The sequence below is a fragment of the Hemitrygon akajei genome, chromosome 14 (genome assembly GCF_048418815.1).
Source record: "Hemitrygon akajei chromosome 14, sHemAka1.3, whole genome shotgun sequence".
Classification (NCBI taxonomy): Eukaryota; Metazoa; Chordata; class Chondrichthyes; order Myliobatiformes; family Dasyatidae; genus Hemitrygon; species Hemitrygon akajei.
This window is the reverse complement of record NC_133137.1, coordinates 103,079,132-103,223,310: the sequence shown is the minus strand read 5'-3', so window position 1 is coordinate 103,223,310 and position 144,179 is coordinate 103,079,132. Positions and strand designations below refer to the sequence as shown.

Here is a 144,179-nt window from a genome sequence, read left to right as displayed (position 1 = left end):
GAACCTACCAATCTCTCCCTTAAATACACCCAGCGACCTGGCCTCCACAGCTGCATGTGGCAACAAATTCCACAAATTCACCATCCTTTGGCTAAAGAAATTTCTCCGCATCTCTGTTTTGAAAGGGCTGTGCCCTCTTGTCCTAGACTCTCCCACCATGGGAAGCATCCTTTCCACATTTGCTCATCTACACAATAGACGATCGCAGCAGATTTGCAGGTGAAATGTTGCTTCACCTGGAGGGTCTGTTTGGGGCCCTGAACGGAGGTGAGGGAGAAGGTGAATGGGCAAGTGTAGCGCTTAGGCTGCTTGTAGGGATAAGTGCCGGGATGGAGGTTAGGGTGGAGGAGGTGAATGGAAAAGGGAATTGTGGAGGGAGCAATCTCTGCAGAAAGGGGAGGTAAAGATATATTTCTTGGTAGGTATGGAAATTATCTGGTGTTGCACAACTCAATCCTGACTTACTGTTTCATCAGAATTTACTGGAGATGTGGCCTGTTGACCTCCAATTGGGCTGCCAAGCTCTGACCCGCAGACTCTTATTCCATCAGCTGCACCGCTGTAATTTACATAACCTTAACAACCAGTTTATGCACAGCAAACGTCAACATTCAATTAAAAATCTGGTGGATTTTTGAGTAAGATCCTTGGAAAATCCAGGGCTTTCTAAAAGCACAGCCAAATATTTAATGCAGACAGAATTACACAGAACATGCAAAGGTTATTTAGCCAGCCTACTCTTCCTGTTGGTTGTGGTTCTTTTGAACTTCTTCCCTCATGCCTTCTTCCTGTATATGTTCATCTACATTTCCCAAAATTACAACAATGTCATTTGCTTCAACAGCTCCATCAGTAAACTGCACATTCTCAAAACCCCTACATCATATTCTGTTTGGATAATTTTTCTTCCAAATTCCTGATAAAAATATAAATTAAAGAGTCACAGTTCTCGCTGTACTTCCTAAATCCATGCCTTCCCAAAACAATTTACAAAGTTAGAAGTTTGGTCACCTTTTATTCAAGGAAGTGGTGCAGCGAGTTGCACAATTCAAGGGCCCGAAAGCAACAATATGATTGTGCCTCATAATCTGATTTTAGAGGCAGGATCAGGACTGGAAGCAATTCCCCTGAATTTCTTCAGACTGTGGCCGTGGGATCTTCATGTGGCAAGTGGGGTCTCGGTGATGCACCATCAATAACTCGGAGACGTGGGTTAAGGTAGGCTTTTATTGGCTGGAAGAAAGCACAAGCAGCAAGTGGCCATCACACAACATCCTGGAGACTGAGGAAGGGTCTTTGGCTCCAATCGCCTTTATACCGGGGTCAGTGGGAGGAGCCACGGTCTGTGGGAGGAGCCACAGGAGCAGTCAGCGGGGGGGTGTGTCCAGACAGGTATATGTAGTTCACCACATTCACCCCCCCTTTGTTTTAAAAGAGAGTCCCCAGGGGCGAAGTTTCTTACAAGTATATTTACAGGTTAAGTCTATCAGGTGGTCAAATCTGTCGCTGCGATCTACGTAGCACCGGCTGTGATTGCACAGGTGCCGGTGGTGGTTGTGCTGTTTCCGGCCTGACTGGAGGTGTCAGCCCACTAGGCGTCAGTGATCCCTCATGCGTGTGCGAGGCGCCCAGTATATGAGTGTGCGAGGTGCCCGGTATGGGAGTGTTGTGAGGAGTCTGTGTAGGGCTTGGTGTGCGCGGTGTCACCTCGGGTACAGGGTTCATAGTTACCGTGGAGTGTTCGGGGTAGTGGTCTGCTGCTCCTGCGGGTGCCAGGTCACGGACGGAGACCGTGTCCTCCCGCCCATCAGGTAAGACCACGTAGGCATACTGGGGGTTCGCATGTAGTAGGTGAACCCTCTCGACCAGCGGGGATTATTTATTGCTCCGCGCATGTTTCCGGAGCAGCACTGGCCCTGGGGACGTCAGCCAAGCCGGTAGGGTGGTCCCAGTGGCAGACTTCCTGGGAAAAGAAAAGAGGCGCTCATGAGGGGTGGCATTGGTGGACGTACATAACAGAGAGCGGATAGAGTGGAGTGCCTCGGGGAGGACCTCCTGCCAGCGAGAGACCGGCAACCCCTTTGACTAAAGGGCTAAAAGTGTGGCCTTCCACACTGTGGCATTCTCCCTCTCCACTTGTCCATTTCCCCGGGGATTATAGCTCGTGGTCCGACTAGTAGCAATGCCCCTAGCCAGCAGGTACTGGCGCAGCTCGTCACTCATAAAGGACCCTCTATCACTGTGGATATAGCAAGGCTATCCGAACAGAGTGAAAAGCTGGTGCAGGGCTTTTATGACGGACGTGGCAGTGGTGTCGGGGCAGGGGATGGCAAAGGGGAACCGCGAGTACTCGTCGATAATGTTGAGAAAGTAGACATTGCGGTCAGTGGAGGGAAGGGGGCCCTTAAAGTCAACACTCAGTCGCTCAAAGGGGCGGGTGGCCTTGATAAGTTGCGCCTTGTCAGGACGGTAGAAGTGCGGTTTGCACTCAGCGCAGACTTGGCAGTCCCTGGTCATCGTCCTGATGTCCTCAAGGGAGTAAGGCAGGTTCCGGGCTTTCATGAAATGGTAAAATCGGGTGACCCCCGGGTGGCAAAGATCTTCATGGAGGGCGTATAGTTGGTTGAGCTGTGCACTAGCACACGCTCCCTGGGATAGGGCATCAGGGGGCTCATTGAGCCTTCCAGGCCGGTACAGGATGTCATAGTTGTAGGTGGAGAGTTCGATTCTCCACCGCAAAATTTTATCATTTTTGATTTTGCCCCGCTGTTGGTTGCTGAACATGAACGCAACCGAGCGCTGGTCAGTCAGCAAGGTGAACTTTTTGCCGGCGAGATAGTGCCTCCAGTGCCTAATAGCTTCCACTATGGCCTGGGCTTCTTTCTCCACCGCGGAGTGCCGAATTTCAGGGCCTTGAAGGGTATGAGAAAAGAATGCCACTGGCCTGCCTTCCTGCTTGAGGGTAGCGGCCAGCGCGAAATCGGAGGCGTCACTCTCTACTTGGAAGGGAATGGTCTCGTCCACCGCATGCATCGTTGCTTTGGCAATGTCCCTCTTAATGCGGCTGAAGGCTGCGCGGGCCTCGGCAGAGAGGGGAAATGTGGTAGACTTGACCAGAGGGTGGGCTTTGTCTGTGTAATGGGGGACCCATTGGGCGTAATAGGAAAAAAAACCCAGGCACCGTCTGAGGGCTTTGAGAGTGGTAGGAAGAGGGAGTTCTAACAGGGGTCGCATACGGTCGGGATCAGGGCCAATGACCCCGTTTTCCACGACATACCCAAGGATAGCGAGTCGGGTGGTTCCGAACACACACTTGTCCCTGTTATAAGTAAGGTTCAGGGCTTCGGCCACTTGGAAAAATCGTTGGAGGTTGGCATTGTGATCCGGCCAGTCGTGACTGCAGATGGTGATGTTATCCAGATAGGGAAATGTGGCCTTCAGTTGGCACAGGTCCACCATCCGGTCCATTTCCCTCTGGAAGACCGAGACACCATTTGTGACACCAAATGGGACACGCAGGAAGTGATAGAGCCTGCCGCCCACCTCGAAGGCAGTGTAGGGACGGTCCTCCGGGCGGATGGGGTGCTGATGGTAAGCGGATTTCAGGTCTATGGTCGAGTACACCTTGTACTGAGCTATCTGGTTTATTTTTAATCCGCGATGCGGGGTAGGGGTTACACGTCAAGCTGCGTGAACCTATTGATGGTCTGACTATAGTCCACGACCATCCTATTTTTCTGCCCGGTCCGAACAACAACCACCTGGGCCCTCCAAGGACTTGTGCTTGGCTCAATGTTCCCCTCCCTGAGCAGCCGCTGCACCTCCGACTGAATGAAGGCCCTGTCCCCCGCGCTGTACCTCCTGCTTTTAGTCGCCACCGGTTTACAGTCGGGGGTCAGGTTGGTGAACAGCGATGGGGGAGGGATCTTGAGGGTGGAGAGGCTGCAAGTGGTGTCAGTAGCGCAGCTGTCGGCATGGTGCTGGGTGGGATGTGCGGGTCGGTGTGTGTGTGTGGTCAGTAGTGGGGTATATGATGAAGTCCCACAAAACTGAGGATTCCTGACAGTGAGTGGTGGGAGGGGCCCGTCATATGCCATAGTCACACTTTCAAGGTGGCTCTGGAAGTCCAGCCCCAATAGCACAGGCGCGCACAGTTGAGGCATGACCAGTAGTGCAAAGTCCCGATATTCTGTGCCCTGCACCCCCAATGTCGCTACACAACCCCCCCAGATGTCTGTGGAATGCGACCCAGAAGCCATGGTGACCCTCTGGCTTACCGGCCATGTCATGAGTCCGCAGCGTTGCATTGTGTCTGGGTGAATAAAACTCTCAGTGCTACCCGTGTCAAACAGGCATCTAGTCCTGTGCCCCTCCACCAGAATGTCCATCATTGACTTTGCAAGCTGGTGTGGGGTGCTTTGGTCGAGGGTTACGGAGGCCAGAGTTGAATCACCGTCTTGGTGCCCAGTAAGCACCCGTGGGTCGGAGGCGGGGCGATGTGGCGCTGACAAAGATGGCCGCCCCCATGCCTCGCACAAGGCACTGCTCGACCCTGCTCGTGGTTCAGACTTACAGACCCTGGCGAAATGGCCCTTCTTTCCGCAGCTGGAGCAGGTAGCTTCTCGGGCTGGGCAGCGTTTTCGGGGGTGCTTTTCGAGTCCGCAGAAGTAACACTGCGCGGACTTGCGACTGGCAGTGGTGGTGGTGGATTTGCTCGCGGGTGGCGGGGTCTGCAGCGTCCACGGAACCGGTGGGGGATCGCGCGGCTGGACAGCGTCAGCGTTATGCAGAGCAGCCTCCAGCGTGTCGGCCATCTCGATCGCCAAGTGTAAGGTAAGATCGGTGTTTTCCAGCAGCCGCTGGCGCACGTACACTTACCTGATCCCCGTAACGAAGGCGTCTCGTACCAGGAGCTCCGTATGCTGTTCGGCCGTTAGTCCCCTGCAGTCGCAGGCCCGCACGAGTGTCTGTAGGGCCCGGACAAACTCAGCGTTCAACTCTCCGGCCTGCTGCCGCCGCGTCGCTAAGCGATGTCTTGTGTAGACGGTGTTCACCGGCCGCAGGTACTGTCTTTTGAGGGCGTCCAGTGCCCCTTGGTAGGTTGGCAGGTCCCTGATAAGGGAGTAAACTTTCGGGGTGATCCTCAAAAGGAGGATTCTGTGCATAATAGCGGGCTCAGTCACGGGAATCTGTTCCAAGTATGATAGGAAGCATGCAAGCCAGAGTTCAAAGGCAAGAGCTGCTTCTGAGTCTTGAGGATCAATGTCCAATTTTTCCGGACGTAAAATGCTTTCCATGTTTTAAAACTTCCAGCCAATAAAATTGATGCACCATCAATAACTCTGAGACGTGGGTTAAGGTAGGCTTTTATTGGCTGGAAGAAAGCACAAGCAGCAAGTGACCATCACACAACATCCTGGAGACTGAGGAAGGGTCTGTGCCTCCAATCGCCTTTATACAGGGGTCTGTGGGAGGAGCCACAGGAGCAGTCAGCGGGGGGGGGGGGGGGCGTGTCCAGACAGGTATATGTAGTTCACCACACTGGGGTAACGTCCCTTGTGAAAGGCAGCACCTTAAGTGGTGCAGCAAAGAAGCGTCAGCCTAGATTTTGTCCTTGCTTCTGAGAGGGGAAGGTTTGTGGCTTAAATACCATCTACATTTGGAGATGTAGAAATTGATTGTTCTCATGAGACAGGGAAGGTTTCCCTGAGGAAAATAATTGTAATGTCCCATGATTTCACTTTACTGCTTAAATCCCATGACCTAATCAGCTTATTCTAGATCTTTATTATCTCAGTTTAATGTCACAGGCACATGTCGTTATATTTGTTAACTTTGTGGCAGCAGTACGATGCGATGCATGATAATAGAGAACCAGAAAGCTGTGAATCACAGCCTGTCAGTCTTTGCTCGTGGTTTTTTGATTCCATTGTATTTCTTTGTTCCATGGTGAATGCCTGCAAGGAAATGAATCTAGTGACATATACTGTATGTACTTAAACAATAAATTTGCTTTAAACTTTGAAGGCAATTGGCCCAGCCTGCTCAGTGTGTACTATTTATCAGAGATTGGATATAAACAATATAGCTGCCCAATTGATCATAATTTGGTTTTATTAACCCTGTATTTTCCTTTGCAGATTGTTTATTTCCCTCACCTTTAGTGCTTGTCCGAGGCCAATCAAACCCAGTGTAACCACTCTTGCCAAAAGTAGTCATGCAACATGAAGGAACCATTTCATGAAGCACCTAGAATTCCACTGTCCCAACCTCCAAAAGTGAGGCTCTCCTCACTTGGTCAAAATACTCCTCAATTTATGTTGCTTAACACATCTTCGGACCTCTTTGTGCTTAGACTCAATGACTTGTGATTCCAATCACAAACAAGAGAAAATCTGCAGTTGCTGGAAATCTGAGCAACACACACAAAATGCCGGAGGAACTCAGCAGGCCAGGCAGCATCTATGGAAAGGAATCAAGAGCTAATATGATCCTGATGCAAGGTCTGTTCCAAAATGTTCACTGCTCACAAACAAGAGAAAATCTGCAGATTCTGGAAATCCAAGCAACACACACAAAATACTGGAGGAACTCAGCAGGTCAGGCAGCATCTATGGAAAAGAGTAAACAGTCGACATTCCTGGCCGAGACCCTTCATCACGACTTTCCTCTGCTTTTGCAGTGGGAGGGAGTGAACCAGGGAGGAACACAGGACAGTCAGTTCCTACAGAAGATAAATCTGAATTCTGCCTCAAACTGGAAAACCATAGAACCATAGAACACTACAGCACAGTACAGGCCCTTCAGCCCTCCATGTTGTGCCGACCCATATAATCCTTAAAAAAAAGTACTAAACCCACACTACCCCATAACCCTCCATTTTTCTTTCATCCATGTGCCTGTCCAAGAAGCTCTTAAATACCCCTAATGTTTTAGCCTCCACCACCATCCCTGGCAAGTCATTCCAGGCACTCACAACCCTCTGTGTAAAAAAACTTACCCCTAATGTCTCCCCTAAATTTCCCTCCCTTAATTTTGTATATATGCCCTCTGGTGTTTGCTATTGGTGCTCTGGGAAACAGGTACTGACTATCCACCCTACCTATGCCTCTCATAATCTTGTAGACCTCTATCAAGTCCCCTCTCAATCTTCTATGCTCCAAAGAGAAAAGTCCCAGCTCTGCTAACCTTGCTTCATATGACTTGTTCTCCCAACCAGGCAACTTCCTGGTAAATCTCCTCTGCATCTTCTCCATAGCTTCCACATCCTTCCTATAATGAGGTGACCAGAATTGAACACAATGCTCTAAGTGCGGTCTCACCAGAGATTTGTAGAGTTGCAACATGACCTCAATCCCCTTGCTAATGAAACCTAGCAACCCATAAGCCTTCTTAACCATCCTATCAACTTGTGCAGCAACCTTGAGGGATGTATGGATTTGAATCCCAAGGTCCCTTTGTTCATCCACACTCTTAAGTAACTGATCATTAATCCTGTACTCAGTCTTCTGGTTTGTCCTTCCAAAATACATCACCTCACATTTGTCCAGATTGAACTCATTCTGCCATTTTTCTGCCCAACTCTGCAGCCTGTCTATATTCTCTTGTAACCTTCGACAACCTACAGCTCCATTCACAACTCCTCCAATTTTTGTGTCATCTGCAAACTTACTCACCCATCCTTCTGCCTCTACATCCAGGTCATTTATGAAAATCACAAATAGCAGGGGTCCCAGGACAGATCCCTGCGGCACTCCACTAGTCACCGACCTCCAGGCAGAATACTTTCCTTCCATAACTACCCTCTGCTTTCTTCCTTTAAGCCAATTTTTTATCCAAACAGCCAAGGTTCCACTTATCCCATGCCTCATGACTTTCTGAATGAGTCTCTCCTGAGGGACCTTGTTAAATGCTTTGCTAAAGTCCATGTAGACCACATCCACTGCCCTACCCTCATCAATTTTTTTTGTTACCTCTTCAAAAAACTCAATCAGGCTCGTGAGGCACGATCTTCCCTTCACAAAGCCATGTTGACTATCCATGAGTAGACTGTACTTCTCCAAATGCTCATAGATCCTATCCTTAAGAAGCCTTTCCAGTAGTTTGCATTCCACCGACGTAAAACTCACCGGTCTATAGTTCCCAGGTTTCTCCCTATTACCTTTTTTAAAACAAGGGAACTAAATTCGCTATTCTCCCGTCCTCCGGCACTTCCCCTGCAGCCAAAGAGGATTCAAAGATCATAGCTAATGCTCCTCCAAAGCTGACATTTATCAGTTCAAGGAACAGGGAAAAATTACATGGTACAAGAACGTGACAAAACAATAACCCTTTGAGATATTAGGGGGCCAGTTGTTTGCTTCTAGCATTTGAGCCTTCTACCAACAACAATTATTTAGCATTATCAAGATCAGGTTCTCAATTCACAAAGTTGCCTGAATGTTGATAAGATGGTCTACGTCTCACTAGACCTCATACCCAAATCACACACCTACTGCTGTTCTTATCTTCGATATGGTTTGCTTTTACATCATAAACACCACATGCTCTGGGGATGAGTGATGGTCAGCTGTGTTTTTTTAATTAATCTTCGTAAACACTGGAGCTGAATGCAAGTTTCATGCCTGATCGTTGATTCTAAGCTGGTACCTGGGTCACGGAGAGCTGCAGTAAGGTTTAATAGACACTCAATTCCCAATCAAGGCAATTTAATCAGAGAATAATGACTCAAGTGCCTATGCAAATCCATCATAGTCTTTAGGTTTTAGCATGCTTAATGATTTAACAAAAATAAATACTTTTTTGATTCCTTAAAACTGTTTAAATGTGTTAACAGTTGCTAAAATAGAAACCACGCATTAAATAGTGATCTGTTGGATATTTCTTCAGCGATCCACGTTAAAGTGGGGATGAAGCCACATGTAGGCCAATCCAGGTCTGCAAGGTGATGTAACATGAGGAAATAAAGCAGGGCTGGGCAAAAGCTCTGCCCCCCCCCCCCCCCCCCAGTATCTTCTAGAGAAGAAGAAATAAACCTTTCATTGTCAAGGCCTGAGTGGGGCACTTATACTGTGGGATTGTCTTCAATACAGAGGTTATGAAAGAAAGGTAAAGCCCCAGTTTTGTCCTTTTAAGAAATTTATTTTCTTGAAGCCTGCTAAAAGCACATCTGCAGACACAATCCTTACTGAGATCTTGAACCAGCTGAGAGAACTATTTTTCCTGCTGCTGTCAGCATCCAGGACAAACTATGTCAGCTTTTCAAGAATAATTTTCCATCCCCATGGGATCACTCTGCACGGTGATTAGTTACACGTTAAGATTCACCTTTTGCTGGTTGAATAACGTACTGACACACGATATGCACAGACCTTTTCTTCAGCTCCAGTCTATCTTCACTTCACATTCTTTGCAGTAATTGGTGCATTGAAATGAGGACAGCTGCTGGAATTAATTAAATAATTTCACAATCCCAGATGTGCCTCAGTTTAGTGTCATTAGTTGGAGCAGATCATGTAAAACAGCACTTACCTTCTCTTGAACTGGGTGTAGCCAACTTTTATACCTCATTTGCCAAGAAATTTGTTTACTCTTCTTTAAACATAGGCCTGTATTTTCCAGTCAGCTCACCCCTTCTTCCAGATTCCCTAAGTGTTCATGCCTCCGTCTCCAATAACCAAGTTACTATTCAACCAGATAGTGATCCGGGGAGTGTCCTACCCCCCCCCCCCCATATGATCCAGTGAGTGTCCTACCCCTCCCATGTGATCTGGGGAGAGTCCTACCCCCCCATGTGGTCCGGGGAGTGTCCTACCCCCCCATATGATCTGGGGAGTGTCCTACCCCCCCCATGTGGTCTGGGGAGTGTCCTGCCCCCCATGTGATCTGGGGAGTGTCCTACCCCCTCGCATGTGATCTGGGGAGTGTCCTACCCCCCCATGTGATCTGGGGAGTGTCCTGCCCCCCCCATATGATCTGGGGAGTGTCCTACCCCTCGCATGTGATCCGGGTAGTGTCCTACCCCCCCCCCCCATGTGATCTGGGGAGTGTTCTACACTAGGCCCATTATATTTCCCTCACACAGGCATCAAATCTCCTCAGATTCCATCACAATCTACATACTAGGAACAAGTTCTTCAAAGTGTCCAGTAATCGCTTCATGTTGCTCTAGTACATTCTGTAATGATCTAGCGTCATTAAAATGATGTAGATTCCTCCATCTAGGGGAATTACTTTCAGTGAGCCTCTTCCCAACAGATTCGATCTGGGGCCTGCAATACCTCACAGTTATGATTCTTTAATCTGTCGTGTGTACTTCATTATCATGTAAGCAACTCCAATTTCTTCAATGGTTTCATTAGTACAGACAGCCACGTGCATTCTTAAATTCAGTTGCGCTTTCAGCTCGCTCAATCTGGTTCATCAGTATAAGTCTGCATTCTCAGAATAACGTCACATCCCTTCCGTTCATCTTCATGACACTGTTAGTGGTTCCGCCTCGGTTAGAAACACAAGAGATTCTGCAGATGCTGGAAATCCAGAGCCACACACACAAAAAGCTGGAGTATCTCAGCAGGTCAGGCAGCATCTATGGAAATGAAGAAACAGTCGATGTTTCTGGCTGAGACCCTTCATCAGGACATCTTTGTTAATTAACCTCTTCTTATAAATTATCTTGAGCAGCTCCTCTGAATTACTCTGTGTCTTTGCTTCCTTTTCTTGATAAAGGATGGTCCATAATTTGGAAATTTTGAGCATCTTCCTTTGATTATGTTTGCTCGATATTATGCTTATTCCCAGGAGCTTTAGTAACGTGGCCTTTTAAACCACATACATGATCTTTTTACCTTTTCGAACCAACATTCAAATGGAATATGTTTCATGCAACAGTGGAACAGCCTTTGTTTAAAATCTTTCTCAAAAAACATACAGTTTGTTTGAAGACAGCGTTTTGCCACTTGTCCTTTGTGCCTGCTGTTACTTGGAACAGCCAGAATGACTTGCATCTCGCTTTAAATCAGTCGCAGTTTTGTTTGGATTTCTTCAATATGAATGAGACTTAAACTTTTTCACAATCTCTCCTGGCTTTAGGTTAATATACTTACTCAAAAACAGAAAATCTTTTTTTATTTGAATTTTTACATGTTCTTTGGCTAAGAGAGTTTCATATCAAACTCCACATGAGGACACTTACTGCTGTAATTGAGATCAGCCTATACCAACTTTTATCATCAATGTCGTTTGCATTGAAGAAACAAGCGGTATTTTGTAATACTCCTCCCATTTCTAGGTTTGAGAATTAAATGTTGCAATCAAACCTATTGTAGCCATTTTCTTCTCCTTTTTTATGCAGATCAAAATCAGAATCCAGTTTAACATCACTGCCAAATCAGGTGAAATATGTTGTTTTGTTTTTCACAGCGTGGAACAGGCCCTTCTGGCCCATTGAGCCACGCTGCCCAGCATTAAATCCCCCGATTAGATCCCACAATTTACAATGACCAACTGACCTACTGACTGGTATGTCTTTGGACGGTGGGAGGACACCAGAGCAGTCGCGGGGAGAAAGTACAAAGTCCTTACTGGCAGCGGCAGGAATTGAAAACAGGTCTCTGGTACCGTAAAGTGTTACGCCATCCACTACGTCTTTGGGCAGGAATACCATGCAATATATCATAATGGAGAAAAAATATGAATTACAATAAATATATAATAGTTAAGCAAGTAGTGCAAAAATAAAAATTAAAAAAGTAGTGAGGTAGTGTTCATGGGTTCAATATCCATTCAGAAATTAGATGGCGGAGGGCAAGAAGCTGTTCTTGAATTGTTGACTGTGTGCTGATGGAAGCAATGAGAAGAGGGCTTGACACACTGTGGTGAACTACATATACCTGTCTGGACACGCCCCCCGCTGACTGCTCCTGTGGCCCCTCCCACTGACTGTGGCTCCTCCCACAGACCCCGGTATAAAGGTGATCGGAGCCTGAGCCCGGCCCTCAGTTTCCAGGATATAGTATGGTGGTCAACTACTGCTTGTTCTTTCTTCCAGTCAATAAAAGCCGATATCTCGCCTTCACGTCTCAGAGAGAGTTATTGATGGTGCATCACACACAAAATACTGGAGGAACTCAGCAGGTCAGGCAGCATCGATAGAGAAAAGTCCATCGGCACTGCCTGGCCTGCTGAGTTACTCCAGCATTTTGTGTGTGTTGCTCTGATTTCTATCACCTGCAGATTTTCTCGTTTGTGAAGAGGGCATGTCCTGGGTGATGGGATCCTTAATGATGGACGTCTCCTTTTTGAGGCACCACATCTTTAAGATATCCTGGATTCTGTGGAGGCTAGTGCCCATGATGGAGCTGACTACGTTTAAAAAGTTCAAAGTACTTCCTGGACTTCCTCAGGAGTCTGCAGAGATTCAGCAGGTCATTGAAAACCTTGGTAAACTTCTTTAGATGTGTGGTGGAAAATGTGCTGACTGGCAGCATTACGGTCTGGTTTGGGAGCACCAATGCCTTTGAGCAGAAGATCCTACAAAATGTAGTGGATTCAGCCCAGTACTTCACAGGTAAAAACCTCCCAACCATTAAGCACATCTACATGAAATGTTGCCGTAAAAAAGCACGTCCATCATCAAAGATCCTCACCACCCAGACCATGCTCTTTTCTCACCGCTGCCATCAGGTAGAAGGTACAGGAATCTCAAGACTCACACCATTAGGTTCAAGAACAGTTACTACCCCTCTACCATTAGGCTCTTGAACAAAAGGGGATAACTTTTGCCAAGGTTTTGGGTAACTTTTAGGACCCTGTTGTATTTTTATTTCATGCCTGTTATTTATTGCTATTTACTGTATTTATATCTGCACTTGCAGTTTGTTTACAGTCACTGTTCTCTAGATTTGCTAAGGATGCCCGCAGAAAATGCATCTCAGGGTTGTATGTGGTGACGTGTGTGTAGTCTGATAATAAATGTTACTTTGAACTTTGAACTTTAGTTTTATCCTTCAGGAACTTTATTTTTTCAAGCCTGCAAGGTGCATATTTGCAATCAGAGTGCTGACAGATCGACCAAATACTGACTGCCAGAAATTAAAACAGCACCATGTTTGGTCTGCGAAGAACCATCAACTATTTGCATTCAGTAAAATGAATGTGATAACAGAAACTAAATTAGCACAGATTGGACTGTGGATTATACACAACGCTAGTCTAATTGCTAGGAAATATTGGATGAGGGTCCTTGGCATGGGAGGGATTTGAACTTCCGTCTGAAGGTAAAACATCAGGGATGGCGGTTGCCATGCAAACTGCTCCAATGTGAGAGCATTGAGTTAAGTAATAACTGGAATGGGCAAAAATGCAGTTGAAACCACAGCTAAAGGAGCCTATGGCTGCAGGTTCTAATTCTTTAAAACGTTACAAGGGCATCTTTAAATTCCTTGTTTTTGTCCTAAAGCAGGTGGGATAGAATACTCCATCAGCAACTTGTCGGGAAATATCTAGCCATGGCATTCTGGGAATTAGGTTGCAGGAACAAAGGAATGTAGAGGAGATTTTTGGGCTTGAAGAGAGAAGGGTTTGGAGGAACATTGACCATGGTGGGGCTCATCAAACAGGGAGACAAGACTGGTTGTCTCTTCCCTGAAATGAAAAGAACACCGAAAAACAAGAAAAGAAGTAGAGTTTTTTATGATCTACAGATGTCTCACAGTGGTTTTTAGCCAATTAAGTGCATTTTGGAAGTGAGGTTTATTAGTGTAACAAAGTGTTGCTTGCTTCTGTTCCTTGCAAGATTTGTGGTTCCCCCCCCCCCTTTCTCTGTGCATCAGCTGATGGTTGTATAATGTATACATTCTATGATAATAAGGGTACTTTGAACTTTGATACACGCAGACTGTGAGATCCTCCATAACAGTTATGAGATAATATTTAGTTGAGGGATAAGTACTGAAGCACATTTGGGATACATTTCTGTGTTTTTTTCAGATACTGAGATGCTTAGGCTAGTCTGAAAGATAAAATTAAATTGTGCTGCATTCTCTTAGTTTTTCTCGTGGGGCTGGTAACCTCAGTATTGAGGTCGAGGTCAGGATTTTTGAAGGAGAATATAGATCCTTATTACTTTGGTTCAGTGAGTGATACCTAGTGAACCATGGCTTACCAGCAAACATCTGGGAACAAGGTCCATAAGAATATAGAAAATGGAATGGAAGAGACTATTCAGTTATTCACGGCTTCTGCACCAATTAACAAGATTACAGTTGGCTTTTTACATGAATTACACTTTCCCCATATCCCTTAATGCTCCTGGCTACAGATTTTCAGACAAGTTGAAATACACTCTGTGGCCACTTTATTAGGTATTTGTTAATGCAAATATCTAATCAGTCAATCATCTGGCAGCAACACAAGGCATAAAAACATGCAGACATGGTAAGAGGTTCAGTTGTTGTTCAGACCAAACATCAGAACGGGGAAGAAATGTGACCTCAGTAACTTCGACTGTAGAGTGATTGTTGGTGCCAGATGGGGTGGTTTGAGTGTCTTAGAAACTGCTGATCTCCTGGGACTTTTGCACAACAGTCTCTAGACACCTCCAGTGAGCAACAATTCTGTGGGCAAAAGCACCTTGTTGATGAGAGAGCTCAGAGGAGAATGGCCAGGCTGATTCAAGCTGACAGGAAGGCGACAGTAATCCAGATTACCACGTTACAACAGTGGTGTGCAGAAGAGCATCTATGAACGCATGACATGTCGAACTGTGAAGTGGATGGGCTACAGCAGCAGAAGACCATGAACATACACTCAGTGGCCACTTCATTGGGTATAGAAGTTACCAAATAAAGTGGTAACTAAATGTATTTTTGCAGTAAATATGGCAATATAATATCTGAGAACTAGAAAGTATTGTGAAGCTTAATTGCAGAAATAATTGTAATTCTCAGAAAATTGAGGAGGTGTTAAACTTCTCTTTCTGCATGTTACTCAAGGCCCTTCTGCACTAACTGGTAAAAAAAAAGAACCTCAATCATCCGCAGTGAACATATGCTGACTGCAATCCACTATCAATAGGCAAATATCAGATGGGATAAAGTATTAATTTAGCACCCACCGAACATCCACTTCCACAGAAAAATAATTACACTGAATCATTTACCCTGCTTTCCTCCCTCATACAGATGATCTAATCCCAATCACATTGCTGTTCTGATACCTTCCTCTGTGCCATATTGGCTGCTGTGCTGCCATATGACAGCACTTCAGGAAGTAGATCATTAGCTAGAAACACCTTGGGATGATCTGCGTACATCAAAAACACCTTTCTTTCTCTACCAGCCTGATCTGCTGAATACTACTGCCATTTTCTGGTTTAAATTCAGATTTCTTCCATTTGTAGTATTTTATTTGACCTGCAGCTTCTCCCTCATTTTATGAAATATTGATCACACATCTTGTTTATCTCTCGGGGTTAAACAGTTAATGGTTTAACTGAATCTTTCTTCAGGGCTCATTCAGTAACAATTTGATTGGCACAATCTTCCATTGTCTCTGCCAGGATTCATTCACGTTGGACCCTGGCAGAGAGAAGACTCGAACTACCAATGCTTCCATCCCTAGGTTTCTGTTTCACTCTCCAGTTCTGAGATCAATTCATGGGATTTGCTCCTTTTATCAAAACCTCATTTGCCCTCCTTTTATTTAATATTTAAATGATGTTTTGCATTGTTGAATGGAAAGTTGCTGAGATGTGCTGAGAATTTTTTTCCATTCAGTTATTAACGCAAAGATTGAAAACCCCTGGTGCTCATCAGCTCTGAATATGGAACAGAGTAAAGGATAGGATAAGGTAAGCATTGAATTAGTGATCTGAAAGGGCTATGGATTCAATTTTCTTTACAAGTTTAAGGTGGTTAGATTTTTTAAAAAGTCAACAAAGATGAGTAATTAATTGAATTGAAAAATATCAAAAGGCTTTCTTTATGCAGTCCTGATCTACAATTCTACGTGTGATACACAGAAGAGAATATGACTACAGTGGCCTCAATGAGAGTTAAAGAATCAGTTTTAAATTTCAACTTTTTAAATTTATTCATCTCTCAGCACCTGAGAGTCCCTGGCAGGTCACTTACTGCCCGTTATACCATGGGCAGTCAGGGCACTAGTGAAGATCCTCCATCTCTGTCTGTCCTTCGCCACTCACATGAAGAAATTTTCATCATTACTGTTTCCGTAACAGTTTTGTTTTTGTCAGCCCTGAGCCGAACCCCTGACCTTGGAGGACCAGTGGACCACTCTTGGCCCTGTCTCTACCCTTTGACCTGTTCGGCTGGGTGAACTTACCAAGAGTCAGAGCATAAAACCATCCAACACAGCTCTCCAGATCATTGAGGCATGCAGGCCTCCAAACCATGAGAAGGTTGAAGTCCTCTTGGAAGACTGGCAAGGTCAGCCTATCTCTAATTGCTCTACCATTCATTGTCAAGTCTTATGCTGGTTTGACTTTCCAAAATGCATCATTTCATGCTTATCTGTATTGAAATCCACCTCGGCCCACTTTCCTAAGTGATCAAGGTCCCCATGTAAACAGCAAACTTACTGATCAAGCCTTGTTCATTTGCATCCAAATCATTTGTTTAAGTAATGAATAACAAGGGTCCCAATATCAAGCCCTGTGGCACACCACAGATCACTGGCCTCCACAACCTTCAACCACCACCCTCTGCCTCCTGTATCCAAACAGTTGTGAATCTGCCTAACCAGCTCTTCCTGGGTTCAAGAGGAACTGACCTTCCAGACCAGCCTGCCACCTGGGACCTGTTGAAGGCCTTGTTAAGATCCACATCGACATCACCCATTGCCCTATTATCCATCCTTTTGGCTACCTCTTCAAAAAGCTCTAAAAGATTAATCAAACACAACTTTCCACACACAAAGTCACGCTGACTCCTCATAATCAGGTTCTGTCTATCCAAATGCTGGTAGATCCTGTCCCTCAGAGTTCCCTCTGGTAACTTCCCCATCACTGATCGGCCTGTAATTCCCTGGCTTATCCTTGCTACTTTTTTTAAACAAGGAATAATATTAACCACCTTCCATTTTTTTTGGGAAATGCCTGACGATGAAGCAAATATCTCTGCAAGGGCCTTCGCAATTTCTTCTCCAAGCTCCCACAAGGTCCAAAGATGCATTTGGGGATTTATCCACTTTAATGCACTGTAAAGCTGCTAATACTTTCTCCCTGGTAAAATAGACGTCCTTCAAAAATCTCTTCTTATTTCCTTTATCTCTTAAGCAATCATGATTTTCTCCTCAGTAAACATCAAGGAGAAATACTTGTGAAAAGTCTCACCCTTCTCCTCATTTTTAGACAGAGGAAGCCCTGCTGAACTTTTGAGGGGCTTTTTACTCTTAATACAGCTGTAGAACCTCCTATGACTTTCCTTAACCTTACCTCCCAGATCCTTCTCGTACCCTCTCTTTGCCCTGCTGAGTTCCCTGTTAAACGTATTCTCAATTTTTTTTTTACAGTCATCAAGGGATACACTCATCCCAGTTCTTCTAAACCCAAAGCATGGTTTCTTCTTTTTCCTGACCACAGCCTCAATGCCTCTCATCATCCAAGGTTTCCTAAACTTACCAAGTTTACTCTTCTCTCTAACTGGAAAATCCTACAAAAGGTAGTGGATTTGGCCCAGTACATCACAAGTAAAGCACTCCCAATCATTGAGCACATCTATGTCGTAGGAAAGCAGCATCCATTATCAGAGACTCCCACCACCCAGATCAAGCTCTTTTCTCGCTGCTGTCATCAGGTAGAAGGTACAAGAGCCACAGGGTGAAGCTCTTGAACATCAGGTTCAAGAACAGTTACTACCCCTCAACCATCAGGCTCTTGAACGACACTCACTTGCCCCATCATTGAAATAGTCCCACAACCAACGATCTCACTTTAAGGACTCTTTATCTTGTTGTCTCATGTTCTCATTATTTGTTGTTATTTATTTATATTTGCATTTGCACAGTTTGTTGTTTTCTGCATCCTGGTTGATCTTACATTGATCCTGTTATAGTTACTGTTCTATAGATTTGTTGAGTATGCTCACAGGAAAGTGAATCTCAGGGTTGAATATGGTGACATATTTGTACTTAGATAATAGAATTTACTTTGAACTTTGCCCCTGGACTTTTGATTTCACACTCTTGAAAGCCTACCACTTGCACTTGTTCATTTCCCTTCAAACCAGCTCTCCAAATGACCTCAGCTAAATCTTACTTGCTCCTCCAAAATAGGCCCTGCTCCAGTTTAGGACCCTGAAATGTGGATCTGCCCTACCCTTTTCCATCGCTTCCTTAAAACTAATAGAATAATGATCACTAGAGACAAAGTGCTCCTTAACTTCTTCTCCAGTTATTTGCCCTGCCTTGTTTCCTAAGAGAAGGTCCAGTACTGCCCCATCCCAAGTAAAGCCCTCTATATATTGACTCTTGAAACTTTCCTCAACATAGTTTACAAATTCCACCCTGTCTAGGTCCTTAACGACCACAATTTTGTCATAGGGTTTGGAGATGTGCGTGCCTCAATGATACAGAGAGCTCTGCTGGCTGGATTCAGGGCTTTGTGCTTTGTCTCTTAGTAGGGTTAACCATGCCAGACTGGTCAAAAGGTGTAGGCCAGACTAAGAGTGGTCCATGGGTCCTCCAGGTTCGGGGGTTCAGCTCAGGGCCAACAACCCTGACTGGTCAAACAAAAAAGTTACAGAAACAGGAATGAAGAATCCTTCTACATCCGAGTGTGACTGTATTCCTGAGTCTCCACCCGGGAGATGCATGAGTGACAGTAGTGAAAACCGAGAGGAAGCTACTGACACGATGAAGGAAGCCCTGAACACCGTCAGAGATGGAGGACCTTCATTACTGCCCAAAAAGCCAGTGGCACAATGGGCCTAGAGTAAGTAGGTCCTTAACACTCCTAATGACCCAATCAATACTGAGGAAAATAAAATCTTCCACTAATACAATCCTATTATTCTTACAACAATTTCCTACACACCTGCTCCTCAAGTTTCTAATGACTATTGGGGAGGGGGGGGGCATGAATTTAGCAACTAGAAACCACACAGCATATATACATACATGTAAGATTAGTTTATATATTCGACTGGTTGTATATGTGTAAAGTAACACGAGGCGCACGAGTACCTGTACCTAGGTGACTCAGACAGGAAATGGTGAAGTGACAAATAGAAAGAGGAGCTGCCAGGTAGCAGCAGGGCTTATGAAAACACAGTGGGACAGCAACTGTGTTCTCTAAAGGCTGGAGGACGTGATCAGCCTGATGGCTCGGGGAAAGTAACTGGTTTTGAATCCAGTGGTCCTGACGCGTACTGCTCACAGCACTTCCTTATCAGAAAGGCTACAGCCCCTCCCTGCTCTCCAGCACCTCTATCACTCCTGTAGCATCTGTAGCATCAGCCATTAATCTGCCAGTCCTGCTCTTCTCTCAGGATGTCTCTATAATAGCAATAATATCCCAGTCCTCGGAGCCAATCCGTGCTCTGAATTTGTCCTCCTTATCTGTTAAGCCTTGTGCATTGAAATAGATGTAGCTTAACCAAGTTTTCCCTCTCTTTACTGTAGCAGCATAGCAGTTAGTGCTATGCTCTTACAGCTCAGGGTGTCAGAGTTCAGAGTTCAGTCCTCTGTAAGCAAGTTTGTACATCCCTCCCTGTGTGTGGATTTCCTCCCACAGCCCGAAGACGTACTGGTCAGTAGGTCATTGTAAATTGTCCTGTGATTAGGCTAGGGTTAAACCAGTGGGTTGCTGGGTAGCACAGCTCAGAAGGCCAAAAGGGCCTATTCTGCACTGTTGTCGGAATAAAATAAATTACTATGTCTCTGGCCATCCTAACGACATAAACTGCTTTCGCTGGTTACTGTTCCATCCCATGACTTGCTCCTTCTCACAGTCCCACCCCCCCACCCCACCTCGCCAATCCAATTTAAACCTCCAAGTAGCACTAGCAAATTTCCCCACAAGGGTATTGGTCTTCCTGCAGTTCAAGTGCAACCTCCTCCTCTTGTACAGGCCTCGTGTATCCCAGCAGAGATCCCAATGATCCAAGAAACTGACTCCCTGGCCCCTGCACTAGCTCCTCAGCCACACATTCATCTGGCCTATCAAAGAGTAACTCCGTCAAAACCTAAATCACAGTGCTCCCTCGAAACTGTATCAGCATGAGGGGTGTAGATAGAGTAAGTGCAAGCAGGCTTTTTCCACTGCGGTTGGGTGGGACTGCAACCAGAGGTTATGGGTTAAGGGTGAAAGTGAAAAGTTTAAGGGGAACATGAAGAGGAACTGCTTCACTCAGAGAGTGATGAGGGTGTGGAACCAGCTGCCAGCACAACTGGTGCACGCGAGCTCGATTTCAATGATTAAGAGAAGTTTGGATAGGTACATGGCTGGTAGGGGTATGGAGGGCTACGGTCCGGGTGCAGGTTGATGGGAGTAGGCAGGATCCCTATGTGAAAGATTTCATCTTTCCTTTCAGTTAGTCCTGACGAAGGGTCTCGGCCCGAAACGTCGACATCGCTTCTCCCTATAGATGCTGCCTGGCCTGCTGTGTTCCACCAGCATTTTGTGTGTGTTGTTTGAATTTCCAGCATCTGCAGATTTCCTCGTGTTTGCTCTTTAAAAAAATGACAAAGATTTTATAGAGCCAACTCCACACTTCCTTAGGTGTCTGCAGAGATTCAGCATGACTTCTAAACCACTGACTAACTTCTATAGAAGTGTGGTGGACAGCATATCGACTGGCTGCATCATGGCCTGGTATGAAAACACCAATGCCTTTGATGCAAAATCCTACAAAAAGTAGTGGATACAGCCCAGTACATCACAGTAAAGTCCTCCCCACCACTGAGCACATCTAGACGAAGCACTGTCACAGGAAGGTGGCATCTATCATCGGGGCCCCCAACACTAAGGCCACACTCTCTTCCTGCTGCTCCCCCTCAACCATCAGGCTCTTGAGTAATAGGGGATAACCACACTCATTTGCCCTATCACTAAAATGTTTCCACAACCAATTATCTCACTTTTAAGGTCTCTTTATCTCATGTTGTGATTATTTATTGCTATACATTTCTATTTACATTTGTACAGCTTGTAGTCACCTACACTCTGGCTGATCTTCCACTGATCCTGTCATCATTACTATTAGATAGATGCCCACAAGAAAATGAAACTCAGGGTTGTAAATGGTGACTTACATGTACTTTGAATGCTGAACTGTAATTTATGGTTAACAATAATTATCTGTTTGTATGATTTATTTTATTATGTTTTTATAATAAAGAACAAAGGAATTAGTGGTAAACATGGTGCGATCATCACAACTAAACCCCTTGCTTTTCTTTAAGTTAATGCCATGAGATGTTTCACGTAAGCTAGAGGAAGGAGGTAAAGATTGAAGGGTACCCACGAAGGGTAAGACCACCATCAGTTCAGCAGCCCCTCACTGGGACATCAGCCCAGAGCTTTCTGCTCAAGTCTCAGGAGCACAAGTCGAATCTACAAGCTTCTTACTTAGATATGAGAGCACAGTCGCTGATCATTTGCAGACACAAGAAGGTAGCACTGATAAGCAATGACATAGTGTTCATGATCTATTCGCTTTACACTATCAGAAAATGAAAGGCAAATGACCAAGTTTAGACTAAAGAGAGAACACACCCTTATAACCTTTAAGCAAGTTCCTGCATGTATTCTATATTAATTTTATATATACATATTTCACAGCTCATGACATCTGTATTCATACACCTCCCAAGTGATTTAGTTTCCTTCTGCCCTAACACTAAGGGAGGGAGTGATGAGTGAAACTCAGTGTAGTTATGGGAGAAGGAAATTCACTTCTCCTGCTCTGTGAGCTGTGGGGAACTGGCTTCCTGCCTTACATTCAGTTTACAATACGGTGAAGATGGACTACTAAGCTACAGACCTTAATACATACACTGCTCTGCCTCTGAATCACGAATGAAACCCACTAATCAGGTGTCGAAGGAACAAAGGATGGTAAATAAATACTGAAAAAACATGAAAATAAGGAAGAGACTAGGTGGATACGACAAGAGAAACAGTCAATGTTTGTGGTGGCTGGAGGAAGAAACCGGAGGTCCTTGTGCCAGATTTCATTTGGGGATATAAATTCCTTGCCGTGATCGTATTTGAATACCTGTACTGTGACTGGCACGCATGTGCCACTACAAAGAAGCACCACCATTCCTCTCTCGTCTTAGAAGTTTGCACAGATTTGGCCTGTCATCTGAAACTTTGATAAACTTCTCCAGATGCACAGTACAGAGTATCTTGACTGGTTTCATCACAGGCTGGTATGGAAACACCGATGCCAGTGAACGGGAAAGCCTGCAAAATGAGGTGGACACAGCCCAGTCCATCACAGGCAAAGCCCTTCCCACCACTGAGAAAATCTATTGTCACAAGAAAGCAGTATCCATCGTTAAGGTCCCCCACCATCCAGGCCAATGCCTCTTTTTGCTGGGGCTATTGAAGAAGAGGTACCAAAGCCTTAGGTCCCACATCACCAGGTTCAAGGACAGTTATTACCCTTCAGCCACCAGCCTTCTGAACCAGCATGGAAAACTTCACTCTCCTCAACTCTGAACTGATTCCACAAACTATGGACTCACTTTCAAAGAATCTATAACTCAGGTTCTCAGTATTGTTTACTTACTTACAGTATTTCTTTTCACTTGCACAGTTTGTCTTCTTTTGCACATTGGCTGTCTGTCACTCCACATCTGTGTGTAGTTGTTCATTGACTCTATTGTATTTCTCTGTTTTACCGTGAACACCTGAAAGAAAATGTTCAAGGTAGTGTACATACTTTGATAATAAATTTACTTTGAACTTAATGAGAACCAGGAAAAGTTAGAGCTGATGCAACACACACAAAATACTGGAGGAACTCAGCAGGTATCTATGGAAATGAAAAGATAGTTGACGTTTCAGGCTGAGACCCTCCTTCAGGACTGGAAGGGAAGGGGGAAGATACGAGAATAAAAAGGTGGGGGAGGGGGAAGGAGGACCAGCTAGAAGGTGAAGCCAGGTGAGAGGGAAAGGTAAAGGACTGGAGAGGAATGAATCTGATAGGATAGAGTGGATCACAGGAGAAAGGGAAGAAGGAGGGGACGCGGGGGAAGTAAAAGGAGGTGAGAAGAGGTAAAAGGTCAGAGTGGGGAAATGGGGAAGAAAAAAATGGGGGGGGTGGAATTTGTTTACCAAAAGCATAAATCGATGCTCATTGATTGTAGAACTGAAATACTTTCTCACTTGCAGAGAAAGGAAGGAGCACAAGAGCACAAGAGGGGAGATCTGAGGCAGATTGTAGGTCAGAGCCTCCCCTTCATGCTTCATGGGCTCTCTATGTGTCTTGCTATCGTGGTAATATGCCCATCCCAGGCACTCTCTCTTCTCTCACCTGCCATCAGGCAGAAGATGCAAAGCATGTGCCACCAGCCTCTATCTCACTATCAGAAAACTATTGAACAGTTCGCCAGTATGATAAGATGGACTCAAGACCTCGTTCTATTTCTTTATGTCCTTGCACCTGATAGTCTACCTGCAGTAACCGTTGCACTTTGCTGTTGTTTTATCTGGACTGTCTCAGTTCACTGTTGTAATGAATAGATCTGTACGAATGGCACACAAGACAAGGTTTTCACTGCACTTCAGTACATGGGACAATAATAAACTCATTTACCAAAATGATATCAGTGGTGATGCTGGCTGAAAGAGAATGCCAAAGGACAAAATGTCCAGTGGAATACAAATAGCAAGAGATGGATGAAGCCTGAAATGCCAAAGGAGATGAATACTGGAAGCATGAAATATCTGATTATGTAGACATTATTGATTTCAGCGCTCATAGTGCTGCTGTCTCATAACTCCAGTGACCTGGATTCAATCCTGAACTCTGGTGCAATCTGAGTAAAGGCTGCATATTCTTCCTGAGACCTAATGGGCTTCTTCCAGGTGCTCTGGTCTCTTCTCAGATTCCAAAGAGATTTGGGTTGGTGGGTTAATTGGTCACTGTAGATTGTTGCTGGAGCGCAGTTGGTAGAATCTGGGGAGAGTTGATGAGAGTGTGGGAAGTGTTCAAAGTTAATATTTCAAAGTAAATTTATCAATCTACATAAATGTCACCATTTACAACCCTGAGGTTCATTTCTTGCAGGCATTCACAATACATAAATAGAAACACAGCAGAATCAATGAAAAACCACACATACAGGGAAAGACAATCAACCAAAAGACAACAAACTGTGCAAATACAAACATAAATAAATAAGCATTAAATATCAAGAAAACAAGTTCTAGAGTCCTTAAAAGAGAGTCCATAGGTTGTAGAATCAGGTCATTGTTGAGTTGAGTAAAGTTATCTGCTCTGGTTCCAGAACCTGATGTTTGAGGGATAATAACTGTTCCTGAACCTGGTGCTGTGGGACTGGAGGCTCCTGTACCACCTTCCTGATGGCAGCAGCAAGAAGAGAGCATGGCTTGGATGCGGTTCTTTGATGATGGATGCTATTTCCTAGTGACAAGCGCTCTTTGTAAATGAGCACATGGTCAATGGGTTAGTGTAATCGGGTGTTTGATGATTGGCAAGGACTCAGTGGGCCAACCAACCTATTTCTATGCTGCATGACTCTACGAGTGCCAAGTCCTGAAGCCTGAGAAATGCCAAGTAGGGTTTACATTGAACTTCACTGGAACAGTGTAAGGGTCAAAGCAGCAGTGGGATAAAGAATTAAAATGGTAGGCAATTAATATACGGACTTAACAGAGGTATTCTAGTAAGCTGCCAATCTGCTTTTGGTTTTTCCTAATATAGGTTAGATCACTTGGTGACCAAATGCATAATATTAAATTGGATGAAGTACAGATAAATTACAGTGCGGGTTTGTCTCTACTACAGTTCCACAAAGAGATGCTGTGAGAATGGGCGGGCACTGCTGAAGATGAAAGATTGGACCAGGCAATCAAAGAGGGAAGAGTCCCCTCAGACTGCTAAAAAATGTTTTATCTAGAGGATGTTTTAAATATACCAAGGGATTTGTGGCAAAACAAGGAATCTTCTACAGCTCTGAGAATTGGAGAGTGAGATAAGGTATGGTGGAAGATGAAGCTGAGGAGAAAAGATCTGGACCATTGTTAAAACATCTCAGTTTTAAAGGCCTCCCATTGTTCAGCTGAAGCTTTCTCTGCCAAGTTTTGATTACATTTCAGCAATTCTGATCTGTTCTCTTTCTATTGAAACTGGCCCTTCTCTATTCACCACAGAGTAGATGTTATCCTTTTCGATTGCTGTTCTAAAACTTATGATCATTGTGTTCAGATGTTCTCCGCTGGTAACTGATTCAGTGAGCTTGGCTCATCTCCCAGAAACACATCCATCAATGCTACTTTCCTCACTAGTTCAGATACGTTTCTATTTCTGAGGTCTTTCTACATGCTAATTTTAATACATCGTTCCAAAACATATATCCTCACCACATCTCTGCTGCCCTCACGATCTTCTCTCAATTAATAGCTAGTTCAAGAGCGAACTACAACTCCCGTCATCCTTTACCACACAATTACATATGCACTATTGACTCATTCATTTGGATAACGCCTATCTTCGCGACTTTGGTATTTGGAAGACCACCTGCCTTCCCCAAAACGTGCGTAAAAGTATAAAGGGACACGAAATCTTACTGAAGTTTATTTTTTTAAAGACTTGTGTCAACACTGAAGACTACATGTCCCAGAAGGGTTTTCGGGGAAGAGGCGGGGCGAGTGGTGACGTAAGCAGCACGTACAGCGGCGTGGAGGACGACGCTGACAAACAACAACGTCAACGTCACGGGCGAGTGCTGGAGAGAAGGCTCAGGATCGGAGTGAGAGGAAGCTCCGGAGGAGGCTAACAGAGGCAGAGGCAGAGAGAGAGGGAGGGAGGGAGGAGAGGAGGTGCGGAAGGGGAGGAGGAAGGGGTGGCGGTGCTGGTGCGAGGATAACTGTGCGAGGAGCGAGGCCAAAACAAACAGCCGCCATCACAGCGCCCATTGAAGTGAGCCGAAGACGGGCAGAGTGGAGCAGGACAAAGTGGCATCGTCCGACTGAGGAGTGCAGAGTGGGGGACGCTCCCCGCCAGCCCGCGGCCTGAATGATCGTACCTGCCGATAAATAGATTGATTTTTCCTTTCCATCGAGAGGAATTCCGTGCCTCGATTACACCTGAGAGAGTTTGGTTGTTTTCTGCGTGTTGTGCTCTCGGGGGTTTGGAGGAAGACAGGCCCAGGGAAGGATTTAAAAGCCAACTCGCCTGCCGTCACCTCCTCAACAGCACGGACATGTCATCCCCAAGTCCTGGGAAAAGACGAATGGACACCGATGTGGTCAAACTGTATCCTTCAGACCAGCAAGGGGGCTTCATTTTGCTCCCTCTCTCTCTCATTTCCCCCTCCTTCTCCGTGTCTTCTTTGTCTCGCCTGTTAATTGTCGTGTCAACTGCGCCGTTTGTTTGTGTTAAAGGCGGATTTCTTCCATTTCATGTTGTACCGCAGGTTTAGCCCATCATTGCAAATCGTGATATCTAATCATGTATCTGTAGTTATGAAAACACAACTGACATGATGGCTGAGTTTTTTTTTGAGGTTCCGTTTGTCAGTTTTTCGGGATGTTTAATGGTTCATACATGAAAAACTGTTATCGTTCAAATGGAGACGGCTTTTAAGGCGTCCCCCTATATTTTAAAGTTGTAATACTCTAGAAGTCAACCTTTTTTGTTGAAAATATTTAATTGGAATTTTAGGAATGTTTATTTAAATGAGTGGTGTGTAGTTCTGAATCTGTGATAGTATTTGACGGTATTTGGTCGTCATGTCAAATTGTTCTGATGCCTGTTGGGCCTGTATCTGGGGGGGGGTCAGAAAATCTTATTTTCTTCTGTCGTTGGAAGACCAGATGTAATGCTTCAGCAGATGGTCTATGATTATAAAGCACGGTCATATCTCATGAAACCGTGTATGTTATGTTTTCAGGGGTTGGGGATTGTCTGACGTCGTTTATTTGCAGGGTATTTTTGGCTTGTTGATCAGTCCAGGTTTAGTTGAGAGGGGGGATGGGAGAAAAACTAAAGGAATTTGATCGCCGATTGCAATCAGTTTTAACCAGATCACGTTTATGCATCCACATGCGCATTCTACGGGGCATAGTGACTTTTCTGAATATTTGCTGTCTAATTATTGTTTTATTTATCGTTCTTATGAATAATTTTGAGTTTTGTGTTTCCTGTTGTTTTGAAGTACCAGCTTGTCACTTTCTTTATTTAAAATGTATGAAATAAATTAATTTCTCTCTTTGGAAGGGTGGGTAAATGCTACATTTTCTAATATGTTTTAGCCCCTCGCCCATTTTGGCCTTGTTTTTAATGGTGCTACCTGCTGGAACTCGTTGGACAGCAACTGTTGGTCCTAAAGTGAGCTGCAGAGAGCGATTGGTTGCACTGTTACCAGCCGGAATTGGGCTGGAGGAGGAGCTTGTTTTAACACACAAACACTCCAGCCGATGCTTCAAAGGAAAGACTTACACACATCTAACTGTATAGTTGAAGGCAGAAACGCAAATGGTTGCAGATTGGTACCAATAACTATTTGGCTTCCCCTCACTTACCACGATTAACCACATCAGCTACTTTTAAAACATTACAAAATTCACTTTTTCCCCTGAAAAAGTGGTTAATCCACAAGTTACTTGTGTGTCAAGAGGCCACTTAATTCAGAGAGGTTGTTTAATTCTGTATAATGGATTACTTATTCCCAGCTGTCTACGGTTTGGAAGGTCAGTACTGCATGTAATTGGAGGAAAAATTTGGAAGTTTAGCCACCCTTTGGAAAAAAATCTAAATCTGGGTTTCTTGTCTAAATTATTCTTTGGCTCTTTCGAACATATAAAATGGCCACGGAAGTATCTGTTAAATAAAATACCTTTTTTAAAGCCTCAGCGAGGGCTATTGCATTTTTAATCATACAATCATTTGTACAGATGCTATGCTGGCTTGACACAGTGTTTTCTATTATCTGACCATCATAGCCCAAGAGGACAAACGTGCAGGTTATTCCTCGGCCAAGCAGCTGGTGTATAGTCCAATGCACAGAGGCACCCAAGTTAATATTTGGTGTCACTGACTGCTAGTCCTGTTTCTTTTTCTGCAGTTGTCAGGAAGGTAGTTCCACCCGGCATGTTTTTTCAAGCTTTGACTGATTTGTATTTGCACTTAACTGGTAGCATTATACAAATATTAGCATTGTACTGCTTGATGACATAAGATCTTCTGTCAGAATGCAATGTAGTTCCTATAATTATTTGAATTTGATTAAAATAACCTGTGCACCATGGACATATCTGATCTAAAACTGGTGTTTTGTGACAGTGTTGAATTGAGGAAAACGTTAGGTTGGGATGGTGGGGGAAATTCATTCACAAGAAGCTGAATTTGATGGATTGGTATTTGGTTAGGCCTGACAGCTTTTGTCCTTGAGAGTAGGAGTTGAATGTTTTCACAAACCTCTCCTCAAACCTGTTGAATTAATACTACATTCATTACTTATCCATCCTGAATGTGAGAGCAAGGAGAAAGGAGATGGAGGCTGGGGTGGGGTGGGGGGGAGATGGTGTTTTTTGTCATTTAATATTAATCCTTCAGTTAGTATCTTTTCAAAACTAATTGTCCCAGCTGGTATCCTCAAGTTCACAGCTCCAGCACATTCCTTTCATTCTGATTTCAGTTTACAAACTGGATTATAAATGCAGGTACTCTGACCTTTAAAGGGCAATGCGTCTATGCAAGGTCCATGTGCCTTTACAAAGCCTGTAATGGAATTGCCTCTCCCACCATCACTTTTGCAGTTAAATTACTGTTGGTATTACTGTTGGTACCCTGTAAACAAGGCTTTGAAATCACAACCAATTCACTAAAACTTTTCCAGAACACTTCACAAAATGGGAAAAGGATTCAAACATGATTGAAAATACTGAGTGAAGAATTTAGCATGAGTTTTGATGATTGAAGTTGGGGAGAGCAGTCAATGCAAATATTTTCCATAATTGAGTTTGGGCTATCAAAGTGCCATGCATGAAGTTGTATGGTAAGGTCTTTCAGGGACGTGTTAAGCTTATAAAGATCTACTTTTGCAGTGTGCATTTGGATTGAAATTACACCCATATGTAACTGAATCTAAGACTGTTTATCTGTCTTTATTCATTTAATCCAATCTGTTTTTAAAAAGGAACTAAAAGTGATCTATCTAATTTTGGAATGCGCTGTACAAATTGAACTGGCTGTACTGTGGATTAATCATTTTTTTGAGTGATTGTGCAATTAATTTGGCAAAACTGAGCCTGAGAATATTATTCTGCTCTTGACCTAATCAAGGTAGGAAAATAAATGAGCATAGAAAACAGGGCTGTCTTACAGAAGAATGTAACTTATCAGAGCATCATTTGCTGATTTTATAAATTATATGCTAGTTCATTTGCAGTTTGGATTTTGTTGATTAAAGAAATTACCAAGGCTCATTCAATGCCCATATAATATGCTCCATCAATCCTGCTTCTATAAAAATTTTAACAAGTTATTCCTGCCTGTTTGGATTTCACTGTCCTTCTGAACTTGAACTTTGGAGAGAGAGAGCGAGAGAGCTCGGGTCTAGAATGAAATCCTGGTAGGTCTAACTGTTACATAGAACTGGCTAGAATTTGTATTGATGGGTGAAAGTCTGTAGGAAACCATTACCATTAGTACTGAAATATGTATTTTAACTAAGACATTTCCCTATGATACTAAAAGCTAAATCTAGGTAATGCTTATGCAACTTAAAGGAAAGAAGATGCTGATCTTTCAGAGGCTACAGATCAGATTATAAAGGCACAATGTTCAAAGTAAATTATTGAAGTATGTATATGTCACAATATACAGATTCATTTTCTTGCAGGCATTCACAGTAGAATGAAGAAATGCAATAAATATCAATGAGAAACTATACACAAACTGACAAATAACCAATGTGCAGATACGAAGAAAAAATAAATAATCATAATTAATAAATAAATACTGATAACCTGAGTTGCATAGTCCTTGAAAGTGAGTATGTGAGAGTAGTGTCAGTTCCCTGTTGAGATGAGTGAAGTTATCTACGCCGGTTGGAGGCAGACAGTGAATAGGTCAGGCAACATTTGAGGATAGAAAAAGTTAACATTTTGTCAATTAACTTCATCAGAATTTATTGGCTTGAAATGTCAACTTCATTTTTCTTCAAGGTCATTGGCAATTTACATTAAAAAAAACAATGATGTGTTACTTCAGTATCTTTCCCAATTATAGCCAAGATACGAACACACTTGGTGCTTTTAGTCTGCATGGCATTTACATGACTGAGACTAACAGCCTGCTTGATAGCCACCCTATCCACTCATTCCACAGTAACAGCAATCTGTATATTTCCAGGGTGCAGTGCGGCACCTCACAAATCCTGACTTGGAAGTGTACCATTATTCCTTCAGTGTCATTGTGTCAGCATCCTGGAACTCTCCCCCTAACAAAATTGTGCATGGTAATGCTTTGAGAACCACATTATCACCTACTCAAAGGCAGTTGGAGATGGACAATTAAATGCTGTCTCTGTCCGCAAAGCCCACATCTCTTGAATCAATAACTTTAGAAAAAATTAACAGTTGAGTCATTGAGGAACCTTAACACTAGATTCAACAGTTAATTTGGCTGTTAAGATTTTATTTTAGTTGATAATATCAATAGATTAAATGGGCACAACTTCATTATGATAGCTGGGCTTGTTGGATTAATTGGGCAATTTCATGTCTGGTTTTGTTTATATTGTGAAGAAGTGTTAAATACCTTGCCCGTATTTGTTAGAAGTAATGCAATTGTGTATGATAACCTCCCAATTTTAGCTTGAAATCCCTCAATGGTTTTAAATAGAAAATACAGGAGTTGGTGGAAGAGAGAATGAATTATTTCAATAAAAACTGCACCTGCCCAATAGAAATAAATTGTGGTTTCTGAATGAAATAATACAAGGTTGAAAGACAGCATGGGAGTTCAGATAAGACAGTGACTAAACCTGCAGAGAGGGACAGAGCCCATTAAAAACAATTGCAGTTATGCATAATATTGCTTCTGATTACTGTACTAATTAAGTTTGTAATCCTTTACATAGTACAGGCAGCTAACTGAAATTTGACTTGCGGCCACATGTAGATCTGAGAGGATGATGTACTGTGGGTTGGTCACTGTAGTTGCCCATGAATGTGACCATGCAGTTCAAAAAGTAATTGATTCAACAAATTTTAAATTATTTTCTCACAACAAATTTGCATATCAACTTGGCTACAGTTGGCATTACAGTTGCCATTTTACTGGTGTACAGTAAAACTCCGTGAGACTGCTTGGAACTGCTATTACAACTACTATGCAAGTGACAACTTGATTGCTGTTAATTGACAGATGGAAATATGGCTTTTTATGTTTAAGTAGTTTTGATTGTTTTCACGTTGTAGGCATTTTGGCTGCTGTTTGTTTTTATTTTGGAAGGATAGCCCCATCTTGTTGGTGTACATGCTAATCTCCCCTCTTAAACAGCCAAATATCTTTTCACTTCAGGAAGTATGTTTATTCTCTAAATGTACAGTCACTATTCATAATGTTTCATAAATATTGTTTTGAAGTGATTACTGAAAAAATCAGATTGATTTTGTTAGTTTTTTGTGCATGGAGGGGGCGGTTAAAGATCACATTGCCATTATTTTTTGTGTGCTAGAGGATGGTGGAATATAATTTTTTTTTAACAACTTCCATGGTTTTCTTTGTTTTACTGCTATCTGGAGAGGATGGATCTCAGAGTTGTATACTGCATACATAACTTGATAATAACTGAACCTTTGAACCTTGGTGTCAACTCCATTCTGATTTCTCCCTCTTTGCCTATTAAACAATAGGCAGTTCTTTATCTAGAAAATTTCCTGTTGAAGTTTTGCTGCTGCACATGAATATTATCCAAAAGTTAAATTTTATTGTGGGTAAGTCTGTAATGTGTGAGATCAATCATACTGTGGATCAAATCATAAACAAGAGAAAATCTGCAGATGCAGGAAAAATGAGCAACACCCAGAAAATGCTGGAAGAACTTTGCAGGTCAGGCAGCATCTATGGGGGAGAAAAAGTACAGTTGAGGTTTTGGGCCAAAATGAAACGTCAACTGTACTTCTTTGCATAGATGCTGCCTGGCCTGCTGAGTTCCTCCAGCATTTTGTGTGTGATTCTGTGGATCAATGTGGCAAAACATGAATGCAGCAGGATCAGTCATCATCACAAATTGCCTCTTGTTAATTGACTTGTGCCTCACTGGTGGTCAGCTCTTGCTTTTAGTCGGGAAAGTAGTGCAACATGAAGGAGCAGTGAATCTTGGAGGCAGACAAGATTGACAGTCCGCTTTGAGAATCTAGAATAAAAGGTGATCTTAGGACAAAGAATTGACTGTTTAGGACTGAAGTAAGAAATTTATTTATGGAAAATATTGTGGCTATTCTATATTTGAGGTTGAGATTGAATATTAAGGATTGCCTGTAAAAAGTGGATGAAACACAACAATCATATTTTTCATGGAAGACACAGACTTACAAGAAAGAGTGAAGGAAAATGATCTGATTATTTTCAAAAGTATTTGAGAAAATAGATTGAAACTTATTTGGGCACCAGGATCTGGTTAGCAACTCTCCAAATTTTTGGAAGTAAGTTCTAGAACCATTTTCACTGATTGGGAGTTAGCAATTAGGTCCCCTCTATTAAACAAAATTGAGGGGGAAAATCAGGAACTATAGATAGATCCATTAGGCTGACACCAGTAAGGTAGAAATAGCTGGAATCTTTTAAGTGATAACAAATAAGTTTGAAGACAGGATTAGATTTTCAGAAGGCCTTTTGTTGTAGAGTAGAGCGGTGAGGATTATTGGCAATGTGGTGTGGATTGAGGATTGCTTTGTGGACAACGGAGCCATATTTGAACTGGGAGGCCTGATTTGTTGGCAGCTGCAGTGACTGGGGTTGAACCTTGGTTGTTCAAAAGTCTACATAAGTGATATTGATATGCAATTGGGGGCACAAGTATACTGTATTCGCATTTGTTGCTGATGCCAGGCCGAGTAGCAGTGTAACTCACGAGGAGGAGGGGTGAAACTCCAAGTGGAAAGAGGCAGGTTTAGTGAGTGGGTAATAACAACATAGTTGGGATGTAATATGGGGCTTTCATCCACTTTAATAGCAAAGCAGAGATTTGTTTTAAATGGTGAGAGCTTGAAAGATCTTGTTGTAAAGAGAGACCTGGGTATGTACTGCTATTACAAAACAACAGATTTCACAACATATGTCAGTGATTATAAAAAAAAAGCTGATTCTAGTTCACAAATCACTGAAGGATGGCATACAGATAGGTACAAGAAATGTGCACAGTATGATTGGCCTTATTGCAAGCAGGCTTTTGTACAATAGTAAAGGCACCTTTATATACAGTAAGATTGCAATTTGAATATTGTGTGCAAATGTGCTTTCCTTGCCTAAGGAAGGATATAGTACTTTCTGTAATTGAGTGCAATAAACACTCAGTATGTTAATTACTGGGATTTGGAGGGGAAAGCCCTGGGGGGAAAGCTTAAGTAAATTGGGCCCATACTTAGAAAATCAGTGGTGATTACATTGAAAACAATAGATTTCTTGCATGGCTCGACAAAGTAGATGTGGAAATGATGTCTGTCTGGTCTGAGGTATCTTGAACCTGGGAAATGTACAGTCTCATAACTTAAAAAAATTCATTGAGGATGAGAAGCAACTTTGTGTCCAGAGGATAGTGAATCTTTGGAATCATCTACTCAAATGATTATGGAGATTAATGCACTGATTGTATTGAAGAGCAAGTAGATTTTCAGATATTAGTGATGTCCAGGGATATGGGGTTGCTGCAGGAAAGTGTTAATGTATCAGCCTTGATTTCATTAAATAGTGGGGCAGGCATGGGGGCCAATTGCCCAATTCCTGTTTCATATTAAATTGTATTAAATATTGCTGCAGTAAAATTAATTTAATACCAACTGCAAAATGTAGGGTGAGGAAATAGTTAACGTTTCAACTCTGATCTCTCATCAAAAGTTCTTTGATCATCATTGACCTGAAATGTTATTTGTATCTCTTAACAGATGCTTCCCTATTGTTGAGTACTTTGGAATTTCCTATTATTTCAGATTTCCAGCAGCTGCATCTTTTTTTTGCATTTCAACAGTTGAATATTATTTTATTCTTGTCTTTGAGAACTATTGTAATGTATTTGTGGTCTGGTTGCAATTGCAAGACATGAATTTCCCTATCTCCAGTTAACAAAACTCTTGAAGGTACATGAGATTAAGATTTTGTTGTTTGTTTTGAAAAGACAGAACTGTTTAGTTACGCAGGTGTTTTCATTTGACCTCTTGTTTTTATGATCTGTTTTCTGGTCATTTGCTTGACTTCTTGGTAGGTAGGTATTCCATCACCACCAACACTTGAGTACTGTACAGTGAAGCAATAAAAGGTTGTCCTTTGTCACACAGACAAAGACAATGTTACTTTAAAAATGAGGTTTGATTTATGGGAGTTTTACTCTTCAGAAGTAATTTATTTTAATGTAGTGAATGTCTTGATGAATGTTCACAGATTAATCATCCCATTATCTTCAGAAGTAATTTATTTTGATGTAATAAATGTCTTAATGCTCACAGATTAATCATCCCATTACCTGTTTGCAGATCAATAGGAGGCTATTGCAGCCTTGCTGATCTGTGGCAGGTTGTTGATTTGAATCCCATTTGAGATGACTGCAAATGGATTACTTTCTACTGGCGTGTTAAGGAAGTGATAATGTCCCATAGTTTTTCCTCAAAACTATTGCCCTCAAGCCTCAAGCATCTGACAGACAGGCTGACAAAGCTAATTACCAGGAGCCAGATTGTCTGTGTCTGGATGGCCCAAAAGCTTGCTGTAATTAACATACGATGCTGTTTATTTTTAATATAAACCACTGGGACTGCAGTGATGAGAATGATGAAGAAAAATCCAAAATGTAATGCTTTTTCATATATGCCAACTCAAACATGCACCAATAGGAAAGAAATGTGTAATGATGACATGGGTTCTTCGGCACTTTTGAAACATTTGAGGGTCCAGACTACTGAGACCCAACTTTATCAATAATAGTCAGTGACCACTGGGAAAAATACTTAATTCTGAAGTGAAAATAGAAACTGCTGGTTATAACTCAGCAAGTCGAACTTAATCTTTCCACAGATACTGCTTTGCCCAAGTTTTTCTAGAATCTTGTGTTTTCATTTTAGATTTCCAATGAAAAGGTTGTCAGAAACGAGCCACGCTCCCGAATAATGGCTTCAAGACAAATTCAAGGAAACAAAGTTTATTAACAGTTCTGCAGAGCTGGGTGCCTTCAGAGAAGGGAACCCTGAACCTTACAGGGCAGCAGGTTTTATCCTTCTTCCTTACCCCTCCCCTCCCTGACTCGGGAGGTACACAGTCTTAGATTCAGTGTTTTCCCATTCCATATTTGGAGTTGTTTTTTTACACATTTCTGTAAAACAATAGTCCATATCTCAGGACTTCAATGATTCCACAAACAGTTAATCTTGTCAGGGCTTCTGCATTCATAATTAAATCACATTTGTTTACTGACTTTAACCCCGACATAATTAAATCACATTTGTTTTCTGCACCGACCCCCAACCTCTTTCAGAAACGCACATCTTAATTTACTTCGACTCTCACAGGTTTTTTAAAATGTTTCCTTAAACTCCTTGGCCATTTACTCTGCCACTGATGTGCTGTTCTTGACTCCATTCCACATTAAATTATCCGGTCCAGGCGGAGAAGAAATCAAAAATCATAGGTCATTCAAAAAACAAGAAGGCTTCAAACTGACATTGTCCCTGCTGAAGTTCCAGCTTGGCCAAATTGATGGCCTTGCCTCCTGTTGTGGACATGTGAGAAGACCACCTTTAAGACTGATATAAATCTAAGAGTTCTTTCTGCTGTGAGCCAAATGGAAAAACCATTGTAAGCACCATCCTGATCTTCATTTTCAGTGATCAAAACGTTTCTCCTCTTATTGCATTGTGGATTTTCTTCACTTTGATGCATGGTGGATATGATCTTCACTGTGTTAGTTCCAAGGGGAAGAATAGGAAGTAGCATCAACTACTGCATGTGAACTTTTGATGTCAAAGCTTTTAACTTTGTCAAATGAGATACTTCACCACACTTGGAAATTTATCTCCAGCCTGTGTCTGAAGTCATGCAAGTAGTGATTGTAATCACTATTCATGTAGATCACAATCTTAAGTGCAGACTGTAGTTGAGTACCACTGTATCATTACCTCAACACAATTTTTTAAAAACTATTTTTTTTGAGATGTGGCATGGAATAGGCCCTTTAGGCCTTATGGACCACACCATCCTGCAACCCACCTATATAACCCAAGCCGAATCAAAGGACAATTTACAATGACTAATTAACCAACTAACCAGTGTATCTTTGAACTGTGGGACGAAACCAGACCCAGAGGAAACTCGTAGGGAGAGCGTACAAACTTCTTACAGACGGTACCAGAATTAAGCTCCAAACTCTGAATGGCCTAGGCTGTAAGAACATTGTGCTAACTGCTGTGCTACCATAGCACCCAATGCTGCATCTCATCTGCTGTTGGAGTTGATCTACAGGAGAAAAAAAGCTGTTCAATCTACATCGCCACCACTGCAGAACCGAGAAAATTCCAAACTTGCAGTACACAGATGATGCTTGTGTATGCTCAGTCAGAGGTCCAATCTCTGTAATGATTGACTTGGGCTCTCAAGCCTTGTTGAATGTTTTGTGGATGTCCACCAGCCTGCTCCTTCTGCCAGTCAATGCCAGTGTATAGTAAAGCTCCACACAAGGCCTGGAAAAAGTAGAATACTTCCCATAATGACTAACCCAGCTTTGGCTGTTCCGAGGAATGCAAATCAGAATTGCACACCTGTTGCAACCGTAAACACAAAGTATTCTGCAAATGCTGGAAATCCAGAGTATCACATTACAAAATACTGGAGGAGCTCAGCCGGTCAGACAGCATCTATGGAAAGGAATAGTGAGTCGACGTTTTGGGCCAAGACTCTTCATCCAGAGGTCCTTGACCCAAAATGTTGTCTCTTTATTCCCTTCCATAAATGCTGCCTAACTTGTTGAGTTCCTCCAGCATTTTGTGTGTGTTACACCTAATGAAAGGCTATTTTGCCAGCATGATCATTGACGGGAAGTAGTGTATGTGGCATGGATATTGTGTACTTCAAAGCATCAGAGGTACCTCTTGCAAAATTCTTCCAGATTAATTTCTGAAACAAAAGAATTTCTGAAAATCAGATGAAGTGATTACGTTAACATTTTAGATAGACCAGAGAGAAGTATTGCGTTACTTGTTTCCTAACAATTAGATTCCCATCATCATTTGAGTAATAAATTGTATGCACAGATCTTATTTGCTGGTGTTGTCGTGTTTTCTCGTGCCCCACAAATGACCAGGAGACGCAGAAGATTCTTCAAGAAGTATTAAACTTTAATTTGCAAATCAAAGCTGAGACAGTCATTGAGCTAGTCGCTGATTGCCCACCGATCCTTGGACACAGCATTTTTTATAGCAATCTCCTGGTTTAGTTGAATTAGCATATGCAATCGGTCTATAGTTGCGTATCACACGTACATCCACCACTATTGTTTCTACCCATTGACTTAATCATGTTCTAATCTACATCTCTTAGCTACCTCCCTTTAACACACCATTGTCTTCTACATTCTTAATATTTCATTCTCCTACAGAATTGGATACATGCATAGCAAATAGCAAGTTTCAAAACTGACTACATAGTTTTGGTTACACAGCAAAATTTCAACTTTTATACTCCAATAGTGTCTAGAATTTGTCCATTTAGAGTACAAAGGAAGTAAGTAGCATGCAGGAAGAATTAAAGCAGTTTCAGACAACAGTAAGAGTTTTCATTAACAGAAGGACGCATAGCCAAGTGCATAAATTTGAATATCTTTTCTGCTGTCAACAGCATTGGACTGGTTATCTATTGAAGTAAATCAGTAATAATTAGACTGAAATAAGAGAACTTTAATTTAAAAGTCTTATCTATGGCACTGAAGCTTTTTAATCTGTTACATAAGCATTGTGCCCAGTTGTTAGATGTTACCACTTATGATTTGTGCTCCTCGTTGTATAGTTTCTGACTATGATCTTCTAATTAAGAAAGTGTCTCTTTTCTCATTTGTAAATATTAATGGAAGAAAAGTAGCTAGACTTTTGAGTATTCAGAAGTCTGATACATGTAGGTCTGATATAAATCGTAAGAATTAGATAAATACGAAGCTGATCTAAAGAATTCTGATAATTAAATTAAATATTTTAAAGACTATTTTTGTCATTAGACATGATTATGTCCTTGCTTTCAGCTTTTTTTTTGAATTTGCAAGTCAAGCCATAAGTAAGTGCAAATGGAAGTCTTTGTGGATAAGATGCTTACTAGAATTTTGGGAGTCTTTTAAACTGTATAGGTTTGTACTATGATGGTTTTTAAACTTTGCCAAATCTCATAATCCATCCAAGTCAAAGTGGCAGAAGGGATACAGCGTAGGGAAGTGCATATGCACTTAGTAGAAGGAATAAAGCTGTGGACTAACTATTTTCTAAATGGGGAGTAGATTCAGAAATCGGAAGTACAAAGGGACTTGGGAATCCTAGTGCAGTATTCCCTGAAGGTTAACTTGCAAGGTAAGTTTGACAGTAAAGAAGGCAGATGTAATGTTAATGGCAGAAACGAGCCACGCTCCCGAATAATGGCTTCAAGACAAATTCAAGGAAACAAAGTTTATTAACAGTTCTGCAGAGCTGGGTGCCTTCAGAGAAGGGAACCCTGAACCTTACAGGGCAGCAGGTTTTATCCTTCTTCCTTACCCCTCCCCTCCCTGACTCGGGAGGTACACAGTCTTAGATTCAGTGTTTTCCCATTCCATATTTGGAGTTGTTTTTTTTACACATTTCTGTAAAACAATAGTCCATATCTCAGGACTTCAATGATTACAATCTTCGCATATCTGCTTATCAGACATAATTAAATCACATTTGTTTACTGACTTTAACCCCGACATAATTAAATCACATTTGTTTTCTGCACTGACTTTTAACCTCGCACATCTTAATTTACTTCAACTCTCATATGCACTTAGTAGAAGGAATAAAGCTGTGGACTAACTATTTTCTAAATGGGGAGTAGATTCAGAAATCGGAAGTACAAAGGGACTTGGGAATCCTAGTGCAGTATTCCCTGAAGGTTAATTTGCAAGGTAAGTTTGACAGTAAAGAAGGCAGATGTAATGTTAACATTCATTTCGAGGGAATCGGAATATTAAGTTCAAACTACATTCATTATCTAAGTATTTATACTATATACAACCTTGAGATTTGTCGTCTTACAAAACAAAGAAACCCAATAGAACACATTATAAAAGAACCAATGTGCAAAAAGAAAAGAACAAATCAATGCAAACAATAAAAACTAAAGTTCACAAGAGTGAGTTCACAGCCACGAAGCTAGTCATCACTTCAGCTGGTCTCGGAGTCACTTAGTTGCAGTCTGCAGCCTCAGTTCAGCCCAAAGATGAGTAAACCTTGTGGATCAGTGAGCTGAACACCGATCAGTCCTGCATCTCCAGCCCCAGCACTGCAACCTTTTCAATCTGACCTGATGTTTAAATCAGTCAGACATCGGCTTGCTGTTCCTCTTTGGCCCGGCAATGCTGTAACCATCCTGCACCTTTGAGACTTCAATTCACACCGCCAAAATGCCAGGCTTTACAGGTGGTTCAAAAGCACATTGCTGAAAGGGAAGTAACAGGCTATTGATTGCAGTGAATATCCAGAAAAAGGGGATTTAATAGAGTTGTTAGTAGATTTGTTAACTGCTACTAAAGCGTCGTTGTGCCACACCAGCAACATCTTAAACATGCTGAGGCTTTATAGCTCCTCGATCAGAGGGAATTTGGAGTGTTGTCAGTCATTTATTTGTATTTAGCGATACAACGTGGAAGGCCCTTCTGACTCTTCAAACCGCAATGCCCAGTAACACCCAATTTAACTCTAACCTAATCACAGAACAGTTTACCTACTAACTGGTATATCTTTGGAGTGTGGGAGGAAACTGGAGAATTTGGAGAAAATCCATGCTCTCCACGGGGAAGATGTATAGACTCCTTACAGATGTTGACAGAATTGAACTCCGACCTTTGACACCCTAAACTGTAATACTATCTTTTAGGGCCCCTTATCACAGAGGATGTGCTGGCATTGCAGAAAGTCCAAAGCAGGCTCATGAGAATGATCCAGAACGATAGGGTTTACGTACAAGGAGCATTTGATGGCTCAGGGCCTCGGAGTAACTAATGAAATCTACTGAATAATGGATAACAGTCATCTAATCTGCGCATTGCATCACTAGCACCAGCCTACCCACCATCAAGGACATGTATACAGGAAGGGGCTAGAAAAGGAATAATAACATCATGAAGGATCCCACCCACACTGCTCATGGATTGTTTGTCCCATTTCCATCAGGGAGAAGGCTACACAGCATCCACACCAGGACCACCAGACTCAAAAACAGTTACTGTCCACAAGAAGTAAGGCTGATGAACACCTCCACCCACCACTACTTTGTTATTTCCTGTCAGTCATCTTATGTCTATACGAGCGACACTTTAATGGGCATGCAATCAATCTATGTATATAAGCTATCTAATGTATTTATTGTGTTCTTGTTTTTTTTTGCTGCATCAGATCTGGATTAACAATTATTTGTTCTCTTTTACACTAGTGTATGTACAGGAAATGACTAAACAATCTTAAACTTATTGAAAGGCACAGATAGAGTAGACTTGCAGAAGATGTTTTCCTCTAGTGGGTGAGTCTAGTGCCAGAGGGCTCAGACTCAGAATTGAGGGACGTCCTTCAATAGAACAGAGAGGAAGAAGAATTTATTTAGTCAGAGGGTAGTGAATCTGTGGAATTCATTACCACAGACAGCTGTGGAAGCTAAGTCACTGGGTATATTTAAAGCAGAGGTTGATAAGTTCTTGATTCATCAAAGGTTACAGGGAGAAGGCAGGGGAATGGAGTTGGGGGGGGGGGGACACAATAAATCAACCTTGATGGAATGGTAGATTAGACTTGATGGCCTTATTCTGCTCCAGTCTTAGAGACTTTTAGCTGCCTGGTTCTGAAAGGTTGACTTTGCCAGAAGTTATTTGTTGCATATTATCTTGTATATCGGCTGTCTTATTCATGTGAGCCTTGACCTGGATCAAGTGTCAGAAAGCTATCTGATTCCTCTGCCGTTATGCAGGAGTTGGTGAGGCTATATTACAGCAGTGACTGAGAACCCTGCTCATGAGTTACCAGTAGTGAAATGGACATTATCACAAGTAGGAACCTTGCTTAGATTTGCTAGTGGTAAACTATAGAAGCCAAAGGTAATTTTATTGTTGATTCTGAGATAATTGAGGTATTGATCAGGAATGATCCCAGATACTGATTTATAAAGCTTTATTACTTGTGGACTCGACTGCAAAGAGCCTCCTGTAATGTGAATTTTTGACACAAATTTGCATTTAGGTTCACAGAATGGAAACTGTTGTTTCTCTGAATTGGGAGAGAACAGGAAATGATCTTGTTTACATTGACTTAGAAGAGGCAACTGGGTATATCATAAAGCCAAGGGTGTTGGAACTTGAGTACGTGTAACAAAGCGATAGGAAGGGGAAGGGATGAATGTCTTTGAAAGGCAATGTGTGTCAAAAAAAATGTTTTGGATTGGTGGCTGGAAGGTTTGCTAATTTTAGGACACAACTGATCTGGCCTGTTAAGTGCACAACTTTTAAAGGTAGCAATTAAATTTAAAAAAAACAGAAAGAAGTTGCTTTGATCTGTCCTAGTCTAATAAGTTTCAATGTTCAGTTAAATGGGGAAACTGATCTGTATATTCAAGTATGTGAGAATGCTTTGTTGGGCTAAAATAAAACTTCCAACAATAGTAATAAAAACTCTAAAATTTTAGTTATATTTTGGTTCTTTGTTTCAGTGCATCATCTAAAACATATAATGCCTATGGATATGTGTGGCCTTGACTTAAATTGTCCAACCAGTAATGACAGAAGGCGTCTAGTGCCTTGTCCAACAGCATCTACCCTCAGCGAGTTATTTGGAGGTGCTGGGGGAGGAGTTTTGCTGTATCCAAGATTGGTTATATTTCCACATTTATTATCTCAGAATTCCAACTTGCTACTTGTTTTTGTTTGGTGTAATTCTGGGATGGCAAAGTTCTCTAGGTTTATGTTCAAATCTGCTAACTGATAAATATAGGACTAGTGACTTGGGAGAAAGGGAAGACTGAAGACAGACAGGCGTTCCTTTACTTTAGAGCCTTTCAACATAAAATGTGGTAAATTACACATCATGAACAGTACTGCACTGTTCAGAAGGGCCTAGGTGTGAAAACACCAAAGGCAGGAATGTTAAAGACTACATAAAGTGGAGGATACAACCCAGCCCATCACAGGCAAAGTCCTCCCTACCATTGAGCACATTTACAAGGAGTACTGATACAAGAAATCATCATCCTTTATCAAGGACCCCCACTATCCAGGCCATGCTCTTTTCTTACTCCTACTATTAGGCCAAGGTGCAGGAGCCTTGGGTCCCATACCACCAGGGTTAGGAACAGGCTCCTGAACCAACAGGGATGAAGCAAGGAATCGAAACTGATTACATAACCTACAGACTCACTTTCAAGTACTTTTTCTTTTATTTGCACAATATTGTATTTCTTTATTTTCCTGTAAATGGCTGCAATAAAATTAATCTCAAGGTAATATATGGTGACATAATGTTCTTTGATAACTTACTTTGATTTTGTATTTGGAACTTTATTACAACATTACTGTCCTGAAGATGAGCTTCCATGAATTACCGTATAAATTATTTGAGCCCTGTAAAAGCTACAGGTCTATAGCTTACTGAAAGTGGTAGCACAAATGGATAGGGTTCAAATGGCAGCATACAATATGCTTGCTTTCATTGGTTGGGGTGACACATAAAAGATCACATATATAAAACTAATTGAACCTGTATAAAATTTTGTTTAGACTGCTTTTGGAGTATTGTGTATAATCCTGGTTGCCACATTGCAGGAAGGATGTAGAGCTTTTGGAGCGGGTTTAGAAGAGATTTAATGGGATGTTGTTTGAGTTAGAGTGTTAGCTATAAGGTAAGGTGAACACACTTTGTTTTGCCTGGAGTGTCAGAGACTGAGGGGGGTTACTTGATAAGGTTGGCGTTTCTGTCTTGAAGGACAATGGGTAATCATCATCACAAGCCTGGTTGGAAAGTATGGTGATCCTGAGATGTCCAGTGGTCAAGATCCCCCTTTTGGCCTCACCAGTGTAGTCTGAAGGAAAACTTATGAAGCAATACGTTTGGCATCAGCTTGGCTGCAGGAGTTGCCAGAAGGGAGTTCAGTGATGTCCAGCTGCCTTAGGGGCTCCACTCCGGATTTGCTGTCTGGGTTTACTCCCGTAGCCTTTGTCTCTCCTGAGGCTGACCACCAGGCAGTGGGGCTATTTACCCATAGCTGGAGATCTGGTTCACCAGCACCAGGGCATGTCCAGGTAATAAGAATATATAATAAAACGAGATACATTGAGTGAATGGTTGGAAATTTCCCCCAAATATCAGATGATGTGGGTTTAAGGTGGGGGTTGGGGGTGGTGTGGAAGGAATTTAAAGGAGATTAGCAAGGCAACCTTTCAACACAGTGATGGGTGTCTGAAATGTGCAGCCGGGGTAGATAGCGGAAGCTGCAATAGCAATGTTTTAGAGGCTCTCTGATGCAAATGGAATAGTCATACAGATTGTGTGCATGCATGCACACGGAAATGCTTTCGATTGGCATCATGGTTGGTGCAGACGGGATGGGCCAGAGGGCCTATTCCTGGCACTGGAGGGCATTGTTTTGTGTTCTCTGTGAAAATTGGTCCAATGTTTGCAGTATGAGTCACCTGACCATTGCTAAGCTCACTTAGTAGCAGCTAAAAGATTCTTTGCTATTTTGTCAAAAATAATTGAACACTTAAAAACAAATAAATTGCGAGAAAGACTCAGCTCCTTAAGCCTACTCCACAACTGAATAATGCTATGACATGTATTTGCACCTCAGCTTGCTCCTGCTCACCTTTCATTTCTCTGCTTATCAAGAATCTACATATTGCAAAGATTGTACTTCTACCACCTTTTAAGAAAGAGTGTGAAAGATTCTTGACCTTCTGAGATAGGGTTTAAATGAACAGCCTCTCATTTTTGAAAATTGACATCTAGTTCTAGATTTTCCAAAGTCAAATTGCAGTTGTACATGTACAATAAATGGTAGGGTGCTGAGGAATGTGGATGAATGGGGACTTCGGGATTCAAGGTTAGTGAAGAAGACATGGCAATCTTGCTTTTATAGTCAATAAAGCACAATGGAGGTGGAATAAAAAAATACAGGGCATACTGTTTAGACCACATTTGTGGGTATTGTACTATTTTGGTCACCACACTGAAAGATATAGCTGTTCTGGAGACAGTGCAATAGAGATTAGCTGGTCCTGTGTTTCCTCCAAAAGTTGACTTGACCTTTTGATTTAAGCCTTCCTTGAATAAGGGTGCCAGTACTGCATGTAGTACTCCTGATGCGATCTCCCCAGTGTCCTGTATAGCTTCAGGATGACCTCCCACTTGTGTATTGTGTTCTGCTCCAATACCCTTTAGTTAGTTTTCCTATTTACAGGCTATAGATCATCTTGACTCTTTGCATCTGAGATCTCTGTAGTCCCAGCATTAAGATAATGTTTTATTTTTCTTGCTGTAAATGGACAACTTTTCACTTTCTCAATATGTTCTTCAAAATGGCAGATATTTGTCCGGTCATAATCTATATCCTACTGTAGGCTTTTTTTATTTCTTCACAATACACTTTACTGCCTATCTTTGTTACATTAGTATAGTAAACTTGGGAACTGTTCCTTCATTCCCTTCCTTCATCCAAAACGTTTATAATTGCCAATCTCTGCCCCATCGCTCATTAATCCAGGATTCAGCATGATACAAGCCAGTTGGAAATGTGTGCTAAGAAATGACAAGTGGAGTTTAATCCAGAGAAGCAAGAATTCTTGAAGACAAGGGATTGTAGATGCTGGAACTTGGAGCAACACACAAAACGCTGGAGGAACTCTGCAGGTAAGACACCACCGCTGGAGGGAAATGGATAATTGAAATTTCTGATCAAGATCATTCACCTGGAAGTGAAATTTGTTACATTTTGTTAGGTCAAATGTACAAGGCAAAAATACAGTAAATAACAGGACCCCTGTAAGGATTGTTGTACAAAGGGATCTTGGGTACATTTAAAACGGAGGTTGATAGGTTCTTGATTAGTAAGGGTGTCAAAGGTTACAGAGAGAAGGCCGGGGAATGGGGTTAAAAGGGATAATAAATTTTCCATGATGGAATGAAGTAGACTCAATGGGCTGAATGGCCTCATGTCTCATGGTCCATAGCTGTGGAAGTGACAATGCAGATAGGGTGGTAAAGAAGGCATACTGAATGGTTGCTTTTCTCAGTCAGGTTGAGGTTGCAGCCTTATAAAACTCTGGTTTGGCCTCATGGAGTTGCTCACATTTCTGGTTGCTGCATAACAGGAAGGATATTGACCAAAGTGCAGAAGAGTTTCATTCGGATGTTGTCTAGATTAGAATATTAGCTATAGAGAAAGGTTGGATAAATTTGAATTGTTTGTATGTTGGAAGTTGTGAGGTGACCTAGTAGAAATTTTAAAATCTTTACCTTGGGGTTGAAATGTCAAGTACTTGAGGGCGTAGCTTGTGGTGAGAGGAGAATGTTTAAAGGAGACGTGAATAGTGGTTGTTTTGGTTGTACAGTGATGGATACATGGAACATGTTACCAGGGAAAGTGGCAGAAACAGATGCAACAGCATTATTGAAAAGGTATTTAAACATTTGAGCAGGCATGAATTGAGATTGACCTCATGCAGGCAGCTATATTGTTTAAGTTGGAATTATGGTTGGCACAGACTGTTCCATTTTCCCAATCAGAAAATGTTTTTTTGCTCCATCCCCTGATATCCAGCCAATGTTCTATCCCTATCAATAATACACAGTGAACTATTTCCCTAAGTAATACACCTCTATCCAGTGTTACAAATGTAGTTATTGTGCAATGATGCCTGAATGGCTTGTTAATCTGTGCAGCATATTAGAAGATTGCAGCGTTTGGTGGGAGGTTGGACGTGATCTGGGTTTGTCAGGGGAGAATTGATCAAAATGCATCAAGCTTTTATGGAGCTTTTATTTTTTCTGGATTTCCATATTTTGGGTGATTTCAATTGCTAGTAAGCATTCAGTTTCTAAACTTTGACTTTATTTGCTTCGTTCCCATTATCAATAAAGAGCTCAAATTGCGCAAAATGTTTTCGTTGAATTTCCATGAACTCCAACAGAGAAACTGCATTTAATGTTTAAAAACCAGACTTTGGATTGTAGTGGTTGAGTGATACCCAACCATTAGCCAATAACAGGTTGTGCAGCTCTCATGACAAGCCTCAGTCTTGACCTTGGTTGCTGTTGACAAGGAGTTTGTGTATTCTTCCTTGATCATGTGGATTTTTGCAAGTGCTCTAACCTTCTACTCTTTAAAGATGCACTGGTTGGTAGGTTAATTAGTGGCTGTAAGTTGCCTTGGTTTGACTCAAACAATACATTTTGCTGTGCGCTTCAATTATCCATGTGACAAAGCTAATCTCTTAAAATGTGGGTGGGTGACAGGAAAATTGTTAAAGCTCTTGCTCCTATGAAAGAATGCTATGGGGAAGTAAGAGGGTGAATAGGATTTTTCTGAAAGCCAACAATGACTCAGTGGGTCAAATCTACATCTGAGTGGCTACTTGTGTTATTGAACTTGGTTTCCATTTGACTGTTCAGTGTGGAACTACAGAAGTGTTTGGAATTGTGAACAACTGGACTGAGGAAAGAAAACTAACTAAATCTACTTCTTTCTACTGCATGATCACTGGAATGTGGATGTGTTTTTCTTGAAGGCACTGATTTTGCTGTGATATCTGCTGCATTTCAGTGATCTGCCAGTGCTACCATTGTAGGCTTCGATTTGAAAGTCCCAGTTGTATGTGGCACATCAAAACTCCCAATGAGAGAAAGGAAGTGCTGGTCTTCATAAACATTCTCTACTTATTGGCTTTCAAACTCTTTGAACATTTTTATGATTTTCTAATTCTCAGTGCAATGGCTTAAATCTAATTTTTTTTTTCATTGGCCAAAGTAAAAGAGATGTCAAAGGGAAAGGATTACAGGGAAGAATAATTCTGGGAAAGAAGCCCATAAGTGTGGTATTCAAAAACTAATTCATGCAAGATTGCAGGTGAAGCAAAATTAAGAATGGTGTAAAATTTGTTTCTGTCCATTCATCTTGGTGGGTGTGTTAGGAGGGTGTAACAAACATAATAGGGCTTGTGTGTGTTTTATAGGGATTACTTGTGTGGATTAAGTGGACTAATTAAGTGGATAGGGTCAAGGAGTTAGCAAGAAGATATATTATCAAATTAACATTATTAACTGAAGAAAATAATAATAACTGAAGTGCAGCTCCAAGGTATTACTGTGCCTGCTATTTGTGTAACTTTACTGGCCAGTTTTCCAGATCTTCCTTTATGATTGGCAAAAGGAAGTTTATATTGCACTTTCCGCTTTGTATTTGTCTTTCCTCCAGGCTTCTGTATACCTGCTTGGGAGATATTCAAAAAAGCATGTTAAATTTTGTAACACACAAAAAAATGCTGGTGGAACGCAGCAGGCCAGGCAGCATCTATAGGAAGAAGTACACTCGGTGTTTCTGGCCGAGGCCCTTCGTCAGGGCTAACTGAAAGAAGAGATAGTAAGAGAATTGAAAGTGGGAGGGGGAGAGGGAGATCCAAAATGATAGGAGAAGACAGGAGGGGGGAGGGATGAAGCTAAGAGCTGGGAAGTTGATTGGCAAAAGGGATACAGAGCTGGAGAGGGAGAAAATCATGGGACGGGAGGCCAAGGGAGAAAGAAAGGGGGGGAAGGGGAGCACCAGAGGGAGATGGAGAGCAGGCAAGGAGTGATTGTGAGAGGGACAGAGAGAAGAAAAAAAAGGGGAAATAAATAAGGATGGGGTAAGAAGGGGAGGAGGGGCACTAACAGAAGTTAGAGAAATCAGTGTACAATTTTGTACTGGGAGGGTACTACAGAGATTGGGTTGGTATTTGGAGTTGGTTTTATCAACTGGTTTGATCCTAGCATGGGTTTCAGATTATAATGTAGTTTGTTTTTTTTTGTACCTAGGTCCATGATGGTTCGGGTTCAGGTTTAATATTCTCAATTTAGAGCTGAATAGTCTAAACTGAGAGCAAAATTGTTATTCTTAACAAATGGCATAATATGTATTGTCCCCAAAACAACTCCATTTGTATTTATTAGGTGGATTTAATGTTTGTATGAGTGTCAATATTTGTTGAGACAGTTTTGCACTAAATATTCAGTTTCAAACTGCTCAGGTCTGCATTGAGTTTTAATTTTATTCTCTCCAGACTTGACCACACCTTTTTACACTTTTTTTTTGTGAATTTAGACTTTTTTCTGTTCAGCAATTCAGTAATGGAATGTATCAACAGTAAGAGGATTTTGGAACACTATCTTAAAATATTGTTTTCTGAAAGAGTGAAATTTCACAGCTTGCAAAGATCAGATGTTAAGAAATCTGTTTTGTTTTTTGACCATGTAACGAACAGCAAAACCTGTCATGTACCAAATAATAGAAAATGCTCAAAATTCTTGGCAAGTTAAACATGTATCATGGATAGAATACTTGGGTTAGTAATTCTGGTTTGAACTTGTTTAAACTTGTCGCATCTAGAATGGTCATACAAAGTAGAACTTGGGCAGGATTTGTGATACCATAGATAGCAGGAGTAATGTAATCAAGTGTTTATCACACAAAACAAGGGGAGATGAGGCAAACAAAACATGGGTCCACTTCATTAGTGTCTTCATTCGTGGTGTCGGAACACTACAGCACAGAAACAGGTCATCCTTTGCCAAGTTCTAACAACGTCAATTACACCGCAAGCCTGTACCACCTTCACCAATGACAGATGAAGGAGCAGTTCCTTTATCTCTTCCATCCCATCATTCAGATACCCGAACTGTCCTTCCAAGTCGACTAGTGATTCACTTGCAATTCTTCCAGTCAAGTGTGCATTCATTATTCAGTGTCTACAATATTCTACTTAACTGCAAGTAGTGCACTCATCAGTCTGTAGGGGTGACTTGGAGCTCTCCCTGGCCTCCCACTTTAATCCTGCTTTCTACTTCCCATTGTAACCTATCACCTGCTCTGTAACAACAATGCACAACTTCATCTCATCTTGTGATTATAGGCACATTGTAACCTTCTGGACTATATTGAATTCTACAACTTTGGGCAATTTGCTTTCATTGTTTGGAACTGAATTTCTGCAGTAGGTCTTAAGTCTGATAAATTATTTTTTTTCCTTCTCCATTAGCACAGACTGAACTGCAGGATGTGATCTAGAGTCCTGTGTGTAACAATGTTTTGAGTTCCTTGCATTCTTTAGCTGTCCCCATTTTACAGTTTTTAAAAACTTTTTTAATCTTTATTTTCTCCATTAAGCCATTGACTGGGTAAATTCTGCAACTTATCCCTCTGGTGCTTCTCTAGCAAAGATATTCACTTTGTTCTATCCTTCCCTCTCCACTCCCTCTGATGTTGGGAACTTGGTTGTCTGTTTCCCAGTTATGACAAGGGGAAGTTGATCTGAAACATTAGTATTTTTCCTGCAGATGCTGCCTGACCAGCTGAGTATGTACAGCATTGTCTGACATTATTTCAGATTTCCAGCGCCTGCTGTTAATTGTATTAAAAGTTGGATCTAAATCAATATTTTACAAACCTGTTGTGTCTGGACCCAGTTGGGCAGTACTAGGAGTGGGGGACTAGTTATAAGTTGCTCCTTGACCTAAATCTGTCTACTGGCTAGTTTAAAAAAAAATCACACAAGCTGGCTTTCATCGGTGCCTTTTTATGCATGTGGCAATGCGAGTAGTTGAACTGTTTCAATGTGAGACTGCCAGCAGAAACCTGAACCCTGCATGGAGTTTCTGGTATCGTGTTCAGCACCAGGTGGGGCAGGAATATGCGCCAGGTTCCTGGCACAAGTGTTGTTGGTAAAGTGGCAACTTTTTTTTAAGGAAAGTGCCAGGATGTTGTGTTTTAAACTGGACTCCCATTATTGAAATTTCCTGACCTGAAATGACTTTCCCAGTCCTTAGATGCAGCATAATATACTGTGTGATTTCAGCATTCTCCATTTTTATCTTTTGAATAAATTGTTTTAGAAATTGGCATAGATCCATCATTTAGCTCATTCAGTGGAAGGATGCAGATGCACCAACAAAAATCTAGATTGATTGCTGTCATCCCAGCCAACTGCTCTGCACTCACTCAGTGTAGCAGTGCGCATCAAGGAAGAGGAAGGACAGCATGCAGAGCGATGCACACAAGTGTGGCAGATGAAGGAGCAGACAGACTTCACTAACTCCACCCTTCCTATTTCTTATCTAGGAAATCAATCAAGTCATGACAATGTATCCTCCCCCACAATACCCTACTTCCTTTGTTGTAAGACTGGCTGGAGTGATTCTTTTACAGTTGCTCTTCTGAGCAATCCAATACTGGTTTGAAGCTCATATGTTGGTGAGGTAGAAAAGAACTCCGGTGGAGATGAAAATAAATGCCAGCAGTGTTAGAATCACTACCAGTATCTGCTGTACAAAAAAAAGCTAGTAGTAGTCTGATCCCATTCATATACAACAGAAAGGTGGATGAGAAAAAAGGTTTGGATATTGGGAAGCTGCTGAAAGTTGTACGCGAGACCATAAGATATAGAAGCAGTGGTAGGCCATTCGGCCCTTCGCATCTGCTCCGTCATTCAATCATGGGCTGATCCAATTCTTCCAGTCATCCCACTCCCCTGCCTTCTCCCCATACCTTTTGATGCCCTGGCTAATCAAGAACTTAACTATCTCTGCCTTAAATACACCCAATGATTTGGCCTCCACAGCCGCTCGTGGCAACAAATTCCACAGATTTACCACCCTCTGACTAAAGTCATTTCTCTGCATCTCTGTTCTAAATGGACATTCTTCAATCCTGAAGTCATGCCCTCTTGTCCTAGAATCCCCTACCATAGGAAATAACTTTGCCATATCTAATCTGTTCAGGCCTTTTAACATTCGGAATGTTTCTATGATATCCCCCCCCTCATTCTCCTGAACTCCAGGGGATACAGCCCAAGAGCTGCCAGACGTTCTTCATACGGTAACCCTTTAATTCCTAGAATCATTCTCATGAATCTTCTCTGAACCCTTTCCAACATCAGCACATCCTTTCTAAAATAAGGAGCCCAAAACTGCACACATTTCGAAGACTTGGCCCTGAGCTGGTGAGAATCACTGAACATATTAGAAAAATGAGTGGGCTCCCCAAAAGGAGTGGTGTAAAGTTGGTTTGATTATTTTGATCTGGATTCATTTATTTAGCGCATGTACATCGAAACAGTGAAATGGATAGAGTGGACATAGAGAGGTTGTTCTAATCTACTGTGAAAGACTAGATAACACAGCCTCAGAATACAAGGACGTCCCTTTAGAACAGAGACAAAGAGGAATTTTTTTGAGCCAGAGGGTGGAGAATCTGGAATTTAATGCCACAGACAGGTGTGAAGGCCCAGTCATTTGGTATATTTAAAGCAATGGTTGATTCTTGATTAGTAAGGGTGTCAAAGGTTATGGGGAGAAGGCAGGAGAATGGGGTTGAGAGGGATAAGTATACATGATGGAACGGTGGAGCATGCTCAATGGGACAAATGGCTTAATTCTGCTCCCATGTATTATGGTCTTATGGAAATGAGTCATTTTGTTAACAACCAACACAACCTAAGGATATGCTGCAGGCCTGCATTTGTGTGCCAATACAGCATACTCAAAATGTTTGCTTGGATTTTGTAGCTGGTTGGATCAAAGTGCAGTTTTATTCCAGCTCTTCGTTCTGAGTAAAGCGCAGCAGGCTTCATCTCCCTTGGCACATTCCAGGAAGTGAGCCTCCAACCTTTCTGGTCTGGCTCTGTTTGTAACCTGTGACATCCATTCAACGAAGAGTTTGCACATTGATTTTCAATGATGTCTCTTGAGAGTTTTAATGAAAGGTTAGAACAAAGGCTTCAGTAAATGTTGTAAATGAGATCATATTGCTAAGCCCCTGGCTAGGGGATGGATTATTACGCAGGCAGTCTTTAAATCTACTGTGAAAGACTTGAGATGTGTTGTGGATCCATACAGTTAATGACAAAATATCTCCATTTGTCTTGCAGGAATATTTAAGAGGTACAGGGGTTACAACTGATTTGACTTCAGAAATGATGGAAATTATATATAAAGCTAGTAATAATGTTTGATAACATCCTTTAATGACTGGATACAGTACTGTATATACTACACCAATAAGGTGATTATTCAGTGAAATGAATTAGAACAATTTTGTGTGTAGAGCAATATGATACAGGTAGTTAATAGAAAATAGGTTTCAAGCTTGCAGGCAAGTCTTGGAAATGAAACCCTTGTGTAACCTGGGGACTGCCTGTTCTCACCAGGAAATGGCATTGATGCAGTCCAAAGTAGGAAGTAATGTGCAGTTCAGAACACTACCGTAGTAATTCATATCTACAATGTTAATGCAAACCTGGATTATGTGGTCGTATTACTCTTTTTGGGGGGTGGAGGGGAATAAAGAGCTGATTTTTTGCTTTGTGCAGGTGCCAGTAAAATTTAACAAAAATGTCATGGTTTGATTAAAGCCAGGGAATTGCTCGTACTAAATGGGGAAGATGGTGGTTAAAATCTGAGGGAAAAGGGAAGGTTGTTAGTAACTGGTGACCGAATTTCATCATTAAGTGGCATGTTTGTTTGCTCATTTCTTAAGTACTTTTTAAAAAACTCTATATGAATCTCCCTGGTTTCCTTGGCTGCATGAGTCTAGGGAAGGCACTCCTGTCCCGCCAAACTTGCTCTCCCACCTGAAACCCAGGTTTGTGTGAAGACTGTGTAATTTGCTACCTCGTGCCATGAAGTAACAGACAGTGCACTGCATACAATTAAAGGAATTACATTTATGAATGCATATACTTAACCCTCGGGAGAATATTTTTTTGGATGATGGTGACAATGATGACAATGATTAAGTTGCTGAACTAGTAACTGAGTGCTAAACTAACTATTTCCATAGAGCAAGAGATAGAACTTGGCTTGAAGTACAGTTTGGGATGGGAAATGAATGCAGCCCTTGTCACTCATGCAGAGACCTCTCCCCTCTCCCTTTCCTCCTACCCCACCTCCTTCCCATCCAATAAAAAGTGAAATGAAGTCAGTATGTGCAAGAACAAAATTGGGAACTGAAGTGTAGTGGTTTGAATACCATTCTTTCTTCTCTAAAACCTGTTGATTTCTTTCTTTAGATCAGTGTGTCCTGGCTTTACAATGTTGTCTTAAAACTAATACTGTTCATAGTGGTATTGGGTTCAGAGCCCCAAACTGCTGTTCACCATTAATTCACAGCTAGCAGCAAAGTTTCGGTGTGATTGTAGTGGAAATGTGAACTCTCATGAGTTGGAACCAACCATGAGGCTGGGACATAAAGGAGCACTTCTCTGAATCTTGCAAATTCCCTGCAGATTTGGCAGTGGAACAGAAAAGTAATAATAAACCAATCCCCTTTTGAATAGAAATGCATCATAAATACTTTGGCAGAAGATATCATGCTGTTCTTTTTGTATGGCATCCTGATTGTTCTAATATTCCCTTTTTGGCTTCATGGAAGATTCCCTGCTACCTTAGCCTCAGTAGATTCCCTAAGGTGCAGGCTGGTAGAATAGTGGTTGTTAAAGTGTCAACAATATGGGTTCAATTCTTGCTGCTGTTTGTAAGGAGTTTGTATGTTCTCCACATAACCATGTGGGTTTCCTCCAGGTGCTCTGTTCTTCCTCATCTCTAAAACATACTGGTTAGTAGGTTCAAACAACACACACAAAATGCTGGTAGAACACAGCAGGCCAGGCAGCATCTATAGGGAGAAGCACTGTTGACGTTTCGGGACTTCTGACGAAGGGTCTTGGCTCGAAACGTTGACAGTGCTTCTCCTTATAGATGCTGCCTGGCCTGCTGTGTTCCACCAGCATTTTGCGTGTGTTGTTTGAATTTCCAGCATCTGCAGATTTCCTCGTGTTTGCTGGTTAATAGGTTAATTGGTCACATGATGTAAGTGGATGGTGCGGCATCCTGCAATAATCTTCTATGCTCTCCACCAACTTCGTGACATCTTTAAAACGTAGATTTGTTGAACTGAAGGGCCTTTATCTGTGCCGTTTTGCTCTGTGACTACAGAGCTGTTATCTGACGTGTGATTTCTCAGCTATGTGTGTCGAATATTGTTTTAGTTCGGCATGACTGTCATGTGCTGCAACTCACTAGGCTGATACTTCATTTCTAGGCAGTCTGTCACCACTGAACCAAGCCCTTCTAAACTTACTGAACCACCACTTAGATGCACTTTCTATTTCTAAATGCTTGTACATCTCCAAATGCACTCCCTCCATTATTGAAGGGTATTTCTATAGCTACCAGAGACCGATATTCTTTGTGGTTTCCTACCAAAACCCCTTTGTTTTTCTCCTCTTTCCTCAAGGCTCTTGCTTGAAGTACTGAGCAGGTCAGGGAAGAAAAGAATTAATATTTTGTGTTGAGCTCATCATGTAAAAACTTCGGTCATCTGCCTTGTTATTTATTTATTGTTTGGTCAGTTTTTATCTGGTAGTCTGAAAATCCTTGGAGAATTTTGTTACTTCTCACTGACTTGACTCTTTTCTCACTGTTACCATCAGCCTGAAGGCACACACTCAGCGATTCAGGAACAGCTTTTTCCCCTCTGGCATGCAATTCCCAAATGGACATTGAACCCTTGGACACTACCTCACTTTTTAATATACAGTAATTCTGTTTTTGCATATTTTTAATCTATTCAATATACGTAATTGATTTACTTGTTTATTTATTATAATGCTTTAATTTTTTTTTTCTCTCTGCTGGATTATGTATTGCATTGAACCGCTGCTGCTAAAATAACAGATTTCATGTCACATGCTGGTGATGATAAACCTGTTTCTGAATGGATTATGTAATTACTTTTTAGATTCTTCTCCCAACTTATTATTTTTTGGGCATGATTTGCAATTCATCAGCTCAAAACATTACTCATTCGTGGTCTGTTGCTTAAGTACTTGCATGGTATGTCTTCTTGGAATTTGGTGTTAGCTGCCAGTGTTTTAATACTGTTGTTTTTTCTCTCCAAATCCTTGGATTAGCTGCTATTATAGAAGAGCAGTTTGGGGTTCTAGACATGTTACTTTATAGTTCTGTTATTTACCTCGGATCATATTATATAAACCGATACTCAAATCAGAGCTACTGATAATTCTGTTAATAATCATAGATATTGTGTTGTAAAAAAAAATGTTCTTCAATGAGGTTTTGAAAAATGGATAAATTTTGGTGCAATTTAGGATATGACTTGGCAGTGTATAGTACTTCCACAACAGCTTACTTTTGATATTGCTGTCTTTTATTGAAGAAAATTTGAGGCTGTATGTTAAAAATGAAGCCAGTAAAACAAAGCAAAAAATAGAGATCTTAAAGTAAAGAAAGGAATGGTGTAAACAGTATAATGCAAGAAGCACCGAATATCAATGGGAGTAGGCAATGTGAACCTGCTGCTAATCTGCCTTGCTGTGCACATCACTTTTCCATCTCATTTAAATGACCAGATTTGTAGTAGTTTGCTTTTGAACACCCATCATCCTTGTTGTTTTAAATTTTGAATGCATCTTAGGTGGTGGATTGTCTAGTCAGCAGTCACCTGGCTTCTGTGGAGGTCCTGAGGCAAAGATGTCTATTCAGAGGTAAACTGTAAAATTGATGCCTCCAAACCAGTTGGAACTGTACACGTAAGAAATTGGTTTTGCCTCTTTCTCAGGGGTGGGGGTAAATATTTCAACTTCCTGAAGTTAGAACAATGGACACCATATCTTCCCTGTCCATATACTTCATTGTACCTTTCACCATGTTCAGCTGGAAATCATTAATATCAATAAACTTAGTTTCAAGAAGAATAAAATATGGCACAGAGACTGGCAGGAATAATAATACAATAGAATCTTAAAGCCATTTGTGCATGTACCATTCTGAGATTTTAAAAAAATTACAGTTGGAGTTAGTAAGAAACTGTAACCTTCAGTAGAGTATCCTAGTGTGAGCTGTTAAAGAGTGCAGCTACACCTAGAAATGAAAATGAGTGGGCCTGATATCGACCAACTATTCTGTCCCTGAACTCGAGGCCCAGTTGGGTCACGGGATAGATGTGGGGGGAGGGGTAGTGGGGAAGGAGTATACACTTCACTCCTATTGCCCTGCCTCCTCCTGATCTCTACCTGAATATTTCAAGGGCTACTTTAAGCTCTCAGGAGCGCTGTGTACACGGGGCCCTTAGCATTGTCAATGATCCCAGTCATCCGTCCCACAATCTCTTTGACTGCCCCCCACCCCGCCTTATGATCAAGAGGAGGTACCATAGCAGTAAGGCAAGGATTGTTAGGATGAGGAACAGCTTCTACCCTACCCACCCCCCACCCCCACCCCAGGGTGTGAGACTACTGAGCTCCCTGCGACCAGCCAGGTCTTCATCACTTATGAAACAACTAGTGTTATACTGTTTACTTTTTAGCGTGTTTTGTGAATGTACTTTATGCTGAATGTCATTCTTCTGAAATGTATTATTATTTGTGGTAATACAGTATACTTTAGTGTGAGTTGTATGTACTGTGTTGTGCACCTTAGTCCGTAGGAATGTTTGCTGGTATACAGGTGAATTATGAGATTCAAAATTGTCTTGTCATTTCCTGTATGCAACTGTAAGGAGAATGAAGTAATTATTACTATGGATCTGATACAGCACAAAAAACCAAGAAAGATAAAGAACATAATATAGTAATAAAACCACAATAAAAATAAAACAAAAGGTTGCTTATATACATAGATTGATTATATGGGATCCTCTTCAGTTTGCGTATCAGGAGAAGGTGGGAGTGGAAGATGCTATCACGTATTTGCTGCACAAATCCCTCTCTCACCTGGATGGGGTCAGTGGTGCTGTGAGGATTACATTCCTGGACTTCTCTAGTGCCTTTAACACCATCCAGCCCAGGATCTTAAGGCACAAACTAACGGAGATGGGAGTAGACTCTCACATGGTGGCTTGGATAGTGGACTACTTGACAGATAGACCTCAGTATGTGCGGTTGGGAGACTGTAGGTCTGACACGGTGGTCAGCAGCACAGGAGCGCCGCAGGGGACCGTGCTCTCTCCGGTCCTGTTCACCCTGTACACATCAGACTTCCAATATAACTAGGAGTCCTGCCATGTGCAGAAGTTCGCTGATGACGCGGCCATAGTGGGGTGTGTCAGGAATGGACAGGAGGAAGAGTATAGGAAACTGATACAGGACTTTGTGATATGGTGCAACTCAAATTACCTGCGTCTCAATATCACCAAGACCAAGGAGATGGTGGTGGACTTTAGGAGATCTAGGCCTCATATGGAGCCAGTGATCATTAATGGAGAATGTGTGGAGCAGGTTAAGACCTACAAGTATCTGGGAGTGCAGTTAGACGAGAAGCTAGACTGGACTGCCAACACAGATGCCTTGTGCAGGAAGGCACAGAGTCGACTGTACTTCCTTAGAAGGTTGGCGTCATTCAATGTCTGTAGTGAGATGCTGAAGATGTTCTATAGGTCAGTTGTGGAGAGCGCCCTCTTCTTTGTGGTGGCGTGTTGGGGAGGCAGCATTAAGAAGAGGGACGCCTCACGTCTTAATAAGCTGGTAAGGAAGGTGGGCTCTGTCGTGGGCACAGAACTGGAGAGTATGAGAGCAAAGGGCGCTGAGTAGGCTACGGTCAATCATGGAAAACCCTGAACATCCTCTACATAGCACCATCCAGAGACAGAGAAGCAGTTTCAGTGGCAGGTTGCTATCGATGCAATGCTCCTCAGACAGGATGAAGAGATCATTACTCCCCAATGCCATTCGGCTTTACAATTCAAACGCCAGGGGTAGGATATGTTAAAGTGCCGGGGTCAGGACTGAGCTTAAGTTACCATTCAATGTATTTCTTAGTAAACTATTTAAGAACTTTTTAAAAGCTATTTATTAATGCTTTTTGAGAGGGTGATTTTAGATGCATATTTATATTGAGTTAAGTATTGTATGTAATTAGTTTTGCTACAATAAGTGTATGGGACATTGGAAAAATGTTGAATTTCCCCATGGGGATGAATAAAGTATCTATCTATCTATCTATCTAAAGTGACAGCTAGGCTGCACATAACATGGCTAATAGGAAATAATAAAGTTGTGGTGGCGTTGGTGGGTGGGGGGAATTGATCAGCTTTGCTGTTTGAGGAAAGTAACTGTTTTCGAGTGTGGTGGTCCTGACACGGATGCTGCGTAGCCTCCTCCCTGATGGGAGTGGGACAAACTGTCCATGAGCAGGGTGGGTGGGATCCTTCATAGTGTTATTGGTTCTATTCCAGCACCTTTCTGTTTATATGTGCATTTTCCATACCAAGTTGTGATGCTTGATAATACACTTGATCTTGAACTTAACATATTTGGTGACCTGTCGTGTGCCCACAATTTTTTGATCAAGTCATACTGGTTTAACAGTAGCATAGCTGTTAGCACAATGCTATTGCAATTCAAGGTGCTTCAGAGTTCAAGTTCTGTGCTGTTCTGTAAGTAGTCTTTGTACATCCTCTCTGTAGAATATGTGGGTTTTCTTCAGGTCCTCTGGTTTTCTCCCACAGTGCAGAGGCGTACCGGGTAGGTTAATTGGGAATTATATATTGTCCCATGATCAGGTTAGGGTTAATTTGGTATGAAAGGGTCTAAAATACCACAATCACATTTGACAATTTTCTATTTGAGAATAGAAGGACATCCCTTTTGAAGAGGAACTTCTTTGGCCAGGGGTGGTGAATCTGCAGAATTTATCACCACAGATGGCTGTGGAGGTCAAATCATTGGGTGTATTTAAAGTGAAGGTTGGTAAGTTCTTGGTTAATCAGGGTGTCAAGACAACAGGGTTGAGAGGGGAAAGTAAATCGACCATGATGGAATGTCAGAGCAGACTTGATGGGCTGAATAGTCTAATTCCACTCCTATGTCTTGTAGTCTTGTGATCCAAGAGTCCTCCATATCCCATAAGAAATTTGCAGAGCATTTTGGAATAGAATTCCAGTACAACATTCCTTTGCTTTGTCAATAGTAACCTTAAACATCTTGCGAGCAATGTTAAGTCGATTAGGCTATATACATTCTGTCTCCTGCTAGATAAATACCTGGTCACCTTTTTGTTCCTAATTGCCATCACTAAAATATCCTTATGTTCCCACTTCCTGCAGGCCTTCATTATGGAAGCAACTATGTCTTCATCAAAATCTGAAGATGAGCTCTTTCAAACTAAAATTAATAATTTTTCATGATCCACTTCAAAATGCCACATTTGGACTGAATGTCTTTTTAAATATATACTGGTGACCTCCACGTTATGAGGGAGAGTCACAATTCTAGAAAAAATTCTGTATTGCATTTTCTGTAATGCAAAGCCATGTCATTAGTGCACAGTTTATTTTTCATTAAAGTTCTGAAGAGAATATTTTATTCCACATTTCAAATCAGTGCAGAGATGTGAGTTTGTGAGATCTGTAAGGGCAAATTTCCATTAATCAAAGTGCTGTAATGGAGGGGAGAGTCTCCCTGTGTTCCATAATCAGACCAAGTTATCAACCTAGTCCCAGAATGTACTGGGCATTTACTCCACTTCTCATGGAGACCATGTTCCATGACATGTCTTCATTAAAGAATAAGGTTTCTGATGTTATTGTACTACATTTTCAGTTCTCCATTGTATAATGCTGAAGGCAAGTCGTAAAGTTTGCACCATTTCAGACAGTAATGCTCTCCAAAGAAAAATTAACAGATCTGTGTACTTACAACAGACAGGATCTCCTGGTGGCTACTCATTTCAGTTTAACTCTCTATTCCCACACTAAAATGTCTGTCCATGGCCTTCTATATTGAACAAGTTAGGTCTTTATTCTTTGGAGTGTAGAAGGTTGAGGAGGGACTTGATAGAGGTATTTAAAATTATGAGGGGGATAGGTAGAGTTGACGTGGATGGGCTTTTTCCATTGAGAGTAGGGGAGATTCAAAGAGGACATAAGTTGAGAGTTAAGAGGCAAAAATTTAGGGGTAACATGAGGGGGAACTTCTTTACTCAGAGAGTGGTAGCTGTGTGGAACGAGCTTCCAGTAGAAGTGGTAGAGGCAGGTTCGATTTTGTTATTTAAAAAAAAATTGGATAGGTATATGGACAGGAAAGGAATGGAGGGTTATGGGCTGAGTGCAGGTAGGTGGGACTAGGTGAGAGTAAGCGTTCGGCACGGACTAGAAGGGTCGAGATGGCCTGTTTCCGTGCTGTAATTGTCATATGGTTTTATGGTTATATTGCCATGATAATACCAGACAGTTTGGAGGAGCAATACTACATATTCTGTCTGAGTAGTTAGTCTCCACCATGATGTCATGACCATTGATTTTTCTAACTTTCAGTAAATAGTCTCATCTGTTTTCCCCTCTTGTTTTTTCCCCCAATTCTGGTAGCCCTCTCACTCCTCTTCCTCCTCCACCTCATGACATGCCCATCATCTCCCTCTGCTTTCCCAGCTCCTCTATTCCATGGTCTGCTGCTGACCTATTGCCTTCCTCTTTTAGCCCTTTGCCTCTTGCACAAACCACTCTATTTTCTCAGATTATCTTCTTCCACCACCCACCCCCACCTTCCCCAATACCTATCACTTGCCAGCTTGTACTCTTTTCCACTCTCCCTATGTTCTTGGTCTGCTTTCTGCTCCCTTCCTTTCCAGTCCTGATGAAGTTTCATGGCCTGAAAAATTGATCTGTTCCCCTCCATAGATGCTACCAGATTTACTGAATTCCTCCAAAATTTTGTGTGTGTTGCTCCAGATTTCTGGCATCTTCGGAATTACTTGTCTTTTAACATCTTGTATTTTGCTGTTAACAAAACTATTTGTGGTCTGCATTGCTGACAGGATGCAGTATATATTACATTAGTTTAATTATGGGTATCATTAAAGTGAATAAGGATTTCAGTTATGTGTAGGCAGAACAATATGCTGTCAGTTACTATAGAAAATGTACATTTCTGACTTGCAGAAAGAATTGGCTTAAAGGCACTTCTATAGAAAGGACAGTTGCATAACCTGGGCATTGCCTGTAATGGTTTCTGAATTAGGCATTCTGAGGGGTAATCTAGCTTCCTGTACAAAAGGCAACAAAAAAAGGCTTGCATTTATACAATAAAACTCCTATAATAGGCACCTTGGGACTTGCTGGACTTGCAGATTTTCCATGGGAACTGTGTTACTCTATTCAAACACTCCATTTCACTTTTTAAAACATTACTTATTAGTATATCAATTTTCCAATGGATTTGGAAATGTGACAAGGACTCCAAAGTTTTATTGTTTGATATTTCTGCGCTTCCCAATGCAATTTGCAGCTGTTCTTGAAGTGTAGTCGTTTTAATGCAGGTGACCCCCTATGTCCTGATAAACTCTGCTGAGGATCTTTATACTATCTATTAAAAACATGTTCTGGATCACTATATACACCCTTTATTTTGCTAACTGTCAATCTAGGCCATGTCAAAGTTCATAAGAACAATTCATTGGCTCTAGGGAATTCTTGAATATTGAAGTATCTTGAAGATGCTAAATGCTAATTTTTTTCTGGAACCTCTTGAAGAAATGGCCTACTATTTGTTTGAATTATGTCACTATGCACATCTTTTTTAACTCAGTACTGATTCAGAACCAAGTCCAGTAACTTTGCCCTTGGAGGGATACACTAACTGTCATGTACCATTCAGCTGGGTCTTCTAATATAAACTACAAACTACAACAAATTGAGAATGGATCATATTATAGTGCATTTATTATTTTACTTGCATAGGAAGTTCTATTTTCTAGGCAAGTATTGCCTGGAAAACATTTTCAATCTTGTGTCTCAAACAAAGATGGAACAGTAATTAAGATGCTCCATTCCATAACATACCTCTGTTATTTTCATCCTTATCTGTTCTGACATTTGTCCTTTAGAAGCTCTATCCTGTTTACCTCTTTTTGTCAAAACATCCTCCTCCCCTCCCCAAGCCATTAAAACAAATCTCCTGTCATTTTAAAAGAAACACACTGCTTCTATCAGAAAACACACCCAGTCTTGTAAGCCTTCCATCCAAACCAGCAAAGCATCTTGGGATTTCATGGGTTGCATTTTTGTCAAATTACATTTTACAGAAGTTAAAAATTCATAAAGACTTCAGGGCTTACAAATATATTTCAAATAGCCCTGGTACACTGTGAGAAAACTTTGTTTTGATTTTGCTGTCATGCCTACATGCCGTTTGAGAGAGACAAGAAATACATACCAACTCTCTGCCAAGGTTGCTTTTAAATTAAACTTGAATATTACTACAATAAACTTGATAATCCCTATTGAGGAAATTGTTTTTTCTTTGTTTAAATTGTGGAATAAATGGGACACTTCATTAATTGCAAACTCATTTAGATGTCCTTCTTATGGCTGACTTGTACTTGACTCCAATCCAATCATGAACTTTCATTCTTTTTTAAAAAAAGAACCTAAAATAAAAACAAAATGATGGAAGATGTAGCAGGTCAGGCAGTAGTTGTAGAGAAAAACAGTTAATATTTTATGTCAGACTCGTCATCGAGATTTTAGGATTTCCAGTATTGTTTGAACTGTTTATTAATTAGACAGTTATTTGGTGCTGATCCTAGCAGTAATATCCATGTGCTGAAAATGAATTGTAATCTGGTTAAATAGAAGAAAATCCTTCAACTTTGCAAAAATAGTTCTACAGCAGATTCCCAGCAAAACAAAAATCCTCCCAGCTAGATAGTTGGATGTATTGCGAAAGAGCAAATTAAAGTTATCAATAATTTTTTAATATCAATAAACAATTGGATCTCATTTGTGGATAGATTTTCCTTAGAATTTTGGAGGCTGCAGTTGACTTTTGTGTGTGTGCATAATATATATTAGAATAATTGTACTTTGATCATTTTTTGCTTGCAAGCTAACACTTCTGATAATACTGCTCAGTTGCTTGGATTTGAGCTTTAGATAAGTAGCTTTGCTTTTCAAAAGCTAATGAGTGAAGTAAGACCATAAAATGCAGGAGCCCATCGAGTCTGCTCTGCTGTTAGATCGGGGCTGATTTATTTTCCCCCTCAACCTCATTCTGCTGCCTTCTCCCAATAACTTCAAGACCCTTACTAATTAAGTACATATCAGCCTTCACTTTAAATATACCCAATGACATTACATCCAAAGCCATCTGTGGCAATGAATTCCACTAAAGAATGGATAAAGAAGTTCCTCCTAATCTTGTCCTACAGGGATGTCCTTCTATTGAGTCTGTGATGTCTGGCCCTAAACTCTGCATGATAGGAAACATCCTCTCCATATCCACTCTAGCTAGGTCTTTCAATATTCAATAAGCTTCAATGTGATCCGCCCTCATTATTCTAAAAGTCAGTGAGTATAGCCTCAGATCCACTAAACATCACTCGTGCATTAACCATTCCATATAACACCAGCATATCCTTTCTCATAGGCCCAAAACTGCTCATAATACCCCAAATATGGTGTGACCAATGTCTCATAAAGCCTCAACATTACATCTTGCTTCTATATGCTAGTCCTCATGAAATTAATGTGAACATTGCATTTTCTTTCCTTACTATCAACTCAGCCTGCAAATTACCTTTAGGGAAGCCTGTACTTGCATTCCCAAGTTCCTTTGCATCTTAGACTTCTGAATTTGCTCGCCTTTAGAAAGTAGTTTACATCTTTTTTCCTTTTACCAAAGTGCATAACCATGCACTTTCTTGTGCTGTATTACATCTGCCACTTTGCTCATTCTGCTAACCTGTCCCTGCTGCCAGAACTGCATGCCTCTCCATCTTTGCATCATCAGCAGTCTAGGCTACAAATTCATCAGCTTCCTCATCCAAATCATTAACACATAATGTGAAAAGTAGCAAATCCAACAGTGATGCCTGCTACCAATCAGGAAAAGCCCCACTTATTCTTACTTGCTCTTAAATCTTGTCTTCTGCCAGTCAGCCATAAACTTGTCTATGCTTAGAATCTTTGCTGTAGTACCATTGGTTCTTGTTCACCAGCCTCATGTGTAGCACCTTGTCAAATGCTTTCGAAAATCCAAGTAAACAATATCTGCTGTCTATCCTGCTTGTTACTACATCAAAGAATTTCAACAGGTTTGTCAGGCAATAAATCCCCTTAAACCATGCTGACTTCAGCCTATTTTATCATGTTCCTCTAAGTACCCCCAAAACATCATCCTTAATACTGGAATCCAATATCTTCCCAACCACTAAAAGAACAATTAGTAAGGGTTGACCAGGGCATTGCAACTTTATCTTCTCAGGATTCTAAATAGAAGCATTGAGCTTTTTTTGACCATGGTTTTCTGTACTGGGACCAGGATTGGTTGGTGATGTGCACTCCTAGGAACTTGAAGCACTCGGCTGCAAAACCTCAACACCATTGATCTCGACAGCAGTGTGTATACAGTTCCCCTTCCTGAAGTCAGTATCAATGTAGTTGTGGTTTAATATATTGAACAACAGTGATCTAAATAGAAATTATGGTTGCCCTTTCATGAACAACTCATACATGCAGTTCTGAATATTGCTACGTATAGGCATTTGGACTGTGACTTTGGTTATCGGTCTGGGCTGAATTAGTGATGTTTAGTCCTGGTGTGCTGATGCTGGCAATGATCTTATTAGTCAATAGATGTCAGAAGGAGGAACTCCAAACAAATATGTTATTCCTGGCCATACCCACTGATCCAACTCCATCTCCACCAATTTCCAGTTCCCTTCACCACCATCAGCCGCCAACCCCCCCCCCCCCCCCCCAATCATTGCAGTGATCTGTAGGTTCATACATTGAGAAAGCTATCTCATGAAGGGCCATTGAATTGTATTGAATGATTGATGATTGTGGGATTGTAAACAGGCAAGAATCATACTTATGTGAGAAGAGGGTACTTAATTTTTAAATCCTGTTGATCTGGCCGCACATGTCATTGGGCCCCGAAATGAATGGCTACTGTTTAAGTTTGGTTGAGTAATTACTGTTGGTCAGACTCTCAGTGAGAATCTCTTCACTCAGATGGTGGTGTGAGTGTGGAACAAGTTGCCAGTGGAAGTGGTGGATGTGGGTTTGATTTCAATATGCAAGAGAAACTTGGATAGGTAAATCACAAATGATTAAATCTACAGATGCTGGAAATCCAAGCAACACACAAAACGCTGGAGAAACTCAGCAGGCCAGGCAGCATCTATGGAAAAGAGTGACCAGTCGAGGTTTGGGACTGAGACCCTTCATCAGGACTGGAGAAAAAAGATGGGAAGTCAGAGTAAGAAGGTGGGGGAGGGGAGGAAAAGTACAAGGTGATAGGTGAAACTGGGAGAGGGAGGTGTGAAGCAAAGAGCTGGGAAGTCATTTGGTGAGAGATTAAAGGCCTGGAGAAGAGGAAATTGGATGGGAGAGGATAGAAGGCCATGGAAAAGAGGAAAGGAAAGGAGCTCCAGAGGGATGTGAAGGTCAGGTAAGGAGGTGAGGTGAGAGATGGGAATGGGGAAGGAGAGGGGTGGTCGATTTCTGGAAGTTCGAGAAATTGATGTTCACGCCATCAGGTTGGAGGCTACCCAGACAGAATATAAGGTGTTGTTCCTCCAGTCTGAGTGTGGCCTCATCACGGCAGTAGAGGGGGTGACAGTAAGGGTATGGAGGGCTTAGAGCCAGTGCAGCTTGATGGCAGCAGGCAGATTAAGTGTACAGCATGGACTAGATGGGCCAAAGGTCCAGTTTCTGCGCTGTAGGGTTCTATGACACTATAAACAAAGGTGTGTAATTTCACGAGATGTTTTACTGTTCCCTGGGAGATTGTTGGCCCTACTGTTGAAAATGAAGAGGGGAAATTAGTATAGACTTTTGGTTTCATTGAGGATTGTGGCAGCTTGGACATCTGTGATCCAGCAAAACCAGATTGAAGCAGCTAACACAGCAGCAAATGTCTCCATCTGGTTTAATGGCCTTGCTATTCCAAATCTTTACAACCTCTGTCACTGTTGGAAAGTTAATGTACTGTGATATCTCTGCATTGACTGAATGGCCCTGTTGTGTTTTAGAGCTATTTGATCTGCTTTTTGTTGCAGATAAATTGCATTTCATGAATTGTATCTTACCATTCATTAGGTTCCCTCATTTTCTATCTTGAGCTTGTTGTGCGGTGACAAATTATACAATTTTCAGCAGGGTTAATATTAATGATTCAAGCTCTAATACTGGCTAATTTTTATGTTTTTACTATTCTTCCTGCACCCTTGCACACCAACTTCTTCCTTCAATTTCCCCACCACAGTTTTCCCATCTGCCAATCTTGATTCTAGGATCTATAGTACACTCAGTGATCTACAAGAGGAACTAGTCAAGTTTGAAAAATTGGTTTATGTAATGAGACATTGGTTGGGCAAGTGGAATGGAAAACAATCTGAATTATTAAACACAGCTAATTATTTCATTGTCATATTGAGTTCATACTGAATAACATTAAAACTAACTGTAAGGTGCTGTTTAAATTGGCTTATTTTTAAACTTAAGCTTCAGTGAGGTCTTCTGTTGGTCGTATTTGAGCATAGAATGGTAGAGACCGATGCAGTTTGGCACCAGCAGTGTCAAAGGAGTTGCCAGTCAACATTGAACTCAACGTAGGACTGCCTTAGGGACTGTAGCTGTGGATTTTTCTTTCGAGGTTTACTCCCGAAGCCTCCCACATGAGTGGGTATAGCCGCAAGGCGACGGAAGTTGGATCAGAGTTTCCCTTCTCCTAGATGAGCTCCCAACCATGGCCGATGAGCCTCTTTTGCCATGAGCACTAATAGTTTGTAAATATGCACTTGGGGTTGGTCAATGCTATTGAATTGTCTCTTTAATGAGATCTAATTTTCTAAAGCAATTCCCTTCCTGAAAACCCTTCATCTCTTCCCTTCCTACAAATAGGCTTTTCAAGTGAGGGACCAGTATTGGAAAGCCTGCCATTGTATGAGAAAGTGCCATAACATGGAGCGGTTGCAAGCATGGAAGAGCTGACCAGGGAGTTACAAAGGGAGTGATGTTTTTCTATTTGTAATTTCTTTCATGGAACCTTGTCATTCCTGGTTCCTAGTCTGAATTTGGAATTCAGTGTATTTTTGTATTACACTGTTGTAAAATCTTTGTTAAACTATAGTAAGTGAGGTAATTGATTTTGTTTTGAGCCAAGAGTTTTTAAAGAGCACTTGCTCTTGTCTTCAGTTTTTTTTTCCATTCTGATACGTTTAAAAGACTTGTATGGCTTCAGAGAAATTGCTTCATTTTTCACCATAGGTTCTTAACCATTTAGATTGTCTCTCCATTGTTAATGACAAGCCACTATGTTCCTAGACTGTAGATATTGCTTCCTTTATGTGCGTGTGTGTAATGTGTAAGATAACAGTGTAGTAATTCCCTTGCCTAGTCATTCAAGTCTGGAGGAGAAGACCCCTGATGTTCTGTATGAGACCAGAGATGTGGCAGGGTGGGCTGAGAGGGGCAGAGGTGTTGATTGCATTATGCTATCTCATCCATCTCATTCATATGTGAACAGTCTTGGTAAGGGCTCGGGATCAGTCTGATCTTACCCATGTCCTTGAATGCACTAACTGTTTTCGGTGAAGAATTATATCCCTGGCCAAACCCATATTGTGCTGTGGCCAATTATAACACCAAACTAAGATCCAATAACAATATAGACAGAAAATTGTAAATCCAAGAGATTCTGCAGATGCTAGAAATCCAGAGTAACACATTTAAAATGCTGGAGGAACTTGGCAAGTCAGGCAGCATCTATGGAAAAGAATAAAGAGTTGATGTTTGGGGCTGAGACCCTTCATCAGCATTGGAAAAGATAGAGGAAGAAGCCAGAACAAGGAGGTGCAGGAGGGGGAGTGGAAGCAGTACAAGCTGGAAGGTGGATAGGGGAGGGGAGCTAAAGTCAGAAGCTGGGAGGTGACAGATGGAAAAGATAAAGGGCTGAAGATGAAGGAATCTGATAGGAGAGGACAGTGGCCATGGGAGAAGGGGAAGGAGGAGGGTCACCAGGGGGAGGTGATGGGCAAGTGAGGAGAAGAGGGGAGCCAGAGTGGGGAATAGAACAAGAGGGGAGAGAGAAAATTACCAGAATTTAGAATCAATGTTCATGCCATCAGATTAGAGGCTACCCAGACAATGAGGTGTTCATCATGACAATAGAGGAGGCCATGGATTGGCATGTCAGAATGGGAATGAAGACTGAAATTAAAATGGTTGGCCCTGGGAAATACAGCTTGTTGAGGACAGTGAAGGTGGTTAATAGAGCAGTCTCCCATTCTGCATCAGGTCTCACTGATGTAAAAAAGGTTTCATCAGGACCATCGGATATAGTAGACACCTCCAACAGTCTTGCAGGTGAAGGACTTGGGTGCCCTGAATGGAGTTGAGGGAGGTGGTGAATGGACAGGAGATTCTATCTAGGTCCTTGTCTTTAAGACAAATCCAAAGTAACGTAAAACAAAATGCCATGAACTACACTGCAGATCAAGTAACACCTGTGGTAGGAACTAAAGTAAATGTTTCTAGTTAATGTTTAATTATTGATAGAGGTTTAGCCTAATAACAGGAAAACTGTCAACTGAAAGGTATCATTTTGAAGTTGCCAAACAGCCCAATAATTGATGTTAAATATCTATTTACAGTGTATTGTAGTCAAATTTGCAGAACATAGAAAGAAATGAAGGTGATCAATTAGTGAGAACACCAAACCTGTAAAGGGGGGGATAGAGAAGTTAAGCCAATGGGTGAAAGTTTAGCAGAAAGTATGAGGTGAAATAGGAAGTCATCCACTTTGGTAGAATAGGAAATCACAATATTTAAATGGATCGATTTCCTGGACTGCTTCAGACCAGAGGAATGTGGGTATCCCTATACATTTAACATGTGGATTTAGCAAGTAAGTAGGCAAGGAGGAGTGAAGAATAATGGTAGGAAACTCTTGCTACAATTATATAGAATGTTGGTGGGGACCATCTCTGTATGGCAGTTTGGAACATCATTAATTAAAGGGGCAGGAGTTTGTATTGGAGGTAATTCGGAGAAGGTGTAGTGGGTGAATGCCTGGGAAGGAGGAGTTTTATGAGGAAAAGTTCACTGATACTCAGTAATTATCCTGAAAGATGATCTCGTTGAAACACAAGATGCTGAAGAGGCATAGCAAGGCTGATTCAGACAAGATGTTTACCCTTCTGAGGGAATCCAGAACAAATATTTTAGAACAAGTAGTCATATATTTAGGGAAAAAAAGTTTGAGTTTCTTCTGTGGGTCGTGAATCTTGGGCATTCTTTCCTCCAGAGAACTGTTGAGGCTCAATTAAGACTGAGGAATTTACAATCCTATTTACAATCCAGGTCATTTACAATCCTATTGAATGATGTATGCCTACTTCCAGTCCTATTGTTATGAGCTGGTGGTTAAACTACAATATTATTGAACATTGCTAATGACAAGTTTGTGTTGAAAGCAGTTTCAATGGTAAACCATTTAATGGAATTTGTAGTAATAATTTGATATAATTATTGCAAAACTAATGGCTTTGAGACTTCAGGGAGTGGCTCATGAGAAGATAAACCTGATTAAATGTTGGTTCGTTCACAATCAATTTTCAAAGTATGGCAAAGTGAGTGGGAATTCGCAAACAGGTTACTGATAGGATTTATGGGAGGTTCAAAGGTTTCAAAGAAACTATTGTAGTTCTCCTGTCATTGCGATTTAGGATTTTGAAATGGTCCACTGTCCTACTCATTCACAACACTGTGGTCCATCTGCTGCTGAAAGCAGTTATGCTGGACTAAAATATTAAGCTCCAAGATGGGGAATTTTTAGTACTGCCATAATGCTGGTTTACAACCAGAATGATGCCTAGAATTGGTGAAGAGAGTCTCTCACTATCTCATGTTTTATATTTTTCAATATCCTATGAATGTCGTTTGAGCACTTCCTGCTGTACATCTTTCTGAATGGATATGGATGAGTTTTTTTCCCTAATTGTAGATTATAGATTGGCTCTCTAACCCCTCCAATGAAGTTTATTATTCCTGTGGCCATTAAAAATAACTCGGCTATGTTTGTGATATTATTTAACTTGCTATCCTCCTTGGACAGCTCTTCAGAGTTGACGGTGATTTGCTTTCACTCTAGTTTCTGGCAGCGATTATCAAGCTAATCAAATAGTAAGCTTTTATTGACCATTTCTATGGAATTGAGTAGTTTTCTGGGTCATTTCAGAAAACAGTTAAGATTGGTTGGACCTGATACAAAGACAGTTTTCTTTGTTTGAAGCAAGTGGGGTTTTTAATGATAACTGCATTTTGATTCCAAGTTGATTTAATTACTTGAATTTAATCTTCCAGCCACTGGTATAATTCAAATTTTCTTCAATCACCGAGGCACCGGGTGCTCGGCTAGGAATTTAGCCACTGTACTACTATAACCTTCGTATTTGCTTTGTCTGCAGTTGTCTCATTTGCACTATAGCCTGAACCTAGATTATCTGCTCAAGTCCCTGGAGAGGGATAATTCTTCAGCAAGTTGATTCTAATGATTGTTACCACTGAACCAAAATTAATCCATTAATGGTGCATAATAATTATGCTGATTGTCCTCTGGTTAAAAAATAGTTGCATGATTCTCTTGCTTTCCGATCTTACATTGCTAGTACATTTATCACCCCAATTTAGGTGACTTGATCACCCTTCAGAGGTTCTTCACATACAAGCCATGAATAATTTTGACTCACTCCATACAGAATGATTATTAGTAGTGCCACCAAAGCTTTTGGTGATGTTTTCTGAACTTTGGTTAGTAATACTTGAGAGTAGCCATTTAGGTCCAGATTACTTCATCCATTGGAAAGCTTTACATTATGAGCTCTTGTGGTAAGTATTAAGACTGGTGATTGTTAAATCTTTTGTTGGGAAGTGAGAATGCGACTGAGAACTGAGTTGCCGTACCAGCAGTTGTCCTTTGCTTTCCCCAAGTGTGAAAGGTGGACTTCAAAAGCTCTTGTCAGTGTCCTGATTGCTGAAATTCTTTACTGAATCAGATATGAAGCATAGATTTAGAAATAGAAAGTCATGTGTTATGTTAAATATTGATAGCTGTCTACAGCATCCACTTCTGCTGTGATGCCCCAGGCTTATTATCCAGATTCAAGAATGAAGGAGGTGGCTGTGAGGGTTGAGCATAGTCAGTACTATAAAAGAGGGTAAATGGGCCAAGAAAGGGAAAACTAACTTAATTGTTTTTAGATTCATTGGATGTCATTTGCCTGCAGAATAAAATGTCCGTAGTAATATTTGAAGATGCTTTTTAAAATCAAAGCCCCATGAAACAACTGAAAAATTGAAATTTTGCAGTTAGAGCAGTGATTATGAGAGAAAGCTGGCAGGGAACATAAAAACTGACTGTAAAAGCTTTTATAGATACGTGAAAAGAAAAAGATTGGTCAAGACAAATGTAGGTCCTTTACAGTCAGAAACAGGTGAATTGATCATAGGGAACAAAGACATGGCAGACCAATTGAATAACTACTTTGGTTCTGTCTTCACTAAGGAGGACATAAATAATCTTCCGGAAATAGTAAGGGACCGAGGGTCTAGTGAGATGGAGGAACTGAGGGAAATACATGTTAGTAGGGAAGTGATGTTAGGTAAATTGAAGGGATTAAAGGCAGATAAATCCCCAGGGCCAGATGGTCTGCATCCCAGAGTGCTTAAGGAAGTAGCCCAAGAAATAGAGGATGCATTAGTGATAATTTTTCAAAACTCCTTAGATTCTGGATTAGTTCCTGAGGATTGGAGGGTGGCTAATGTAACCCCACTTTTTAAAAAAGGAGGGAGAGAGAGACCGGGGAATTATAGACCGGTTAGTCTGACATCGGTGGTGGGGAAAATGCTAGAGTCGGTTATCAAAGATGTGATAACAGCACATTTGGAAAGAGGTGAAATTATCGGACAAAGTCAGCATGGATTTGTGAAAGGAAAATCATGTCTGACGAATCTTATAGAATTTTTTGAAGATGTAACTAGTAGAGTGGATAGGGGAGAGCCAGTGGATGTGATATATTTAGATTTTCAAAAGGATTTTGACAAGGTCCCACACAGGAGATTAGTGTGCAAACTTAAAGCACATGGTATTGGGGGTATGGTATTAATGTGAATAGAGAATTGGTTGGCAGACAGGAAGCAAAGAGTGGGAGTAAACGGGACCTTTTCAGAATGGCAGGCAGTGACTAGTGGGGTACCGCAAGGCTCAGTGCTGGGACCCCAGTTGTTTACAATATATATTAATGATTTAGACGAGGGAATTAAATGCAGCATCTCCAAGTTTGCGGATGACACGAAGCTGGGTGGCGGTGTTAGCTGTGAGGAGGATGCTAAGAGGATGCAGGGTGACTTGGATAGGTTAGGTGAGTGGGCAAATTCATGGCAGATGCAATTTAATGTGGATAAATTTGAGGTTATCCACTTTGGTCGCAAGAACAGGAAAACAGATTATTATCTGAACGGTGGCCGATTAGGAAAAGGGGAGATGCAACGAGACGTAGGTGTCATTGTACACCAGTCATTGAAGGTGGGCATGCAGGTACAGTAGGCGGTGAAAAAGGCAAATGGTATGTTGGCATTCATAGCAAAAGGATTTGAGTACAGGAGCAGGGAGGTTCTACTGCAGTTGTACAAGGCCTTGGTGAGACCGCACCTAGAATATTGTGTGCAGTTTTGGTCCCCTAATCTGAGGAAAAACATTCTTGCCATAGAGGGAGTACAGAGAAGGTTCACCAGATTGATTCCTGGGATGGCAGGACTTTCATATGAAGAAAGACTGGATCGACTAGGCTTATACTCACTAGAATTTAGAACATTGAGGGGGGATCTTATTGAAACGTATAAAATTCTAAAGGGATTGGACAGGCTAGATGCAGGAAGATTGTTTCCGATGTTGGGGAAGTCCAGAACGAGGGGTCACAGTTTAAGGATAAAGGGGAAGCCTTTTAGGACCGAGATGCGGAAAAACTTCTTCACACAGAGCGTGGTGAATCTGTGGAATTCTCTGCCACAGGAAACAGTTGAGGCCGGTTCATTGGCTATACTTAAGAGGAAGTTAGATATGGCCCTTGTGGCTAAAGGGATCGGGGGTATGGAGAGAAAGCAGGTACAGGGTTCTGAGTTGGATGATCAGCCATGATCATACTGAAAGGCGGTGCAGACTCAAAGGTCCGAATGGCCTACTCCTGCACCTATTTTCTATGTTTATGATTTCCAACAAGGGCAGTACCAACTACCTCCCCTTCCCTGAAGGTGTGCTTATGTGTCCTAAAGGGATGTTAGCAGAAATAGAAGTTGTTGGGGGACATTCCAAGATTCTTGGGGAGGAGGTGCCAGTAGGCAGCATCCTAACTTGAGGCACAAGACCTGGCCAAAAAGATGAAGCGTTGTAACACAAGAAGAACCATAGTTTTGCCAGCAGTGAACACTTGTCATCACAATGCATCGGAAACTTGGCAATCTCACTAACCTTACCAACCAGACAGACATTGTTGGGGGTGCATTACTTAGCAGCCTGGGTGGCCAACAGTTCCCTTTGACTTGTGGCATGGAACGAGTTCATGTGATTTAACGGTTGGTAAGTCAAGTACACCCTCTCAACTTTCTCTACAGATCTACAAACAACAGGTTGCACAGTGATGCAGTGCTAGCTGGAACCAGACAGTGAAATAGAGCCACTGTTGCACTGGCTCGCTGACTCCAGATCAGCAACACCCCATGTGTCTTTCTTGTAATGCTGTACTGTCCGATGAGGCCATGAAACCATCAAGATTGCAGGAACGCTTCCATGAAACACACCCTGACAAGGCTACAAATGATATTACTCAGCTCCAGAAGAAAAAAGAAGCATTTGAAAACCATTGCACACTCAAGTCATTTGCTAAAAATGACCTTGATAATGGTCTCATTGCTTCTAATAACATTTCTAAAATGAAAGCTAAGTGTGGAAAATCTCATACAATTGGTGAAAGATAAATAATGCCTGTTGTATTAGAAGTGCTCACCACTGTTCTCAAAGTGAATACCAGTATTTTAAAATCAATTCCTCTGCAGCTTTTCCGGGGTACCTAGGGTTGACTCAAGTAGCAACAGTACTCTCAATGGATATGATTAAGTATTCTCATTTCAACCTGTTACAGCTAAAAAGCACAACTGCTTCCAAGGTCAGTATGGTCAACAAAGATGTCTTAATGCGTTTATATGAACTATCGCTGCTTAAAACTGACAGAAACAACACTGATTGTGGTCAGGAGTGTTCATGGAGGAAGCGTAGCTGTAGATCAGGGACACAAGTGCGTTTAAGGAAACGGGGTTTTAAACTCCCAATACCAACGATCTTGCTGGCAAATGTGCAGTCTCTGGTGAATAAAATTGATGATCTCAGAGCTAGGGTGCCAAATCAGATGGACATTAGGATCACGTGTGTCCTTTGCTTCATGGAATCCTGGTCAACCCCTTCCATACTGGATACAGCGATTCAGATGGAAGAGTTTACTATACACCGTCAGGATAGATCAACAAGAGTCTCAGAAGCAGAGGTGGAGGAGTATGCCTCATGATCAATTCTACTTGATGCACAAATATATCAGTGCTCTCCCAATTCTGCTCACCAGACCTAGAATATCCAGCAGTTAAGTGCTGTCCTTTTTACCTACCTTGGGAGTTCTCTGGGGCCATTTTGGTACCAGTATACATTCCACCTCAGGCCAATGTCAATCAGGCTTTAGATGATCTGAGCAGTGGGATCAACATGTACAAAACAGCGCATCCTAATGTCTTCACCGTTGTTTTGGGAGATTTTAACCAGGCCAGTCTGGGAAAAAAGTCACTAAGCAACTACCATCAATAGATCACTTGCAATACTAGAGGAAACAGCACACTGGACCATTGCTACACCACCATCAAGAATGCCTAATGTGCTATTCCATGCCCTTGCTTTGGGAAGTCTGATCACCTGACTGTACTTATACTCCCTGAGTATAGGCAGAGACTGAAGACCAGTAGTGAGGACCAAGAAGGTTTGGACAAAGGAAGCACAGGAGCACTTACAGGACTGCTTTGAATCAGTGGACTAGTCTATTCAGGGATTCATCTTTGAATCTGGATGAGTATGCTGCATTTGTTACTGACTTCATTAAAACCTGTGTGGCTGAGTGTGTGCCTACAAAGACTTATAGTACATTCCCAAAGCAAAAGCCGTGGATGAACCAGGAGTTATGTCATCTGTTGAAGGCTAGATGTGTGGCATTCAAGGCTGGTGACCTGGGCCTGTTACAGAAACCAGGTATGATTTGCATTGAGCTATCTTAAGGGTGAAGAGACAATTTCAAATGAGGTTGGAGGCAACATCAGATGCGCGATAACTCTGACAGGGTTTGCAAGACATTACTTCCTACAAAGTGAAATCCAATAGCATGAATGGCAGTGATGCTTCACCTGCAGATGAACTCAACGCCTTTTATGCCAACTTGAAAGGAAGAACACACCTACAGCTGTGAAGATCTTTGCTGCACCTGATGACCCTGTGATCTCTGTTTCAGAGGCTGATGTTAGGCTATCTTGAAAGGGAGTGAACCCTCATAAGGTAGAAGGTCCTGATGGAGTACCTGGTAAGGCTCTGAAAACCTGTGCCAACCAACTAGCGGGAGTATTCAAGGACAGTTTCAACCTCTCACTGCTATAGGCGGAAGTTCCCACTTGCTTCAAAAGGCAACAATTATACCAGTGCCTAAGAAGAATAATGTGAGCTGCCTTAATGACTATCGCCTGGTAGCACTCACATCGACAGTAATGAAATGCTTTGAGAGGTTGGTCATGACTAGACTGAACTCCTGCCTCAGCAAGGACTGGACCTGTTGCAATTTGCCTATTGCCACAATAGGTCAATGGCAGATGCAATCTCAAGGCTCTCCACACAGCTTTAGACCACCTGGACAACACAAACACCCAATGTCAGGATGCTGTTCATGGACTATATCTCAGCATTTAATACCGTCATTCCCACAATCCTGATTGAGAAGTTGCAGAACCTGGGCCTCTGTACCTCCCTTTGCAATTGGATTCTCGACTTACTAACTGGAAAATCACAATCTGTGTGGATTGGTGATAATATCTGCTCCTTGCTGACAATCAACACTCTGGTGCACCTCAGGGATATGTGCTTAGCTCAGTGCTCTACTCTTTATATACCCATGATTGTGTGGCTAGGCATAGCTCAAATACCATCTACAAATACTTTTTGACGACACAATCATTGTTGGTAGAATCTCAGATGGTGACGAGAGAGCTTGAAGGAGTGAGATATGCCAACTAGCGGAGTGGTGTCGCATCAATAACTTGGCACTCAGTGTTAGTAAGATGAAAGAGCTGATTGTGGGCTTCAGGAAGGTAAGACGAAGGAACACATACCAATCCTCATAGAGGGATCGGAAGTGGAGAGAATGAGCAGTTTCAAGTTCCTAGGTGTCAAGATCTCTGAGGATCTAACCTGGTCCCAACATATCAAAGCAGTTATAAAGAAGACAAGACAGTGGCTATACCTCATTAGAAGTTTGAAGGGATTTGGCATTTCAGCAAATGCACTCAAAGACTTCTATAGATACACAGTGGAGAACATTCTGACAGGCTACATCACTGTCTAGTATGGGGGGGGTGGGGAGCTACTGCACAGGACCGAAAGAAACTGCAGAGGGTTGTAAATTTAGTCGGCCCCATCTTGGGTACTACCCTTCAAAGTACCCAAGACGTCTTCAAGGGGCAGTGTCTCAGAAAGGCAGTGTTCAATATCATGCCTGACTAATCTACTACAATTTTTTGAGGAAATTACAAGCAGGGTAGACAAAGGGAATGAAGTAGATGTGGTGTACTTGGATTTTCAGAAGGCCTTTGATAAGGTGCTGCAAATGAGGCTGCTTAGCAAGATGAGAAGCCGTGGAATTACAAGGAAGTTACCAGCATGGGTGGAGCATTGGTTGATTGGCAGAAAGCAGAGAGTGGGAATTGAGGGATTCTGTTCTAGCTGACTGCCAGTTACAGGGGTTAGTGTTGGGACCCCTGTTTCTTATGATGTATGTCAATGATTTGGACTTTGGGATTAATGGATTTCTGGCTAAATTTGCTGATGATACAAAGATAGGTGGAGGAGCAGGTAGTGTTGAGGAAACAGCCTACAGAGAGGCTTAGATAGTTTAGGGGAAAAGGCAAAAAAATGGCAAATGAAATACAAAGTTGGAAAGTGTATGGTCATGCACTGAAGAAATAAATGGGCAGACTATTATTTGGATGGAGAGAGTATTCAAAATGCAAAGGGACTTGGGAATCCTTGTGCAAGATACCAGAAAAGTTAATGTCCAGCTTAAGTTGGTGGTGAAGAAGGTAAATGCAATGTTGGCATTCATTTCTAGAGGCATAGAGTATAAGAGCAGGGATGTGATGTTAAGGCTGTATAAGGCACTTGTGAACCACACTTGCTGGAGTATTGTGTGCAGTTTTGGGCTCCTTATTTTAGAAAGGATATATTGACATTGGAGAGGGTTCAGAGAAGATTCACAAGAATGATTCCAGGAATTAAAGGGTTACCGTATGAGGAACGTCTGGCAGCTCCTTGGGCTGTATCCCCTGGAGTTCAGGAGAATGAGGGGGGGATATCATAGAAACATTCCGAATGTTAAATGCCAGATTAGATATGGCAAAGTTATTTCCTATGGTAGGGGATTCTAGGACAAGAAGGCATGACTTCAGGATTGAAGAATGTCCATTTAGAACAGAGATGCAGAGAAATTACTTTAATCAGAGGGTGGTAAATCTGTGGAATTTGTTGCCACGAGCGGCTGTAGAGGCCAAGCAGTTGGGTGCTTTTAAGGCAGAGATAGGTTCTTGATTAATCAGGGAATCAAAGGGTATGGGGTGAAGGCAGAGGAGTGGGGATGATTGGAAGAATTGGATCAGCCATGATTGAATGGTGGAGCAGGCTCATTGGGCTGAATGGGCTACTTCTGCTTCTATATCTTATGGTCTTGTGGACAAAATAAATATTTTGAGTTGAAACTGCAGGATGAGAAGTCAATTTAACCCAAGCAAAAATGTGGTGTCCAATTTTATCAGAAAATTGGAAATATATAAGTAAAACATAGGGAGAAGAATGTTCTCACAGTTTTCCTGCATGGAAAGTATAGGACTGTGGTTACTGAAGAAGGAATTTCAGAATCAGTTAAAGGGTTTGAATGAGCTGGAAATTTCAGACTGGGTAATTAACCAATTTTTTTGCAAGGTGAAAGAACAGGAAGAGAACTTTTCAGATGAAATAATCAAAATTCAGAATGATGAAGAAGCAAGCATGCTTTTCAAAAATGTCGGCTTTTGTTCTATGTGTCTACACTGTCATACAAAGTGTCCTGGTCTTTGGAGAAGAGCCAAACTGGTCTTCCTTGCAATTCCAATCTGCTATCTTCTTGAAAGTCCTCAGTGCAGTGGACCACATACTTAAAAAGAACAGAAACCATTTGGACATTGTTATGTGTGGGGACTTGAGGCTTTTGCTGTCGCAATTTGAACCAGATATTTCAACTCATGCTAAAAACCTCAAGGATCATGTTGGTATTGAAGCTGCTGTACAGTACATGGGTACTGTGTAAGCTAGGTTTAAAGACAAATAAAAATTTAAAGCAGTCATTTTTTCCTCATGTTAGCATATGGAAGATAGTTTTTTGCACTATGGAAAGTATAGTGTGCCTAAGAGGGCATTGGCAAGTATGAAAGTGTTGAGCTAAAAAAACCCATTGGGGAACACTGAGTTAGAGGCTTTTCAAAAATTAATTAATTCTCATTTAGTTCGGTTATCCCCAAATAGCATGTTGTTGAAATTCTTTTAAATTGTTCTTTAATCTGTTGAAAACAAAACAACAGCAGTTCCACACATTCCAGTAATTCTCTCGCTATATTCAATAATTGTTTGTAATTACCTGGACAGTGTCAGGCTGAACTGGTTTGTGAGGAAAAATCTTAACCATATCTGTGTTTACCTGGTGTCTGTTTGAATTTCCTAGTATTAGTTACAGATTAGAGATCAGTAACAAGACTTGTGTGTTTCTTTTTCTTGAATAACTCCAGTTAAATTTAAAATTGAGAATTGCATCATTCCTTTTCAGAGATATGGCACAACCTGAACTAACTATAAGCTGGATACAGTATCAATCACATGGAAGTGGTCCCTGAGTTGTTGGGCCCAGGGCCACAGAGCAGGAAACTATAAGCCTGAGTTTGCTGTAATGGTTCTGGCAAAGTTACTTATTGAAAGAGTAATATAGTGGGCAAAATTGCACTTCAAATTGAGGCCACATTCAAATCACTGGTGTAATGAGGCAAAGTATATTTCTAATTAATTGAAGTAATTGAGTAATTTAATATCAATTTAATTTTTTTTCCATTACACTCTTCAAAAATAGACTTTCTACTATAGTAAAGCCTGTACAAGAACAATTTCTTTCTCTTGTCCTAATTTTGAGCATTTAGCCCTATTGTATAAAATGTTTCCTTGGCATGCCACTCACTCCTCGTTCTTCCTTAGGAAATGTCTATTTCAGTTTAACAACTTCTAATGCCAGCATCAAGCTGGATGAGGTGCTGGATTCTGCAGATCTTATGTTAACTTTGTGAATAGTAAGTTTTTCTCAACTTCACCCCATTACCTTTCCAGCATGACTTGCCTTTTCTTGACCTTAAAAAAAACACTGGTGACTATTTGCTTGTCATTCGTAAAGCAAAACTACAAACGTCAAAGCTACCTGATGCACAAAATGGATTATCTGTGGCATGTGGAAAATCAATAGTTCCTTCATTGGTGAAAACTACTAAATGTATTTCATGGGTCCTAGAGATCTTAACTTGTTGGAAAATAACTCTAGAAAAATCTCATCTGTTTGAACTGATCAAGAAGTTAAATTACCAGTCTCTCTCAACTTGCTAGAGTTGGATGCCCTCAAATTAGGTTTTCATTTAATGCAAGATTGTCTGCCACACAAGTAAAGGATTAAATTGACCTCACTCCAGCTTGTATGGTGGATTGTGATGCCTGGTGTTCAATTTGGATTTTGTCATTATTGCCACTGGTTATGAAGATACTAAGCTACTCAGCCCATTGAATCTGCTCTACTATTTTATCATGGCTGACTTATAACTCTTTCAACCCCATTCTCCGTCTTCTGCCCCTAACCTTTGATGCTCTGACTAAATAAGAACCTGTTGACCACTGCTTTAAATATACTCAATGACTTGGCCTTCAGCCATCGTGGCAATGAAATTCACAGAATCACCACCATCTAGCTAAGGAAATTCCTTCTCAACTCTGTTTTTAAATGGATACCCCTCTATTCTGAGTCTGTGCTCTCTGATCCTAGACTCACCCATCACATCCACATCCTTTCCATATCTACTTTGTCTCGGCTTTCAATGTTGAATAGGTTTCAGTGAGACCCAGGGACATTAAACACTCATATTAATCCTTTCATTCCCAAAATCTTCGTCATGAACCTTCTCTGGACCCTCTCTCATGCCAGCACATCTTTTCTTAGATGAAGTGTCCAAAACTGCTCAGAATACTCCAAGTGCAGTCAGACCAATGCCTTGTAATGCTTCAGTATCACGACTTGCTCTTGTATTCTCGTCTTTTCAATGAATGATAACATTACATTTGCCAACCTTACCACTGGCTCAACCTGCAAATTAATGGATCATGCACGAGGACTCCTCAGGTTCCTTTGTACCCTTGATTTTTGAATTTTTTTTCCACTTTGAAAATGGTCTATGCTTTTATTCATTCTTGCGAAGTGCATGACCATAGATTTCTCTACACTGTATTCCACCTGCCACTTCTTTGTCTGTTCTCCCAATCTGAGTCCTTCTGCAGACTCCCTCCTTCCTCAACATGGCCTTCCCCTCCGCCTATCTTAGTATCGTCGGCAAACTTGGCCACAAAGCCATCAAATCTGTCGTCCAAATCATTGAAGTATAAGGTGAAAAGAAGTGGTCCCAAAACAGACCCCTGCAGAACACTTGTCACTGGTAGTTGACCAGAATAGTTCCCCATTATTCTGACTGCCTCCTGCCAATCAGTGAATCTGCCATCCATTATCTTTTCTGTAATGCCTTAGATTCCTCTTTTGTTAAGCAGCCTCATGTGCAGCACCTTGTCAAAGGTCTGAAAGTCCAAGTAAACAACATCCACTGACTCTCATTTGTCTATCCTGCCTGCTATTATCTCAAAGAATTCCAAAAGATTTGTCAGGCAAGATTTCCTCTGAAGGAAACCATGATGACTTTGGCCTGTTTTGTCATGCATCTCCAAGTACTCTGAAACCTCATCTTTAAAAATGCAGGAGGAACTCAACAGGTCAGGCAGCATCTACGGAGATGAATAAACAGTTGATGTTTTCATCCTTAAGGATGAAGGGTTTTGACTGGAAATATCGACTGTTTATTCCTTTCCAGAGATGCTGCTTGACCTGGTGAGTTTCTCCTGCATTTTGTGTGTGATACTTTATTCTGCCACTAATACTTAAATGCCAAAATTCTCCAAACTTTCCAACAATTCCTGTTTTCTTCTGATTTCTTAAATGTTCATTCCCAGTTTGTACCCAGTAGGTCATTTTTATTGTTTTGTGTTGCAGAACCTGGCCTGAAGATGGAATTTGGTACAATGAATTTTGTCACATACAATAGTGAGTTCTTAGATTGGTGCTACTGCTGGATCACTATTTTGGGAGGATAGAGTGGAGAAGAAACTGTTATTGGAATGGGAGAAATCTGAAAAAGTTGCTAGACATTGGAAGAGCTAAGACTTGATTTTAAATTTTGCTGCAGCTTTTCTCAGTTTCAGAAGATAATACACCGTGTGATTGAATTACGGAAGACAAATTTTGTCCTGATTGCATACGACCCTGTACTGCCTCAGTGTGTCTCTCCAGGTATTGGTTATTCCATAAACAATATTTTTACCAAGGCTGCGACTAGATGGTAATTGCCCAAACTGAGCAATTTCTGTAAAATAACTGAGGTATTTTATACAAACTTATTACTTCGTTGCTTCCCTTGAACATAGCCACCCTTCTCTATATCCATCCTATTTTACTGTATGTCTTAGTGGATTAAATCACATTAATGGAAGGACAAGCAAACCTATCTTTTCATGAGTATTGGCTCTTTTTCTACTTTGTTACCATCTTGGTCCATTATTTTCTAAAATAATACAATAATACATATTCATCTACTCTCTCTAAATATTTCTTCATTTCCTCTCCATCTCTAAATCAACTCCATTGTAAACTCTATCATCATGACTACCCACCCCCCATTCAATGCACTCATGCGCATAGACACAAAAACTGTTTTTCCCTCTTCCTGCCTTCCAGAATCTCCAACCTCATTGACCCTGGTTCTTCTGAGAAGTCAAATTCCCAGTCAGTTAGTTAACATCTTTCTAAATTAAATGTGCACCGGAGTTTGTTAAAGTGGATGGGGTGATGCTATGTGAGGAGCAAATAAAGTTTGGAATGGCAGGAGACCTGTGTGGAAGAGTTTTAAAGTGGGAAAGCTGTTGCACTGAGATAGTTCTGCTCTCTTGACATTGGAAATCCAGGCCCAGTTCTGTGAGTAGTTGTCACAAACAGGGGTCTTCCTTGGCTGCAGTGGATGATCATGACTTTATCTGTGCTTTGTCATGTCTTCACTCTCCTGAAACTTTGCAGAATTATCTTCCTGGCCATTGGATCTCACTGTTGATTTCATCTGCCTAGGCCACTGGAGATGAATTCACATGCGAAGGCATGTCCTTGTCTCACCAGGGTACGAGGCCAGCCAGCTACCTTCATCTGGTTTAGCTCACCTGTTGGGGTGTGACTGCTGTCGCATGCAAACAGCTACTTGGAGCCAAAGGTGAGAGCTGAATCTCCTTGGAGATCCAACTGTGAGTGAACTATCCTAAAATGACACGGCAAGCCCGTGAGGTGCTACCTTTCCCCGAACACCTCAGGGAGCAGTGTATTAGTCTGGTAGAATAAAGTTGGGATCAGAATCTGATTTATTCTGAACACTTGAAGCTGTTTTTAACAAAAGGGTAGCCCTACAATATTCATTAAAAAGAACTGCAAATGGTGGAAGGCTGAAGTAGATATAAAAATGATGGAAATACACTACATGTAAGGCAATTTCTGTGTAAAGAAATCTGCTTCAGGCCAATCAAGGAGTCTGGGACTTGATCTTAATTGTTTTTTTTCCTACATATTGTGACTAACCTGCTGAGTGTTAATGGTATTTTCTGTTTGCCTTCTGCAGGGTTCAGACTATTTTGTTCAGTACTAGTATAATTCATTGCATTTCTACTTGTTATTTTAAAAAATATATAATTCAGTTAAGATCCTTTAGTGGATTATTTTGAAGTTGTTTGTTCGGTTTCTTGTGCTTTCCTTGACATTTTTTCAGTATTGAAAGCAAGCATGAAGTTACCATACTCGGTGGGCTGAATGAATTTGTAGTCAAGTTTTATGGACCACAAGGAAGTAAGTAGACTTGCAATTTATAACAAAGTTGTGCCAATGACTTGCACCTTACTGGATGATGGGAGGGATTGGACAGATAAATATACAACTTCTGAATAATACAATAGCATTATGCCTGAGGGCCTGGGTAAAAATTGCTTTGTTAACTTGTACTACATGAAGAACTTGGTTAGACCCACATACTTATGTCTATACAATTAACATTCTCTCAGTCAAAATTTATCCAGTCTGAAGACGAATAGTACATCACTTCATCACCTGTGTGAAACTTGTATCTCTTTGTAGTGCCTCCTAATAGAATTTTTTTTTGGCTGTTATAGAAAGAGCTGCTCTTTACATCATTTACCATATTCTTACAAAACCGCTTGGAAAAAGTGCAGTTTTTTGTCCTTGTCAAAAGTGATCATTTTAAAACTGAAACTTGTTCTACATTAGGTACTACATTAAGTCCCAATTTGCCTTGAATGTCTGCAACTGCACTCTTCAGCCTATTATATCAAATGAGATTGAGTGAGATCTTGGGCATGAAGAATGTTCACTAGGCCAAGGTGATGGAGACTAGCGGCTGTGGAAATAAACTTTGGCTGAATGTCAACATCCCCAGAAGGAGAAAATTAACATGAAAAATATGCAGAAAGTCCATGAGTGCAGGTGGCTATGTCTTGCATCCTTGCCATGACCATCATAAAGTCATTATACTCTTAATATGTGAAACATGTCAGTTTTAAGTTTACACGAGTGAATCTGCAGATGCTGGAAATAAATAAAAACACAAAATGCTGGCAGAACTCAGCAGGCCAGACAGCATCTATGGGAGGAGGTAGTGACGACATTTCGGGCCGAAACCCTTCTTCACTCCTGATGAAGGGTTTCGGCCCAAAACGTCGTCACTACCTCCTCCCATAGATGCTGTCCGGCCTGCTGAGTTCTGCCAGCATTTTGTGTTTTTATCAGTTTTAAGTTTAACTTTTTTATTCTGAAATGAATGATTAAGGTAGTATTCACAATCAGTACTGTACAACTGAAGCAGAGACTTGCAATTACTTTATAAAATTTAATTTGAAGGGTTGAGGTGGATCATTAATTGTAGATCCAGCAACTGGTCTCCATGTCCATGATATTGAAAACTAAATGCTGTAACTTTGTGAACTCAAAGCTTAGGGTTAACCTTCAGTTCTCTTTTGATCTGGTTCTAAGTCACCTTTTACCACAGCAATTTGTGTGATTGATAAATCTGCCTACAAAGCATGATGTTGAGATTGCATGTTCGATATTGGAAAAAGAGTAAATAAAATTGCAGAGGACTTGCAAGAGTCTCTTTCTGTACTGTGTTAGAACCAACTTACCTGTGATCGGGGTAGTGTATGCTGACATGACCTTTCCTGATTTTCAGTTTAAATCTAATTTTGGAAATCTGATTAAATCTAATTAGATACGCTTTGAGATGGTCATACTGCATGCAAGCAGGTCTTTTGACTTGCTGTTTTTGTGGCCATCAAGTACTCGGGTGTCATAGTTATACCACTTGGAAGCAAGCCTTTTGGTTCAACGTGATGTGTTTTTCCACATTGGGCTATGTCGCTCCAAATCTTTTCCTATGCACGAGCCTTTAACCTTACATCAGCTTCTACCACTTCCTCTGGCAGCACATTCCATAAGCCCTTTTCCTTCTGTGGGGAAGAAAACTTGCCCCTTGGATCCCATTTAAATCTTTCTCCTCTGCTTAAATTTACGCAGTCTGGTCTCCCCTTCCCCTCAAGGAAAGACTGACAATTCAACATCTTCTACTTTAGAGGTCATAGCTTTAAAATGAGAAGCAAAGAAAAACTTATATTTAAGGCATCTTTTTTTAAAGAGAGAGAGTTACCTGGGGCGCACTGTTTGGGCATGTAGGGGGAGCACTTCCACTAGCTTCTTATTCCATATTTGCAACACCCTCTGAGTGAAGTAGTTCCCCTTCATATTCCCCTTAAATACATATTTTGACTTTTACTCTAAACCTATGACCTCATTCCTATAGTATGGTGATCAGAACTGCAAACTATTGTAATATTAATCAGATTTCCGGAACTTGGCCTACAGCCTTCTGTCATAGGACATTTTGGTGCTCTTTGAAGTACATTTTGAGTACCTTGGGCAATGTGTTCCACATTCCAACCACACTAAAAAAAATTGCTTTCTTAAATTCCTTTCGAAATCTCCTATTCCATACTTTAAATCTCTGACCTCTAGTTCTACACAGTACTGCTGTGGGAATATTTGCTTTCTACCCTGTCTGTGCCCCTCATTTGAGCAACCTTGCTGGCACAGCAGTCCTGGGGCCAAGCAGAATGAAGTGCAGAATGAGCCATGCCTGTGACGCTCAGCTGGAAACCTCTGACAGACGGCAAACTCATGCCTCCAGAAATGCCATCTGTTAAAACACAGGAGTTTTAGTAAACGTTTTGTGTACCTAACATTCAGGCAATGAAATAACTGATTTCTTTAGTTTTATTATAAATAATCTCAGTTTTTAAAAAAATGTCAAACACAATTTTAAAGTGGACTCGACACTTTCACAACTATAATGTTACCATTCAAATGATTCTGTTGGCCCACTTGCCAGGTCTAGAGCAAAGTCTGTAATGTAAATGTGAAGAAGGTTTCTGCTATTCAGACAGAATTCATCTAGAAAATCTGCAGAGCTCTACCAAGTTTGAGGCTATTGCGTTTGAGGCTATTGGATTTGTGCAGGAGTTTGGATGCTGTGATGTTCTTTCCAGGACATCAGGGAAATGTCTTTAATTATTGGCTTTACCTTTTTTTAATACCCAAATAATTAACTGTTTAATGTTATCGTCCTACTGCCTGAACAAATTGTATTTTCATATGTTATTACAAAATGTTTCTTTTGAAATTCATTGGTTACTGGGAGCATAAATAGTCTAGTATGCAGCCAACACATTGTATCCTTAAACCTTACATGGCTTCAGCACATCATGCGTCACTCTGTCATTGGGTTAAATGCTGGAAGGCTTGATGTTCAATACTGAGCCTGTCTCTGGTAACAAATGAGTTTGTTATTACAGACATGCTAAGCCACCTTCACACAAGCCAGAAAATACACAAATCACTGTATAGTAACAATTTCTTTACATTATTGAATTGTACAACAGCACTGAAGACTGGCAGGAAACAACAATATAAGAGTGGGAAGAGGAGCCAACATGCGTACATCAGACTTATATATTTAATGATATGATGGGAGCTCGTTAGTGGTGTATCAGGCATTCCTAACTCTTGTCTTATGTTTCTAATATTATAGTGCCATCCTGACTAAAATAACAGAAGATTCATTATGTAGAAATTTTCTGACTAGCTTGATGACATCAATATGGGATTTGTAACTTGTTCTTGAGTAAGAAACAGTGTTTTTGAACTTGCTTTCCTTTTTGATATCAAGGCAATTTAATTGTTTATCTTGGACTATTTGTTCTTGATACGAGTACATCATTCTAATCGCCACTCTACAGGAAGGATGTGGCTGCATGGAGAGTGTGCAGAAGAGGCTCTCCAGGATGTTGCTAGGAATGAAGCTGGAGTTGGAAGAGATTGGATAGGCTATTTTATTCTCATCAGATTATAGAAGGGTGGGTTAGTAAGTTGCTGATGGCACAAAGATTGGGGATATTGTGGATAGTCTGCAGGATTGTCAGGCTACAGTGGGACATCGATTGGATGCGGAACTGGGCTGAGAAATGGCAGATGGACTTCAACCCAGTAAGTACGAAGTGGTTCATCTTGGTAGGTCAAATTTGAAGACACCATATAATATAAATGGTAAGACTCTTGACAGTGTGGAGAATCTGAGAGATCTCAGGGCCCGTGTCGATAGGACACTCAAAGCTGCTGCATTGGTTGACAGTGTCATTAAGAAGGCGTATGGTGTGTTGGCATTCATCAACTGTGGGCTTGAGTTCAAGAACCATGAGGTAATGTTACAGCTATATAACACCTTGGTCAGACCCCACTTCGAGTACTGTGTTCAGTTCTGGTTACCTCATTACAGGAAGGATTTTGCTACTATAGAGAGAGTACAAAGGAGTTTACAAGGATGTTGCCTGGATTGGAGGGCATGCCTTATGAGAATAGGTTGAGTAAACGGCCTTTTCTCCTTGGAGCGAAGGAGGATGAGGGCTAACCTGATAGAGATGTATAAGATGATGAGGTGCATTGATCATGTGGATACCCAGAGACTTCTTCCTAGGGCTGAAATGGCTAACACAAAGGGGCATAGTTTTAAGCTGCTTAGAAATGGGAACCAAGGGGATGTCAGGGATAAGTTTTTCCACACAGAGTGGTTGGTGCGTGGAATGCACAGCCAGCGACAGTGGTGGAAGCAGATACAAAAGGGTCTTTGAAGAACATCTGAGATAGGTACATGGAGCTTAGAAAAATAGAGGGCTATGTGCTAAAGAAATTCTAGGCAGTCTCTAGAGTAGGTTACATGGTCAGCACAACATTGTGGGCTGAAGGGCCTGTAATGTGCTGTAAATTTCTATGTTCTGTGTTGGGGCATTGAGGTTGACTAAGAATTTAAGGGACGTAGGTAGGATGGTCAGAATTTTTTTTTCTAGGACAGAGTCTAAAACTTGAGGCACAGGGTTCAGGTTGGAAAGGAAAAATTGAAGGGAGTTCTGAAGAACAAGTATTTTAGAAGATAGTTTATCTGATTAATGGTATGTCCCTGTGTGCTTACATGTTACATCAAAATCATTCTTTTTAAAAGCTTGAGTTCTTAAAGAAAGTCTCAAGTTATTTCTTAAGAGCAGAGATCAGTATTTATCTCTTTCCTCAGAGGATTTTGGCCAAGGATACTCTGATCTCATGTTTGCTTAGTACTTACTAAATCAGGATTGAAATAGTCTGTTCAATTTTCACCTGGCAATTACACCATCTTGCTGTTCTGAACAGTAAGGTTGAAAGAATTGCTTTCTTTAGGCAAATCAAAAGTAAAGCCATCATGAACCCTACAAAACCTTTAGGCTGCACTGTGGGAGTAGGCCAAAGCTGCTTCCACAACATCTCCAAAACCTGTAACCATCACCACCTGAAACATCTAAGAACTCCCTACCTCCCATCATTGAACATGTCACTGTATTTGCAGCAGTTTAAGGTGGTGTGCTTTTACCTGCTTGAGGATAATTAAGAAACAAGTTATCTTTTTTACTCATTCTTAAGATGCCAATAATTACTTGCTCATTTTTTGCCATCATAGAAGTAGTTTATTGTAGAAGCAGAGAATTATACTGATCTTTGCTAAATAGAACTTTGAGCACTATACTCTACCCTGCATACCTATTTTCCTTTTATTTCTCTCTCAGTTTGATAGTTGGAAAGTTCTAAGTGTTTTCTGTTTGATTGGATAAAGGGCAGATGGAAGCAGGTGAGGCTCATCAATTACCTAGCTTTGTTCCACTCTGTCACCTGTTTCCACCTGCCTATTACCCAAATACTTAACCTACTGGGTCTGCTGTCATCTGTGTCTTTGCCCCTCCACCCCCATCCACACCAAGACTGGCTCCATCTCCCCTTTGAGTGTCTGGCAGCTTCTTGAGACTACACTTATCACCTTGCAGCCCCTGTCTCTATCTCCAGCTCCACCCACCCCTTCTCTTCTAATCTGTTTGTACCTATTATGAACCTGCCACAGTTACTCAGTCCCACCCCTCATTCTTCCCAACAAAGCTGCATCTGTCCATCCACACCTCTTCAAACTGCTGTTTCCCATCTACATTCTATCTCGATGCAAGATTTTGTCCGTCCCTCTGCCTCAATAGAGTCTACTTGACCTGCTGAGTTCCTCCAACAATTTGTGCTTTGCTCTCATAACTGGCGTCCTCCATTCCAGCCAACATCCTGATGAATTGCTTCTCTGTTCTTCATTGCTACCACATCCTTGCTGTACTGTGGCAACCAAAACTCTTCATGATTCTCTAAATGCCATCTAACCAATGTTTTGTCCTGTTACAATACAATGTCCCTCTCAGTGCCTGAGCTTATGAAGGCAAGCTTATCAGATGCCTTCACTGCTTGTCGCTTCAGTTTGTCAGCAGTAAAAATTCAGTGCACTTTGCTATAGAAACAGATAAGTATGTTGCACGTTTCTGAAAGCAAAAAGGCTTTGCTAATTTCTGCATGGCCTGTGTGAGTCTTTACACATTGGTTATGTAATAATATTGGTGTTGGCCCTATCTCCAAAGAAGTTATAGCAAGAGGTTTGTATTAAATCATATCCTATTTCTGATTCATTACAACTTTCCTCTTATTTCAGCCATTTCTGAAGTGTTTGATGGCACGTTGCCAAGTTTTTGAGATTTTTAGGAAGCTGCTTCATTTTTGGTTTTACATTGAATGTGCTGCGAAGTATCTTGCAGTATGTAATGAAATTTCTCACTACTGCTGTCCCAATGGCTTTTCCTGATCCAGTATTTGTCTGCAACCCAGCTCTCTTTCTATGACAGCATTTGCCCGTCACTCTACCCATTACTACGTCAAATTTTAACAAGGCAATTTCTACTTGTTGGAGCAGCACTATTGGCTGGATGATATTGTTCCCTTTGTTCAGGATGTATATTGGAAGGCTGTTGAAACCATCACAACAGAACCTACTTGCCCAACATCTACAGCACATGTTCACAAGTGTTTGCAGTGGATTTGTTAGATAACCAACAGGGATCTAAATGCTGTCAATTTTGCTTTTTCCTCTCTCCCTACTATTAAATTAACACCACTGCTTTCCTTTTTGTAAAGTTAACCAAATTGGCTGAATGAATTCCAAGACTTTTATGGTGTTTATAGCTTGGCTGATATCTCTTTTAAATGTTAAATGGATAATGATGGGTTGGAATCAAAAGAATCCTGTAATTACCAATTTCTGACTACTTACAGCATTTCAGCTGTATGTGAGCTTTATTAAAAATTTCTGCATTACCTGGTCAAGGGGATACTGGCAAAACCTATTTCAGTACCCAACAACAAGGGAAATCTGTTAATTTGTAATAGATCTTGTGTTGTAGCAATAGATCAAAATCTGCAAAGGGAATTTGGATTGAATATATTAAAACAGCATAATTTTTGCATGTTGATCCAAGCTTTTTTTTTAAGCATCTGTTTGTTCAGGGTTTATTGTGTATCAACTTGTCTGCAGTTAAATTACTTTCTTTTAATTTGTTTAGCTCCCTATGAAGGTGGTGTATGGAAAGTTAGAGTGGACCTACCAGACAAATATCCTTTCAAATCTCCTTCCATAGGTAAGGACTTAATGTCTTTTATGTCCAAGTGATTAAATCAAAGAACGCTGTATATAGAGAACCATAAAGGTTTCCTTGATTTTAAGATTTATCCAATGAACAAACCGTGTAATGTTGAAAAATTAAATCCTGTATGTAGAGCACTGCTTGAAGAATTTGTATGGATAAGCTGGTGAGATCAGGATGGGGATCAGATAGAATTAAGTAGCATGCTGGAACTTGTTCTTGAGGACTCTTTAGCGTTTGGAGCCAGTAGGTCCATTTATTAGAGTGTAACTGCAACTCTGAACTGTTCCTTGCAAAGTATTTCTGGCTTTATGGAGAAAAATGCTTGAGATAAAAGGACAAAGTCCTGCCATTTTTCCTTGGTCCTTTGAACACCTAGTATGCTTATGTGTTAAGGTGTACAGGTAGTCCCCAAGTTACGAACGTCCGACTTACGGGCAACTCGTACTTATGAACAGAGGAAGGAGAATGCCGTCCACCATTTTAAGTCAGATCGCGACGCTGTCTGCCACTTTAAGTTGTTGCCGTTGACACTGTGTTGAGTGTTTGACTTTGTATTTGGCTTAAATTTTTCATAGTAAGATTCACCCTGACCTTGCGCCCCCCCCCCCCCCCCCCATTGTTCTGGTCAGCTGGTGGCACAGTGAGATCAGCACCGGGCTTGAGAACAGAGGTTTCTGAGTTCTATCCAGTGACAGACCGCTCCCGTGGAGGGTTGATGTCAGTCCAGTGACTCCAGTACCATCTGTGCCGGACTGGGTTGATGTCGAGCTCGCAACTTGACCTCGTAAAAAAAAAAGCACTGCCACCTCCAATTTAAATTCCCGCGCAGAATATTGTGGAGGATCAAATACCCCAAACCCAGCACAGCCCCCACTTGTCCCATTTAGCCTGTCTCAGTGCTGTGGTCCTCAGGACCCAGCGAACCTCAGGAGCCGGCGCAGCTCGGGACCCACCGCCCGCAGTACTTCTGTTCCATTGACAGGAAGCGATCGTGATTGAAAATAAAGTGGAAATAATAAAGCGTTTGGAAAGAGGTGAAACATCATCGGTCATTGGAAAAGCGTTAGGCTACAGTCGGTCAATGATCAGAACAATTTTAAAGGATAAAGTGAGAATAATGGAGCATGTGAAAGGCCCTGCCCCGATGAAAGCTACAATTATTTCTAAGCAACGCAGTGATTTAATTACTGAAATACATACGTTTCTTAAGTGTTTTATATGAATAGAAAGGTGAAATATATACTATGTAGCGATATACTACATATAGAACTAGAGACGACATGCAGTCGGTAAGTCGTTTGGAGACTAGTTTATTCAAACTTCGCGGCGATGGCATTTAATCCCTAGCGCCCGCCCTCTCCGGATGGAAATGACGTCAGAGGTGCATTACCCAAAGTATCCCACCACGCGCTGGCTATTTGTGAGCCGGTCCACCTGCATAGAAAGTGGGTCGCCACACTATATAATAAGACAAAGGTTTGACTAATTGATACTAAATAATACCAGATGTACTTGTTCCGACTTACGTACAAATCCCACTTAAAGACGGACTCAGGAATGGAACTCGTCGGGGACTGCCTCAGTGTTCCTGTAATCAGTGCAAGAGGGAACATTTCTAATGCTGACCTGAAACAGTATATGTATCAGCAAGGTCTTGGATGTATCTTTGTAGCAGTGTTAATTTGGAGAGGACTGCAATGAGTTCTTGCCTTTGTTTCTTAGGTTAGTTGAGATTAATGTTGATTTTGGCATTGAAGATACCCTGCTGTGTATAAATTAGTTTTAATTCTGATGCATTTGGATTTGGAAGCACCCGGAATCCATCCATTTCACATTAATGATATTTGTTTTCAATTGTGATGTAGTAATTGGGCAAACAAGCTGTGCTCCTATGCCATCCTAAATCTTTTTTTATGATGCATGAAATAGTTTCAGATGTTAAGCAATCTTTCCTGTCAAAAACCTGGGTTTGAAACACAAGGAACTGTTGAGGCTAAAAAGAGTAAAACCTAGTTAATTGCCACCAAGAGGGTACTTTATACATTATACATATATAAATTAAAAAATTGGAGGGGGGGCTACAAATGTATGAAGTACTATCTTGGTGTCAATTAACTAGGTTTTTACTCTTTTTAACCTATATCTATATACTACTACAACTCTCATGCTCTGTTTGTCTGTTTGTGATGTCCAATTAGCGCAAACTGTGTATTACAGCGGCACTATTTTTGGCTAAATCAACTTAAAATGCACTAACTTACAGAATGCAGGCAAAGTTCAGGGTTATATATTCGTATAAAATTGCTCGCTCGCCAAAATCACCAGCCTCGCTTTCACCCGAGAGCCGATGTCAGCAATGATGGAAACCGCGACACGACACCACGATGCATGCGCACGGCCAGCCTCAGAAGCGACTCACAATTCTCACAGCAGCGACACCAACCGGAGCAAAAGGGCAGGGCAGCTCTATTTCAAGCGGTCACATTCTGCTAATCACCATCAGCATGTGCAGGATTGGGACAGATCTAACTGCCACCCATCAATAAGAGATAATTAAATTTTATTCTAATGATGAACTTGGAGACACCCATCAAACCCCTCGCTGCAGTCAAAGGACAACAGTGACTATATCACGTCCATTTAGGGAGTGCCAATCACATCATCAAGAATAATCAGCATCCTGGAGGCTTTGGTGTTACTGCTTCATATCTTCTATCCAGCATTAGGGTAAAAAAAATATGGTCAGCCTAATTATGCCGTGTGGAAAGAGAAGGGGGACATTATGGGCAAGAGATGATGCCACACGTCGTCGGGAAGCGGCAAGGAGAGGGAGAGAACAAGGATTGGATGAGGCCAGGGCCGCATGACTCCAGGATCAAAGACTCAGTATAAAAAAGATAAGAGAAGAAGAGACAGAGGAAGAGAGGCATGCACGTCTCAAGAATGACAGCAACTGGCATAGAAGGAGGAGAGAAGAAGAGACAAAGGAGCAGAGAAATGCACGTCTCCAAGATCAGAGACAAAATAAACAGCAGAAGAGGTGAAGAGACAACGAATGTAAGGGCTGCATGTCTCTAGAATGACAACAAGAGGCACAAGGGTGGCAGATCAACCAGAAATTATGCCATCAAAAAGTGTCCTTCATTAAATGAGGAGGAGCTATATTTGCCTTGCTGCGTGTTATTCTTTAAATTTTCCTGAATGCTATTGGTATTGCTTTGGAAATTGAAGAAGAAAACCTCAGTTTATTAATATTCATTCTGGTCACATCAGACTGCACTACCTTTCTCTCAAAGGGTGCCCCAACAGGTCACCCTGTTGGGGGGAGTGTGCGTGCGTGTGCGTGTGCACCTTTGCCTTTGACCTGCTCTGGGAGCCATGGTACTTGTATGGCTAGACCAGTTCACTTTCCTGTTAATGGTAACCCCCAGGATGTTGATAGTAGGAGATTCAGTGATGGTGATGCCACTGAATGTCAAGGGATGATGGTTCGAGCCTCTCTTGCTGGAGCTGGTCATTGCCTGGCACTTGCATGGCTCAAATGTTCTTTGCTGCTTATCAGCCCAAGTCTGGATATTGTCCAGCTCCTGCTGCATTTGGGTATGAACTGCTTCACTATCTGAGGAGTCACGAATGGTGCAGAAAATTGTGCAGTCATCTGTGAACATCCCCACTTCTGACTCCATGACGAAGGAAGGTCATTGTTGAAGCAGCTGAAGATGGTTGGTCCTAGGACATGTGTACTAAATTTTTAGTGCTGCTTGTTCTTTTCAATCACTGTCCTTGTATAAGACCCAAGTAGTTCACTTTTGACATTCGATGTGATTACGACAAAAACAAAACTCCTAGTCTTCCTTGACTTTTCAACAACATCAACTTCAAAAAGTTTCTTCAGTGTTTGATCACACTTGTCAAGTTCAGTTTGGAATGATCCCTTTTTAACCAGTGAATTACTAGCAATAGCAATCTTCCTGCAGCTATGCTGTGACCGATAGTGTCTCCAGAGAAATAGTTTCTGCATATATATTGGCACCCAAACATGAGCAATTTCAAGTTCCTGAGTGTCAACATCTCTGAAGATCTATCCTGGGCCCAACATATATTGCAATTAGAAAGACGGTGGCTATATTTCAATAGGAGTCTGAGGAGAATTGGTATGTCAACAAAGACTTCAGCAAATTCCTACAGATACACCGCAGAGAGTATTCTAACTGCCTGGTATAGAGGGGCCACTGTGCAGGATTGGAAAAAAACTACAGAAGGTTGCAAACTCAGCTCCATCATGGGAACTAGCCTCCCTGCATTGAGGACACCTTCAAGCTGTCATTAAGGACCCCACCCCAACACCCAGGATATGCCATCATCTTCTTGCTACCATCAAGGAAGTAAAGGAGGCTGAAAATACACACTCAGTGTTTTAGGAAAAGCTTCCCCACAGCCATCAGATTTCTGAATGGACAATGAACCCATGTACACTACCTCCATATTTTTTTTTGCTCTTTTTGCACTACTTAATCTAATTTATATATTTTTATTGTAATTTGTAGCTTTTATGTATTGCAATGTACTGCTGCTACAAAACAACAAATTTCACAACATATGACACCGATAGTAAATCTGATTATGATTTTGATGTGCAGTAAGCCAATTGCAGATTTTTCCCCATTGTGAACACCCTGTAACTGGAAGGTTGAACGATCAAATGTAAGGAAGGGATCTGAAGATAGGGTATCCTAATTTTATCACTTGCAAAGGAATAATTGTTTTGGAGTGAAGAATGAGGCACAGCTTAATTAGAAGTTCACCCAGCAATGTTTCAATGGCTGGCATTCTCAACACTCAGGTAAAGGTAATTCATGTCCAGAAGTGTACAGACAAAATTCTGGAATGATGCATGAGGACCTGAAAATGCATGTGAATATTAAAGTGAGGATGAAATCTATTTTCAAAGGTGAGTGGTTGTGGGGTGGGGTTAGAGATCTCATGTTTGGCCTTCATCTCATTTGACTGCTCCCTTGTCCCTAATTTGTTAGACATGCCTCTCTGATATACAGTATTCAATGAAAAGAAACTTTTTCCAATTAAATAATGAAAAATGTAAGGACTATGGTTCTCACCAAGAACTTTTAAGCTGTATGTATTGATTTGATCTGACACCCTGGCAACAGTACATTGGAGAAGGAAGGTAAATTGGGGACTTTTTACAACCTTAGTATCATATTTGAACTTGGATTGGTCTCAGATTACTTATTCACACCACCATTAAAAATGCCCATTTATATTGCCTTAACGTTGTCCTGCTTCAGTCCATCTCCAAAACACTTCATCTCTACCTATATTATTCCTCAGTGCTTAAAAGCATGATAGGCTAACCTCTAAGTCCAGGTACTCTCCTGAAAAATGAGGTCGTTGAAAACTGTGCTGCGGTATCCTGATTTCTATTCATTCACTATCCCTATGTTGTTTTCACCTTCTATGTATTTCTGTTTGCTGGTATTGCAAAGATAAATTGGGAAAGCAAATTAAAGGGAGAATGCAAAAAGTTGTACAGGCGGCTAGTAGGTTGCATGTGAGGAAATGTAAACCTGTTTAATCTGGCAGGAAGGAAAGAAAAACTACCCTTTAAATGGTGAATAATATGTATTAGTATATGGAAGAATTTAAATGTGCTTGTTTCTAAAGTGTAGGAAGTTAACAGGCAGGTGAAACAAATTTTTGTCATCTTCAACATGGTATTTAGCCTTTATTGGGTTTAGATTAAAAAGTAAAGAAATATTAAAGCAAATAGTTTCTGTATCCAAGGATAGGCTGAGGCTGGTACAAAGTAAATACACCAGACTGATTTAGGAGATAAGTGGTTACCCTAGGTGATTTGAGTAGAAATGTATAGAGAAGACAACTTGTACTGAAACTTGAGGTATTTAAAGGGTTTATCACAGTAGAGGCCAAGTAACTGGTTCCTATGGTTGCAGAACTTTAAAATGGAAATGAATGTTGCAATAACTTATCATTTGGATGTTTCTTTACTTGTTAAGATTAAGAATCTTTGGGAGTTTCTCCTTCAATGGGCCTGCAAATGCTCACTTTTTGATAATGTTGAGGATGGATATTGATCAAAATTTTGAGGTGTCAGTTGAAGGATGCAGGGATTGAAATATAAAATAAAAGATATTGTAAAAGCCAGAATTTTTTAGTAATAAAGCAAGCATATTCAATTCCTGTTTCTTTTTGTGGTTAAGTCGTGCCTTGATTTTAAAATTATTATTCTTGTTTTCAAATCCTGTAGTGCTTTGCCATTCTGTATCTGTGCAATCTCCCCCAGTCTTGTATTCCTGCAGGATATTGTCTGAATATCCAGTTTGTCTCCTCTTCCCACCCTCCCTCACCCCCATTGCTTCTGAACATACTGCAACATTTATGGTTGTTCCTGCATTACTCAAGAATTCCCTCCATGAATCTTTCCCACTGAGCAAACTTAACTTTTCAAAGTCTGTCCTTAAAACTACTTGTGCAGTCTCTTGGTATCTAATTTGATTTAATACATAACAGTTTTCCAAGGTACATTTAAAATCAGAGAAATATACACAATATACATCCTGAAATGCTTTCTCTTTGCAACCATCCATTAAAACAAAGGAATGTCTCAAAGAATGAATGACAGTTAAATGTTAGAACCCCAAAGCCCCCCCCCAGCTTCCCCCTCCCAAGCGTAAGTAGCAGCAAAGCAACAACCCCTCCCCCACCAGCAAAAAAACCCATCGGCACCCACCACTGAGCTCTCAAGTGTGCAGCAAAACAACAGCAAAAATACAGACTTGCAGTACCCCAAAGACTACTCATTCACCCGGTATTCAACATACCACAGGCTCTCTCTCTATAATAGGAGAGAAAGAGGTGTCTCCATTTCACAGCAAGAGGGGAGACATTACAAGCAACTGGCTGGTTTATGGTGTTAAAAGTCCATTGCGTCACTTTTTCTGAGCTTTGAGCCCAAAGATCTCTTGGCACCCAGCTAGAGATCTTCCGACTCCCACAACATACCGATGTCCTGCTGGGACACTAACCTTCGATCATCCTGCCTTCAGAGCCACGAGATCTCGGACCCCTGAAGGCGAGCTGGGCTCTTAGGCTTCATCCTTGGCATGTTGAATAATGGCCAGTCATGAAATCCCGAGAGCAGGTCCCATTCCCACAAAAGAACCTAAGTCAGCGTGTATCTCCAGGTGAGGGTCTTCAAAAGAACCCTGAAAGGGAAAAATAGAGATATTAAAAATGGAAATAGAGCTGTTTCCAAAGATGCAAGCAAAGCAGTCGCTGTTGCTTTGTTGGTAAATAAAAGATGGAAAGAAGGTACGTCTTGGGATGGTTTTGAAAGAGAAAGAGTTGCGTACCTGATGCCTCTCTGAGGGTGAAAAATAACATGTAGCACAGTGTGCTAAGAGTTTAAATGAATGACAGTAGTCTCTATTTATGTAGTGTTTTAAACAAAGTAAAATGGCAAAATATATTCAATGATGATAATTGAACCAAAGTGGGTAGTTGTTATAGGAAAATTCTACAATAAGCAGTGCAGCTATGGCCCCATTGAAGTGATTTTAAAATGGGGTATGTAAAGGGCCATAATTAAAGATCTCAGTAGCTTGGATAACCAGAGGAAATTAGAAATGTGAAGTGGTTAAATAGTAACATTTGGCCCTCTCAATTCCATTCTCCTGCCTGCTTCTCAACTTTTGACACCCTTACTAATCAAAAATCTTTTCAGCCTCCACTTTAAGTATACCAAATGACTTGGCTTCCATAGTCATCTGTGGTAATGAATTCACAGATTCACCACATTCTGGCCAAAGAAACTCCACCTTATCTCTATTCTAAAGGAACATCCTTGTATTCCAAGAATGTGCCCTCTGGTCTTGGACTCTTCGGTTATAGGAAATGTCCTCTCCATGTTCACCTTGTCTAGGTCTTTCAATATTCGATAGGTTTCTGCACAGCCACAGTTGAACATTACATAGGGTGATATGCAGTTGGATTGAGTTGGCTGATTAGATTTTTCAATGATTAAACAGAGGATAAATCCAACATAATAGTCTCATCCACTAGCATGGGCTTTTCCAAGACTACTGTACTCAAGATCTGCTAGGGGCTCAGGAAGAAATTCCATTGACAAGGTGAGTGTGACTGACTTGGCAACAAGACTATATTGATAATAGTGTCAAGGACCGATGTATAATTGAAGTTTGTAGAAATTAAACTCTATTGGCTGGAATTGTACGAGGCACTAAGTAGTCCAACTATCTTCATTTGCCTGATAACAACTGGAATTGACATGCAGTTTCAATATATATATATATATATATGAAGAAGGGTCAATGTCTGTTCATCTCTATTTATGAAGTTATCAGATATTGGTGCATGTAACACACATAACAAAATGCTGGACGGCATCTATGGAAAAGAGTAAACAGTCAATGTTTTGGGCCGAGAGCCTTCATCAGGACTGTATCCCATTTTGCAAAGCATTTTCTCCTTTTCTGCTTCATACAGGAACTAACTTGACTTGCTTTCTTTATTCCTTCTGAGAATTGGCAGAGCTGCACTTTACACTGCAGTATTATTCTCACTTAAGTAATGAAATTGATGTAATTGCATGCTGGCACTGCAAAGAAAACCATCTGCAGTGCGTAATATCACAACTCTTGGGCTCCGAAATCCAGACCTGCAGAGTTGGTGACAAATGGCAGAAAAGTAATAATAGTTGTTTTTAATACATAAGGAGAAAGCTTTTATGTGTATGAAAGAAAGTACTTCAAGGTTAACTTCCCTGCCAGCAAGTACAGAAATAACACCTTATATGCATAACTCGGATACATTTCATAATTTGAATGAAATGTAGGGTTTCATAATTTTCTAATTTCCTTAAATTGGACAGTTTTAATGGTAAAGGATTTAATAAGTGACAATATAGTGTGAAGATTGAACAAATGGTAGTTAGAAATTTGGAACTGGAAGGAGATTAGAGAGGAAGGAGAAGCAAAATGGGAATGGTGATGATTTCAACATTAGGATGAGAATTTTAACATTGCTTTTGTTTCAGGACTTCAGTGGGTTCTAGGTTGACAGAGGTATAAGAGGATAGTTCTACTTCTGAATTAACTTTATGGAAAGCAGTGCAGAGATCCCCAGCCAGGAATGAACAGGCAACCAGGACTGTGTGCAGTCTGGCTTCAATTGAAATGGGGTAGAAATTCAAGATCAAGTGAATCAGAGTCAGAAGTAGTTTTAATATCACTGGTATATGAGTGTATAAAAATTAGTGCAAACTGAGAGCCAAAAGAAACAAAATAGTGAGGTAGTGTTCATAGGTTCATTGTCCATTCAGAAATCTGATGGTAGAGGGGAAAAGAGTGTTCTTAAAATGTTGATTGTGTGTTTTCAGGCTCCTATACTTCCTCCTTGATGGCAGCAATGCGAAGAGAGCATGTCCTAGGTAATGGGTCCTTGATGACAGATGCCTCCTTTTATGAGGCATTACCTTTCAAAGGTGTCCTCTGCTGGGAAGGCTAATGACCATAATGGAGATAGCTGGTTCTGCAACTTACTGCAGCCTTTTCTATGCAGTGGCCTGTCTACAGTACCTTAGTGACATACCAAGTCTCCTCAAGCTCCTAATAAAGTATATCCACTGCCTTATTGTCTATATAATTTGTAAGGTTGCTTCCATCCATTTCTATGCTATGCTGCCTTCATAACTGCATTTTCCTCATGTCAAGGCAGATTCCAGCCAACTTAAAACTGCTTCCCAATTGGATATTCAAACATGTGGTAATCCAGAGACAATGAAAAGGTTAAGCCAGGTGTTGAGGTAAAAGTTAGGTGTCATTGGCTATATGCTAACTTAACATGTATTTGGACTACATTACCAGGAGTCAGTAGATGATTGTGGAATAGAATGGAGGTGAGGATTGTTCCTTGAGAGGGGCAACAGTGGAGGCGTGCAAAAAATAAGCAATTGATAACATTTTTGGCAACAGATGAAAACGAGAGTAGAATGAAATGGGTGTTGTATTACCTGGAAAGCTTACAATGGGGAGTTGGAGGAAGAATGTGGCATTATAAATCATTGCAAAAACAAGTTGTAAGTAGTGACATTTACTAGAGCTGGATGAGTAGAATAGCAGTGACAATAGATTGATTGGGGGTTCAAAGCAAATGTTTGGGAAAGAGCACACATTTAAGGGTGCCAATATGTCAAAGCAAAGTAAGTTGGAGGTGGAGTGATAATCTGCCTTGCAGGTTTAAACAGAAAGGGGGCCCTAGTTAAGAACAGATAATAGGATCAGAAGATATGCAAATGACACCAAGATTGGCAGTGTAGTCGATGGTGAGGAAGGCCATCAGGGCTTGCAGAAGGATCTGCATCAGCTGGAAAACTGGCAGATGAAGCTTAATGCAGATAAGTGTGACGTTTTGCACTTCAGTACGACCATCCAGGGTAGGTCTTATACAGTGAATGGTAGGGCACTAAGACGTGGTAAAACAGGGAATGAAAATTCATAATTCATTGAAAGTGGCATCACGGTTAGATACTGTCATAAAGAAAGCTTTTGGCACATTGTCCTTCATATATCTGTGTATTGAGTACAGGAGATGGGATGTTATGTTGAAGTTGTATAAGATGTTGGTGAGGCCTAATTTGGAGTATTGTGGGCAGTTTTGGACACCTACCTACAGGAAAGATGTAAACAAGGTTGAAGGAGTACAGAGAAAATTTACAAGGATGTTGCCGGGTCTGGAGGACCTGAGTTATATGGAAAGATTGAATAGGTTAGGACTATATTCCTTAGAACGTAGAAGACTGAGAGGAGATTTGGTAGAGGTATACAAAATTAAGGGGTATAGATAGGGTTAATGCAAACAGGCTTTTTCCACTGCGGTTGGGTGGGACTACAACCAGAGGTCATGGTTAAGGGTGAAAGGTGAGAAGTTTAAGGGGAACATGAGGAGAAACTTCACTCAGTCATGAGAGTATGAAATGAGCTGCCAGCACAAGTGGTGCATGCGAGTTCAATTTAAATGATCAAGAGAAGTTTGCATAGGTACATAGATGGTAGGTGTATGGGGGGGCTATGTTCCCAGTGCATGTCAATGGGAGCAGGCGGTTTAAACGATTTTGGCATGAACCAGATGGGCTGAAGGGCCTGTTTCTGTACTGTACTACTTTAACTCTGACTCTATAATATGCCACCTAATTTAAGCAGGAGGAAGAGAAGTTCTTTTAATTGCTGATTTTAATAGGAATGGGCAGTAGTTGGCATGAGGGAGTAATAATTTAAATGAAGATTAGAATATCAAAGATGGTAGTTGGCTTTTGTTTGAAAGATCAATAGCGACAGAAATGCTGTAATAATTGGGATACTGGTGTTGAGCTGGTTGAGGTTTTGGAAGTACCTGTGTAATTGAAGCAGGTGAGTGTTTTTCCAGTGGCAGTACACAAATTAGTTTGAGGAATGAGGTGGAATACAAAGATATTAATCACAAATGGCACTGTTGGTGATTTAAGACAATGGAATTGCAACACTGACAGCAAGGTCAAGGGATTGAGAATATTTGATGAAAGCCTTTATGAAGGAATGGAGGAAAATGAATTTGAGGCAGAAAATGAGATGGCTTACTGAGTATGAGAAGCTACTAGGTGCCAAATCTATCAGGTAACGCAGTAGAGTTAACTTTTGAGGGAAGTATGTTATTGCATTTAAGAAAATGTTATTAAAATAAGCCCCCAATACAGCAGGGTTACGTGCATCTATGTGGAGAGAGAAATCTGTTTGGGTGAGATCTGTGACCAAACTTGGCCTACACTTTAAACACGTGAGGTTCTTGTTTTCTCGTACTGACTAATGCTGTTCACAAAGCAGTAGGAAAGGCTATTAAACATCATGCTAGAGAATTGCCTTTCAGATTCTTTGCCAGATTAATCCAATTCAGTTCAATGGGCATTGAATGGATGTGTCTTTAACCTTTATTTAATAACTTGTTTTAGGTATTTAGTTGACCCCTTTTCCCTTAATTATTCAGTAGTTTATAAACATCTGAGCTGGGCAGGGCTTATCGACTAATAAATCTTCAGCAGCAGGAGGCCTCAGTGCACCTCAACCCCCTGCCACTGGCTAAACCACAGCACTGGAGGTCAGGATGTCTTTGACCAGCAAGGTGAACCCTCCGCATTGCATCAGTGTGTATGTGTGATGATTCCGGATGGGCAGTACCAGACTAGGATGTTCTAGCCCATTATCTCAATTGTGACCACTTTGTTGAGTCATGTTCCATCTATTGTATTAGTGAGGCCAGAGCAGCATGACCCTGCAAGTCTGTGAATAGGCACCTGGCAACCAGTTTTACTGCTCCCCTATTGTGTTTGGATTAATTTTTAAAACCTCAGTCTTTCTGAATTCCATAATAACCAACAAGTGATAAACTGTTCAGATTGGCAAGCAGAATAGAGCTTGATGGAATTAATGTGAGTTTGCATGAAGGGAAGCTGTTAGAAAAACTTGTTAACTACTTGGACAATTAGGAGAGGTGAAATAAAGTTCTTCTTGAACCCATCACTCCTATTGGGGCATCAGCTGCAGCTATCAACTTGTTAGAGTCCTCTGCCTTGCCCAGTTTTTCAGGTTACTCCAGATGTTGCCCATCTTCCAATATCCTTCCTCTCCCATGGATGGGGTTTTTGATGTTTCTGTTGGTGTTATTGTAGCACTGGATTTTTACGGGATGGTTTGCTAGCCCTCTGCCCAATCCTCCTTTTACAGCTGGGCTTGGCACTTTCCATGGTGGAGTTATGAAGTCAAGTGGAGGAGGTTTATTTTGGAGCACAAATACAAGCACAGATCTTTTGGGCTCAATAGCCAACTTAAAATCTAAATGTATTTAATAAATTTAAGGTTGTTTATGTTGGATTTTTTAGACTTTTGAAAAGTACATGTGTGTGCCTAATATATACATAATTTGTATTCTAATATTGCACACACACACAGAGAAAGGTGCCAGAAATGAACCAGTAACATCATGAAGGATCCCATCTACCCTGCGCATGGACTGTTTGTCCACTGCCACCAGGAAGGAGGTTATGAATCATCTGTGCCAAGACCACCAAATTCAAAAGGTTACTTTCTCCAAACAGTAACGCTGATCAACACCTCCTCCCACTAACTCCACTACTTTATTATTTCCTGTCAGTCACATGTACAGCCTAGCATCACTTTATGGACATGCAATCAGTCTTGTATGTACAGTGCCTATAAAGAGTTTTCATGTTTTATTTTTTTCTACGACATTGAATCACAGTGGATTTAATTTGGCTTTTTTTGACACTGATCAACAGAAAAAGACTGTCAAAGTGAAAACTGTTCTCTACAAAGTGATCTAAATTAATTAGAATTATAAAACACAAAATAATCGATAGCATAAATATTCACCTCCTTCAAGTTGGTATTTAGTAGATGCACCTTTGGCAGTAATTCCAACCTTGAGTCTGTAGGGATAGGTCTATCAGTTTTGCACACCTGGACACTGCAATTTCCCCCCATTCTTCTTTACAAAGATGCCCAAGCTCCGTCAGATTGCTTGGCGATCATGAGTCAACAGCCCTGTTCAAGTCTAGTCACAAATTCTCAATTGGATTGAGCTCTGGACTGTGACTTGGCCACTCCAGAACATACATCTTTGTTGTTTATAAGCCGTTCCTGTGTAGCTTTGGCTTTATGCTTGGGGTAATTGTTTTGTTGAAAAGTAAATCTTCTCCCAAGTCGGAGTTCTCTTACAGACTGCATCAGGTTTTCCTCCAGGATTTCCCTGTATTTTGCAGCACTTATTTTACCCTCTACCTTCACAAGCCGCCTAGGACCTGCTGCTGTGAAGTATCCCCACAGCATGATGCAGCCTCCACCATGCTTCATGGCAGGGATGGTGTGTTTTTGCTGTGCATTGTTTGGCTTATATCAAAGTGTTTAGTCTGAAGACCAAAAAGCTCAATTTTGGTTTCATCAGACGATAAAACTGTCTTCCAGTTGACTCCAGAGTCACCCACGTGCCTTCTGGCACTCTTTGTGATTTTTTTGTGAGTTTTTCTTTCCAACAGTGGCTTTCTCTTTGCCAGAAAACTGTGACTGGTGAAGCAACCAGGCAGCAGTTAAATGCGCAGTCTGTCCCATCTCAGCCACTGAAACTTGTAACTCCTCCAAAATTGTCAAAGGATCTCTTGGTGGTCTCCCTCACTAGTCTCCTCCTTGCATGGTCACACACCATCGCAGACTTCAAAACTAAGCGCAGTGATGCTGCCAACGTTGCTGCCTCTCTCCCAGATCATTTTTACGCTCACCAACACTGAGCCCCCGAGGAGAGCCACCAAACCAACCTGCACCTTGGTCATCTGAGACTGAAGTATGCAGGTGTTTCCAACGTTGGATATCACAAGGCTGCGGGACCAGACAGCACCCCAGGCTGGGTACTCAGAGTGTGTGTGGCACGACTGGCAGATGTGTTTACAGGCATTTTTATTATCTCCCTCTCCCAGTGTAGAGTGCCCACCTGTTTCAAAACATCCACCATTGTCCCTGTACATAAAATGATCAAGGTGTCATCGTGTCTAAATGACAGGTGTCCTGTCACACTCGCCTCAATAATAATCAAATGCTTTGAAAGGCTGGTCAAGGGCTACATCTGCAGCATGCTACCATACACACTGGACCCCTACAGTTTGCCAAACAAAAGATTCGATCAACAGATAACACAATAGCCACAACTCTACGCACTGTCCTTACTCACCTGGAGAAGAAGGATGCTTATGTGAGAATGCTGTTCTTGGACTACGGTTCAGCATTCTACACTATAATTCCCTCCAGGCTTGACAAGAAGCTCGGAAACCTTGGCCTTCATCCTGCCTTGTGCAGCTGGATCCTGGATTTGCTGTCAGATTGCCGGCAGGTGGTAAGAATGGGCTCCCTCACCTCTGCCCCTCTGACCATCAACACAGGTGCCCCTCAGGGCCATGTCCTAAGCCCCTCCTTTACTCTCTCTATACCCATAACTGTATCGCCACCCACAGCTCCAGTCTGCTAATTCAATTTGCTGACCATACTACATTGATTGGCCTTATCTCATATAGTAATGAGGCAGCTACAGAGAAGTCATTACTCTGACACAGTGGTGTCAAGAAAACAACCTCTCCCTCAATGTCACAAAAACAAAGGAGATGGTTGTGGATTACAGGAGGAATGGAGACGGGCTAACCCCTATTGACATCAATGGATCTGGGGTTGAGAGGGTGAACAGCTTTAAGTTCCTCAGCTTTAAGGATCTCATATGGTATGTATATACTGGCTGTGTAGTGAAAAAAGCACAACAGCACCTCTTTCACCTCAGTTAAGTTTGGTATGAGTCCCCAAATCCTAAAGAATTTCTACAGGGGCACAATTGAGAGCATCCTGACTGGCTGCATCTCTGACTGGCATGGGAACTGTACTTCCCTCAATCGCAGGACTCTGCAGATAATGGTATGGACAGCCCAGCACATCTGTAGATGTGAACTTCTCACTATTCAGGACATGTACAGAGACGGGTGCATAAAAGGACCCAAAGGATCATTGGTGACCCGAGTCACCGCAACCACAAACTGTTCCAGCTGCTACCATCTGGGAAACGGTACCATAGCATTAAAGCCAAGACCAACAGGCTCCAGCATGGCTTCTTCCACCAGATTAATTCATGCTGATACGATTGTATTTCTATGCTATATTGACTCTCCTGTTGTACATACTATTTATTACAAATTACTATAAATTGCACATCACACGTTTAGATGGAGACAAAGATTTTTACTGCTCATGTATGTGAGGGATGTATGAGATAGTCAATTCAATTCAGTTCAGTTTTTGAGGATGCCTTGCTCTAGACAGAATTACAGCTGTGCCATATTCTTTCCATTTCTTGATGATTTAACTGTACTCCAAGGGATATTCAGTGACTTGGAAATTTTCTTGTATCAGTCTCCTGACTTGTACTTTCCAATAACCTTTTCGTGGAGTTGCTTGGAGTGTTCTTTTGTCTTCGTGGTGCAGTTTTTGCCAGGATACTGACTCACCAGCAGTTGGACCTTCCAAATACAGGTGTATTTTTACTACAGTCAATCAAAACACCTTGACTACACATAGGTCTCCAAAAACAGATCTCCATTTAGCTAATTATGTGACTTCTAAAATTAATTGGCTGCATCAGTGGTGATTTGGTGTGTCATATTCACCCCCCCCTTGAATACTTGTGTAATAATTTTGTGCTTTGTATTTGTAATTAATTTAGATCACTTTGTAGAGATCTGTTTTCACTTCGACAGTTTTTTTTCCTGTTGATCAGTGTAAGAAAAGCCAAGTTACATCCACTGTGATTCAATGTTGTAAAACAGTAAAGCATGAAAACATCTGGGGGGGGGGAGGGTGAATACTTTTTATAGGCACTGTAAGCTATCTTGTGTATTTATATTTATATTGTTTTTTTTAAATTATCCTTTATCTTTTGTCTTTCTGTTGTGCTGCATTGGATCTTGAGTAACAATTATTTCATTCTCCTCTGCACATATGTACAGGAAATGACATTAAGCAGTCTTGAAGTATATGTACTAATTCATTACGTTTTTGATGTAACATATCTTTACTGTCAAGAGACTCTCTACCATTAAAATTTGCTGTGCTGGTGTGACTGGAAGCCTTTTTGATTGCAATATGAAAGCAGTATATGTTGCTGGCAAATGGGACTGGGCTGTGTTATTTGGAGAACCTCTACTTTTTGTGTACTTGTAAGCTGTTGGCATTTTGGGGAAAATGAGTGCTGGCATGTCTCTTGCCAACTATCAACGTATATAAATTACTGGTTTATGGACAGCGTATCAAGAAGTTCCCTGCTGTGTTCTGTTGGAAAGGAGCCTTTGTTTACATAGGTTTCAAAATCACAATTTACAATTATTGCTGAATGCAAATTTCAGACGTTCACTGGAAATAGTTCAAACACTTGAGTGTGTTTATTACTATATTCACAAGGGATTATGCAGATGCTGGAAATCCAGAACAATGCACACAAAATGTTGGAGGGACTTGGGTCAGGCCACATCAATAGAAATGAAACAGCTGACATTTTAGGTCAAAGCTTTTCATCAGAACCCTTCATTGTTCATTTCCATAGATGTCGACTGACGTGCTGAGTTCTTCCAGCATTTTGTGTGTTGTGTTTATTTCAATATTGTGTTTTTAGAAGATTATAAGTTTATTTGTTTGGAGGTCTTACTGATATAAGATTTAGGTCCTGTTTGGTATCTACACTTTATTAGAGTTATCTCCACATTTTTATTAAATGCAGTAAGTCTGTGACCATCTCTTGATATGTTAAGATCTTAGTATACAGGCAACCCTCGCGATGAGGGTGGGTTGTGGTTATGAAACTCAAAAATAGTATATTTTGTGATCATTTCTCCATAATGTAAAGCTGCATCATCTGCACACGTGCCAAAAACACAGGTTGGAAAAAACAAGTTATTTACTTTGCTTTCATAAACTCCAAGAGAGTGAATTTTATTCTGTATCCCAAATTTTAGATAGTGATTTGTGAATTCTGTAAGGGCAAATTTTCATGACCTGAACAGGTGTAAATTGGCGGTTTCCTGCATATTCTGCAATGGCTACAATCAACTATTGTTCTAAATCACCACCACCTGAATGTATAATATTGTTTTTGATTTGTAGTAGTTCTGCCTTTCCTTTAATTAAATTGCATATTTTTCATCAAGAATCACTATTTTCAATCCAATACTGGTGATAACAAGTGATGTTTTTTTTTGATTTTTAAAGAAAATAGAACATTGAACCTTACAGCTCAGTAATGCCCCTTTGGCCCACAAAGTTGTGCAGATCTATATAATAAACCCATCAATCTAACCCTTCACTTTGCACAGTTCATAACCCTCCATTTTTCTTACATCTATGTGCCTATCTAAGAGTCTCTTAAATGTGCCCCATTATATTAGTCTTTACCACCACCCTAGCAGTGCATTTCATGCTCCCATCACTCTGGTTTTTAAAAAAACATCTTCCTCTAATATCTGCCCTAAACTTACATCCACCAGGTATGCTCTGGTTTTGCCCTGTTTTAGTTAATTCCCCGTACGTCAGTTTCAGCCTTGTGAAACAGTATAATCACAATGTAATCCTAAATGCAAGAGCTTCTGCAGATGCTGAAAATTCAGAATAACAAAATGCTGGTGGAACTCAGCAGGTCAGACATCATATCTAAGGAGTTCTGATGAAGCGTCTTGGCCCAAATTGTCGATTATTTGATTTATTTTTAATATTTCTCTCCATAGATGCGGTCTTGTGCTTTGTCAATGGCAGGAAAGTTTTGGAGTGTCAAACGGTGAATTACCTGCTTACAGGATACCTAATCTTTGACATGCTCTTTTGTTCACAGTATTTAAGTGGCTGGTCCAAATGAGTAGGAGTCAACATTATGTGTCATCACTGTAATGACTGAGAGTAGACTAACTGGGTGACAGTTGGCCAAATTGTCTTTGCCTTGCTTATGGTGTATTATTATGTACGTGGGCAATTTTCCACAATGTGTTTCTGTACTGGAACACCCTGGCTGGATTTAGCATTAGCTCTGTAGAGCAAGTCTTCAGTGTCACTGGTGGGACATCTTTAGTCCCGTTGCCTTTACTGTATCGAGTGCTAACTACGTACTATTCTTGATATTGTGTGAAGTGAGTTGAATTAGTTGAATACTGGCTACTGTGGGGATCTTGGAAGGAAGCCAGGATGAATCATCTATTCAGAACTTATGATTGAAAGTAGTACTCTAGTACTGTCTTTTGCACACTTACTAAACACGACCATCCTTGGCGCTGCCGCATGTCGTTAACTGTCTAATTGTCCATATTACTCATAATAACCACTGATGTCATTGCAGACCTCATTGTGGCTTCGTCCATTTGCTTGTTTTGTTGCTTAGCACACATAGCCTGCAGTTAGGATGGTGTCTCATTTCTGCCTAATACTGCTTCAGTGTTCTTTTGCTACTTTGCAGTAGTTGCAAGACTACACTGTTGCTGATTTTCACATGTACAGTTTTGCTGATTTACAGTACCACAATGCTCAATTTTGAGCCACCAAATTTACTGTGCGATTTGACTCCATTGCATATGATTAATGCCCAAACCTCCAAGACTCAGCTTTGCCTTATTAGGTAATTCATTAACTTTTTATTATGATTTTTTTTAAAGCTGTAGATATAAAAATGTGATCTATTATGGTTATAAAATATAACATTTTAACTGTATAAAGTATCAATGCATTGGTTGGTAGTTTTCTGTCATCTTAGGTAGTTGGCCTTGAATTTGCTGTCTGTGCTAATTTCCTGTTTGCTCTCAACAGCTGGGCTCCCCCTTGTGTCCAGCAAATTGTACGGCAGGTTAGAACTGACAACAGGAATTTGTGAACATGTTAGATTTTTAGGAAGTCCATGTGTTAAGTGAGATGATGACGACCTGATTATCATTTGGAATGGTTCAACTTTTCAGGCTAGTTTCTTTTATTCACTTTTAGTGGAAAGTGTGCTTCAAGTGACAGGTAGGGATGCGATCAGGCTTTGTTGCTTTTCTGTGAACAAATTTCACCCGGCAGCTGGATTGGTTTTTTTTGTCCTCGCCATTTACTCAGATGATCATGAACCAATCAAGAAAAGCAAAAAGTAAGTAATTGTCATGCTGTTGAGAAATATAGTGAGGTTTGTACTGTATTAAAAAAATAATTGAAAGCAGGTTAGTCAGTCTTTCTCAATGACATCATTACTCTCGTTTAGTATGCTGATCTAATACTTTACTGCCCTGTTTGACTTTTCCCTAGACAACAAGGAGACTAACTTGAAATCTAGTGAAGTTCATTGCATTTATGTTTAAATATTGATGTAATCTTGAATGGTGAAATGAGCTACACTATCAGCTTGATATATCTGATTACGAATTTAAACATGGTTCCAAATGTCCTTGCATAATGCAACTTGGTCACTGTAGACTTGATATTGAAGCCTGTTGATGGTGATAATGGGTTTCCTGCTTTATCCGCTGCTGTATGTAATATTTACCTTTCCCTATTCATTTATAGGGCTCAGTCTGGAAATTCTTTACACAAGTAACCATAATTACTCTTTCATTTGAAAAATCTTGGGAAGGAGTTGCAGGGCTATATTACAAAAAACATTTTGATAATCTGTGGTAATTATGCAGCATGTTTTGACTTGCGGTGATTGAGCCAAGCTAGCATCATGTACAGCAACATCATACAATTTCATTCAGTTTCTGGTGTGCAACATATTTCCTGGGAGTGTTGCATCTGTGCTGTTAACATAATGGAAAAAGTGCTGTATATTTAGAGCAACATGCCATGTGGAGATCATTTTTACTTTATGAAATATGTTGTCTGTTTCCAGTGCCCTCCACACACTTCAAAAGAACACTAGATCCAATAGTTTGTGTTCCAATTTTGTCCATATGTTGCTGTTTTTCTTTCCACTTCTCAGCAGCTAACTGATTTTTGTATGCTTATTTTCAGGGTTCATGAATAAAATTTTCCATCCAAACATTGATGAAGCGTAAGTAACTCTATCTTCAGTAACAGCTGAGAGAGTGTATTAGGATGAGATGAGAATGATACAAGACAAGATAAAGTACTGGAGAATCACCTTGATACTATTATTGGTTAGGATGGAGGTGTGGTTAGATTTCCTTGGTTGCATATTGCTAAGACAAATTGGGCCAATCTAATTTTTCAAAGCACTAAAATTAAATTTCATTGTGCATGCCAAAATGTATCTATTAAGGCATGTATTCCTGTAGCTCTTCTACATATGGTAAATGTAAAATTCAGAAGAAACAAAAGTATTTTAAAGTCTATTTTGGGAAATGAAGAGTTTTGGATGTAGAAATTCAAGCAGATATTTTTGTTATTGGTGGATTCAAAGACCATTCATTGCAGAGTGTCATCAAGATTTCAGTACTATTATTGGAGTGAGTAATTTTTTTTAGTATTATTTAATTTAGAAATACTGGATCTTTTCTACAAAATCATCTAAAATTCTATACTATTCGTAAGTCTCAGAACCAGAATGAAATAGATTCTTCATGGGAGCAGACTCACATTTTCGATGCATCTGTTCCATTACTTTATGATCAAGAATGCTTGTTCATTTTATGTTCTTTCAAGTACCTCTTCAATCTTGTCAAATGCCTACTGGAAACAGAGTCAGTTACAATGAGGCTAGATATGAGCTGATAAGATACCTTAATTCATAGTAAACCTACATGGTTCTGTAGTTATGATCACATGTTGTTTATTCTCTACAGCTTCATGAAATAGTACAAAATAAAGGGAATCCAATGGTTTCCTATGGCTTGCTATCTTGAGTAATATAAGACAAATTCCAATTGTCAAACAATATTTTTCGTTTGGCAAAAGCACTTGCAATATTTTTCCTTAAAATCTATCTGCTATTACAACCTTCACTGGCATTTTTTGCATTTCTCTTTTAGCTGCATGGAAATGTCTGGAACCAGACACTTTCTGGTACAGTGGGTATGAGGTCTTGTAGCTGAGAACATAATCTCATTGTTCACAATTTTAAGGGAAAAGTATTTTAATTACCATGTAGAATGTACCATTTAAAATCTGTTCTTTGAACCTGCCTTCCAGATCTTTTTATTCAGCAGGCCTAGCATTTATTTCACATCCTAAAATGTAACTGCGTGGTTTTGTCTTTTGAAAGTATTTTTAAAAAAACCTCCAGCAGTATTTTGTTTCCTAAACCATCAAGCCAGGAATTGGTCTTGATGAGGCTGAATAAACTGAGGGAATGATGGCACAGAAATATGAATGGCAGCCATGTATTTGGAAGCAATGAATAAAGAATATTGCTACTAAAACAATGAATTTGCCTTGTGCATTGACAGCGAAGTAGAAACTATAATGAAACTCTTTAGGGATTTCCTTCAATTATTGTAGCTGAAATTGACTGTGCAGTTAGTAAACTAAGATTTCAAGATAGTTTAGTTGCATTTCCAGTACAGCAGAGTACAGGAGAATGAAATAATTGATATTCTGGATCCGATGTTGCACAAGTAAAACTAAGATAAAGAACTCCATAATTAAAAAGACACAAATATAAATACATAAGATGGCTTATATGCATTGATTGTACGTTACATAGCCTCCTCCCTGATGGAAGTGAGAGAAACAGTCCATGAGCAGAGTGGGTGGGGTCCTTCATGATGATAATGGCCCTTTTGTGGCACCTTTCTGTATTTATGGCTTTGATGACAGGTAGGCTCTACCAGTGATAATGATGATTTCACTCCACCATTTTGTGCATTACTCTAGACTGATTTAACTCATTTAAAAAGAAACTGTTCCTCCTCTATCAGCAGTCTCACTTATTTTTAACCCCTTGTTCCCTGTCACCACTGAACATGATTTTGGACAGGGCCATTGGTTGCTAAACTCTAACTTGGTTCAAATGTCACTGTTTACTTTTTCCAGGTCAGGAACCGTATGCCTAGATGTAATTAACCAGACATGGACAGCCCTTTATGGTAAGTAGCTGAAAATGTGTTTTGTTCCTAGTGTTCTAAATAAGGGATGCCCAATAAATGCTTGCCTTTCCAGAGCCACCTGTGGCCATTATGTGAATAACAATGTCTTGTATTGGAAGACAGCTATAACCCCTATTAAGTGAAGTTGGTTTCTTGTCTTGATAATATAGGTAGTGGGATCAAAATGACAATCTTGAGTAAATTTATACAGCATTGCTTGTGCTTTTATGTTTAGTCTATGATGTTGCACTGACCTTTTAGTCTATTCCAAGTTCAATTTCTCACTTCTCTTCTGCATAGCCCTCCAGTTTTCATTGTGCTTGTCTAAGAGCCTCTTTAATCTCCCTAATGTAATTGCATCTACCACCACCCCTAGCAGTGCATTCCACACACCCACGACTCTGTAGTTAAAATAGCAGCCTACCTCTGACAAGCCTTCCCTCCAATCACCTTAAAATTATGCTCGTGTGTTAACCATTTCTGTCCTGTGAAAGACACTGGCTGTCCACTGTCTCCTATTATCATATACACTTCTATCAAGTCATCTCTCAACCTCCTTTGAGAAAAGCAGAGAAGAGAAGACCCCAGGATTGCTCAGCCATTCCTCTTGAGACATGCTCTCTAATCCATGTAGCACCCTGCTAAATTTCCTCTGCACCCCATCTAAAGCCTACCCAGCCTTTCTGTAATGAGAGGACCAGAAATGAATGCTATTCAACTTGATGGTAACTGATGCTTTCAAGAGACCGATTAATATGGTTGTACATGTAGTTAATTATACACCTAGATAATCTTTCACAGAAGTTAAACAGCAGTAAGAAATGGCATCATTGAATTCATACAATTGTACAGTGATCAAATATTAATGGTATTTTTTTTCCAAAAGTATTTGTAAATTTACCATACATTGATGCTGCCAAATATTTTCAGTCAGTTAATCTGTTGTATGTGTACACTTCATGGGTGCTTAATTATAATCAATAAGAGCTGCATGTTAATCTGTCAGTTAAGCCTCTTGAGCAATTAAAGTGGTGCATTCAAGTGAGCTCAAAAGGTAATTGAAGGTTACTTTGGGACTGACTCATAGAGAACTTACAATTTCTTTGGAAATGTGTGAACAGTTTTTAACTACTGAGAAGAGATTATGTGATGTAAAATGAGGTAACATAACCTGATGTGTAGTGCTGTTTTAATGGAGTTTGCATGTTGTTCCCGTTACGGCAAAGGTTTCCTCTGAGTGCTCTGGTTTCCTCCCCTATCACCAAAGCATGCAGCTTACTAAATTGATTAGCCGCGGTAAATTGCTCTGAATGTGTAGGTAAATAATGGGGTTTGAGCAAAGTTGATGGGAACCCGAAAAATGGGTTAGCAAAGGATTAGGATAAAAGTGTGACTGACTTTTGGTTTGGACTTGGTGGCTCAAAGGGTATGTTAATGTTGTATCCCTCAATGATCCTGACTTTAGGATCAGACTTCCATCAAAAGAGAACTGTTAATATATTCCCAATAAGTAATTTTGAAAGCTTTAAATGTCTGTAAACTAATTGGTACAAGTGTCCTTGACTACCAAGCACACCACTACTTTGCAGTTTTATTGTTGATTACATTAGGCAGTAGCTAATTTCTGTCTTATGGACTTGCCACTTGTTGTGATGGAAAATAACTGGTTCTTTGAGTCTCAACAGTAGAGGCCTGGACACACACAGTTTTAATAATAAGGAATTTATTTACAAGGGGAAGTCGGGTCAACACAAGCAACTACAATACACAGGAAGCGGTGTGGGGACAGGGTACGGTTACACAAACAAAGAACAAGGGAAAAGCACTACAACAGCTATCTCCCTTGACCTTGGATAGCTGCGGCTCCCTTACCAGGACAAACGATAGACCTTCCCAAGCATAAATCAATGCACTTACCTCCAATGTGGTGGTCTGTAAGAGAGGGCTAGCCAAGGACAAGTCTCACCTTTTAAAGCATGGGGCTGGGCGAGATAATCCAATTAAGGTGACCAATAATTTAGGTGTGCATTGATCCTCTTCAGTTTGCGTATAAGGAGAAGGTGGGAGTGGAGGATGCTATCACGTATTTGCTGCACAAATCACTCTCTCACCTAGAGGGGGTCAGTTGTGCTGTGAGGATTACATTCCTTGACTTCTCTAGTGCCTTTAACACCATCCAGCCCAAGATCTTAAGGCACAAACTAACGGAGATGGGAGTAGACTCTCACATGGTGGATTGGATAGTGGACTACTTGACAGATAGACCTCAGTATGTGCGGTTGGGAGACTGTAGGTCTGACACGGTGGTCAGCAGCACAGGGGCGCCGCAGGGAACCGTACTCTCTCCGGTCCTGTTCACCCTGTACACATCAGACTTCCAATATAACTAGGAGTCCTGCCATGTGCAGAAGTTCGCTGATGACACGGCCATAGTGGGGTGTGTCAGGAATGGACAGGAGGAGGAGTATAGGAAACTGATACAGGACTTTGTGATATGGTGCAACTCAAACTACCTGCGTCTCAATATCACCAAGACCAAGGAGATGGTGGTGGACTTTAGGAGATCTAGGCCTCATATGGAGCCAGTGATCATTAATGGAGAATGTGTGGAGCAGGTTAAGACCTACAAGTATCTGGGAGTACAGTTAGACGAGAAGCTAGACTGGACTGCCAACACAGATGCCTTGTGCAGGAAGGCACAGAGTCGACTGTACTTCCTAAGAAGGTTGGCGTCATTCAATGTCTGTAGTGAGATGCTGAAGATGTTCTATAGGTCAGTTGTGGAGAGCGCCCTCTTCTTTGTGGTGGCGTGTTGGGGAGGAAGCATTAAGAAGAGGGATGCCTCACGTCTTAATAAGCTGGTAAGGAAGGCGGGCTCTGTCGTGGGCAAAGTACTGGAGAGTTTAACATCGGTAGCTGAGCGAAGGGCGCTGAGTAGGCTACGGTCAATTATGGATAACTCTGAACATCCTCTACATAGCACCATCCAGAGACAGAGAAGCAGTTTCAGCGACAGGTTACTATCGATGTAATGCTCCTCAGACAGGATGAAGAGGTCAATACTCCCCAATGCCATTAGGCTTTACAATTCTACCGCCAGGACTTAAGAACTTTTTAAAAGCTATTATTAATGCTTTTTGAGATAGTGATTTAGATGCATATCATATTTTTTACTGAGTTAAGTATTGTATGTAATTAGTTTTGCTACAACAAGTGTATGGGACATTGGAAAAAAGTTGAATTTCCCCATGGGGATGAATAAAGTATCTATCTATCTATCTATTAGTTTAGAGGGACCAAATGTTGATTGGCATGTGGTGTGTCCTCCGACCAGCCAGGTGGCAGTGCATCTGTCACGTGGCCGGTATCTCTGGATACATCACTCCATTCTCCAAATCTTTTTAGAACAGATGTTTTCTCAGAATTATAGAATGATACTACACACAGTCCAGGCTATCATGGCTGCACCAGCTTTTGGGACAGCTGTCTGAGCAACATCAGAGTGAACCCAAGAAAAGACAGTACCTGGCCAAGTACTGAAGACCCGTGCTGACCAACTGGCTGGTGTTCTCACAGATATTCTCAAACTCTTGCTTCAGCTGTGTGTGGTACCCACCTGCTTCAAGCAGGCTTCAATCATACCAGTGCCCAAGAAGAGTGTGGTAACCTGTCTCAATGACTATCACCCAGTGGCACTTACATCCACAGTGATGAAGTGTTTTGAGAGGTTGGTGTTGAAGCATATCAACTCCTACCTGACTGGCAACTTGGATCTGCTCCAGTTTGCCTACCAAAGCAACAAGTTACAGCAGATGTCATCTCATTGGCTCTTCACAGAATCCTGGAACATCAAAGATGCATACATCAGGATGTACTTTATCGATTACAGCTCAGTATTTAATACCATCATCCCTTCAAAACTAATCAGTAAACTTCAAGACCTGGGCCTTGAACCCCTTGTGCAGTTGGATCCCGGATTTCCTCACTTACAGAACTCAGTTGGTTCAGATTGGCAAAAACATCTCCTCCACAAACATCATCAGCACAGGAGCACCACAATATGTATACTTGGCCCCATGCTCTACTCACTTTACACCTATGACCCTAGTACAGCTCCAACACCATAATACGAGTTTGCTGACTGTTATAGGCTGTTTCAAAGCTGGTGACGAATCAGCATACAGGAAAGAGATTGAAAATTTGGCTGAGTGGTGTAATAACAACAAACCTCTCACTCAATGTCAACAAGACCAAAGAACTAATAGTAGATTTCAGGAGAGGGAAACCAGAGGTCCATTAGCCAGTAATCAACAGAGGTGCAGGCAGTCTATAACTTTAAATTCCTGGGTGTTCAGATCACAGAGGACCTGTCCTGGATCCATTTTATAATATAATTGCAAAGAAAGCACAATGGTGCCTCTACTTCCTCAGGAGTCCATGGAGATTCAGCATGTCATCAAAAACCTTGGCAAACTTCTATTAGATGTGTGGTGGTGGAAAGTGTGCTGACAGGCTGCATTACAGCCTGGCATGGGAACACCAATGCTTTTGAGCAGAAAATCCTACAAAAGGTAGTGGACTCAGCCCAATATCTCACAGGTAAAGCCTTCCCAACCATTGAGCACGTCTACATGAAACATTGCCGTGGAAACGCAGCATCCATCATCAAAGATCCTGACCACCCAGGCAGGTCATGCTCTTTTCTCGCTGCTGTCATCAGGGAGAAGGCACAGGTGTATCAGGACTTGTACCATTAGTGTCAAGAACAGTTACTACTCCTCTTGAACAAAAGGGGAACTACATTCATTCTACTTTTGGTGTTCCCACCACAGATGGTTTCACTTTAAGGACTCCTTTTCATTGTTTCATGCTTGTTATTTTTTTTTTACATTTGGATTCGCACAGTTTGTTGTCCATTGATCCTGATTACAGTTATTGTTCTGTAGATTATTGTTAAGTATGCCCACAGAAAAAGAATCTCAGGGTTGTATGTGGTGACATTGTATGTACTCTGATAATAAACTTGACTCTGAACTTTGGTGCCAGTCTTTGCTTTTACCCCATAAGTACTTCTCTCAAGTGTTTTCCCACATCTTTTATCGTTTAGTGTCTTTCTTCTATCCTTTCAGTCTTATTTCTATTGCTTAATGGCTTTCATCAAGTAATGTTGCATATGACCATTTTGTTGTCCTTTATTTTGCTCATGGGGAACAGGGTACTTGATACTGTGTGGCAAAAATATAAAGGCCAGTGACTTGGGAGGCACAGTGGTACATCTAGTTAAGCTGTTACTTCATTATTCTAGTATCTTAGTTCATTCTTAACTTTGGGTTTCTGTAGAAAGTTTGCAGTTTCTCAGATTGTGTGGCTTTCCTCTGGGTAATTAGTTTTCCTCCTACAACCCAAAAACACTTGGGTTGGTAGATTAATTGTCCTCTAAATGTCCGCTTGTATACAGGTGGTGAAGTCTGGAGGGAGCTGGTGAGAGTGTGGGGGAAATGAAATGGGATTGATGTAAGTGGATTCAGGATGGCTGGGGTGAACTCAGTACAGTACACCGATGGACCTGTTTCTGTGCTGCGTGAGTCTGGATAGTCCTGAGTCAGCAGATGTGTATTCAAGTCACATCCAGAACTAGGGACTAAATACAAAGTCATGCTTTAGTGCAATGTGTTAAACCAAGCTTGTTTGATCTGCTGGATGTAAAAGAATACAGTCCACCCCTCCCCATCCCCACCCCCACACTCTGGAAGAACAACAGGACCATTATTTTGTTGCTGTGTCCTAATGCATGATAAATTTTGGCTTTGCCAGCAAGACGGATTCTGAAAACTGGAGTACATATTGGTCCTTATGAAGGGTCTCGGCCTCAAACGTCAACTGTTTATTCCCTTCCATAGATGCTACCTGATTTGTAAAGTTCTTCCAGCACTGTGTGTGATGCTCAAGACTTCCAGCATTTGCAGATTCTCTATGTTGCATTATGTTTTTTGCACTGGCAGCAGTGCTTAAAAGTGAGTTATGTTTCTGAACAGCCAGATCTAGAGGTAGCTTTCAATAAGTGGGACAGGTGAGTCTACATTCATTGACTTTGAATCTTGTAATGTAGTAGGTGAACATTTGGCCATAAGAGTTGATTATGGGCACCATCTTAATTATGGTTCTGTACAAATGTGCAGTAATTTTTGCACCTAGTCACAGAATACATGCAAAGACAGCAATGAAATTTGAATTATGGGGAATGCATAGGAAAGTGAATTATGAGCAAATCATCTATGAAGTTATTAAATAATACTGCCACCTCAAGAAGCCGCCTGACTTCTGACCCCATTTCTTCTTGTAACGTGCCCAGAGATTAATTTTATTCAGCCGTGTTGTAATTTCTTAATAGTTTGGTATCAGTCATAATTCATAATTTGCATTAGAGTCCAAGAGATAAAATTGTAATTATAATGTCATTCTCTCCATTTCAGCAATGCTGGTTCATCATTGATCATTTGATTTGGTTTGGAAATCTTGAGAAGAGTTGTAACTGGCTTGAAGTCTAACTGTGCACAACTAAATTAAACTTTGATGAATAGGGAGATGAACACAGCAATTAAATGAAGAATTGTACACTTTTTCAACTTCTAAATGCCATATGAGTTTTGCCAATCAGACCCTATCCTTTGACAGAATCTGTTATACCTTCATAAGTTCCAAATATTTCCTTTAATATCCCCATAGAAGTCAGATGTTCTGGAAGTTTAAGGGTTTTTGCATTTTTTTAAAAAGGTATCATTGTTTTTGAGCATATAGATAATAAGAAAGAGGAGATGCTGGAGGTTTTGGAAAACATCAAGTTGGATAAGTCACCGGGACTGGATGAGATGTATCCCAGGCTGGTGAGGGAGGAGACTGCTGAGCCTCTGGCAGGATGAAATTTGAATCATCAATGGGAACAGGAGAGGTTCCGGAGGATTGGAGGATTGAGGATGTTGTTCCTTTAATCAAGAAAGGGAGTAGAAATAGCCCAGGAAATTAGAGACCAGTGAGCTTTACTTCAGTGGTTGGTAAATTGATGGGAGAAGATCCTGAGAGGCAGGATTTATGAATATTTGGAGAGGTATGATGTGATTAGGAATAGTCAGCATGGTTTTGTCAAGGGAAGGTTATGCCTTACAAGCCTGATTGAAATTTTTTGAGGATGTGACTAAACACATTGATGTAGGAAAAGCAGTAGATGTAGTGTATATGGATTTCAGCAAGGCATTTGATAAGGTACCCCATGCAAGGCTTATTGACAAAGTAAGGAGGAATGGAATCCAAGGGGACATTACTGTGTGCATCCAGAACTGGCTTGTCCACAGAAGGCAAAGAGTGGTTGTAGGCGGGTCATATTCTGCATGGAGGTCGGTAACCAGTGGTGTGCTTCAGGGATCTGTTCTGGGACCCTTACTCTTCGTGATTTTTTTTAAATAAATGATCTGGATGAGGAAGTGGAGGGATGGTTTGTAAGTTTGCTGATGACACAAAGGTTGGTGGTATTGTGGATAGTGTGGAGGGCTGTCAGAGATTACAGCGGGACATTGATAGGATGCAAAACTGGGCTGAGAAGTGGCAGATGGAATTCAACCCAGATAATTGTGAGGTGGTTCATTTTGGTAGGTCAAATATGATGGCAGAATATAGTATTAATGGTAAGACTCTTGGTAGTGTGGAGGATCAGAGGGAGCTTGGGGTCCGAGTCCATAGGACGCTTGAAGCAGCTGCGCAGGTTGACGCTGTGGTTAAGAAGACATACGGTGTATTGGCCTTCCTTAATCATGGAATTGAGTTTAAGAGCCGAGAGGTAATGTTGCAGCTATATAGGACCCTGGTCAGACCCCACTTGGAGTACTGTGCTCAGTTCTGGTCGCCTCACTACAGGAAGGATGTGGAAGCCATAGAAAAGGTGCAGAGGAGATTTACAAGGATGTTGCCTGGACTGAAGAGCATGCCTTATGAAAACAGGTTGAGTGAACTCAGCCTTTTCTCCTTGGAGAGACAGGATGAGAGGTGACCTGATAGAGGTGCATAAGATGATGAGAGGCATTGATCATGTGGATAGTCAGAGGCTTTTTCCCAGGGCTGAGATGGTTGCCACAAGAGGACACAGGTTTAAGGTGCTGGGGAAGTAGGTACAGAGATGTCAGGGGTAAGTTTTTTTTACACAGCAGTGCGTGTGTGGAATGGGCTGCCGGCATAGGTGGTGGAGGCGGATATGATAGGGTCTTTTTTAAGAGATTTTTGGATAGGTACATGGAGCTTAGAAAAATAAGAGGGCTATGGGGAAGTCTAGTAATTTCTAAGGTAGGGACATGCTCAGCACAACTTTGTGGGCCAAAGGGCCTGTACCGTGCTGTGGGTTTTCTATGTTTCTATATGCTTTCTTTGTAGTGCTTTTCATGGGGTTGCAAAGTTTCCCTGCGTTCCCAAGTACATATTTGCTACAGTTATTAAGAGTTGCCCACACAATTCTGGACATATGTTGGTACTTTCTGAAAAGAGCATTGAACCTGAAGACACATGGAATTTAAGATTATGTTTTGTAACATGTTCTTCTTTTTCTATATGCATATCTTTCTCCATGGTGGACTTAAAAGTTGGAAGTCTTCACAAGGTCTTATCTGCTTGGGTAAGGGTGCAGTGAAGAAAGTCTCTGAAGGCAGGATTAGAAATTGGAGTATACTCCTTCACTACCACTAATGACCAACAGAGGGAGATGTGCATTTCATACAAGAAATCCAGAGCAACACAGAAAATGCATGAGGAACTCGGCAGTTCAGGCAGCATCTATCGAGCAGAATAAACAGTTGATATTTCAGGTTGAGACCCTTCATGAGGGCACACATTGAGTGATTGGTAGAGAACCACTATATTTTTGACTGTGAGTAGCACTACCAGATATTGATCCTTTTACAATGTAATTAAAAAGAAAGCATTTGGAAGAAATGTGATGCATCAGAGGGCAGATACACATATTACCTTGGACATGAAGGATGTAAATACTTGATGACCAACGTGGTTTGTGTCTGAGAGGCAGATTTGTTTCCTCTTCTAATAATTCCTGTGATCAAAAAGTTGTTCATTTACCCCTGCAAGTTCAGTTTACTTTCTATTTTCACCTTTTTCAGACCAGAAATGAAGCTAATTGCCACTTGACTGTGTTATTAAAATAAATGCCTCCTTCTAGCATATTTGTTTTCCATTGCCTTTTCTAGAAAAAAAATCTCCCCCCCCCCCCCCCTCCATTTCTTTCCTTGCATTGTTTTCCCTTGCAAAGTGAACAAATCTCCTCAATCTCTATTTGTTCATTTTTTCCAGAATCTAAAACTTGGGCAATTCTGAACAGTAGATGAGCCCAAGTTTCCAATTTGAATTTAAATTGTGAATTAACATTAACGTTGCATTCTTGGGTTTATTCCTAAATTTACACTTGCCAGTGTAAGATGGAACAAGCTTGGTGCTTTTCAAGTCCTTAATGTTCCAAACTGCTTCACAGCTAACATTTCAAACTGAAGTGAAATCAAGCCCAATAGTAATGTCATAGATGAAGAATAGATTCAAAATTCCTTCAGTTGATCTTTACTGAATAGAGCAATAGTTAGTGATAGGATTTTTGCCTAGGCAGCTACTGAAGTGTAAAATTCAGCCTGAAGATGTTGGGATAATTGGATTAGTGTAAATGTGAGAGAAGCATATTGAATTCACTGTGCTACTCCTGTTGTTTAATGGCCTGTTCCTGTGTTCAGTCTCTGCACTTTTAGCTAGTGGCCCCTTGAATAAAGTACCTGGAAATAAAACCATAACACACAGGAGCAGAATTAGACCATTCCATCATGGCTGATTTATTATCCTTCTTAACCCTATTTTCCTGCCTTCTCCCTGTTACCTATCAATATCCACTTGAAATACACCCAATGACTTAGTCTCCACAGCTGTTTGTGGCAATGAATTCCATAGAATCCTATCCTCTGGCTAAAGAAATTCCCCATCTCTGTTTTAAATAGATACCCCTCAACATTGAGTGTGCCCTCTGGTCCTGGACTTCCCCACTGCAGGAGACATTCTCTCCACATCCATGCTATCTAGTCCTTTCAATATTCAATAGTTTTTTTTTATGAGATCCCCTTCATTCTTCTGAACTCCAGTGAGTACAGGCCCAGAGCCGTCAAATGCTCTTATGTTAACCCTTTCATTCCTGGAATCAATTTTGTGAGCCTCCTCTCCAAAGCCAGCATGTACTTTCTTGGGGTACGGGCCCAATACTGCTCTCAGTACTTCTCTAATACTTCAAATGTGGTCTGACCAATGCCTTTTAAAAGCTTAGCATTTCATCCTTGCTTTTTTATTCTAGTATACTACTCTCAAAATGAATGCTAACATTTGCAAATGTATGACATATATGAAACTAGACTCGTCCCTTTTGAGAATAGCAAAACTAATTCTAAATTATGAAGGCAAGAACTGGATGTGACAGTGAACTTAACAATTGGCAGCAACTTTAACTTATTTCCTTGTAACGGAGAAGGCAGATCTATGGCCCATCAGGTCTATGCAGGTTCTCAGAATAATCACAATGAATCTATTTCCTACACATTCACTTGTGGATGTATACTCTCATGTTTGTTAACACAAATTCTACTACCATACACCTATACTTAGGGTTATTTACAGTCGCCTGTTCAGTTACCGGCATGCCATTCATTTCTCAAAAATAAGTGGCCTTTGTATGAATGCAGCAAGAATAGCAGCTTTGTGGCATATATAGTTGTACCACATAACTGAGGGAAAATTAGCATCTCTGTCAGCCACTTAAATGGTAGATTACCAGAATAGGTCAGAAGCTAAGTGTCCTTGGCAAATAACTTTCACATCCTTATCCCAAAAGTCTTTTCATTTTCAAGAAGGCACAATAATAGCAATATAATGCAATACTCATCTGCATAGATGAGTGCAACTCTAACAAGGGACCTAAGAATAAAGCAATTTGTTCATCACTGAACCTGCCTCCCTACCAAAGATGCATGGCTTCAGTGTCTAGCAGTAAAAATGGTGCACCACAATTACTTTCAAACACCACCAGCAGAATCTCCTATTTCCACAGCTGCTATTTAAAACAAAAGGTGTGATGCAAAAGAATAGTGTTATCTGCAGTTTTTTCTCTAAGTATTTCACCATTTTGACTTGAAAATGTGTCATTGGCTGAGTAAAAATTCCAGAAGCTCCCTACCCAATAACGTTGTGGGAGTACATTTTCAGAAAGGTTGCACTAGTTGATGGCTCCGTTACCACCATCTCCATTGGTTGAAGATGCTGACCTTGCCAGTAATGTTCCTATCTCCTGTGTCACTACTAAAGAAAGTCCTCTGCATCTGTACAGTTTGTAAAGCTGCTTTCTTCAATAAAACAGTGCTAGCATTTCTATAGTACTTCTATTGATAATTAGCTTGCCAGGAAAGTAGATCTAATATTACAGTGCTCTATACGGGTTAACTGATGGACCTTACAAACTCTGTTTGATCTGAAATTAAAACCCTTCTACTTGTGGAGAGTACTAGGTCAGTTTTAATGTTGTTCATCGAGCTTCCTTATGTACAGAGAACTGGAAAAGGGGCTGTTTCTCAGTTTATGAACTTTGACCATTCAGGATCTACTTTTTGTCAATCTTTCAGACTAGGGAATTTCAGTGATCATGGCATTTCTGTGAGGGAAATAGAGGGGTTGAGGGGTTTCTCTGTCTGAGGCTGTCATTTGTGGATTGGGGTGGATATCTGTTGTAGGAATCTGAAGCCTTGATTGTTGCAATGTACACCTGAATTCCTTGGAGTAACTGAATGAAGTGTTGCTTTTTCTAGAAAATAGGAACCACAGTATGTCTGTTTGTGTTTAAAAGATGTTGGAAATATTCAGCTGGGCAGGTGGCATCTGTGGGAAGAGAAACAGTTTGTTAGCAGTTGAAGACCCGTTGACAGAACAGTGCTGACAGAAGTCTTTGATTTACAATGCTAATAATGATTCTCCTCTCACAGCCTTCCAGTATTTTCAAAGATTTTCAGCATTTGCAGTTGCTTTGATCTTCACAATGGCATTTAGAATTTTTGAACCGGGTGATATATTCTTTAGATATCTTGCTGAAAAAGCACATGTTCCTGGGTTCTGGATTTGGCTCTTTCCCTACCAGTGACTTGGCCTAACACACTTGCGGGTGTAGCAGGGTGGCAGTTTCTATGTTACAGTTGTCCTGGCATTCAACATGGACTAATCAGGATGATGTTATTTTCCATGCAGATCTCACCAATATATTCGAGTCGTTCCTCCCCCAGCTTCTGGCCTACCCAAATCCAATTGACCCTCTCAATGGAGATGCCGCAGCAATGTACCTCCATCGACCAGAAGAGTATAAACAGAAAATAAAAGGTAAGAGTTGCTTTACAGTAGTATTTAATATCATAAAGTGATTCAAAGTTCAATCATTTAAAAAATGGAGGAAAGAAGGTCGATGGTTCTGAATAATCCAGTGCTGTTATCAGGCACTCCTGAATCACAGAGAGCATAATTAGAGAGGGACTGTAGTCTTTGATGAATGCGCAATGTACTCTCTCCTACATCTCTGTGCCATTTGTCTTTATGTTCTTTCCAGAACTGTGCAGAATGAAGCTGTCAATTTATTGCAAAATTTGATGGTTTTAGAAACAGCAAAGTGGCATTTTGTGGGTAGCGAGCCCCCATGCAGAGAACATACTATGATAGAATCCTTTTTGTGGCTCAGAATCAATGGCTAAGTGAGAAAGTCTGCACCATTCTGGCTTGAGACTTGTAGAGCATGTTTGGGGGACGGGGGGGCGGGGTTCAGCTTAAGTGTTTGCAACACTCTCTGATGCCATGTGATGGCATATCTCACTGGAAGTATTAAGCCAAAAATACTAACTATGAATTATAATTTAGTGAATATGGGAATAGGAGGGAAGCTCAGATGAATCCATGGTGCAGGAGAGGGACTTCTATATTACTGGAAAGGTGTCTGGGAAGGTGATCATACAAGCTGGATGAGCTGCACCTGAACTACGAAGAGTCCAGCATTTTCTGAATTATTTGGAATTGTTAGGGAGAATTTAAACTAATTTAGGTGAATGGCTCACAGGGTAAGAGTACATTAGGGTGTGAAGAGCAGACAAATATAGAAAGAAAATTAAGTCTCCAGGCACATGGGAGGAATGCAAGCCTGTGCTGTTAGCTTCAATAGAAAGTCTAAGAAGCAAGCTTCATTATCTGAAGGCAGAGATTAATTTCATATTGTTGCTATCATGGTTATGGTTAAAAGATAGGCAGGTCTGGCAACTCAGTGGTTCAGGGTTTGAAATCTTCGCAGGTGACAGAGGAGGAGAGATTTAGGGAGTAGCACTGCATTACTAATTAAGAAGTCTAATTACTACAGCAGCGAGCATGTCCTAAATGTTCTTCGAATGAGGATTTTGGTGGAAGTTAGCAAGAATGTGGTGATTGCTTTTCCAAAAATGTATTTATAGACATTCTGGCAATTAGCAGTGGATAGATGAACAGGTGTGTAGATAGATCAGAAAAGTCTAAATATAATAGAATAATATTTCCCTCAAAAATAACAGGATTGTTTTAATATGAATGGTTTAGAGGGACTGGAATTCTTAAGGGTGCATCAAGTTCAGTTTTTTTTTTTGAACCACTATGTAGATAGTCCCATTAAAGAAGGCATGATGTTGGCTCCGATCTTTGCAAATATAGCTGGACAATTGGAGGGAGTGTCAGTGGGTGAATATTTTAAGAATAGTGGCCATAATTCCATAAGCTTTGTTGTATACAACCACAGACTAGAAACTGAAATTCTGAATTGAAGGAAGACACTGAAAAATGAAATAGTTAAAGCTTGGCACTGATGAATTAAATTGACTTTATTTCTTACGTCCTTCACATGTAAGTAATTTATAATAAATAGAACAGCCAATGTAACATAGAAATACACTCAAATCAGCGTGAGTTAATCAGTCTGGTGGCCTGGTGGAAGAAACTGTCCTGGAGCCTGTTGGTCCTGGCTTTTATGCTGCGGTACCATTTCCCGGATGGTAGCAACTGGAATAGTTTGTGATTGGGGTGACTCGAGTTCCCAGTGATCCTACAGGCACTTTTTACATACCTTTCTTTGTAAATGTTCTGAATCATGGGAACTTCAAATGCTACAGATGCACTGGACTGTCCACACCACACTCTGCAGAATTCTAAGATAAAGGGAGGTACAGTTCACATACCAGGCAGTGATGCAGCCAGTCAGGATGCTCTCAATTGTGCCCCTGTAGAAAGTTCTTAGGATTTTGGGGCCCACACCAAACTTCCTCAAATGTCTGAGGTGAAAGAGGTGCTGTTGTGCCTTTTTCACCACACAGCTGGTGTGTACAGACCATGTGAGATCCTTGGTGATGCGGATGCCAAAGAACTTAAAGATGTTTATCCTCTCAACACTAGATCCATTGATGTCAATAGGGGTTAGTTAGCCTGTCTCCATTCCTCTTGTAATCCACAACCAGCTCCTTTGTTTTTGCAACATTGAGGGAGAGGTTGTTTTCTTGACACCACTGTGTCAGATGATGACTTTTCCCCTGTTGACCACCTCGTTGTTGTTTGAGATATTGCCAATCAATGTAGTGTCATCGGCAAATTTAATTAGCTGATTAGAGCTGTGGGTGGTGACACAGTCGTGGGTACACAGGGAGTAAAGGAGGGGACTTAATACACAGCCCTGAGGGGCTCCTGTATTGAGAGTCAGAGGATTGGAGGTGAGGGAGCCCACTCTTACCACCTGCTGGCGATCGGAAAGGGGGTCCAGGATCCAGCTGCACAAGGCAGGGTCAAGGCTGAGGTCTCTGAGCTTCCTGTCGAGCCTGGATGGAACTATGGTGTTGAATGCTGAACTGTAATCCAAGAACAGCATTCTCACATAAGCATCCTTCTCCTCCAGGTGTGTAAGGGAAAGAGAAGGCCTTATTTGGCAATCTGTACAGAGGCAATGGACATTGGCAAGGCTTAACTGGAGATGGATATTGTAGTTGGAGAATTTGGAGAGAGGAATGGTGAAATTCTCGAACAAGTCATTAGAAAGGAGACTACTTGATGCTCAGAGTTACAGGAGGCTTAATCACCAGGACCTGATGAGCTGTATTCCAGTTGCTATTGTGAGGCAAATACTGTCCTGGACAGAAATTTTCAAATCTCTTTGCAACAGCAAAGGTGATAGATGACTGGAGGATGGTTAATGTGGTATCTCTAATCAAAACGGTCATCATAACAAGTCATCTTATCACAAGCTAGTACTGTGTCTAACATCAGTGAGAAGTAAATTAGTGGAAAAACTGAATATTACTTTGCAGACAGAGGTGGGATTAGTCAACATAGTGTTAAACACAGGGAGAGTAGTCCGACTAAATTAACTGAATTTTTCAAGGAACTGATTAAGTGTGGTGTTAGAGGTTGTGCAGTTAATGTCTAAAGATTTTAGTAAAGCCTTTGGGAGTCTAGTCCAAAAGGCAAAACCCAAAGGATCCAGGACAATTTGGCAAGCTTGATCTCAAAAGTAGTGAAACGACAATACAGGGAAGAGATCCACACTCAACTCTCCACCAACAACACACGCAGCTTATAGCAAGGTCTGCACACCATTGCAGACTTCGGAGCTTAGTGCTGCTAACATCACTGCCTCTCTCCCAGATGAGCTATATCTTTTTTTACACTCGCTTTGTATCGCCAACACTGAGCCCCCGAGGAGAGCCGCTGAAGAGAACCGCACCTTGGTCATCTGAGGCTGAAGTACACAGGTGTTTCCAACGAGTGGACAGTCACAAGGCTGCGGACCGAACGGCATCCCAGGGTGAGCACGGCACAACTGAGGAGTTGTGTTTACAGACATTTTTAATCTCTCCCTTTCCCTGTGTAGAATGCTCTCCTGCCTCAAAACATCCACCATTGTCCCTGTACCTAAAAAGACCAAGGTAACGTGCCTGAGCGACTGGCGTCCTGACGCACTCACCTCAATAATAAGCAAATCCTTTGAGAGGCTGGTCAAGGATTACACCTGCAGCTTGCTACCACCCAGCTGGACCCTCTACAATTCATCTACCAACACAACTGATTGACAGATGACCAATAGCCACACCATCCTTGCACATCTGGAGAAGAAGGATGCTTATGTGAGGGTGCTGTTCTTGGGCTACAATTCGGCATTCAACATCATAATTCCCTCCAGGCTCGACGAGAAGCTCAGAGTCCTTGGGCTTCACCCTGCCTTGTGCAGCTGGATCCTGGATTTGCTATCAGATTGCCGGCAGGTGGTAAGAATGGGCTCCCTCACCTGTGCCCCTCTGACCCTCAACACAGGTGCCCCTCAGGGCTGTGTCCTAAACCCCTCCTTTACTCTCTGTACACCCATGACAGTGTCGCCACCCACAGCTCCAATCTGCTAATTAAATTTGCTGGTGATATTACACTGATTGGCCTAATCTCAAATAATAATGAGGCTGCATACAGAGAAGAAGTCATCGCTCTGAAACAGTGGTGTCAAGAAAACAACCTCTCCCTCAATGTCGCAAAAACAAAGGAGCTGGTTGTGGATTACAGGAGGAATGGAGTCAGGCTAATCCCTATTGACATCAGTGGATCTGGGGTTGAGAGGGTAAACAGCTTTAAGTTCCTTGGCATATACATCACGGAGGATCTCACATGGTCTGTACACAACAGCGCCTCTTTCACCTCAGATGGTTGAAGAAGTTTGGCATGAGTCCACAACTCCCAAGGACTTTCTACAGGGGCAATTGAGAGCATCCTGACTGGCTGCATCACTGCCTGGTATGGGAACTGTACTTCCCTCAATTGCAGGACTCTGCAGAGAGTGGTGCGGACAGCCCACTGCATCTGTAGTTGTGAACTTCCCACTATTCAGGACATTTACAAAGACAGGTGTGTAAAAGGGGCCCGAAGGATCATTGGGGTCCCAAGTCACCCCAACCACAAACTGTTCCACCTGCTACCATCCGGTAAATGGTACTGCAGTATAAAAATCAGGACCAATAGGCTCCAGGACAACTTCTTCCACCAGGCTATCAGACTGATTAATTTACGCTGATCCAATTGTATTTCTGTGGTGTATTGACTGTCCTGTTGTGCATACTATTTATTACAAAGTACTGTAAATTGCACATTGCTCATATAGACGAAGGCGTAATGTAAAGGTTTGTGTATGTGAAGGACAAAAGAAATAAATTCAATTCAGTTTAGTTCAAATTGGTTTGGTAATGGGAAGAAAGGGATGATAGTTGAGGATTGATTTTTTTGTTTTTTCAGAACTTGCAGCCTGTGATGTATTGTAAGGATTGTTGCTGGGGTCCTTGCGCTTTTGTAACTCAGCAAACTATGAATATAGGAAATATGGCTAAACTAGCAAATAACATGAAGATTGGTGATGTGGATATTTAGGGTAATCTTTTGGTTCCAAAACAAAATTGATCAGTTGGTAAGATTGGCAAGAAATTGCAGATTGAAATGTATAGCAATACTTTTTGGTGGGACTAAAAGTTTAGTATATGCAGAATCAGGTTTATTATCACCGGCATTATGACGTGAAATTTGTTAACTTAGCAGCAGCAGTTCAATGCAATACATAATCCAGCAGAGAGAAAAAATAATAATAAAATAAAACATAATAATAATAAATAAACAAGTAAATCAATTACGTATATTGAATAGCTTTTAAAAACGTGCAAAAACAGAAATACTGTACATTTTTTTTTAAAGAAAGTGAGGTAGTGTCCAAAGCTTCAATGCCTATTTAGGAATCGGATGGCAGAAGGGAAGAAGCTGTTCCTGAATCACTGAATGTGTGCCTTCTGGCTTCTGTACCTCCTACCTGATGGTAACAGTGAGAAAAGGGCAAGCCCTGGGTGCTGGAGGTCCTTAATAAGGGACACTGCCTTTCTGAGGCACCGCTCCCTGAAGATGTCCTGGGTACTTCATAGGCTAGTGCCCAAGATGGAGCTGACTAGATGTACAACCTTCTGCAGCTTCTTTCAGTCCTGTGCAGTAGCCCCTCCTTATGAGACAGTGATGCAGGCTGGCAGAATGCTGTTCATGGTACAACTATAGAAGTTTTTGAGTGTATTTGTTGACATGCCAAATCTCTTCAAACTCCTAATGAAGTATAGCCTGCTATCTTGCTTTCTTCATAACTACATCGATATGTTGGGACCAGGTTAGATCCTCAGAGATCTTGACACCCACTAGTAGGCATATCTCACTCCTGTACACCTCTTGTCATCACCTGAGATTCTACCAACAATGGTAACAAATTTATAGATGGCAGTTGAACTATGCTTAGCCACAAAATCATATGTATATAGCGAGTAGAGCAGTGGGCTAAGCACATACCCCTGAGGTGCGCCAGTGTTGATCCTCAGTGAGGAGGATATGTTATCACCAATCCACACAGACTGTGGTCTTCCGGTTAGGAAGTTGAGGATCCAATTGCAGAGGGAAGTACAGAGGCCCAGGTTCTGCACATAGCAAAAGATAGGATTCCAGGAAGTAAAGTACCTCAGTGTACATATCTAAGGATCTTTGAAGAAAGCGCAGCATATGTAGAATCCAGGCTGGGCTAGTTAATTGAATACACACTCTGCTTGATGGTAAGAAACAAATAGTGATGGGAACTGGTTTCTCAGGATGGAGATCTGTGACTAGTGGTGTGCCTCAGGAGTTGGTGCTGGTTGCATTGTCTGTCTTCAATGTGTCAACTATTTGGATGAGAAAGTACAAGGAAAGGTTAGTAATTTTAAAGCTGACCCTAAAACAGGTGGCGGTGTAGGTAGTGAAGATTATTAAGAATTAGTCAGATCTTGATCAGCTGGGTCAATAGGCCAAGGATTTGTAAATAGTTTAGCTCATGTGTGAGGAAGCAAACTCCAGATAGTTCTTTCAGAGTGAAGGGTAAGGACGGGGGCGGGGGGGGGGGGGGGGGTTGGGGTGGAGACCTAAGAGTACAGGGAAATGGTTTGCTGTGAGTGATGGGAGCATTGAAGAAAGCTCCCAGTGAGGGTTCTGAGTTGAATCGTACTTGAACAGGATACGAGTAAGGTAGCACTTGGAATATTGTGCTCGGTTTTGGTCACCTGCTGTAAGTTTGTCATTACACCAGAAAGAGCAGCAAAAAGAAAATCTAGAAAGATGTTGCCAGGATTTGAGGGGCTGAGTTTAGGGAGAGTTTGGACAGGTTAGGACTTCCTTTCCTGGTGCGTAGGAGTCTGAGTGATATATAAAATTATAAGAGGGGCAGAAATAGGGTGAATGTACTTGGTCTTTCTCCCCCCACAGTTGGGGGAATAAAGAGCTGGAGGGTATCGGTGTAGGGTGAGGGACAGGTTTTTATTTATAGAGAATGGTATGTAGTATATGGAATGAACTGTCGGAGAAAGTGGTTGAGGGAGGTACAACAGCTTCTAAAAGACAGTTGAACATATTTATGGGTAAGTAAAGGTTTAGAAGGATGTAGGCTAAAAATGCACAAATGGGACTGGTTTGGATAGGCATTTGGTTGGCAAGGACCTGTTTCTATGCTATAGAACTCTGACTCTACAAGCTGAATTTATTTGTGGAGCAGATAAAACTGAGGGTGACCTGATTGAGATATTCAAAATTGAGAGGCATGAAGAGCAACTTGTCCATTTATCGGAGGTGTCTGTGAAGGCGCAGTGGTTTCAGGTGAGGAACTGGAACGTTGCAGAGGATTTGAGGATTTTTTTTGCCCAAAGGAAAGTTGTAATCTGCAACTCACCAGGAGAGTGGGTGGTGGAGAACATGGATACAATCAACACTTAAGTCAGCAATGTTGAGAAGCACTGTGGACTGAAGTGGGATTAGTATAGAAAGGTACATGATCTTAGGGTCTCACCCTAAGCAGATTTGTTGCACATAACAGGATTATATATCTGCCAATCTTGCCAAATGATTAACTTTGTTCTGCAGACAAAGACTACCCTTCTCACTAACCACAATAATAGTCTTCATATCATCTTCTAACCTTGATTATGCCTCCTACAATCGCAGCTAAATTGCCAATGTATACAACACAGGACAAGATGCCAATGAGATGCTGAGCTTGAAAGGCCTGTTCTATCCTTTATGACTATGGCTTAACACTTCGTTAAACTTGCTGTTGTTTCAAACAGGTCTATGGAGAAGAACCGCTTTAAGGAAATTAACTCTGAACTGATCAGCAAAGCTCAGCATCTTAAATGAATTCTTGCACATACTTTAATAGATGGTGACAGTGTTTATGGATACATCTCTGCTATTGATTAAAGCTAAAGTTGACATGTTACTATAAAAAAAACATTCTTTAAGAGTGTACAAAATGCTTGTAAACAATAGAGCACTTAGTATTTCAGTCAAAAATTGTATTGTACATAAATGTAAGTCCCATGCATGTGGCTGTTTCTTTCAAAATCTGTTGGGCTTCTGAATTTACACCAGTTTAATCTGGTACTGGTTCTGCCACCATTACTCAGTATAGCTGATAGGAAACTGCACTGAGTTTGCTCTCCACTGTAGCAAAAGATGCTGCATTTTTTAATGAGATTTTGGGCTAGTTTTTTTCTCTCTCTGCACAACCACCAGCCTCTGATTCCAGCTCAGTTTTCAGTTTTAATTTTGAGTTAATTTCCTGTTTAGAAGCATATTCATCTTTTGAGTCATTTTGGATCCCTCAACATGTGGTTTAAGCATGTAATCAGAGTGCAAAGTCTATGGTTGTGACCTTTTGTCTGTGGTCTTGAGTCCGGGGAAGTGAGACAGCTTTGCGTTCTGACGTGGCAGTAGCAGTATCAGTAACTAACTATGCCACTTTTCAAAATCAACTCACCATTTATTTTGTTGCTGCTTGGTTCAAGTTCAAGTTTATTAACACTTAATTGTGTATACGTACACTGTCAAGTGAAACAATGCTCTGCCAGAATTGATGTGTTGCATTGCTTTAATATTACATTTGAAATTGAGAGATTTGCCAGTCGCTGATTTTTTTTTTCTTTCCTTCCCCCAAACCTTAAATAGAATACATCCAGAAATACGCAACAGAGGAGGCACTAAAGGAACAAGAGGAAGGAGCTGGTGAAAGTTCATCAGAGAGTTCCATGTCTGACTTCTCCGAAGATGAAGCCCAGGATATGGAATTGTAGTAGTGTCCCCAACCTCTTTCAAAGAGACAGACTATATAATTTCCTAACCATTGAAAAGCAGACTATAATATTCATATTTAAAAACAAAAGAGCAATTTTTTTTTATTACTAAAACCAGGTTTTTATGGATAGCATTGGTATATTATTGCCCTGGATTTTTTTTCTCTCCTTGGTCATTGCTCCAACTTGAGGTGCATCTTACCCCACATTCCAATGGTAGCTATGTGAGGCCCAAATGCATGTTATCACATAACCTTGGTATTCCTAACTCATAAGTATTTTGGCCCCCAAATGGAAGAGAGCAAGAAAAAGAGAGCGGCGGATTGGTGAGATCAGGATATCAAGCAAGCAAGAACAACTGCTTACCCTGTCCGTATCTTGACCAGAAAAGCAGCACTAGAGAGAACAAAGTTTCAGTAAAATCGAAGCACAATGGAAGGTTTACTAGGCAGAAGAAAAACTAATTTTATTTGCTCTGCATGTTTTTTGTTTCTGTTTTTCCTCGTGAATAAAATTGGACGTACAGATTACAACATCCTTTTTTTATTGTGGCATGATATGGAAGAATACAACTTGTTTAGGACTTTGGTTCGTAAAGCAGATTTAATTATAAAACAAAACCTAGTGTTTGTGGCTTAACCTGAAGGATAGTATTAAGTAATTACTAGGTAGTGGTGAACTTGATTACTCTAATTAGCACGTTGTATTATTATTGGGGGAATACTTGCCAGCACCCTATCTTGCTATATAGATTTTTTTTAAATGCCTATTGCTATGTGCTGACTTATACCTGTTTGACTTATTTAGGGTTAGTTAGTATGCTCGCTGGTGATTTCAAAATAAAAAAAATGTATATTTTCATTGTTACAATGGTTGATTTGGAATTGATTGTAATGGTACCAGTTGCTGTAAGTACTATATATACTACATGAGAAGGTTTGAATCCTTCTCCTTCATGATCTACACTCACTTCCAGCCACTTCACCATCTCACATCATTTAGTCTTTGTAATGTGGTTGAATATAGGGAAATCAAGATAAAATTCCTTTGTATCCATTATTTCTAAAAAGTGCTCCCAAGTGTGGACTCATTAAGCTCGGGAAGAGCCATTTCACCCAATTTGCCTGGGCCAGATCTTTGGAAATATCCATCTACCTCTACTGTTTCCTCATAGCTTGTTGTCTTACCCTGATATTTTTGTTTCCATGAAGTAAACACAATATATTAAAATTTTGAGTTGATTCATAATCAAATTAAGAGATCACATCATTGGGAAGATGCACCATTACAACCTTTTACCTCCTACAAATCAGTACTTCTTGATTGAGACTAGAAGCATTGTGCAGTAGATTCATACAGCTGGGATTGCAATCAAAACTGTTTCAATTTATTTGGAGCACAAGCCTAAGGTGACATTGACACTCTAAACTGAGATGGATTAAATTCTGATGAAAGGTTGGTATCTCATCTAGTACACTTCACAATTTCCCAGATCATCACTTAACACATCACATTCAATTGTTTGCTTGCTTACCAAGTAACAATGTGTTCAAACCCAATTTCTAAGGCAAGTCTTTGCAAGGATCAATAGTTAAAGGTAACCTGTCTGCATGTCACATTTTCTATTTTTAAAGTCATTTAGAATTCTATAAAATGCAGAAATTAATCCTGTGGTGCAGGGGAACCTAACATCTTCAACTGGAAATCTCAGATATTTGTGCACAATTCTGGAATTGGCAATGGCATTGTATACATTACCACTGACTGCAAGACACTCGGTTCAGACTGTTGGTAGGACTTCCATGTTCTAAAAACACATTGTGGGTGGGTGAAAGTGTGTGTTTCTCTAGTTTGCACAGATCCTGCATTTAGGTATTTTTATTGTGATGGGCATGTGTCTGGTGCTTACTTTTTTGGGTGGTACTTGGGTCACAGACCAGCTGCATCACTTCATCTCTGAATTGGTTGCTGTGATATGTTGAACTTGGGCAATTGAGTTGAATTGAATCTGTCTCAACAAAGAAGATCTAAAGATCTTTGATCACTGCACTATCCCATGCATATCTGGAGCATTATGGTGCAGCTTGTTTTCTGAATGAAAGGCTTTACTCTCTTCTGAATACAATATGGAGAATGAGAAATGTAGAGGATCTGTGCAATCTCTGCACTGACTTGCAGCTCTTATTTCTGGACTGGGATCATGACATGGCTGACCAGATGAATTTGGCTACTGCAGAATGTAATTTGAGCTTATCATACTTCAGCTCGTGCAGTCAACACAGTGCTCATCCATTTTGTTTTAAATAAGTTATTTTGCTTTGTAATGGAATGTGCAGCACCTTTTCTGTCTAGAGGTTGGTGCAATATCAGCATGTTTCAGATTCGCATAAAGTTCATCTACAGCTTCACTGCTGAAGTCCTTGAGTCTCTGGTGGTTCAGGAGGCTATAAAGGATACAACTTGAAGGATGAAATTCATGCATTACTCTGCCAACATTACTCAATCTGTGAAACAAAAGGCAAGATGGCTTTTGATTGCTAATTTTGGATTATTGTTAAATGAACAATGGATGCTGCATTTTCCGAGATAGCTGATGAACAGTAGTTATTCATGTTTTGAGAACTGTGACCAATGCTGTATTGCAGATCTGATTAGCTGAAAGGCATTGTGTGCAGGTAGTTATTGACTGATTGGTATGTGTGTGAAACTGATTTGGGTGAAAAAATTATCTAAATGAAACATTGATCCCACCTTCCCCTCTCTGCAGATGCTGCCTAATCCACGGAGTGTCTCCAACACCATTTTTTATTTCAGAAATGTTTTAACACTGCCCTGGTTTGAAATACTGGAGATCAAATGCCTGCATAATTAGTATCATATTAGAAAAAAAGACCCTGCAATTCAAATACAAGTGGTTGTAAAAATTGGTTGAATATATATTGTGACATTTAAAAAGAAAGTCCTTTAATAATTTTGGATGCATAAAAAGAATAGATTCATTTAGCAGCCATATTAATGGTTCAGTGGTTCTATTTAATATCAGAGAATGTATACAACCTGAAATTCTTACTCTTCGCAGACATCCATGGAAACCCCCCCCCAAAGAATGAATGACAGAAAAACATTAGAAACCAAAAGTCCACCTTCCCCTTCCCCTCCCCCTCCCACACACACACAAGCAGCAGCAAAAGCATCAACCCTCTGCCTTCCCCCTATTTAACCTGGCAGAAAGCATTAGCCTCCCCATCACCCACCATGCAAGCAATAGCAAAACCCTAAAGAGACCATAATCTAGAGCCTATCACAAACCACTGTTCATCCCAGCATTGACTTCCACAGGCTCGTTCTCTGACAAGGGAGAGAGAGTTATCACTCGTTCCACAGCAAGAGGGCAGACCAACAGCTCGCTGTTTCAATTTTGCAATACCTCTTCTTAAAAGGTCCTTAAAGCCTACTTTTATTACATGCCCTACTCCTGTGGACATTCATATTTGTAGATACTGTTTTAAAATGGGCTTTTCTGCAGATGCCTGGTAAATTCTGGCTTCAATCAGAATCCAGCAGTGTGAGTTGGTAGATTAATTGGCCATTGTAAACTGTCCTTGGTATATCGGTGAGTAGTAGAACTTGCAGTTGATGAGACTATAACAAATTAAAATGGGGTTAGTGTAAAAGAAAAGTGGTGCAGCTTGAACAGGCTACAAGGCTTTGTGACACTAGGCTAACCTTATTCTGTGGATGTGGAAAGCACTGGGGAAAACAGAGTGAACTTAGTAGGCAGCCATCAATCCCAGGGGATCATGGGTTCACGCCTCCGGTGGACTCTGTCCTCTCCAGTTCTGAAGCCTGGGTGGGAAGATTTGAAGAGTTGGATGTTGCCCATTCAGCAGGTCCCCCTCTCCAAGTCACTGACATAGTCCAAGGGAAGGGCAAGCACCGATACAGCTTGGTACCAGTGTCGTCACAGAGGTTGCTAGAGTGAAGCTGTAAATAACTTCAAACTGCCTTAGGGACCCCGGCTCCAGATTTACTCCCGAAGCCTTTCCCGTGGGTGGGCATGGCTGCAAGGCCGCGCAGGTTTAAAAACAGAGTTTTTCTTCTCCTAGACGGGCTGCTGTGCTAGGCTGACGAGCCCTACCTGTCCGAAGCCACTGATTTTGAGGTGCCAGTGATCTGCCTTTGCCCTTACTCTTGTCAGTAGAAACAGTTCAGCTTGGCCTAGTAGCTAAGTCACATGTGAGGGCCAAGAGTTGGACTTGTCAGAGGCAGTTGCAGACCCGTGCCATTTGGAGGACTTTATAGGTAGTGGGAGCTTATCCCCACCTCCACCCTGGCTAAGACAACCTGTGGAACCAAGAGTGAACTAACATCTAATATAGTGAAGTAGAATAAGACTACTCACTGTTTTAAATTGCACATACAAATGTATGCTTTTTCATTATTTGAAAAGTCCCATAATGCAAGGCTAATGGCACCCTTAACAAATTGATAATAGAACTTAGTTCATTTAAGCATTGAACTACTAATGAGCTTGAAGGGTCTGTTCTGGCTCTATGTTCTCTCAAATGGCCTGCAAGCCATTGCCCCTGGATATGCAAACAAGTGAGTTCCACCAGTAACTTCACAGTAGATGTCCATGACCTAACAGACATAACTTGAAACTGCTGGAAGAGCTACAGGATATAGAGATTTTTTTTAAAAAAATGGCCAAGATATGGCACATTGTAATATAGTTGAGTGCAGTGGTTATTGCCGAATCTACACTGGGGAAGCTATGTTGGGGTTTATTCACGCTGAAACCATTGTCAGGAGGCTGGTGGCAATATATGGAGTCTGAGCACTACAATACTGAAATGGGCTGTTTATCCCATCCAGTCCATGTAAATCTGTTATTCTGCCTAGTTCCATTGAGCTGCAGTTGGATCATAGCCTTCCCATCCATGTACTTACCCAAACTTATAAATGCTAAAATCAGGCCTGCAACTACTACTTTATTCCACACTGAGTTCACCTTTTGTCCTTGATCCATGACCTCTAGCTTTAGTCTCCCCCAACCTCTGGAAAAGGCCTGTTTGCATTTACCCTCTCTGTCTTTCACAATTTTATATACCTCTGTCAAATCTCCATGCTAGGAAATAAAATTCTAACCTATTCAATCTTTCGCTGTAAGTCAGGACCTCAACTCCTGGCACTATTCCTTTAAATTTTCTCTGTACTCTTCCAATCTTATTGATACCTTCCCTCTAGGTAAGTGACCAAAATTGAACAGAATGCCTCAAACTTCAACATAACATCCCAACTCCTGTACTCAATGGTCTTTTTTATGACCCTACCTATCTGAGATATGACTTGGAAGGAATAATGGATCTATATTCTCAGATCCCTTTGTTCTACTGCACTACTCAGTGCCCTATTTGTAAGTCCTACCTTGGTTTGTCCTCCCAAAGTACACCTCACACTTGTCTGTATTAAATTCCATCTGCCATTTTTCAGCTGGTCCAGATCCTGTTGCAAGCTTTGATAGCCTTCCTCGCTGTCCACTACTCCCCAATCTTGATGTCATCTGCAAATTTATTGATCCAGTTAACCACATTATCATCCAAATCATTAATAAAGATGGCAAAGAACAAGGCAACTATCTACTTCCACTCCCTGGCTTCTCCCACTAAGCCAATGATCTGTTTTGTATTTTCTTCAAGTGCCATTTGTGACCATTTGCTTCCTACCTTGCTTAAATCTTGATCATTACATAGATAATGAATAAAGCATTATCTCTACCTTAAAGAAAGGGATTAATTAATTAATAATTCTATTAATAACTGCACTGTGATTTCCCTAGCTACTGAAGATTAGGCCCAAGTTAATTCAGTGACAAGAATCCAGTCTGCTAGTCTGAGACACAGGTGTGTGGAGCTCCAAGCATGCTGAGAAATGAGGGTATGTTACATATTCCCTTGAAGAGTTAATGTCATTAAAAAGATTTGATAGCATGAGTGCAGGTAGGTTTTCTTGTGCTGTGCTGATAACTATCAAGGGGACATAATCTGCTTGTTTAGGAAAGAGTGCTTTTACACAAAAGTCCTCCAAAGATGGGAGCATTACTTTGAAGGCCAAACAATAATTTGAAAAGTGAGGAATAGGAAACAAAAACAAGAGTGTCTTTCATTCATTGGTGCTTCCTTTGCATTATAATAAAATCATGGCTGATGCTTTATCATTTTACAGCTCTTGCCTTGTATCCCTTAATATCCTTCAATAAATCAATGGGTTTAACTATACACAGAATCTCCATGACCTTCTTGGAAAGGGACTCGAAAAGATTCATTCCACCAGGCTGAAGGATTAAGATGTAGAGAAATTCCTGAACACCCCATCCAGAGGGAATGCCTGCACATTCCTCCTGTTTAACTAAGAACATTTTGCTGAGATGTTCTGTCATGCTTTTACTCGTTTCTCATACAGCAAGCCAACTTCTCAAAAATATTCAAGTGAACATTTGCTGTGTTCTGATCACAAACATACCCTTGTTCAGGACAAGATCTGTTGTAATATTTCAGATGCTGCCTCACCAGGGACCCATCTAGCTGCAGGAATTTCTCTTTACACTTCTACTCAATACATTTGTCCCAAATGCTTGTACCTTTGTTAATTTCCAGTAATTCATGTACACACAGTTATCCAGGCTCCCACAGTGTCTGTTCCATTGCAGCCTACTTAGTACATCCTCGTCATGGTCTTTGTATATTTAACAAATTTCAATTACACACCAAATCTTTCCAAACCCTTCAGGTCTCTGGCCCAAAATAACCCCTTCCTACTGTTTTTCTATCAGTTAAATAATCCAGAATAACACCATACCTTGTGCTTGCATTAGGGTTAAGGTGATGGTGAAAACTAAATTTGCAGGGGGCGGGGATCCAGAATGTGAGAGAGGATAGCGAGAGGAAGAATAAAGGACAGGTGGGGACTACACGGTTCTGGAATATTAAGTGTGTAGTAGAGAAAGGTGAGGTGGAACAAGTGATGAGGAGGACTCGTGTACAGAGGGATGGTCTGACAGAACATGGAGTTAAATGTGCAGAAAGAATAAGTAAATTTAGGAAGGACAACAAAATTCTAGGGGCGTATAGCCCAATGGGAGTTCAGGGCGCTGGGTTAAGCACAATAAGCAGCGATTCAAACAGAGAGAGGAGAAATGGGCTAAAAATTCTATATCTGAATGCACAAAGTGTCAGAAATAAGGCGGATGAGCTTGAAGCTCAGGTGTGAATGGGTAACTATGATGTTGTTGGGATAATGGAGACATGGCTGCAGGGAGATCAGACCTGGGAAATGAATGTACAAGGGAATACGTGCTATCGTAGGGACAGAAATGTGGGCAGAGGGGGTGGGGTGGCCCTGTTGGTGAGGAATGAGATTCAGTCCTTTGCAAGGGGGGACATAGGATCAGGAGAAGTAGAGTCTGTGTGGATAGAACTGAGGAACAGTAAGGGCAAAAGGACCCTCATGGGTGTTGTCTACAGGCCACCAAACAGTAGCATGGATATTGGATGCAAGTTGAATAGGGAGTTAACATTGGCATGTGGCAAAGGTAATGTCGCAGTAGTTATGGGGGATTTCAACATGCAGGTGAACTGGGAGAATCAGGTTGGTGCTGGACCCCAGGATAGGGAGTTTGTAGAGTGCCTACGGGATGCATTCTTGGAACAGCTTGTACGAGAGCCGACCAGGGACAAGGCTATTCTGGATTTAGTGTTATGTAATGAACAGGATTTGATAAGTGATCTTGAAGTAAAGGAGCCATTAGGAGGTAGTGATCATAACATGATAAGTTTTTATCTGCAATTTGAGAAGGATAAGGGCAGATTAGAGGTGTCAGTGTTGCAGCTGAACAGGGGAAACTATGGAGCCATGAGGGAGGAGCTGGCCAAAGTTGACTGGACGGATATCCTAGCAAAAAAGACAGTGGAACAGCAATGGCAGGTATTCTTGGGAATAATGCACAAGGTGCAAAATCAGTTCATCCCCTGGAAAAGGAAGGATTCAAAGGGGGGAAAGGGGCCACAGTGGTTGACAAAGGAAGTCAGAGATTGCATAGCAGTAAAAAAAAAGGAAGTATGACAGAGCTAAGGTGAGTGGGAGGACAGATGATTGGGAAGTTTTTAAGGAACAACAGAACTTAACTAAAAAGGCAATATGGGGAGGAAAAATGAGGTACAAACGCAAGCTCGCCAGGAATATAAAGGAGGATAGCAAAAGCTTTTTTTAGGTATGTGAAGAGAAAGAAGATAGTTAAGAACAATGTTGGGCCCTTGAAGAATGAATTGGGTGAAATTGTTATGGGAAACAGAGAAATGGCAGAAGAATTTAATAAGTACTTTAGATCTGTCTTCACTAGGAAAGACACAAGCAATCTCCCAGATGTATGGATGGGC

The 144,179-nt window shown here is 41.1% G+C and overlaps 1 protein-coding gene across 2 annotated transcripts; it reads left to right on the top strand.

The window, feature by feature from the left end:
- Positions 1–25,956: 25,956 nt before the first annotated feature.
- Positions 25,957–136,614, top strand: ube2h (ubiquitin-conjugating enzyme E2H (UBC8 homolog, yeast)). 2 transcript variants are annotated; one of them, XM_073066822.1, is made up of 7 exons: positions 25,957–26,471; positions 84,420–84,496; positions 91,714–91,788; positions 112,446–112,485; positions 114,426–114,478; positions 126,791–126,919; positions 135,620–136,614. In XM_073066822.1, the coding sequence occupies exons 1-7, from the start codon at positions 26,419–26,421 to the stop codon at positions 135,742–135,744; spliced, it is 552 nt and encodes a 183-aa protein (XP_072922923.1). In that variant the 5' UTR covers positions 25,957–26,418; the 3' UTR covers positions 135,745–136,614. The 2 variants fall into 2 exon arrangements, with proteins under 2 accessions (XP_072922923.1, XP_072922924.1); XM_073066823.1 differs by lacking the exons at positions 25,957–26,471; positions 84,420–84,496 and adding an exon at positions 44,886–45,532.
- The last annotated feature ends 7,565 nt before the right edge of the window (positions 136,615–144,179 follow it).

Bases quoted from the DNA above. Each gene is read 5' to 3' on its own strand.
- ube2h (XM_073066822.1), top strand. From the start codon at position 26,419: ATGTCATCCCCAAGTCCTGGGAAAAGACGAATGGACACCGATGTGGTC. The intron at 84,497-91,713 runs GTAAGTAGACTT...TAATTTGTTTAG, and splicing joins GTTTTATGGACCACAAGGAA to CTCCCTATGAAGGTGGTGTA. The intron at 112,486-114,425 runs GTAAGTAACTCT...TACTTTTTCCAG, and splicing joins CATCCAAACATTGATGAAGC to GTCAGGAACCGTATGCCTAG.